Below are 121,823 nucleotides of genomic sequence, written 5' to 3' on the forward strand. Positions count from 1 at the left end.
GAGCAGTTCCGATGAGGAAGCCCAACGCCGTGATCGCAGCGTTCAGGATGTGATGATTGCGGATTTGCAGAGCAAGTCGCAGAATTAACCCTGCGCTGGCGGCGCAGGATTTCGAGGATCGTGAGGCCTCTGATCACGATACCAATTCCACTTCGAAAACCCATATCACAATCGTGCAGGATTCCGGGCGCAGGATTCCAGGAGCACCGTGGTCGGGAGGAGCGTCATGGAGACCTCGGTTTTCGGGTCGATCTCCCTGAGTTTTCTGGTACATTACAGGCCGAGGGATTCGTGGATTGGATTAATGAAGTGGAGCGTATTTTTTAATATAAGGAAGTCCCCGATCGTGTGAAAGTGAAACTGATCGCCATCAAACTCAAGGGCAGAGCATCTGCGTGGTGGGAACAGTTACGACGTTCACGAGAAAGACAGGGCAAAGCCAAGATCACTGATTGGGAGAAGATGAAAAAAAAGATGAAGGGCCACTTCCTTCCCTTCGGCTACACGCAACCTTATTTCAGCGACTTCATGCGTTGAGGCGGGCGCGCGATCAGTCGATGTACACGGAGGAGTTTTTACCAATTGGTCGCCCGGAACGATTTATCTGAGATGGAGGAGCAGATGGTGGCGCGATATTTGGGGGGTTTACGCCAGCCCTTGCAAGATGTCCTCAGCCTTATTCATTGTGGAGTGTTTTCGGAAGCATACCAGCGTGCACTTGCTGTTGAAAAACAGCAAAACAGAGACCAGTGATCAGGAGCGATCACAACAGTCGACCAGTTTGCCCTCAAGAGTCCCGTCCTGCTCAGCAGCCACCGCAGGGTAATTCTAACCCTACTATTAGATGTTTTCGTTGTGGTGAACAAGGGCATAGGGCGACTGATTGCAGGAAGCCTGCTAGTCAAAGGGCAAAAATTTGTTAATTGAGGAAAACGTGGAAGACGAGACTGAGGAGATTGGCGAACGTGTATGACGATGAGGAGACTGATGATGTGCTTATGGAGATGGTCATGAGACTCTGGTCGTTCGCAAGAGTCTACTTACCCCCAAGGGCGATTCAGGGGGCGATTGGTTGAGAACCAATATTTCCACACGACTTGCACAGTTGCAGATAAAGTCTGCAAAATGATCATTGACAGCGGCAGTTGTGAGAATGTAGTGTCCGAGGAGGTTGTCCAGAAATTGCAGTTGAAGACGGACCGTCATCCTAAGCCATACAAGTTGTCATGGCTAAATAAAGACAGTGAGATAACAGTTGATAGGCGATGCCTCGTGTCTTTTTCAATTGGTAGAAAATATTTTGATAATGCCTGGTGTGATGTTGTGTCTATGGATGCATGTCATATATTGTTGGGTCGACATTGGCAGTATGTCGCAGTGTCATTCATGATGGACGAAGAATACATATTCCCTTAGCTCAAGGGAAAAAAGATTGTGTTGGCACCCCGGCGGGAAGGACTTACTCTACCCCAGTAACCCATAATACTAATTTGCTTTCTATGTCCAAGTTTTTAGATGAGATTGAGCATGGCGGCGTGGTCTATGCCTTGCTACCTTGCGAGAACAATGCAGTAGACGTGGATACAGATTTATCAGTAGAGTGCAATGGCTGCTAGCAGAATTCTCTAACTTGATGCCAGAGGATCTTCCTCCTGGACTACCACCTATGAGGGATATTCAGCATCAAATTGACCTTGTTCCTGGGTCAAGTTTGCCAAATCGACCAGCATATCGCCTCAGTCCCAAGGAGGCCGAAGAGTTGCAGCGACAGGTGGAAGAGTTGTTGGAGGGGCTATATCCGAGAGAGTATGAGCCCATGTGCAGTCCCTGCTCTGTTAGTGCCAAAGAAAGATGGTTCTTGGCGTATGTGTGTTGACCCGAGCGATCACAGAATTACAGTGAAGTACCGGTTTCCAATTCCTCGTCTAGATGATATGTTGGATCAGCTATCTGGTTCTAAGATCTTCTCAAAAATTGACTTAAGAGCGGTTACCACCAAATCAGAATAAGGCCTGGAGATGAGTGGAAGATGGCATTTAAAACGCCACAAGGTTGTATGAGTAGATGGTCATGCCTTTTGGGTTATCCAATGCGCCCAGTACATTCATGAGATTTATGCATCAGGTCTTGCGGCCTTTTATGGGGAATTTGTTGTAGTTTACTTCGATGATATCCTCGTTTATAGTTCGACATGGACTTCACACTCGATCACCTCCGTGCTGTTTTTGAGATGCTGAAAACAGAGTGCTTGTTTGTCAATCAAAAGAAGTGTCTTTCTTCACTACTTCTGTGACTTTTCTTGGTTTGTTGTGTCTACTGATGGTGTTCATGCAGATCAGTCAAAGATAGATGCAGTCTTGGAGTGGCCCAGACCAAGAACCTTACATGACATCCAAGTTCCATGGCTTGGCGTCTTTTTACCGTCGATTCATTAGAAATTTCAGTACTCTGATCGCCCCTATCACATAGTGCCTCAAGGGGCGTGATTTCCAGTGGTCTGAGGAGGCAGAGGCCCGTTCAATTGGTCAAGCAGAAGATGATCGAGGCTCCAGTTTTGGCACTTCCATTTTTTTTTTTGACAAGTGTTCGAGGTAAATTGTGATGCATCTGGCGTTGGCATTGGTGGTGTTCTGAGTCAGGCAGGTCGTCCGTTGCTTTTTTCAGTGAGAAGCTATCGGGATCAAAGAAAAATTATTCCACTTATGATCTGGTTCTGCATTGTCAGTCCTGAAGCATTGGCGTCACTACCTAGTACAGAAGGAGTTTATTCTGTTACCGATCATGAGGCCTTGAAGTACATCAATGGCCAACACAAGCTGAGTAGATGTCATGCCAAGTGGGTAGCATACTTGCAAGAATTCACTTTTACGCTGAGGCACCAAGCAGGGAGTTGAACGCGTCGCAGATGCCCTGAGCGTCGTACCTTACTTCTCACCACCATGAGTACTAAAGTTGCAGGATTTGAGACGTTCACATATGTATGCAGCTGATCCTTCCTTTGGAAGGATATTTCAGAGGTAATGAGGGTCACCGTCATGATTTTTTTTGCATAATGGGTATCTGTTTCGTGGATTACAATTGTGCATTCCAGATTGTTCATTGAGGTAGCAAATTATAAGTGAACTCCATAATGAGGGACACTTTGGCCGAGATAAGACATTGGCCCTTATCTCTTCTGAATTTTATTGGCCCAAGTTGACTAGTGATGTGGCCCATTATGTGGACCGTTGTTTGTGTGCCAGCGGTATAAGGGAGTTCTCACCAATGCGGGATTGTACACTCCCTTACATGTTCCTGAAGCTCATTGGTTCGATGTCAGCATGGATTTGTACTAGGCTTACCCCGCACCCAAAGGGCCTCTGATTCTATCTTTGTTGTGGTTGACAGATTTTCCAAGATGGCTCATTTTGTAGCTTGCAGAAAGACTATGGATGCTGACCGGATTGCCCATCTATTTCAAGGAGATTGTGCGTTTACATGGTGTTCCTCGATCCATCACTTCAGATCGTGATACTAAGTTCATCAGTCATTTCTGGAAGAGCCTGTGGGGGAAACTGGGAACGCAGTTGAATTTCAGTAGCGCTTACCACCCCCAGACGGATGGCCAGACTGAGGTGGTGAACCGAAGTTTGGGAAACCTTTTAAGGTTTTGGCAGGAACGAAGCTGAAGCAGTGGGATTGGCATTGCCTCAGGCAGAATTTGCCTACAACAGATCAAAAAACAGAACCACAGGTTTAAGCCCATTTGAGATTGTCTATGGTCAGAACCCATCCGGGGTGTTGGACTTAGCCCCTATTCCACGTATAGGACGTTTCAGTCCTAAAGCAGATGAGATGGCAAAGTATCTTCAGGGTATCCATGAGCAGGTGAAATAGACCATTCATGAGAGCAATACCAGTACAAGACTCGGGTCGACAATCATCGTCGTCAGGTACTTTTTGATGTTGGTGATTTTGTTTGGGCTGTATTAACTCGTGATCGTTTTCCTGTTGGTGAGTATATAAGCTTAAGGATCGGAAGATTGGACCTTGTGAGGTCGTGCAGAAGATCAATGATAATGCTTACAGGTTACGACTTCCCAGTCACTTGAAGACTTCTGATGTCTTTAATGTGAAGCACCTGAGTCATTGTTTTGTGGATCCTGATGACACTACTCTGAACTCGAGGATGAGTTCTTTCCAACCCGGGGTGACTGATGCAGTGGGATCCGAGACAGATGATGCTGAGCTGTCAGATTGCACGTTGATGGCGCTGAGATACCATGAGTTGGCAGATCAGCGTAAAGGCGGAATTGATTGTGACATGTTCCTCATTGGGGTCGTTTTGAGTATGTTTCAGTCTTTTGGCCATAACTTTGGCTACAGGTGTCATAATCGCGCAAAAGACCCCAATCCGGAAAGCTCTTTTCGACGCGCACGCTCTCCACATGAGCTACGCTCCATGTGGCCTTTTTTCAACATCAAATTCTGCCGTTTTCCCCTCCGAATCACTAGATTTAGTTATTTTTTACTATTTATGGTAATATTCGATTGTTAATTAGGAAGTCAATTTAAATCCGATTTAGGCCGGATTTTTGGGAGATTGCTTATTTATTTCGAATTTCAATTTAGAGTGCTTTCGGGATTTTGCTATTTTTGGCAAAATTCGAATAAAGACGATTTTTTTGCTATAACAGTCCGGCTTGTGGACTGCTTTTTTGCATTGTTTGATTTTATAATATTTTATTAACCCTAGAGACTTTTTTCTCTGGTTTTTGGGCGAATTTTCTCTTGTGAATCGTCTGTCGGAACTAGCCTACAGGATAATCACTATTCTGTCTGGCGTCATCTACTTAGCCTCAATCACACTTTTTCACTTTAGGGTGGATTGTTTTGGAATAGGAACTTATTTGGTAACTTGCTATGCGCAAGCAGCTTTGGGTTGTGTTTCAAACTTGTTAAGATCATAATCAGCCACGGATCAAGCTTTCAGAGGATGTGTCTAAGGTTTGACTGGGCTGTCCAGAAATTTTAACAACATGCTCTCTTTCATATGATAAAACACCTCTTTCTCTATTCTTTTCATTTATTTCTTAAATGGTAGGTCTCTGTACCATGCAAAAACGATGCTACAGATAATTGCATGGCAAGGATGGATACTCCCTGGTGGACATCATGACTGGAAAATGAACCATGTCCAAAGCTATTAACTCCAGTTGTATAGTCTCCAAAGCTTTTCAGTGATTAGTTAGTTACCAACAGTCCCATCTTTTCTTATTCTCATCCTTAATTTTCTCTTCAGTACTATAATATGTGTAGTGTAGGGCATGTGAACATAGTTGCAGCCAGTTATTTTAGGTGTAATTTTGACCTTTAACCTGAGAATTCAATGTAGAAAGATATTATATCTTTTCAACTTAAATACATGCTTAACATGTCTGCATTATGATCTATATATTAAAACTCTTAGTATGCCGGCCCAAAATTGAGAAAGTATTTAATTTATGATCTTATTAGTTACCCACATCCCAACATGAATGTTTCTACCTTGATATAAAACTAATTAAGTACGATGATATTCTCCTTTGTAGTGATAGAATCCACTTTTTGGAGACTTAAATCCTCATTAAAGCAGCTTGTTCAGCTTTATTCATAGTAATTTTTTTAGCTTGGATTATTATATCCCTCTGTTATGTCACCAACTACTAATAGCTGTATGCACCACACCCTACCAGTATATGTACTTTACTCCGTTGATGCTCATGCTACAATGATGAGGTTGAGTGACCTGATTTTTATGCTCTTCAATTTTACAGGTTGGGGAACGAATTCTATGTCGTCACCCTTTTAGTGAATCCAAAAGAGCATATGTGGTGCCAAAGCGTGTAGAGGAGCTTCTGAAGTGTTATTGACCTGGGAAATCAGGTAGGAGCTCAGAAGGGCAGAATGGATAATCTTATCAAACCTTATTTTACATTTCTTTTCTCTCGTGAGTGTCCTGCTTTAAATTGATTTAGTATTGTATATAGAACATGAAGAAACCATTAGAGAAACATTATTCCATGTTCCCCTGCCAACTCAACATCAAATACCAGATCAGTTTGAGTCCCCGTATTTAGTTGTGACCAACTATTGAGCAGAAAAGAAGCTCCGGAGCAATTTGTTTATTCCCATTTTCTGAAACAATTTCCCCCCCCCCTCTTTATTTTTGGCTCTTGAAGGTAAAGAGAGAAGAGTTACCGGCTCTCAAGGACATTAGAGATCACTGCATCAAACAGCTTGAGCAAATGAGGCCTGATCACATCAGGAGATTAAACCTAACACCATACAAGGTATGGCAAGACTAACTTCATGAAAATATCCTTTTCCTACTCAAACTTATCACTAGTTTAAAGCATCTTCTTATCACTAACCAGGTGAGTGTAAGTGCAAAACTGTATGATTTCATCCATTTCCTATGGCTCAACGAGGCGCCTGTGGGCGAGCTGCATTGAGATCCGAGATATATCAACATGGAATAGCTTACCAATAGCAGGTACAAAGTAATGATTCCAATGGAGTTGGAAGAGCTTCTTTAATTTAGTCTTCATACACCACATTATTGTCTTCTCATTGGGCTTTAAAATCCTTCATTTTTTGCAATGCTTAAATAAATAAAACATTGCCTTTTCTGATGTCCCAATGGATCATGTGTATATCTTGCATGCAACACAAACACGGCTTACAGCTATAGAAGGTTTCTTCCTCTCAGGACACGAAACTAATGGCACAAATCTGGGTTTTGCCATTTTGTAATGTAGATTTCGTTTTTTTTTCCTCCCTGGTATATTTGCCTTTTATTTGTTAGATATGGTTATTTTATCTTCTTTTCAAGTAGACTCGCCTAAAGATCTAATTATTCTCCCGGCCTGTATGAACCAAATCTTGGACAATATATTTACAAATTGGATCCTACCCCAACTTGAGTTTCTGCTTAATAATAAAAAACGTTTTTGTTTCAGTTTAATTATAAATTTTTGAAATGGTTTACTATTTAGTGAATAATGAATTGATAAGCCTCAACCAAATCCATGGACAAATACGTTATCAGATACAGGACATGGAAAAACAAATTATATTACACGGTTGGATTCGATTATTGGTTTCAACTTTCGAGGTGCATGTCGTTCTAATAGAAAGAAAAATTAAGTGCCAAAACAGAGCTATAAACATAATCTAAATGGGGCCAAAACTGACGAAGGAAATGGTTAAGGTCAATGCGAATTTTATTGATCATTTGGGTCCTTTAGATCTTCCGATTTTAGTACTCAAGTTAAACATAAGCATGTGGTCATAGATCCAACATTGGCCACCAGAATCATCCTCTAATCTTTGCTCTATTATGTACTTTTCACATTATTTCTAGCTGGAGAAATACTGAAGCTTATGTGTCAATACGAGTAGTTTCCTGACCTCAGGCATAAGATCCGCAGAGTCCATGCACCGTGGTCCAATACACAGAATACAAAGTTTAACACGCCAGGCGAAAAATCCGAAGCCTTTTTTTGACAAAAGTAAAGAGAGTTCGTTAACTAAAACTTAGGAAAGGTGCATCTATTAGCGCCCTTAAGTCAACCTAATTTACTGTAACAAGCACATGATAAGCGTCTCTCAAGGGACCATCTCACTATCACTAACAACTCAACATATTTTTCTTCAATTAATGAATGATTTTCCATATCATTTAATATGTTGACTAAGTATTGGTTAAATTGTACCGATATTGTTGCTGATTTATCTCGTTTAAGGCTTGATTTAGCACATTAGAATGCCATATCCTTGAAGGGTTGATCTTGTCCCTGGAATTCAGTGCAGTTTCTTATATCTTAATTCACTCATGTTTAAGAGTTCCTTTTACTGATATCATATAAAAATGAAGGCAGCAAATCCGACGCTGACACTATATAGTTTGTGTAAAAATAGTTAAAGTTGACAAATACATGCAAAAATTAAAAAAGAAAAAAGGAATATAACTGGAGACAACTGCCATTGCTGTCCCTCTGCCAAGCCCCTCCATCTTCTCTCATTAATTACTTCCACAAACAATGACTTGGATGCCAATAAACAAAACACAATTGCAACGTGCTCAGTCTTGACATAAATCTACGTTTTCAGAGATCTTACAAGTAAACTTCTTCTTCTTCTTCTTTACTTTCTATTCTTCAGCTAAAACAACAGGAAAAAGTAAGGTAGGAAAATGTCGGCTCATCTCTCCAAGACAGACTCCGAGGTGAGTAGCGTGAGTCAATCGTCACCAGCAAGGTCCCCTCGTCGACAAATGTACTATGTTCAGAGTCCATCAAGGGACTCACACGATGGTGAAAAGACTACCAACTCGTTCAACTCGACGCCGGTGCTCAGCCCCATGGGCTCACCACCTCACTCCCACTCCAACTCCTCCTTAGGCCCTCATTCCTCGCGCGAGTCATCTTCCACGCGCCTGTCTGGATCGCTCAAACCGCATCGAAAACACGACGGATCTCGCAAGGGCCGCAACAACAAGCAGCCGTGGAAAGAGTTCGACGCCATCGAAGAGGAAGGCTTGCTCGACGGTGAAGGTGACTATAACGGCCTCCATCGTCGACGTTGCTATTTCCTCGCATTCATCGTCGGCTTCTTCGTTCTCTTCACCACGTTTTCTTTGATCCTTTGGGGAGCTAGTAAACCCCAAAAACCTAAAATCACCATGAAGGTTAGACATAGAACTAGATTTAACATGCATTCTCTTTATCTTTTTCATTTTCACTCCGTTAAGCTCAGATTACGAAATCATGAAAAAAATGATTGGTTTATGCTTTGTAGAGCATTTGGTTCAACGAATTCAGGGTTCAAGCGGGTGCGGATTTCTCCGGAGTGAGCACAGAAATGATATCGATGAACTGCACATTGAAGCTCACATATCGAAACACAGCTACGTTTTTTGGGGTCCATGTAACATCAACACCCTTAGATCTCTCTTACTCTCAGCTCACCGTGGCCACCGGATCGGTAAATAAGCAGTGTCCCCATCAAACAAATATTAAATGTTTTATGCACTTTGTCTTCTTTCATAATGGGGGTTCATTTATTTATTCGTCCTAAGCAAAATCATTATTCTATTATTTTGCAGATACGCAAGTTTTATCAATCCAGAAAGAGCCAAAGATCATTGATTGTGACGATGAAAGGGAGTCATATTCCCTTGTATGGAGGAGGGGCTAACTTGGCTAGTCTCAATGGTGCACCGACTCAACCGGTGCCATTGACACTTAACTTCATGGTTCGTTCCAGGGCTTATGTTTTGGGCAGGCTGGTGAAACCCAAGTTCTATAAGAGGATCCAGTGTTGGGTCACCATGGACCCCAAGCAGATGAATAAGGCTATCTCACTAAAGAACAAATGCATTTACAGCTGATCAGCTGTACTTGTATGAATGGCCAAGGCAAGTTTACAGTTACAGTGAGTGGCTTGGATTCCGGGATGGGTTCATGATTCTCAGGGGCATTGGAAATGTAAGCTGTGTAACAGTGGTCGGTGGTTTAAATAATTTGTTAGTATTTTTATAAGTGTGTAATTTAAACGAGTTTTGTCCTTTGGGATAATATTAATGATGCTTTGCTCCAATTATTTTGACATTTTCATGAATGCCTATTTTGCTTAATCCTTTTATGTCCCTTCCAAATGGGCATTACTATGATTACTAGTCAAGGAGCACTTAAGGCTTCATGGTGTGCAGAGAGTGTTCTATTTGGTTAAAGGGTTCAGTAGTGATTAATTAATTATATTGTCAAGTACTTCCATCTGAATGTTTCTCATTTGCATGGACACATGTTCGAGACTCTTTAAAAATATAGTATAGGGCGAGAATAGCATTCTCTTCAACTATTAAGGCCACTCAATTAGTTCATACATATTCAAGAGTTAATTATTGTTTATCATGCATTTGTGAAATTTTGAAGTGATGCTGATGCGGTAAAATTTGGTGTGATTTCTGGAGTGGCCATTGCCTCTAACATACGTTTTCCACACACACAATGTTAGAACATTTTGAAGAAATATATAATGTTTTGATAGTTGTAAATGAAAAGATAAAAGTAGTTCAAAAAAAATATTATAGATGGATTAAAAAATTGATAAATTACATCCTTTAGTTATTACTAAATGAAGTGAGTATTTAAATAATTGCGACTATCGTTGAAAGATGTAATTATTCTGAAAAATAAGAATGTGAATGGTTGGGTAGATTGTTTGGGCTGTGTGTGAATCGCAATTCATTATCTGATTGAATCCAGATGTAAGTGGGCTTACAACCCAAGGACCCAAAACCCTTGAACGAAGTAAAGAATTGCAGCTTCCATTTCCTCACGTGGCAGGCAGGTGTCCGATGGCATACGTTTTTATGTATTTCCAAACTTTGTTGGATAAAGCATCTTTGTGTTGAAAAACAAAGAATATGCGTGTTTTATGGGTGTGGGGCCTAACCCTACACCCATTCTTAATTAAAGTATGATCTTGTAAGTGTTGACAACAAACTACATGATGAAGCAAAACCATTAATAAGGTGAAGAAATCTCCAGCCAAATCAGTTTGAGGTGTCGGCGACAAACACTTGGTTTCTCATTCATTTATTCGTTCTAAACCGCAATGATATTCATCTTGTTAGTGTACTTTTCATGTTATCGAACATAGACCACACAGAGTTTGACATTGAGATTGCCGATGGTGGCAGCCTTGCCTACTTCACCAATCTATCTGCTATTTCGAGTTTGTACAATCGATCTCTACAAGCACAAGTTTCAATGTTTTCACATCTGAATCCAGTTTACAATGCAAATATTCATCAAATTATAATTATATAAGTCAATCTATTTTTAATAATATACACTTTAATTTAAACCGTTTATATTTAGAAATAATAATCTTCATCAAAACCAAGCACTTTTGAAGTCGAGTGTTGGAATTTCAAAACACAAGGATTGGTGATAGACTGAAAACGTCTAAACCCTCAAAGTTAGATGAACAATTTTCCCACAGGGTTTGTAAATTTCATTAAAAAGGTTTGAATAAAGATTGGTCTACACAATCTATGGCCAATGAATAGCCAGCCAATCACAACTCTTGAATCACCAAAAAATCAAATGTCAGTCAAATCTGTGTTTTTCGTCTAACCATTAACAATAAAAATCATCACCGCTTGCCGTCAAAATTAATTATTTCACGGTGATCCAGCCTTCCGAATCTGACCAATTTGGTGCCTCGTCACAAGCCAATCGATGAATCCGATCCCAAGGTGATGCAACGTGGCTCGAAGACCCGATACTTGAATTTTCCAGTAAAATTGGTTGAGGAGAAGAAGGAGAAGCCGTTGATTGTGTTGAAACCCAGCCTGGGAAATCGAAATGACATCTCGGTGACTCTGAAAATTCTTCGAAATAACAATTTTGAGACGTTGATTCTTCTTCTTCTTGAATAAGATCCATTGCGATTCTCTCTTCATCGTCGGTCATGAAAGGATGATCGAGAAGCATCTCGGCCGTCCATCTCTTCTTCGGGTCCTTAACGAAGCACTTTCCGATAAAATCTTTTCCTTCGTCGGATAAATCTTCAGGAATCCCCGGTAATTCATTGCTAGTCCCAATTTGAATCAACAAAGCCGCCACGTTCGTCCCTGGTTTGAAATTCCATGCCGGTTTCCCGGTAAACATCTCGACAATGGCGCATCCAAGGGCCCATATATCAACAGGCGAATCATAACCGCACCCGTTAACAGACTCCGGCGCGATATTCAATGGGGTTCCCCTGATCTCCATCTTCTGTTTTTCTACCCCGTTTCTCTTCGCCAAACCAAAATCAGCTATCTTCACATCGCCATTACCAAACAAGAGAATATTTTGAAGCTTAATATCACAGTGAACAAACCCTCTGGCATGAACGAAACTCAGCCCTTTAAGTATCGACCTAACGTATCGTCTAACATCGGATTCCAGAATGTTCCCGCCAATTTTCTTCACCTGGTCGGCCAAGCTTCCTCTGTTAGAGTACTCCAAGAACATATTATATAACTTCTCTCCATTCTCGACGGTATAATCGTCGCCGAAACAACGGATGATTTGCGGGCAAAACCCGAGTTTTTCAAGCACTTCCTTCTCGTTCTTGAGAGAAACAGAGTGAATTATATCACATGACTTGACCGCCATTAATGGAGAACTTGGGAAACCTTCTCTTGGTACGACCAAATTGACAGTGCCGAAACTTCCATGTCCAATAGCATCCCCGCGAACCCATTCCATTTGAATCTCCAAACTTTAACCCAAAGAACTCTGATTTCTCAGTTTGCGGTTTTTGAAGAAATCGTAGGGTTTTTTTTTCTTTGGGAGAAAGAAAAGAATTGAGCAACAAAAGCAGGGTTCGCAGGGAATTATGGTGGCGGAGACTAGAGTACTTTTATATATGGACTGGGAGACGGACTTGTATTTATTAATTAAATCTAAAAATTCAATTTTCTTATAATTAATGCACGTGACGTTCGTTTTTTAATTCTATTTTTTCTCGAAATTTTTATATGGAAAAAACAGCTTAACCCCAGTCTTTAAAACGCGGTGGATATGGCAAATCCCCATATATTTCTCACGTATGATAATATTTAAAAGAGAAAATAATTTTAGTGATCAAAAATCTCAGATAATATACGATTTTGACCAATTTTTTTTGGATTTGCGAAAATGACCAATAAAATCGCAATGCGATCTCTAATTCGCATTGCGATCTCCACTATCGCAAATTCGCTTTGCATTTCGCGTTGCGATTTTCCATTTCGCGTTGCGATAGTCTATAATGTCGTTGCGATTTTCCAAATTCGTTGCGATAGTTAAAAAAAATTTGTTTCTTAAGAATTTTCTCTAAAAAGATAGTATCCGCGCGGACGTGTCGAAGACACATATTACCACGACCACGACCCGACCCGAGACGAGACGAGACGGACGGCGGCGGCGGCGCGCGAGAGTTTCCCTTGTTCTCTATCACTCAACAAGGAAGTGGGAAAGCCAAGTCTTAAATACCATTCTCAATAATGTTTCTAATACTATGTGGGATTTGAGCATTACCAACACTTATTCCCAATACTATAAGGGATTGAGCCTTAAATAGTGATATTATTTTTGAATGTTTTGCTTAAAATTGCAATAATCGTGATTGATTGTAGATTGACTTTTAATTATGACATATTTAATCGTATAATACTAATGCAATTGATTGCTGATTCAGTTGTTTTAAGGTGCATGATTGTTAATTGTTTCCTGAATAATCACATTGTATTGGAAACAAGTGTTGGTAATGCTCAATCCCACATAGTATTGGAAACACTATTGAGAATGGTATTTAAGGCTTGGCTTTCCCACTTCCTTGTTGAGTGATTGAGAACAATGGGGACTCTCGCGCGCCGCCGCCGCCGTCAGTCTCGGGTCAGGTCGTGGTCGTGGTCGTGGTCGTGGTAATACGTGTCTTCAACACGTCCGCGCAGATACTATCTTTATAGAGAAAATGCTTAAGAAACAAAATCTTTTTTTTTTAACTATCACAACGAATTTTTGTAACGAATTTGGAAAATCGCAACGATAACTGTAGACTATCGCAACGAATTTGGAAAATCGCAACGCGATTTTCAACTATCGCAACGCGAAATGCAACGCGAATTTGCGATAGTGGAGATCGCAATGTGAATTAGAGATCGCATTGCGATTTTATTGGTCATTTTCGCAAATCCAAAAAAAGTTTGTCAAAATCGTATATTATCTGGGATTTTTGGTCACTGAGGTTATTTTCTCAATTTAAAATTACATTTTTTTTACTAACTAAACGAATTTATTGGTTAAGAGGTTTATTATTATCTTTTGAGGTCTCAGATTCGAACATCATATATATATATATATATATATATATATATAAGAATATAAATGTTTTTTATTAAATAATTATTTGTCTTTAGACATATATTATCTTATATACATTTAAATTTATTAAAAACAATTATATCTTTTTTAATGTAGAAATAAATAAATATTTCCAACTTTTTATACATTTAATTTTTTAATTATACAATTGATTTTAATTTGTGTTCCTTCTTCAATTAAATTACAAAATTTATATTTTAAAACGATTTAGTTTTGACATTAAAAGTGAGGTTTGGTGACTTGTGTCCATGGTTTTCAGAATCGGACCGGTTAGCGAACCGGTCATGCTATCGGTTCACTGGTTTAATCGGTCGAATCGGTTCGACCGATATAAAGAACCGGACGATGTCATAATTATTTAAAAAAATTAAATAAAAATACCAAAAATATTTAATAAAAAATATATTTTTTATATCACAAGTCATATTCAAAGCAAGTCATAACATATATAAGTTAAAAACCATAAAATCAAGTGAAACAAAATGATTCAAAATAACTACAACATAATATTTAAGGTAAAACATATTAAATAATAAATATAATTATATAATTATAATTAAAAACTAAATTTGAGGTTAAAAAATCATAACAAAATGATATTGTTTGATTTAATTTTTTTTTAAAAACAATCCCACATGACTAAGAAACATAGAAGAGCATCCCAAAAGTCTAAAGAGAAAATATAAGAACAAAACAATCTCACATTGCTAAGAAACATAGAAGCGCATCACAACTAACTTCTATAAATAATAGAGGTAATTTGGCATTCAAAATCATGGAGCCTTTTGGTGAGCATTGAGTGAACTATTCTTTCACTTCAATCAAGCTCGAATTTTAGGCTTCAATCGAGCTTCTAATTTTTTTTTTGAGTTTAAGCCTTTTTGAGTTCAAGTTTCAATATTATATTTTGAGTTTGAGTTGAACTTGATAATTTTTAGCTTGTGAGTTTGAGTTGAGTTGAGCTTACTTTTAAAGTTTTCAAGTTCGAGTCGAGCTCAGCAATACTCGAGTTAGACTTGACTCGTTTAACAAACGACCTTGTTTGGTTTAATTTATTTTTTAAAAAAAACACAAAAAATCCCGATTTTTCCCCATTTTTTCGGTTTTCAACCGGTCCGGTTTGAACGGTTCAGCGGTTCTGGCCGGTTCACTAATAGCGGTTCTGGCCGGTTCACTAATAGCGGTTCAACCGATTTAGAGTGAACCGAACTAAGCAACGATTCTCGATTGAACCTGTCGATCCGGTCCGATTTTCAAAACAGAGCTTGTGTCTCTCTCAATCTCTTTCTAAATTCAAAGAGTAAGGTACACAATTTCCCTCAGTTACTTGAAGAAAAAGAAATGTAATAATTTTATTTTTTAATGTCGTCTATTTAATTAAATGATCAGTTATATATATATATATTGGAGTGTCATATAAAGATGATATATAAATATTATATATTGTATCTATGATTTAATGAAAGAACGAATTATAAATATTTAAAACTTATCCAATAATAAAAATATCATTTATCAAATATAATATATTATATTATTTAAAGAAAATAAATAAATAAATAAATAGTAGGCTTAATATAAAAATAAGAGCCCAAATTATTTTTTTCTCATTTACGTGTATAAACTATTTTTCGGTCAATCTAAGTATATAACGTTTCCAAAATTATCATTATAAGTGTTTCGACCGTAAGGGCAGTTAAAAAACTTCCTTAAGTAATATGTGTCGTGTTTAGATATTTTTAATACTTTATTTAAAATAAAAATTAGAATTAGAATTTTTTTAAAAACCCCAATTTTTTTAAAAAATAAAAAAAAAATCCTAAAACTTTGAAAAAAAAAAACTTAATTTCAATATGTATACCCAAGTTGTCCGTCCGTCGTTGCCCTTTGCCATCATTACCGACAATTGGACTTCTCTCGGCCGAACTTCCACTGAACACTACCACCTGATGGACCCCTAATTAACAAATTAAACTCGACGAACAACAATCCAATTCGCGACATTGAGGCGACCCGATGACTCCGATGACAACCATGATGGCACGAGGAACGACAATTAACAATGGAGATGGCAAGGACTTCAGCGGCGGCGGCGGCTGTGGTCGACAAGGGAGCTCGAATGGTTAAGGTTAAAGATTTGGGGATGATTTTAATCCTTTTTAGGGATTTGAGTTTTTTGTAATTTTAGAGAAATTAGGATTTTTAATATGATAATATTCTTTAAAAATTTTTAGAAAAATAAAATTTTCAAAATTATATAAATGTAACTCGTATAATTTATCATTAATAAGGGTTTTGAAATTTAAGAGTGTGATGCTAGAAACGTTAGGTACATGAATTGACTGAAAATTATATTAAACCCCTAAATTAAAAAAATGTATAATTTAAGTATTTACTTTATATATTAATCATAAACAGTATTACATATAATTTAATACTTAAGAGTCACAACTTTGTTAAAAAAACAAAATTACAACCATCCATGGTCCACGTGAGGGAAAAAAGAAGATCGGTTGGCCAATACTTTTTGAGTTCTTGATATTAATTGTAACTTTTAAAATATATATCTTTTCTTTTTTTTAAAGATTTTTTTTAAATATAACTCTGAATTGTAACAAACGATAGTTACAATGAAAATCAAACAATACAATGATTGAAATGTATGACCATCTTAATAATTAAATCAATTTAAATATAATTTACTAAAAATAGAAAATCCACCCAAAATATGTATCTTAAAATATTCTAAAAATATTTTAAAAAATGAAAGATATCCCAATAGCAACATATTTCCAAGTAAAATAGTGAAAGTCTGGAAAAGGAAAGCTGTGGGGTTTAGCTTTACTTAAATGTCATGTTTTTCAAGTCATTTAACTCAAAGGGAAAAATCACGTCAACCATACTCCAAAAATATGCGATAAATCAAACGTCACACGAAAAAAGATACCCCTATGGCTATGGTGGATGGCAATTTTACCCAAAAATCACTCAAAATTTAATATTTATCAAAATATTTTTTCTTTTTCTATATTTAACGAAATGCCATCTTTTCGTATAAGTTGATAGTAAGGCATGTTTTATAAAACATGCTTTGCTCACGTGACATCCCATTCAACAAAGGCTTATTCTACATGAAGATGAGCTTCATACTGATTTGACAATCCAATTGGAAGGCGAATACTTAGAACGGGCCTTTGCTTTTAAAATTTTAAAAGAAATAAATAATTTACAAAATATAACATTAAATTTAACATAAAAATCAATATAAAAATTAAAAATATAACATATAAGAGTAATTTGAATCTAATATTAAATAATTTATATTTGATTTAAATATAACTTTAAGTTTCATAAATTAAAATAAAAATTAAAAATATAAAATTATATAAACTAACGATGTCTTCTTCGTAAATGTATTCCATGGGATGGTGGTTGTCTATTTCGAGCAAGATTTCTTCGTTTAGGTTGTTCTCCATCTTCGATCTCATCATCTTCATTGACATCAGTTTTATCTTGTTGGGTCAGAGCCGGTGTCGAAGAAATACCCCCATAGAATAACAAATGTCAGGTCTATAGTCATATAATATCCTCTAGGAGGCTTGGCATATAATCCGGTGAGGTCGACATGTGAATCGACGTGCTTGACATATAACCTTACGGGCTCGAAATGTAAACCGGCGGGCTCAACATCAATCTGGATGGTGGATGTTGTGGTGTTTTCGATGGTGTTGTTAAAGACGGGTCGAAAGTTTTTGTTCTTTATCCATAATTAGTAGGGAGACGATGATATTGTGTCGGTGGACGTTTTTCTCAACAACAATGAATAACCTCGTCTCGTGCCTCATTAGAAAGTATGAACGATTTCCTATTTTTGTTAACCATGATATATATTCAGGTGAAACCGTTAAACCAATTTCTGAAATATAATGGCGAACGATAATAGGTTCATAACTGTTCTCCCACATTGGTATCCATCCTATGTGCTTCTCCCTCTAAACAACACTAGGCTCGCCTCATCTATCAAAGTTATGCATAAGTCGAGATTCACGGGTGCTACTAGAATAAATTATGTGAAACCAAACTAGCGAAGCACACAATTATTCGGAAGTCACTCAACAGTAGCATAATAGATAAGAGGACAACCACATGTCATACGTTCAATGGACTACTCAAATTAGGTGGGATGCAAGCCCTAATTATAACGATAGTTTAATAAAAAAAAATTAAAATATTTTTAATTAATTACAAATATTTTTAAATATTTACATAAAATTATAAAGTATATAATGTTAACATTGACAAATAAATAAAATAACGAGGTAAGAGAATCCAATTACACAATAAAAATAATAAATGAAAAGATATTCAATAAGAAATAAAGAAGATAATTTCAATTGTATATTTCCACTCGTCTAATTATCTTAAATCAGTGTAAAACTAATTTTCTTTTACATTATGTGAGTAAAACTTAATCCTAAAATAACTAACATTCAAATTAATAAGCTAATTTTTAAAATTATTTTAATTTAATAAAAACATGATTAAAATTAAAAAATGGAAAAATTAAAATATTTTTTATAATTCCAAGAGCCAAACATATCATTAGGCGCAAATAAATTGAAAAAAAAAGGATTTGTAAGGGTAGATGATAGGTGTAATTTACTCATTAGGTGTAGGTAAGGTAGGAAAACCCACAATTTAATTAAAGGCTAATGCATTGCCTCTCTTTCCGCTGTAGCACACGTGTTTTTTTTTTTTTTTTTGTGGGGGGGGGGGGGGTTTACTGCTCCTTATTTTTTAGGAAACAGCCACCTTACATTAGTGTCACACGGTTGAATATTTTGAATTCGGCTCAAACTATATTAGGGTAAACTATACATTTAGTATATAAATTATTATTTGATTCCGTTTTGATACTCTAAATTTTTTAAAATTACATCTAATGTTTAGTTTATATTTTATTTTGATAATTTAACGTTAAAAACTTAATGGTGTAGGGATGGGCATGAGACCCATATCATACAAGTCGTATTGATTTTTTTTAGAAAAATTCTGAATTCGGGTCAGGTCAGGTTGGATTTTTTAGAGGTTATGTTAGGGTTGGGTCGGGTACGGGTTTAGAGTGAAAAATACCCGACCCGAGAAAAACATATAATTTTACCTTTATATTTAAAGATAATTACAAAAATAACCCTCCATATATATTTTTCAATTAAATTCATATTTTTATTAAATAAAAATAATATTTTAAATAAATTTATTATTTTGGGTCGGGTTCAGGTTTTATCAAAAAAAGTCGGGTCGAATTTGGGTCGGATGGAGGATGTATAATTTTCGGGTCGGGTTGACCAAAAATTCGACCCAACCCAACTCATGCACATCCCTATAACTCATGTATCGAAATAAAACATAATTAAACGTTAGGCATAGTTAAAAAAACAAAGTTTGAGCACCAAAATAGAACAAAATTAATATACTAAATGTGTAGTTTACCCTTTATATTATTATATGAAAAAAATCCCCTAACAGGTTAACCTTTTAACACATGGCAAGTTAAATAAAATTTGGTTAGCTTTTTTTCAATTTATTTTGTTTTATTTAAAATATTTCATTTATATAAATTACCCACATAAAATATAATAATTTAAATTTCATATTTAATACAATCAAAAAATATTTGAATCTATACATACAGGGTTATCAGATTATGTTATTAAAATTATGTATTGCACTAAAATAATAACTTTAATTCTTAAAATACGTCTTGTGGTCTCAATAGTAAATGAAAATATTATTTTTTTAGAGATATTGAATTCGAGCAGTTACATCTGTAAGATGTGTGTATTATCAATCATTTTAAAAAGTTCTAAACATATATTACCTTATAATAACTAGGAAGAAAACTACTTGAGTGAAGACAATTGAATAATTATTTTAATTGATTATATATATGTATATATTGATTTAAAGTTGGACAAGGCATTTACTATTTAAGTAAGCTCAAGCTAGCTTGAGTAAACATTAAAACTTTAAATTTTAAATTTAATAAAAAAAATATGCATATAACTATATAAAGTAATTTTTCATTTTCTTTAATAATCACAAAGGCAATGAGCTAGCCTAGCTAGCTTTAACCCGATAAGCTCGAGTATAAGAATTTCAAAACTCAAAATACGACCTAACTCATTAATACGTGTTTTGTTGGATATGGGAGAGGTCCAACGACCCATATTAATCATCGACTAGGGTTGAAACCCTAAGGTTCCCAGTCAGTAACTGCCGCACAATCACAGTCGTTGGATCTGAGAGAGATCCAATGGTCCAGATCATGCAGATCAAGTCTGCACCCTAGCCCTGCCACTGTCGGTTCCACCAACCACGCGCCAGTAGCTCCGACACGCCACTCCATTGTTGGTCTTGCAAGGCAACTCTGCAACAAGCAACCCCAAATACGCAAACAATAACTATGATTTTATTGAAAAGAAAGAAAAATAAATATGTAAAGAAAAAACCATCAAGGGTTATAAAACCCGAACAAAAATTTAAGAAAGGGGTTCCCTTTTCGTTAAAAAATAATAAAGCATAAACTTCAAGGTTTTCTTTTTTTCTTGTATTTTTTGGTTTCGAAACAACATAAGAAAATAAAAAAAAGCACAAGCATTTACAAAACAAAACAGAAACAAAGAGCTGAGAGTAGATCCATACTGAGGGGGAAGTTGAATTGTACATCCAATTCATCTTTCGCGGTGGTCGAAGAAGGCAAAAAGTCGAAGCTTTGAAGGGGTTTTTGGGGTCTTTAGGAGGCTTTCTAGGTGGTTTAGGCCTTAGGTTCGTGCTAGGGGTGTAGATCTCAGCCTTAGGGAATTTTTTGGTCGATTTAGGTGTTTCGACCGCCGTGTGTGGCGGCCGACAGTGGGTCGACTGAAGAAAGAAGAGAAAAAAACATATATATTTTTTGGGTTTTAAATCACTTTTACAATGAAATTAAAAAAAGAAAAGAAAAGTGGTATATAGAGAAAAAATTTAGGGGAAAATTACGCTTAGGTCCCTCTAACTTAAGCACCTTTTTTGCATGTTAGTCATCTATAGGGATTGATTATGCTATTTACCCGTTTATTATTCATGTTGTATATTTTTGGGATAATTGTTGTTTAGTCTCCCATAGTTTAGCGTGTTTTTGCATGTTGGTCACTTGTAAGGACTGAATATGCTATTTATCTATTTTTATGCATGCTTTATATTTTTTATGGTTATTTGTTTTTTAGTCCCTCTATGTTTAGTGTATTTTTATATTTTGGTCATGTGTAGTGATGATTTATTTAATTTTAATATTTCTGGACTGATTAGGTAATTTACACATTTTTATTAAAAAACATGTTTTAGGCTAAAAATGAATAATTATGAAATGGTCCCTGTAACTTCATCATATTTATATTTTGAACTATAATATGTTTTTTATTTAATCTAATTTAGCCTGCAATTTTATTTTATTTTAATTTGGTCCCCATGTTTTATTTATTTTTATCATTTGTAATTTATCTCTTAATATTAAAATTGTTCATTTTAGTCACTTTTGCACTTTATTTTGTTTTAATTTTTGACATGATGATTTGTTTGTTTATATTTTAGTCCTATTTGCATGTTGTTTTATTTTAATTTTTGCATGTTATTTCATTTTAATCATTAATTATTTTTGCACGATACCCTCATAAAGACTTTTTGACTCGAATCAAAATAATTTGACTAAGGGTAATATTCGTTCATTTTAATATTGCCATAAGTGATTGTCTTAACGTATAAGAAAGTTACTTTCGATAGTTTTAAAATGAAAGTCTATCCCATTAAGTGACACGAATTAAATTGAATATGTTTTTAAAATTTGGGGATTGAGAAAAAGACCACGTTCTTCTAATTAAGTTCACCGAGAAAAGACTGTTAGATCGAATCTAAAGTCTATTATCGATGTATTTAAATAATTTAACATCCTTATTCTCCTTAAATGCTGGTAAAATAAATAATTAATTATACTTGCTTGATGTATGCTTTTAATTTGTTTTATTTTTGCATGTGTTTTTCAATGGGATTTCAAAATAAATAACACTCGAATTAATATTGAAAATAGTAATATCTTTTCATTTAGGTTGGAGTAATAAATGACTGCTTAAAGGCATGAGAGGTCATTTATTATCGATTGGAAATAATTAGATATTATAGTTTTCTTTCGAATCAATATTGAATTTTAATACGAAATAGTGATATCTCTTCATTTCGATTGGAGTAATAAATGATTACTTTAAGGCATGAGAGATCATTAATTCTCAATTGGAAATAATTAGATATTATCGTTTTCTCTCGAATCAATATTTATTTTTAAGACGGAATAGTGATATCTCTTCATTCCAATTGGAGTAATAAATGACCGCTTTAAGGCATGAGAAGTCATTTATTCTCAATTGGAAATCATTAGTTATTATCGTTTTCACTCGAATAAATATTGGATTTTAAACGAAATAGTGATATCTCTTCATTTCAATTGGAGTAATAAATGACTGCTTTAAGGCATAAGATGTCGTTTATTCTCGATTGAAAATCATTAGATATCATCATTTTCTCTCTTAATTTTTTTTTGTGTTGTTATTTTGAATTAATAATGAACTTTAGGATGTAATTATAATATTTTCTTATTTCAATTGGAGTAAGAATCAACTACTTTAAGGCATGAAAGGTCGATTCTTCTCGGTAGAAAATAGTTAAATATTATTGTGTTTCGTCCTAAAATTCACGGAATATTACTTGTATGAGATACTAAATTAAATTAGAATCGAATTCTTAAATTTTATTGTAAAAACAACTAATTAATCGACTAGGTATCAATTTAGGGCGCTGTGGGGTGCTAATCATTACCCAAACGTAACTGATTCCCGAACTCAAATTTTAGTAACACATACCACAAATTTGTTATTTTAATTAAGATTAATATTTTTATTAAAATGACAACTACTTTTTGGGTGCCCAATTATACCCTAATCAAATATTGATAACGTCTCGAATCACGTTTTATTATAAACCGATACTCAAATTATTCGGAAACGACATGCTTTCAAAAATCGTTTGGACATATGGGAAGCTTAAAACGAGCCCTGCTACCTAATAGTTAGACTTTACCATATCTATGTTTATATTTTATTATTTTTATAATCATATTTTAAAAATATTTAATATTTGATATAAATTTAATATATCAAAGAATTATGTTATATTAATACTATATTTTATATCACCACCCTAACCTACTTTACACAATAAAAAATCCATCGAACTGGAAAACATAAATTAATTTTTTAAAATTTTAAAAAAGAAAAAAAATTGAAGAAGTGTAATTTTGTCGGTTTCTTAAATTAGACATGACCGACGTAATCCAATGATACATTGATCTGTAGCTGACATAGACGGTGCGACGACCGTGGACTCATAAATTTTAATGCGTAACAAAATATGAAGTTGGAGGTGAAGCAAACCAACAAAATCAAATTGCACACCTAGCAGAAATTATGCAATGCACCAGCCGCGGCTTTGAGTGTTCCATTAGTCAATGTCCATTACAAAAATATGAAGCCATCCCACTTTTAGTAGGGACCTCTTCCTTGACTCCTATATGACCTCATGCCCATGTAAGCCCCGATGGTTCATGGAATCTCGGCTCGGCCGTATTAGCCCGCCTAAGAGGAGAGCCAGTGGTCAGGCGCAGCCACTCTACCTTGCTTGATTTTATGCCAACGAACTGTGGCACAATAATATTATTTTTTGATGTGGTCATTTAGAAAAACTATGCATATTAAAAAAAATTAATAACGTTTATGATATATTTTTTTTGAGAAAATAAATAACTAGTGTGACAAATTTGATATGAAATTGTATTCAAGTATGCTCGTTAAATTTCATCTTATTTATTACATGAATATTCTTGTATTGGTTTATTTTTTTTATATTTTGTATTGGTTTAGGTAACCTGAGATGAGGTTTTATAAATTAAATATTAATGTTTTCAACCTCAATAATTGAAAATATAGAAGGAGATTAACTATAACTATGATGTTCAAGCCTTAAAGTTTTTCGATGAAATATTAATTTCTATATTATTAATTTTTTTTTTATGAAAAAAGAATCTAATCTTTTTCGTTTCTCTATGATTTTACACAATCTATAAAATATAACTATATAAATACATTCATCAAATTTCACAACAAATTCACACAATATATAAATTTAATCGATAAAATTTAAAAATTATGTTTAAAATTATATAATTAAGATATTTAGAAATATTTAAAAATATTTTCATATATATGTGTATGTGTGTGCCAAAAAAAATTTAGAGACAAAAATTCACGAACTCACATAATAAATATATATTAAAAAATAAAATCATAAATATCTAGTGAATTAAAAATATTTTAAAAAATCTTTCAATTGAAATGAAATACTTAATAATTTGATTAAAGACATCAACTCAAAGAAGATGAACCAAAGAGAGAAAAACATATAATTTTTTTTTATTTTGAAATAAAAAATGAAAACGAAAAATAAATATTAATTGATTTTAATAAATAATATTTAAGTATTTTCCAAATTTCAAAACAATATACATAATTTCTTGGGGCAATAATTTTTTTTAATTAAGTATGGAATTATTACATTTCTAATGTAAATATTGAGATTCGAACCTACATAAGACAAGATAATATAAATATTTTTAATCTCTCGACCAACTAATAAATCCATAGGATACTTAAATTTAATAATTTATTATGCACGTCTCTTGAGGATATCAAATTTAATATTTTAATATATATTATATGTATATAAATATATATTTAAAAAGTAATTTTTAGGGGCAAGACCTCGTTATTCTTAAGTACGCTCCGCCCCTGCTCATAAGCTTATTATCTTCCTGTTGGTTTTGCCCCGTTTCAATTCTTCAGTGATTTTTTGCTAGAGACTGTTCACGAGAACGAAAGAAGAAGGCAAGTTCACAAATCCCCACGTTTAACAAGTTTTTTTTTTCTTTCTTCTTTTTTAAAAAATGCTTTTTAAGAAAATAAAGACTACATTAAGATTATGTTATGGCCAAGCTGTAATTGTCAGCTGATCTACATGGCAGTAAAGATTTGAGCCAACGAAAATTTGCCTTTAGTTCATTGAAAGTGTACTGTTTACTTCACACCCTTCTTTGAAAATATTAGAATCCAAAAATTCTTATAACAGGTAAAATGTAAAGGTTTAGCTCAACAATTGTTTAAAGGGACAATAAGAAAGTACGCCAAATTTAGTTACAGCCGATTAGGTGAAGTTGATTGTAATCCAACCACCGCCGGGGGCTGCCGCTGCTCTTTTGTTTGGTCAGTATATTATATTAATTGTTATCATTGGTGGTTGGATCAGGCTGTCCAAAGTCATGAAGGCCCACTCTTTAACAACAATTTTGATTGAAAGACGGTACACCACTACTCCAACTTTGGACTCACTTCCACCAATTGGTTTTGGTTTAGCTCTCTAATCTTTCCGCCTAAGAATAGAGGAATAATTACCTGTATCATAAGATACGAACTTCGCTTTTAAACTCCAAAGCATTTTCTTCTTCTTCTTTTATGTGAGATTAAATTGAACTGTACCTAACACTTTATGACTTCTTTGGATAAGGGGGATCAAAACAGAAAATCACATGAAAGAAAACTCCGTGTTAGGTCTCCCAACCCTTTTAAAAGGCCAAATTAAGTTGAATGATAGTCAAGTAAGTTGCTAGATGAGGGAAGTTTATGTTATATGAGACTTCAAGGATTGCAAGTGTTGGATTTTTATTTTGTTTTCCTTATTGGGCATGAAATGTGTTATCGCTAATTAATAGTTTATGTCCAGCCTACCAGAAACTAATAACTAACATAAAACATAGCCATTAGGTTTAGTCTCCAAGTCCAATCCACACAACCATAGAAAAAAGTTGGGAAACGAACTACAGCATACGTTCGGATTGTGCCCCCAAGTTTTTTTTTTAATTTAAACCTTTACCAATTAAAACTTAATTACCAACGAGATTAATTATATACACATGAATATGAGTGGAGGCATAAGCCAATGACATCAAGTTCATATTAAACGTCTACAGAAAGAACCATGGATGTCTCTATAAAGAACACTACAAGAATAAGCAGGCAGAGACAACATCGAAAACTTTTAAGTAAGCGGTTTAATGATATGAAGTTGTATTTAACGATTTTGTTAGCTGCTTTATTTGGTTCGCGCCAAACAAAATCAATATTAACAAACCATGTTTTGTTCATGAAAATAGTGGATTGCTTCATTATTTTTTTATTATCCAAAATTTTAATTTGTTCGTGAAAACCATAGTGGATTGCTTCATTTATATTCTCCAAAATTTTAAAATATTCATGAAAAAATAGTGGATTTTAAAATATACATGAAAAATAGCGGCGAATGTCGATACATAATATTAGGTTAAATTACTTGTTTAATACATCAACTATTATTTTTTCTATTTTGGTCACATAACTATTTTCTTTTAAAATCATATCTAATATTATGTTTTGATTTCATTTTAGTCAACCACCATTAAAAAATCAGCAAAACTGCCAAAGTGATTTTTTTTTCAATGATGACACATTGATATTAATATTAATATTAATATTTAACAATGGATGACCAATATGAAATAAGAACTAAACATTAGGTATGATTTTGAAAAAATAATAATTAAATGACTAAAATAGAACAAAAATAGTAGTTAATGTACTAAACACCTATAATATTAATTAGATTCATCCTATAGTGTGTATGTGTGAATCACATTGCGAGAATTGGGTTATAACAAATCAAAACAGTTAATCAACAGATAATCTACAATCACCAATGCCAAAAATTAAATTCAATAAATACTAAAAGCTCAGATTCTAGTAATATCTAATAGCATTATCAATTTTTTTTTACAATGATCTTACCCGAATTAAAGCCCCTTGACAAAATGCAAAGCCAATGAAGCTTGCATGATCTAACACCCATGAATATGTGCTCCCAAAGATACTACAAGCAATGAAATACACAATGACACAATTAACTACCATAAAGTAGTTTAATCAAATTACATATCATCATTTCAGAATTATAGTGCTAATTCAAGCATTAAAAAAACACAGAAAGGGCAAAATCGAAACTTCAATCATTTTCCAATCTTCCACATTCTCACAAAATAAACATTACTAACTCAAAGTTCAATCCTTTTCAAGGGGCATTAAAAACCCAAAATTTGTAGTAATAATTAACTTCATCTCCTGCAACGGGTGATCCTAGAGCATCCTCTTGAGTAAGGATGGACCGGTCCATGAGCCTTGAAACAGTTGTGGGTATAATAAGACCTGCCCGATCTTGGTGGACATGGGATCCTATTAGCTGAGAGCGCACCGTACGATATGTAATACGTCATCCTCTTCCAAAACAAAGATCTACGGCTATTCCCATTTCCCTCTTCACCGTCTATATCTTCATCACCTTCATCGTCGTTTAAGTCGCTGTAAAGTGACATTGAAAGCGGCCATTCCAAAGCATCGGTCACCAGCTTCAAGCTTGTTTCTTCAACTTGGGCGTCGACTTTGGAGCTCGACAAGACAATGTAAGTGATGAGAAGGGACAAAAGAAGCTTGTCGAGAAGTGAAGCCATTGTCAGTGACGAGTTGCAGAGGTTTGTTGAAGAAGATGAAGGGTGTTTAAGTAGTGTAATGAAAGTAGGGTTTTGAGGGTTTGGTTTACAGCTGTGCTTTTTAACAATGCCTCCTCCATTAACGCGTGCTTCGGTTCCAGGGCCAATCAGAAGGGCTTTGTCATCTTCTGTGTGTTAGGGTTCATTGTTTTAGATTGGTTATTAACCGTTGATATTTGTGATGTTTGTGGGTCCATCATACCTGGCTTAATCAAGTTCGTTGAAGTATAATGTTTAGTACTTCGGAATGTGGCATATGATAAGAGACACGGTGCACATGGGACAGATGGATGATGGAGGAGGACGCGGCTGGCCGCAAGCCAGACGTGGTGGGATTAGATTGGACCGCTCAAAGGTGTTAACGTTGCAATTCACATGAACAAACGATAATAATGTTGCAATTTAGAAATATTATTTTTTATATGCCTAAATGCTTAAATAAGTTATAAGTCTTTTAAGTCTGATTAGGTAGAGGTAGAATTCAATATTATTCATAGAGAATATTATTTAAAAATATTTAAATTTATAAGAACATACATATTTTTTAAAATGAAAATTAAATTTATTATTGTCTCACCTTAACACTTCCAAAATTTTGTTAAACTTTTGGGAGAGAACATGATCCAATAGTCCCTTCCGAATTACGTCCCCACGTAAATATTTAATGTTTAAATTAAGATTTAATATATTTTTTAAATATGCTTAAACACAAATCTAATATTTTTTTGCAATATTTTTTAATCTATCTATTTAATCCATAACTTAAATAACAAACAAATTTTCATAAAAAATTCACATAATAATAAATTTGATCTATAATATTTATATTTTTGTTGCTTTAGTTTTTTTTTTTGTAATCTTATAGGGTTATGGCAGTAAATATTATATTTTCTACTTAGATAAATTAATAAATATGTTAAAGACGATATTACTCAAATTCAAATTATTTATATGAATATTTTATCTTTTATTATAGGATCGTTCTTTATATTCCTATCAATTTAAATGTATTTAATTAAATTTAAAAATATAATATTAATATAATCTAAATCTATAATGGATGGATCAGAAAAAATTAAAATATAAACCTAAGTTCAAAATATCCAAAATCTAAAAATAATTTAAACAAAAAAGAACCTGGATTTAAATTGATCAAATAGGAATTGATTCAAAAAATTTAAAACCTAAAATCATCTATTCATATTTACCCAACCCAAAGCACACATTACCCGTCCAATTGTTAGCGCAAAGCAGGTGAATAACTGGCCATCCGATTTCCTTAGGCTGGGCAATTTTCGAGTTGGCTTAGCGGACTTAAAGGTGAGCATTTGATTGAGTCGAGTAAAAAATTTCAAGTTATTCGATATGATGAGTCGTATTTTACAATTCAAATTGACTTAAAAAATTTTCGAGTCGAGTCGAGTTATTCGAGTTTCTATACAAATTTAATTGTAATTATTTGTAGTATTATAGTACGAATTTATTCCAATTTTTCGATTTTCTCTAACCATATAAAATATATTTTTTCTCCATATTTTTTTCACATTACAATATTATTTAATATATCACATACAATCTAAAAGTATAAAATATATTTATAATATTATATTTCCAATAAGGTGTTTTGAGGATAAAAGATTAAATGATAGTATTATAAAGGAGTTAAAGAATTGATGTGAATAAAGAATTTGTAAACAATTATAGTCAAAGGATTAAATTGAGTAAAATACAAAGTTACATAAGTAATCTATAGTGGTAGGGGAGCATATGGTTTAAATTTGATCAAAACGTCCTTAAAATGAATGATGAATCGAAGAAATATAAAAATCATGTAAAATTAAGGAACTAAATTGAAAAATAAAAAAATATTATCAAGAGTGGAATTGAAAGTACATGTATATTCTATGATGGTTTAGGAGCATGTAGTTCAAATTTGTTAAAAATTAGACTTAAAATAAAGGAGAAATTGAAGGAATAAGAAATTAGAGATCAAATTGTAAATCTATAAAAAAATTCATACAAATTTTCTGCTTTTCGAGTTATTCAAAATTTAAACTCGACTCAAACTGAAAAACTGAATTGATAATTTGATTTGACTCGAATAACTTAAAATTAAAATAAAATTCAATTCAATTTTTCGAGTTGAATCGAATTTTGTTGACCCTAGCTTAACCCAAGGTGCAGGCAAGATATTGGATGGATTCAAAGCCCGCTCATGGTCGCCATAACCAACCAAATTTAGCCCAAGTTGACTAATAAAGGAACCCAACAGGGCGTCTCCACGACTAACGACTCAAAGCGGCAGGAGCGGGCGAGGGAGGGAACGAGCGAGACGAGAGGGAGGGAGAGGGATCTTCTTCTGCAAATTTTAGGGTTTTTGGTTGGACTTGTCAGGTCAGTGAGCGCCAACAAGGGAAGATGAAAACCAGAACCGTTCTATAATTCTAGTCGATTACTACTCCAATTGATCAGCTGTTTTCTGAATTAAAAATTTCTTTTTTTTTAAATATATATTTATATATAAAGATTGTCAAATTGATTTCGTATTTGCTGATGATTGTGTGTGAGAAAGAGCGCGTGCTTATTTGCAGGAAGAGAAAGAGGAAGAGACAGTGTGTGAGAGAGATTTATTAAGAGAGGATCTTTGTGAGGGAGCTTTGGTTTTGAGTGTGTTGAAGATTTCAACGATTTTCATTTCTCAGCTCAAGTTCTTCCATTTCTCCATGGACCGGAAGCTTGTGGTTGGTTTCCCCTTCTTAATTTTGTGAAAGGTTACGTTTTTGTTACTGGATTTTTTTTTATTTTGTTGAATTTGATTAATTTTTTATAGGTTTTGGGAATCCCGTGGGAAGTGGATACTGAAGGTTTGAGGGAGTATATGCGTAAATATGGTGATTTGGAAGATTGTATTGTCATGAAGGTTTTCCCCTTTTTTATTCTCATTTCTTTTATCTATATATTCAATGATTTTATTTTACTGGAGGATTGTGAAAGCTTCAAATTGCTTTATATGCAGAAAAAAAATGTAATTTCAATCACTTAATTAGCATGGGTTGGTATTTCTCTCAAATTTTAATTATTCTACCTTAGTTATTTTGAGGATATGTAGAAATAAACGTGTAATTACTTTTTTTTCCTTATGTTGTTCATTGGTATCAATGTTCTTTTTTCATTGTATAGGAGCGATCCACAGGCCGATCTCGTGGTTTTGGTTATGTAACATTTGCATCTGCTGCTGATGCTAAGGTAATCATTGCCCCTATCACTCACGTTTTTATTTCCCTTAACCTTAAACCATGTGATAAAAAAACAGTGCTTGTGTTTATTTTCCACAGTGTGTGCTATCGAGAGAGCATTTTCTTGGGGAGAGAATGTTGGAAGTTAAAATAGCTACGCCAAAGGTTTAACATAAACTTCAGTAGATGCCTTTTTCTTTGAAAATTCTTACCGGTTAACTAGTTTTTTACCAATTGCATCATTTTTTTTTTCACGTTGACAGGAGGAGATGAGAGCACCTGTAAAGAAAGTAACCAGGATATTTGTGGCCAGAATCCCACCTTCTGTGGATGAATCAACCTTTCGGAGGTAATTAAGTGCAGCATATGTTCATGGTAGTTTAAGAATTGCCCGTCTAGCTCAGTTGGTAGAACGCAAGGCTCTTAACCTTGTGGTCGTGGGATCGAGTCCCACTGAGGGCAATTCATAACAGAGGTCTTCTACGGAAGCTGCTCTCAACCTGGCGTTGGAGGCAGCCTACTACCCTACCTCCCCCTTACCCCATTACATATGGGAATAGGGTCAGCTAATTAATTATATGTTCATGGTAGTGTTGTCTTTTTAACTTTTTGCTCTTTTTTCTCTGAACATGATTTATCAACTCTACTCAACAAAACAATGGCTTTCTTTTTTTGAGCTGTCTAATCATGTTCAATGGGTAAAGAAAAAAGTAAGGACTAGGACTTGTTTTGTGAGCTACGTGAGGAATTAACATAACAATCAGTATATTCTTGTTCACAGTCATTTTGAGGAGTATGGTGAGATAACAGATTTATACATGCCCAAGGTACTCTCTATCTGTATTTGTTCATGTGTCTATGTTATGCTTATGGCTGCATGTAGATGTAGTAGCTTTCTTGTTGGAACTTTTTTAGATTATTATTAAGCATGTGCTTCACAGGATCAAGTCTCAAAAGCACACCGTGGAATTGGCTTTATCACCTTTGCTAGTGCAGGTCAGTTTATCTTGTACCTGGCATATCTCCTTTAAGTTAATTGTCCGCATCAAATGGTTTTCATGTTTGCGTTTGACCTTCGGGATATTTTATTTAGTGTCTTCAAGATTAAAGTTCTACAAGCTATATTCTTGCCTGTTTTTCCAATTGAAAATCCCAGTTGTGCAGTTAATAATCACCTGTTACTTGTTCGAAGTTAGGTATATATATACTGGTTCTTTTCCTCCTCTCTTGTTATGTCCGACAGTTGGATACTTGTTTTACATGTACAGGTTCTGTGGAGAATCTGATGGCCAATACTCATGAACTAGGAGGTGCTAATGTAGTAGTTGATCGAGCAACACCCAAGGCAAGTCACAAGCCAGTGTTTTTTTTTTGTTTTTAACAATTTACCTGTTTTACCACCCAAAAGTTCCAAGTGGACCTTTTAGAACAGGACAAAGTGCAATTTGGTTTCGATATTCTATTCCCCTAGAAATTTCACATTTATACTCGATATATGTGGGGGATAATATCACTATTTTGATATTATGTTGACAGGAAGATGATTTCAAGCCTACGGTCCGAATGTCACAGGGGGGATATGGTGCATATGATGCTTACATTTCTGCTGCGACTAGATATGCTGCAGTAGGTGCTCCTACCTTATATGACCACCCTGGCCCAATGTATGGAAGTAAGTTCCTTTCCTACCAGCGACTTTGATTTGCAGAATTACATTTACTTATGTTGTTATTTTTCCCCTTTATGTTGAACTAGGAGGGGAGTCCAGTCGAGGGATGGGAAGAAAGATATTTGTTGGCAGGCTCCCCAGGAGGCTACTATTGATGATCTGCGCCAGTATTTTGGTAGATTTGGTCGAATAGTAGATGTTTATATTCCCAAGGTAAAGGTGCTAAATGTCATTGTAGAAATTTAAGATGAATTGAAGCCATCTGATGAAGGTTTGGATGCTCTTATAATGTAGGACCCCAAAAGATCTGGCCACAGAGGTTTTGGTTTTGTAACTTTTGCTGACGAAGGAGTTGCAGACAGAGTATCTCGTAGGTCTCACGAGATTTTTGGACAACAGGTAGATGCAAACAAGCTTTTATTTGCTTTCCTCGTACTTTATTGCCACCTTACATCTGAGGTTTGGTTGGTGATACCCATTTATATTCGTACTTGTAAGAATTTATGCATGATAGGAGGCTAAACAGGCCAACTGGCCAAGTACTTTGGTGATCTGTTAAATTTATCCCACCATAATATCCGTTTTCCAGTTATGGAAATCAACACTTCTGAGATTATGCTCTGAATTTTTTTGGGGAGAGAATTATTTTTTACTACCATGAATTAATTAGAGAACTGCACTTTATAATTTTTACAGCTCGGAATTGATTTGTTAATTCCATTATGCACTAAGGTTATTATGGACGATATATGTTTTCTTAATAGAAAAAATGTGGTCATGACCGGTTATAGGATGATCTGCAATGCATTTTAAAAAAGAAGGGAAGAAAAACTCTGCAACTAGAGAAAGAGCAGTTTCGCTTGAAGAAAAAAATTTGAAATCCTCTGGCAACGACTGCAATATAGTTAAATCAGGTTAACTAGTCCTATCTGGTTCACAATTTTTAAGGATTGAAGGCAAATTATATGTTTATAGGCAAGCGGGCCTGACCATCTATAGTTATGCTCACTTTGTTTTAGTTGTTCTTTCTACCTTCTATTCTCTGTGAAATGCAATCAAAACGTACAACCTATGTTGACTTAAGCTCTTATCATTTTACGTCTAAACTTGCTTTTCAGGTGGCAATAGATTCAGCAACACCTATTGATGACGTTGGCCCTAGTTTCATGATGAATCCTGTTGGACCATTTAGAGGTTTTGGTGGTCCAATGCGCCCCTTTGATAGGATGTATGGAGGCATGCATTTTGACGATGTGAGTATAAATACATACACACACGCACATACGGGAAACAACATAAACAATTAACTTGTGACTTAGGTTCACTTTCAAACAAAGTTGAGCAATTTTTGAAATTTAACCCATTTCTTAGGAGTGTCATTTTTAGACAGAAACAGAGTTCCTTTTACCTTTTTTGGTATGGAGAACAAAGTTCCTTTAGTCACTTGTTTAATGTATTATGTATTTCTATTTAGCAGTGGGGTTATGCCTTTGGGAGTACAAGGCCATCAAGAGCAGATTGGCGGTACCGACCATACTAAGCGGCCATGGAATAGCTTTGAAGTTCTTTCTCGGATGTCAACTGTTGAACGATCTCGATTATTACCCTGATATGATCGGCAGTAATTCTGACTATAAACCATGTCATGTGGGATGCTTTTCATGGTGTAGCAAATATTCAAATTTAATTATCTAATTAATGTTAAAAATCGTGTGGTGCCCTGTCTTTACCAAACTTTGGATTTTAAGTTTCGATTGCTGAGCATATATGCAAATACTTGATTGTTTATTTATGAAGTTTGTCTCCTTGTAAAACAGTAAAGCAATATATAGGACCAACCTATTCTGGTTAGTGAACATTGAAGACCATAAGAGATGTTATTTCCTTAAAAATAAAAAAAAATATATATCACGTCTGCTAAGAACAAGAGCCTGAAATCTGCAGTATCCTGGACCATTGAATATAAAATTCTAAGATATTTTACATGAAAGAGTAGAGAAGCAGATAAACCAGCAGGCGTTTGACAAAAATAAATAAATAAATCCGGAAACACGTACTCTATTGCTAAGATAATTCCTGGTGGAAAATATTTGAGTCCATGGATATCATATCAGATTTACAGAACATTAGAAACTAGAAACCATGACAGGTGAAACAAGTGCTGAAATAACTCATGGGAATATGGAAGAATGTAAACTTTGCGGAAGTCCTTGGAATTTGTTCATCCTCTTTGTCTGATATTGAATTTCTCATCTCTTGAGCTTTAATCTGAGATGTTCTTAGCTTTCTCAAGATCTTATCCAGTGATGCTGATCTCTTCTTTTCTAATTTCATCTGGTGGTAAAATGCAGGGAAAATAATTAAGGTTTAAACAATTGAATATAGAAAAAAAAAAGTAGACAAAAACAAAGTTGTTGTGTGTATCTGAACCTCTAATTTTCGTATGGCTGCCTCGGCTTTTGCCCTCTGCAGGTTCTCCCATGCAATGATCTTTGCTTCCTCTCTCTGCAAACTGCAAAATCAAGTTTTTTTTTAAAGCTCCTTTATGTATGCAGCACTTCTACAAACAACTATTTCCCAAGTTTCTTTTGGATATTAATAGTAATGCTCTCCTGAAACCATACAGTTCCATTAGGAACTCAATGTTGGAAACTTCCTTGGAACATAGAAGACTAGCATTGAATGACAGAACTTAAACTATATTTCATTCAAGTTTGGATTCCATAGATGATGTTGGGAAGTTTTGAGTTCCCAACTGTCGAAAGTTATTGGAAATATAATCTTATATGAAAAAAGCGGTGATCTTGGTCCCCGTGGAGCTAGTGAAAATCACATTCTACGATTCATTAAGCAAAGCAGAACATGTATTTGTTGGATTTCAAGATTCATATCATCCATTAGTTGTGTTTATTTTGGAATTTTTCCTTCTCTTATCAGATGATGCAGGACAGAAATCAAGGAAGAATGCAATAAAAAAACATACTTTGAAATGCTTGTTGAAGCCTCTGAGATGTCCAGGGATAAAACAGAAGCCGGGGCGCTGTTTCGGTAGAAGTCATCAAAATCTGGCTCGCCTTTCTTGATTCTTCTCGATCCGTGTCTTTTTGACCAGTTAATAACGGTGGCTCGCTTGTCTATCTGCACTTCTCTGATGTCCAGCTTAGAAGGGTGGTCATTGCTGTCCGCAGCGGGAAGAGGAAGGATAGGAGGAGGTGAGTGGCCAAAGGAAGACCTCTCTCTCGAAGATGAGTGGTTGCTACTCTCATCTGGGCTCATTTGTGTCGCCATATCCCTCCGCAAAACTACATGATTGATCATCATTTTGGCATCCTTGATTTCTTCAAGTTTCTCATCTGCAACAATTTGATACAACACCAGAAGTTCGAAGCCAATATGAACAGATATGACATGGAAACTAACCCTAATATACCTGTTTCTTACATCTAAATCATTCGATTAACACACTCCAACGAACTTAGCAACATATCTAAAGCTAGCATATGATACTTTTGCACTCTGGGTTCAAAGTTTCACATCCAGATGCATCTTTAAGGACTTCATCATTTACAATTAGTCATTACAGATTACATGTTTAACAGCACTGTAATTGATTGTTAGAATTATCTAATTTGCAACTCGTTCAATCTTAAAATTTGGGTTTTCGGGTTAGATTTGTCCTTCTTCATGTTCTTCAGCTTCCATTATCAGATCAGCAGATAAAATTCTCTGAAACATTAGCAGCCTAAGATGAAATTGCAAACCAATGATACTTAAAACAAAGAAAGAACAGTAAATACCTTGAGAGCTTGGCAATGAAGACTCACAAACCAAATCTGACCATCCAGGTATAATAGCGGATCGTGCCTCATTACTATCACTCTGCACTGTACAAGGTTGCTCACCGTCACTATCGCCGCCAGCTGCAGCGGATACTGTAGCTCTATAACCAACATAATGAACGGAAACCCCATCAGCCATCAAAACCCCAGTAGAAAATGGAGACCCCGCCATCAAATTCTTCACACTGCCACTTCCACCACCATCTTGTAAGTTCATGGATGGTGAGCAATTAGAGTAGAAAGCAATCCCCGGAGGCACGATCGGCCCACTTTTAGACTTTGGCCGCCTCTGATACTGATAGTTTAGGTTCTTGCTAACACCATAACCTAAAACAGGGCTACAAATCCACCTCTCGGCATCTTCCCACTTGGAAGGCAAAGTTCTCCCACTGTAAAAAGGCGTCAAAGATGAAGCACTGATGTGTCTTCTGCTACCGCCATTGCTGTTAGCTGAAGAACGCGGCACTCGCTCGGAACTCCATCCTTTTTGACTCACCATCGCACCATTATCACGGTAATCCGAAGCTCCTGGGCTTGGAAAAGTACCCAGATGGCTCAAAGAAACAGACCCTTTCTTCATCAACTCTCTCAATCACCACTTTGAACAAAAAACAGCAAACCCAAAGAGTCTTACCCTTTTAGCTTAGCTTTACACAGTGCCACAAAGAGCTTAGCTTTACACGGTGCCACAAAGAGCTAAACTTTGAGCAAAAAATATTGATTTTTTTTGGTTTGCTGGCAAGGATGTCTAAAAGGGTCATGGAGAAAATGAAAGCATTTGTCTGAAAGCTGATTTTTTTTTTTTTACCGTTCTTTATAACTAAATTATTCAAGTATTTTCTTAATTTTATCTCCATGTAGGGTTAATTTATTCTTTTGGGAAATCTATCCATTTTCTTGGGTACAAAGATTTGTTTGCATACAAGACAAGCCTCATGAAGGGTGTTGGTTCATTGAGATTGAAAAATGCCAAAAACACTGCATCAAATCATTGATGGAAAAGCTATGGACGAACTTCGCAGTAAACGGTTTCTTAACAGGCTTAAGAGCAGTCTCTTTCAAAGAAGATGATATTTCACCGTTATCTGCATATTCCTTCTTTCTTATTAGATGAAATCTCAGATATCCAGTAAAGCCACCCGAAAAGAAAAAGAGCTTTAGTGAACATATCCATATATAGTTGAAAAATGACCAATAAGAACTAGGAGGCTAGTTTGAAGATAGAGATTTAAGGGTGCATAGATAGAACACATTGTTCATACTTTTGGCATTTTCTTATTTTTTATCTTTTACAACGGAAGAAATTAAAATGTTTTGCATTTAATCTCTGTGTGTTGCTCGTTTTCATAAAATTAGTTCTTGTTATTTAGAGAGATTTATATTTATGGGATTGAATACTTGTGAATCCTTACCTTAATAAGCAATAATTGAAGTATGTATTTGCCAAAATAAATAATAATTGAAGTGTGTTGTAAAATAAAGGATTTCCATTTTTTTAATTCAAAAACAAAGCCTTGGATTCTTCGAATCATATCCAAATCAAGGCGGATCCAAGGTCTGGTCCCTCTCGGTTTATTCAAATATTTTAATTTGTTAAGTTTTTTAATTTATCTCAAAATATTTATAATTTAAATATAAATTAAATTTTGGTAAACTACATAAATGTCAATAATATTTTTTATTAACTTGATTGTCTTGGCTCTATTTTACCGTGCAAGATTGGTCGGTTGACTTTGTATACTATTGACCGGCATTTTTGTGTTGTAAAAAACCCAGACTTGTAGTTAAGCACGGCTATTTTGCAAGGTGTGAACCAGGATCTTGTCACCGATCATATTCTCACGTCAATGCAACAAGAAGGAAAGCTTCAAGATTTTGTTCTTTGTATAGGGAAAGACCGATTAGACGAGTACATGTTTCAAATGATCATGCATGCAAAGACCGGTCCCCATCTTTCTCACTTACCAAGGTGTTTACTTGCACTGTCGGGCAGGAATCTAGCAGGTGAAATACTAGGAACGGACATCGTTTGCTTTTAATTTTATCTTTCTGACACCGTTTGACTAATATTTTCAGAAGTAGCACCATTTCTGCTGAGTTGGCAAAGGCGCGTCCCCGGGGACGCGCTTTACCCGTGTTTTCGCTGAGTTGGATGCCACGTGTGAAAGGCGCGTCCCCGGGGACGCGCCTTTGCCAACTCAGCAGACACGTATTTTGTTTTATAATAAATAGTTTATTTTTATTATTATTATAAATTAATAATATATTATGTAAAATATTTCGATTATAATGCGATTATTTTTTATTTTGATTATCGATCTATTAATTTTATCAGTTAATTATTTAAATGTTATCAATCTAGTCATCTCATATCAATATTTAACGAAAATATTGATGCATAAGTTAATAAATTAGTATAATTACATATTTAATCTTCAAGACTTACATATTTTATAAAATTAGTCTTATTGAAAATTTAATTTATAAATTTAATCCTCCAATCAGAACATGAAATGTGTCATCGTATACATAAATTTTTTAATAACTTTTAATTTGTTTAATTTAATATTTTTCTCTACTTAGAAGGTGGAATTATTATTATATTTAAAAAATATAACTAATAATATTAATTATTATATTAAATAAATATATTAAATATATTTATGTATTTAAAAGTTAAAAAAATTATTTAGGTGTACATACATTGACAAATTATATAAATGCAATAACATTAAATTATTAGAAACAAAAACATTCATTTAAATACAATATTAATTACATAAGAGTTAACGGTGGACGGAGAGAAGGCGCTACCGGTTCTGCATCAGTCCCACCACAACATCCTTATTCGTCGATGCCGCAGGGGTACATGCCCAGCCCTCCACTTCATATGCCAAGCCCACCAGTTTATATGCCATCTCCGCAGGGTTACATTCCGAGCCCGCAGGGTTACATTCCTAGCCCGCCAGGTTACATGCCTAGCCCGCCAGGTTACATGCCTAGCCCGCAGGGTTTTATACCATATGGAGGTGCATATACGACTATGTTTAATGATCCAGCATATGGTTCATATGCATCTTATTTGGCTGGTGGTGCTTCTCCGCAGACACCTCAATCTCCATCTGGATCACATACATCGATGCCAATGTTTCCACAGTTTCCACAGTTCCCGGGGAGCGGTGGGATTGTTACTAGCACTCCTCCAGGGTCATTATTTTATACAGGCCCTTCAGCCCCTTCAGCGTCATCTACACCAAATGAAGAAATACTACTGCTGATGATGATAGTGAAGATGAGGAGACTGAAGAACAAGTTCCACGAAGAAATCCTCCACGAAATAGGCAACCACCGCCATGTGGAACTCATTCGAGAAGACGACATCGGTGATCCAGTTATATTTAATGTTATTTAAATAATTATATTTCAGAATTTTATGTAATTTGGTTATGTTATTTAAATGTTTCATGGTTGTTACATACATATTTTTTAATGTTATTTTTATTCACATTTAACATTAAATGTTTGATAAATGTTTTTAAAATACAAATTATATTATTCGAAATTTAAAATAAAAATAAAAATAATATTATTCAAATTTAAATTTAAAATATAAATTATAGTATTCGAAATTTAACATTAAATTTCAACTTAATATTCCAATTGTATTCGAAATTAAAAGTTATATTCCAATTATAGTTCACAATACTTAAATTGAAATTAAATTTATCCATACATATGATTTTATCATTAACATATATATTAAAACGTATACATTAAAATCAACTTATGTTGAGTTCATCGATCGACGGAATCAGCCAAGAGGGGGGTGAATTGGCAATTTTTCAATGTCACATTTCAATGCTCATTCCATACAATTTCAATGTCACAATCAACTTATCACTTCACATTTATTCAATTTATCCATAACATTTTATCTAATTTATTCAAACTTCACATAACGTTTTAATTTAAGTTATTCTTAACTTGCTGAACTTTCAAAAGAAGTTAAATTTTGGTTATAATTTACCTGATTTACTGATATATCTAGTGTCCCCGAGGGACATGAGTGACATAATAGGGCAATGATAACATATTCTCTGACGAAATAATGGAAGGTGCGCCCCCGGGAACGCGCCTTCATGTGAATAGTGAAATAATAGGTAATGATATATCTAGTGTCCCCGAGGGACATGAGTGACATAATAGGGCAATGATAACATATTCTCTGACGAAATAATGGAAGGCGCGCCCCCGGGAACGCGCCTTCATGTGAATAGTGAAATAATAGGTACCGATATATCTAGTGTCCCCGAGGGACATGAGTGACATAATAGGGCAATGATAACATATTCTCTGAAGAAATAATGGAAGGCGCGCCCCCGGGAACGCGCCTTCATGTGAATAGTGAAATAATAGGTAATGATATATCTAGTGTCCCCGAAGGGACATGAGTGACATAATAGGGCAATGATAACATATTCTCTGACGAAATAATGAAAGGCGCGCCCCCGGGAAAGTGCCTTCATGTGAATAGTGAAATAATAGGTACCGATATATCTAGTGTCCCCGAGGGACATGAGTGACATAATAGGGCAATGATAACATATTCTCTGACGAAATAATGGAAGGCGCGCCCCCGGGAACGCGCCTTCATGTGAATAGTACTCCGATTATAGATACTATTATATGCAACGTATTATAAACTTTCAAAACAAACTTCAGTTCACAATCTTTCAAATTCTCAAATTCCCAAACTCTAAATTCTCAAATTCCCTGAAAATGAGTCGTCTTTCTGCTGTTGTTTTGTATGATGGAGAAATTAAGGAAGCTGAAGAGGGGGTTGTTTTTGAGTCAGATCATTATATCCTCTTAACCTTGAAGAGAAACATCACAATTGAGGAGTTAATCACAAAAATTTCGTTAAAGATTCGTGTAGCAGGCCAGAGAAGACTATCTTCACTTCAGTACAGATTTCCTACTGAACTTTTTCCGCTCACGTATACATCATTTCAGCTTTCAAACGATGATGATGTTTCTATGATGGTTGATGCTCATATGGGGAGTTCACATTCTCTTATTGAAATGTATACCACTTTTATTGAGGTTCGTGCAACTCGTGGTCTCTCATATTCCTCTCACTTTGGCATTGCATATCAAACTGATCAAGTTGATAGCCCGACACAACTGATCTGTAATGATTTCACATCATTAATGGCGGATCCAACGCCATATACCATGCCATCAAGTTCAATAGGAAGGCATTCATCTGCAACTGCTTATGATCTCAACCCACGTGGCTTCACCAATAATCCATATGGCAACATCTCTTCTACTTCAAGGGGCAGACATTCATCTGCCAATGTTTTCGACTTACATATGGAAATGCCAACGAGACGACAGTCTATTCACATCCCACATGATACAATGGCCTCAAGTTCAAGGGGAGGACACGCAAGCGGGAACTTATTTGACCTCAACATTGGATTATCGGAGGAACCCTCATCTCCACCAGAAGAACCTCTTCGGGAGCCAGGTGCAGATGGTGCTGAAACGGGATTATTCGTTGAACCTGACTCACCACAGTTTAACGTACATTCTGATGATGACGAGGATGACGTTCCGATAAATACAACGCCAGCCGAACTTCCTGCACATATGTATGAGGCTGATTATGATGCAATGTATGAGCCTGAATTTCCAGATCTTCCTGATGTTGGCAACTATGGACTTCAATCATCAGTCAATGACGGTAATTTACATATTGGAATGGAGTTCGCATCGAAGGAGGAAGCAATGATGGCAATAAAGAGTTACAATATTCGTAACTCAGTTCAGTCCCGAGTTGATCGATCTAACACGGAGAAATATGTCTGCTACTGCGTCCAACGTCACAACAGATGTCAATGGATGGTCCGTGTATCAAAGAGGAAGAGGAAGAACAACTTATGGGAACTAACCAGATACAACGGTCCTCATACATGTTGTGCAACAGGTATAAACCAGGATCATCCCAACTTGGACTCCAACATTATTTGTCAAGCAATCATGCCCATTGTGAAGCAAAGCTCTCATATAGCTGTTGCAGTGTTGATTTCTGCTATACAGTCACAATATGGGTACACTGTCTCATATAAAAAAGCGTGGTTGGCAAAACAGAATGTCATTTGCAAACTTCATGGCGAATGGGATTCCTCTTACAACGAGCTGCCCAGTTGGTTTCATGTTGTGCAAAGACTTAATCCTGGGACAATTGTTGAGTTCGAAACTCAACATCATTACGTGAATGATCGAATGGTTCGCGATCGCTGCCAATTTTACCGAGTCTTTTGGACTTACCCTCAGTGTATTAATGCAGTCAAGTACTGTAAACCAATTGTCCAAATTGATGGTACTTTCTTGTATGGGAAATACAAGCAAGTTTTATTATTGGCTGTGGTCCAAGATGGAAACCGCAATATTCTTCCTGTTGCGTTTGCCCTCGTTCAAGGAGAAGACACTGAGTCTGGGGCTTTTTTCCTTAAAAATTTACGTTTACATGTTGTCACCAGGGAACAACTATGCATTATTTCAGACCGAGGAGCCGGGATAAAAGCAGCAATGGACTCTTTGGGTACAATGTATAGACCTCCACATGTTCAACACCGTTATTGTGTCCGTCATATTGCTGCAAACTATTACGGAAAATACAAGAAGAACGATGAACGTCAGTTAGTCATGCGGATGGGTATGTTACTTTTTCCCAATTTTTCTATCAATTTCTTATTACTTATTTATACTTCATATTAACTATTACATATTCCTAATGGCTTAGGTTACGAAATCTTACCTCAAAGGTTTGAGTCGATGCTACAAGAGCTGTTTGGCAAAAATAAGAAGGGGTGCGAGTACATTATGGACATCAACAAAGAAATGTGGACAAATGCATATGACGGGGGGTATCGTTATGGTCATATGACAACAAACTTGGCTGAAGCAATAAATTCAACCTTAAAGGGGGTGCGTCATTTACCAATCACGGCGTTGGTTAAAACGACTTATTTTCGTTTGGGTCAACTCTTTGCAAAGCTCGGTGGACAAGCTCTTACTTGGATGCAAAACGGACATATTTACCACCCAAGACTAGTAGTTGATTTACAGAAAAAAGTGGTTGCATCAAATGGGATGTTAGTTACAAATTTTTTCTCGCACCCGTGAATTGTTTCGTGTAACCGAAATGCCACGTCCGCTGCAAGGGATTGAAGCTAACTCTTTCAGAGTTAATCTGCAAGAGAGGTGGTGCGATTGTGGTTTCTTTCAAGCACTCAAATATCCATTCTCTCATGTCATTGCTGCTTGCTCACATTCGCATTTAGACTACAAAAAATTATGTTGATCCCGTATACCAACTTTCACAAGTATTCAAGGTATATGAATTTGAGTTTCCGCCCATAGGAAACGAAAGAGACCCAAATGAGATTCAAACTTGGCTTACAATTGTACCAGATCCATTGCTATTGAGGGACTCAGGTCGTCCAAAATCTACTAGAATACATTGTGATATGGATATTCGGGAGAAGTCAACAGAACAAAAACGATGTGGGCATTGTAGAAACATCGGGCACAATAGAAAAAAATGTCCAGCTCTGTTATCATCATATAACCGTTAACTCTTATGTAATTAATATTGTATTTAAATGAATGTTTTTGTTTCTAATAATTTAATGTTATTGCATTTATATAATTTGTCAATGTATGTACACCTAAATAATTTTTTTTAACTTTTAAATACATAAATATATTTAATATATTTATTTAATATAATAATTAATATTATTAGTTATATTTTTTTTAAATATAATAATAATTTCACCTTCTAAGTAGAGAAAAATATTAAATTAAACAAATTAAAAGTTATTAAAAAATTTATGTATACGATGACACATCTCATGTTCTGATTGGAGGATTAAATTTATTAAATTAAATTTTCAATAAGACTAATTTTATAAAATATGTAAGTCTTGAAGATTAAATATGTAATTATACTAATTTATTAACTTATGCATCAATATTTTCGTTAAATATTGATATGAGATGACTAGATTGATAACATTTAAATAATTAACTGATAAAATTAATAGATCGATAATCAAAATAAAAAATAATTGCATTATAATCGAAACATTTTACATAATATATTATTAATTTATAATAATAATAAAAATAAACTATTTATTATAAAACAAAATATGTGTCTGCTGAGTTGGCAAAAGCGCGTCCCCGGGGACGCGCCTTTCACACGTGGCATCCAACTCAGCGAAAACACGGGTAAAGCGCGTCCCCGGGGACGCGCCTTTGCCAACTCAACAGAAAGAGTGCTACTTCTGGAAATATTAGTCAAACAGTGTCAGAAAAATAAAATTAAAAGTAAACGGTGTCAGTTATGTAATTTAGCCGAAATACTAGGTGGAAGACCGGAGTGAGAATGTTGCAGGTTCTAGCCAATGCTTCCGAACAGGATGCAAAAACAACTCTCGCCTTAGCTTCGCGCCATGTGATTATCGACATGAAGTGACTTACTTCAGTCTTAACAAAAATGTAAAAAATAACAAAATACGATTGGAAAATATTACATCTCTTTAAGACCATTTTTTTTACCACAACAAAACAAATTAAACTTAACAGCGTCTTCGTATTCAACAGATCCAAACTTCACATGGAAAAAACCCTACATTGCATTTTCAAACTGTAGACATTAATTTTCGTCCATACTTTTATATATATATATATATATATATATATATTAGTTTGCAAATGGTTTTTGGAAATTATATAATATATATTTTTTAAAAACATTTTTTGAAAAATATATAATATATAGTTTTTAAAACATTTTAAAAAATTATATAATATATAGTTTTTGAAAACATTTTTAAAAATTATATAATATATAGTTTTAAAAATATTTTGAAAACAATTATATATTATATAGTTTTAAAAAAAACATGTTTGAAAACATATATAGTTTTAAAATATTTTTTGAAAATATATTATATTATATGGTTTTGAAAGTCATTTTTAAAATCATATATAAAATATAATTTTTTTAAAAAAAATTTATTATTATTTGTTATTTATTTAATTATTTTTTATCTCGTTTTAGGTCCATAGATTAGGTCCAGTAACAGTCCAGATTGGGCATGAACCAGCCTGGTTAGGTTTGGGGTTTGGAAACCCTAATTCATCTCAGTCAAGCACCGTAAGTCAGTAAACCAGAACCACACAGAATCTCGAACGGTCAAGGGGCGAAACGGTCAGCCTGAAATCCCGGGATGACCGGCCACAATATCAAAGACAAGCCTCATATTTCGGAACAAACGAACGACCAGTGGTGGGTATAAATACCCCCACCAAGCCACTGCCGAGGGAAACCACATAGGAGAACAGTAAACCGAGCCATCGTAACCGAAAACCATCACCACCAAAGAGCCACAAAACATAAACCAAAAACGGTACCATCACAGAACAGATAGAACCACAAAACCAAACACAAGCCTAAATCAACACAGTCCATAGTAAGCCATAGCCACAACCACATCACAACACAGAAAAAATCAAAACCCAACAACCATACACCAAAAATAAAGCCCACCAAAACATACGAAAAAAAAATACAAAAAAACAACCCGAAGCCAAGCGAGAAGCAAGCACGCCGGAAAACGGACGGGTTTTTACGAGGAAAGGTAAAACCCGAAGACTTAAACCTAGATATACGTCGAGGGGGTTTGGTTTCGATATTTTAGGGTTCGAATTTGGGATCTCGAGGATAAGGTGAGTGTTTCGGGGTATTTTGGGTTTGCCCGGCCGGAGAGGCGGCGTTGCGGTGGAGAGTGCCATCGAGCGGTGGTCGGGCTTCGACCGGCTTAGGAGAGGGGGAGAGTGTTTTTTGAAGGAGATGAGTTTTTTTTGTTGTTGGGTGAAAAATGAAGATTTTTTTGGGTTTTAATCTATTTATAGGGGAGGGACTAAGTTGTAATTAATTGATAGTTTAATTTTCTCCGTCGTCCCTGGTATTTTGAGTCGCAATTCATTTCAGTTACCATATGTAATTTGGCCACTGTATTTTCAATTGATTCAATTAGGTCCCCAATTATATTTTACATTGTTTGCAATTTGACCCCTCAATTCTTATTTTATTTTATTATTATTATTATGTTTTCAATTGTTATTAGTATTAATTATTTTTACTTCATATTGTTTCCATTTTAGTACTTTTAAAATAATATTTTTTTTAATTTTCTTATTTATTTATTTAATTTTATTTTTAATTTTAATTTACTTCTTTGATTTAATTTTTTTTATTTTTTCTTTATTTATTTTTTCCTTTGATTTATTTTTTATATTACTATTTTTTTGTCTTTTCGTTTTTTTTTTATTTTTCTATCTAACAGTCTTTTTGTCTTTTTCAGTAATAATCTCAATCGATCAAAGTTAAGCAATTAGAATCGGGTTTTTAAATTTTAATTTAAGTTTTCAATTTTCACAATTAAAGACAATCGATGAATTAATTGGTACCGAAAGGGCGATTCAAGGGTGCTAATCATTCCTTGATTGTAACTGACTCCCGAACCCGACACGTTTCTGGTAAAACGCAGATCAGGTAAGGTGGTGTCCGACCCACCTAAATTCATTTTAAAATGATCGACGGCGACTCCTAATCATTTAACCCAAGTCGAAATCCAATTTTCGGACCCAATAACCGAAAGACGATTCCGACACAAACGATGTTATCCACCCTTCAATTTCCAAGCCCCACTTCAGTTCCGATCATCGTAGCTTGCCCTATTGAATAATATGTAGTTTCTCTTGTTTTGTTATCCAAAAGATGGTGTCAATAGTATTTTATCCGTTGATCGTCACTAATATTTTTTCATAATTAATATAATGTTATCTTTTATATTATCATCTTCTTTTTTTATACATTTGCATTTTATATTATTTTGTTCAATTCTAGTGAAAATAATAGATATTTTTCTTATTTTGTAATATATTTTTATGCTTTTGTAGTGTACTTATTTTTTTTATGGTTGAATTTAACATCTTTTTCTCTTATTACTGTTTATTGCACCGCTTCCTATTTTATCTCTTTCTGTATTCACCATTTGCTTTAACTCATATATCTACCCATTGAGTCACCCCTAATATGTGACATAAATTACATTATTATATATATATATATTATGTAATAAAAAGGAAGTGAAATTTTCTTTAAGTGATATTAATTTTTTTTGAATAAATAATTTTTTTGTAATCAGTTCAGAGATTATATATTTATATATATGAGAACTTATTTACAATAAAATCAAATTAGAACAGTTTATATCTCTCACAATTTTTCTAGAGATTCTTATTTTTAATATTATATATATATTGATTAAACTAAGGTGATTTTAAAGTAATATATGTTCGAAATATTTTCAATCATTTGATAATGAACATGCAATCATCCTTGCAATTGAACTCATAACCTCTAGAAATAACAATGTATTCCTTTAACTGCTAAGGTAAGTTGTTCGTGCTTTGATATTTTATTTTAAATATTTAGATATTTTTTTAAATTCTTAAAGTTTCTAACATATATTTAAGCACATTTAAATCACGTATTTACATATGTTACAATAACTAATCAAACTAATAGTTGATCAACATATATTTCATTATTTATTAATCATAAATGTTACTTAATTTGTTGGAGGTGAATTTTTTTAAGCAAATAGTTTTAATCTACTGTTATATATATATTTTTTACAAGACAGAAGCGTAGATTTTATTAAAAAAATATACAAATTACAATTAAATTCTACAGTCACAATCATAAATTAAAACACATTATAAGAACATTTATTCCTTAACATAAGAAACTAGTCACTTAAGATCACACAATGATCATATAAAGAAAAAAGTTAAAACCTAACACAATAAACTCGAATAAAAGATAGATAAGAATAGATCTGACCTCATCGATAAACAAACCACAAAAGGAGATCGAACTATTAAAAAATCACCGACAAACTGTAAATTAAAATCGAATGACATGAGAAACAAGGATGAAACAATGTATAGTTCTATGGGGTCACTGCCCCAAGTTTTTTTATTGTAAATAAATATGTGAGGATAAATACTTATTTAGACATTCAAGTTTTGATTTTTTTTTTTTATTTTTTCCCTCCCATTTTTTATTGTTAATTATACTTTGTTCCTCTTTAACTATAATCTTGGCTCTGTCCCTGGTGAGAAAACTATGCATGAACGTTAATTGCATATCTAAATTTAATATGAGGGTCCAAAGCAGGGAAGATCAACATGATAATAAATTAGAGTTATTAAAAATTAAAACAAAAAAAGCAAAGATACAACATAATAAAATAAAAACAACAATGAATACTGCCAATCGACGATTAACATTAAGACTAATGTCGCCACCGATTATAAAGATGAAGAAGAAAAAATAACCACATAATAAAAAAAAGAAAACTAAGGTTTACAAAGTGAAAAATACATTAATGATATATATTTTTAATTAATGTTTCTGAATAAGTAAATAATATAAAAATTAATTGAAATTATTTATAAAATAAATAAATTCCACTTGTGGACCAATAATATATAGTATGTGAGGAGGTGATTAAAGTGGGGTGATAAACTAACATTATCCCACCGTAGTAATGGTTAAAGTAGGCACAATTTGGCAGCCCAATGTCTATACTGGAAAGGTGGTCCATTTAACAATGAACCGATTTTTTACTGCTAATTTTCTAGGGGAAAAAACTTCTGGCTATTAAAAATTACAAGTCTCATAAGGTTAATCAAAGTTGATTATATGAATTGATACAATTTGGCAGCCCAATGTCTATACTGGAAAGGTGGTCCATCTAACAATGAAAAGACTTTTGAATGTTAATTTACTCGAAAAAAAAAAGACTTTTTGACTATTAAAAATTACAAGCCTCGGTTAATTAAAGATGACTATATGAAATGATACAATTTGGCAGTCCAATGTCTATACTGGAAAGGTGGTCCATTTAACAATGAATCGATTTTTGACTGTTAATTTTCTCGAAAAAAAAAAACTTTTGACTATTAAAAATTACAATCTCGTTAATCAAAGTTGATTATATGAATTGATACAATTTGGCAGCCCAATGTCTATACTGGAAAGGTGGTCCATCTAACAATGAACAGATTTTTGACTGTTAATTTACTCGGAAAAAAAAAAAGACTTTTGACTATTAAAAATTACAAGTCTCGTAAGATTAATCAAATAAATTGATACAATTTGGCAACCCAATGTCTATACTGAAAAGGTGATCCATTGAACAATGTTGTTTTTTTCTAAAAAAGAATTGAGTTTAAATGATGATATATGTATGGTTTGTGTAAAATAATTCTAAATAAATATTATTTTATTGTTAAAGACATAACTATATGTAGTTTTAAGGGAGCTATTGCCCCTTAATTTTTTATTATTAAAATATATATAAATAAATACCTATTTAAATTTTCAAGTTTTGATTTTGAATGAAAATTCTAACCTGATCCTTGATCATCATTCTAGAGTATAAAAGAAAAATTGACTATGTAAAAATTACTTAAATCAATTATTATTTTTAAAGAATTCGTGTATATGAGAAAAGGGAATAAAAATTTTACTTTTAATAGACATTAAACACACAATTTAAAGAAGATAAGAGTTGTCAATTGAAAATTTTTAATGGCATGTTCCAAAAATTATTTACACTTAAACCCATTGTTAATTTCAATGGTATTTAATAGTTGAACCAAACCTAACCTATATTAAAAACGAATATAATAAAATGGGTATGAATATGACAGAGATTTATGCTTAATAGCGTTTGGCATTTAAACACCTAGGAACTTCATTTTCTCGCCCAACAAACAACCTCCGCTACCAAAAAAAAAATGAAGTGGAAGGTAAACTTTAATAAGATAAGATTGACCACATAAACGTGAACACGTGTCAATGTATTTCATCCATGATAATGCTGTGGGAGTTTCAGGTTCTGCCACGTGGTTTTTGGAATCCCCATAACCGGTGCATGTCACATCAGACTAGTTGTTCAGGTTATGAGCGTGTGGCTTCAAATTCTTGAATCTTTTTCTCCTTTGTTAAGTATTCAGCTCAATTTATAATTTAAAAGTCTTTAACGAAAGATGCTCTCAACATTCTAATATCTTATCTTCCCTTACCCAATTAAATATGGGAATAAGGGTAAGTTAATTTTTGTTTTCTCCTTTGTCCTTCCATCAGAGCACTTGTTCAGTTTTCCTATCTGGAAATCTGTTCATTTTGCTGTCTTTCTTACCTTCGTAAACCATAAGTTGTTCTCCTTTAATAGAAAGGAAAAACAAATTTTGTTGCTTCCTTGTTTTATTTAAAATAATCAACAAGGCCTTGTAAGTTGAAGCAATGGCTACAACTTTGCTTCAAAATCCTTCGGCAACTGTTTTCGCAGGAACCCAGTTTCCAGTTTCCATTTCAAAGTATGTTTCAATAGAATCCTCGCCTTGTTTGCACTCTAATCACCATTTTAGAAGCAAAGCAAGTAAGCAAAACAAGGGGCTTTTGCAAGTCAAAGCTACAGTAGCAGATGGTATCCAAAGTGTTTCAAAGACTAGCGAGAAGAACGAATTCGATGGGAATCAAGTGGATAAGAAGAAGAAGCTGAGGGTATTGGTTGCTGGGGGTGGTATTGGGGGGTTGGTTTTTGCATTGGCTGCAAAAAGGAAAGGTTTTGATGTGGTGGTGTTTGAGAAGGATTTGAGTGCTATAAGAGGCGAGGGGCAATATAGGGGTCCAATTCAGATTCAAAGCAATGCATTGGCTGCTTTAGAGGCTATTGATATGGAAGTTGCTGAAAAAGTTATGGAGGCTGGTTGCATCACCGGAGATAGAATTAATGGACTGGTTGATGGGGTTTCCGGAACTTGGTGAGTTGTTAATGATTCTTGGTGTAAGTTTTCTCTTTTCCTCTAACTGTTTAAACTATCCAAAGATTAGAACCCAGAAAGTAGAGAATATGTAGATGCTATAGAGTTGAGGCTCATGTGGTAAACTACTAGGAGAGGCACTGTTGAAAATTTGTAGATGTTATCACACTTAATGATACATGGTTTAAACAGGTACATCAAGTTTGATACATTCACCCCTGCCGCAGAAAGGGGGCTGCCGGTTACAAGAGTTATTAGTAGGATGACTTTGCAAGAGATCCTGGCTCGAGCTGTCGGCGAAGACGTAATTTTTAATGAGAGTAATGTTGTTGATTTTGAAGATGATGGAAATAAGGTAATATGGATTGGTCATTGGTTAAGATGGTCTCTCTCCTTAACAATCACTGTAGCTGAAGGAAGGCAAACTGATTTTACTGCTAATTCTTTGTTGTTGACATTTATTTTCTGTAATTATGTAATTTAAAAGTTCAGGTCACTGTTGTTCTGGAAAATGGAAAGCGTTATGAAGGTGATCTTCTGGTTGGAGCTGATGGAATATGGTCGAAGGTACAATTTTATTTAAACTATTTATACACGATGAACATAATCTTTCTCTGTTTAGATGCTAGACTGTTTGCAACCTGGTCTTAACCTTGATTTAACATGTCCCTGATAATTTGATTATTAATTTTTCCGCTATGCTGTTTCGAAGCTGAATCAGTTGCGGAAACAACAGCTAAAATTGACCCGTACTAAGAAAACTCAGGTACAGGGAAATATGAGTTGACTGTAAAGAGAGTGGACTGTTTGGCCCCTTGGTAGTTGGTACCAACAGAAAACAAAGCTAGAAACTAATCCTTAACTCTAGAGTATAAACTTAGGTCAACTACATGCATTCTTTTCATTTAGTTTCCCGTAATTGAGCAAAATAAAGATCTAAATATAACATGAGCACATGATTCTTCACTAGTAGCGACACTGATTGTTTGTGACTAGTTGTTTAGACCTTTAAGTGTTGGAGTGATATCTTAGTTTGTGAATTCTCTTTTTCAGGTGAGGACCAACTTATTTGGGCCTACGGACGCTGTATACTCAGGCTACACTTGCTATACTGGTATTGCAGACTTTGTGCCTGCTGATATTGAATCTGTTGGGTATGTTCCTTTTTGTTTTGCGCAATATGATTGACTTTACAGTTTTACATTTTGTTTTCATAATACCATTAGAATGCATTGGGGTCTTGATACTTGTAGTTGCTTATCGAAACTTCACCTGTGAAGGTACCGTGTATTTTTGGGACACAAGCAGTACTTTGTTTCCTCGGATGTTGGAGCTGGAAAGATGCAGTGGTATGCATTTCACAAGGAACCACCTGGTGGTGTAGATACCAATGGTAGATTGATTACCTTACATGTTTTATTTATTAGAATTCAATATGTAAGCCAGCAAAAACTTTGAAGAGGCTTCAGTTGCCATGGATTTTTCTTTGGGTTTTCATTTCAATTGTGTACATCTGTTAAATTTTCAACTAATAAGAGTGCTCATACTGAATGTTCCCAACTTATTACAGGATTTGGTTATCGATTCTAAAACTGGTTTCCAACTTTTTTGCTTTCTTTTTTTCATCTTTTTGCAGGTAAAAGGGTAAGGTTGCTTGAAATATTCGATGGTTGGTGCGATAATGTTATAGATTTGTTAGTTGCTACTGATGAAGATGCGATTCTTCGACGTGACATATATGACAGAACACCCTCGTTAACATGGGGAAGGGGGCGTGTAACCTTGCTTGGGGATTCTATCCATGCAATGCAGCCAAATATGGGTCAAGGGGGATGTATGGCCATTGAGGTACGACTTAAGCATTGCCAAAGATAAAATGATGTTCCAAGTATTGTTGGTAGTGTAGTTTAATAGTATCTATTATGTTTTCCAATCAATAAGAAGGATGTCAGGTTATCCTAGAGAATCCAGTGCCAAATGAACACTTCTATTTTTCCCTTCATCTTTGCAGGATAGTTACCAATTAGCGTTAGAACTTGATAAGGCATGGAACAGAAGTGTTGAGTCAGGGACGGCGGTTGATGTTGTATCTTCTTTAAGGAGGTATGATAGCATTTTTCTTATTTTGGAAAGGGTCAAATATTAGTAAAGGGAGGTCAGAACTGCATGTATAATTGGCATTTCTTTTGTCTTGCTTCAACCCAAAACTTACTCATTGAATTCGCAGCTATGAGAGAGCTAGAAAGCTCAGAGTTGCAATCATCCATGGAATGGCAAGAATGGCTGCAATCATGGCTTCAACTTACAAGGCTTATTTAGGTGTAGGGCTAGGTCCATTATCGGTAAGAATCCATTTTAAGCAAGTAATGATCTAAAATGAACAACTATGCAAAATCTCAATGCATGATCACTATGGCATCTGAATTCTTTTCAGTTTTTGACAAAATTTCGGATCCCGCATCCAGGAAGAGTTGGTGGCAGATTTTTCATCGACATGGCGATGCCCGTAATGCTCAGCTGGGTTTTAGGTGGTAACAGGTTAGATCCTGATACGAATGTTTTCGTCTGTTAATTTCTTTACCTCGGCTTTCAAGGTTGTTTGGTAATGATATATCATTTTAGAATAATTAGCTTTCTCTACCACACTGATCTTGAGTTTTATGGTTCTATTGCTTTTCTTTTGACAAGACTCGTGTAACGGCACTGTGAACCTATGGCTAATAGAGAGTTTAGGGTGACAACTTTTGAAATCTCAAAAGAAAGCTTTCAATCGGGGAATGAATGTAGTAATCTGTCTAGAAGAACTGTCTAAGATTTTTGGACAAGGTTTCTAATTTCTTCTTCCTTCTAACAACGGATTGACATGTCTGCAGCTCAAAACTAGAAGGAAGGTCCTTAAATTGCAGACTCTCAGACAAGGTATGTTGCTTTCATCCTACCGCTTCTTCATAAATGGATCTGGGACGTGTTTGAAACATCCGTGAAATCATTTTTCAGGCAAGTCACCAGTTGAGGACATGGTTTGAAGATAACGATGCATTGGAGCAGACTATTATTGGAGAGTGCGTATCATAGTTTTATATTTGTGAACACCAGCATATTGTTTGACATTTTATTAAACAGTATAGGCTCTTATATTTATTATCTAATCTGTTTTGCAGCTGGTACTTGTTGCCCGTTGGAAACGAAGCAGTTACCTCACAACCAACTTGTTTAAGTAGGGATGAGAACAAAACTTTCATGATTGGGTATGTATTTACTCAAAATAAGCTTGTTTTATACAACTGTGTTCCTTTTAAATGGACTTTGTGTTTTCATTTTTTCGGTTTTCGGGAAATGGGTGTTGGAAACCAGGGTAAACAGCTAACTGATTGGGTTGGGGGGGGGCTTTTCTAATAGAAATTTATGTCTGCTGCTGTGTAATGGTCATCGCAGGAGTGAAAAGAGCGATAAATTTCCAGAAACGTCGATAGTGATACTTTCGGAGCAGGTGATCTTCTATTGTTTAAGAACCCTGATCTGGAGCTAACATAGTTTCCTCACTTGTGTAACAATTTCATGCTGAACATTTTTTCGCTAAATCTCTCTCAGGTATCCAAAATGCATGCTCAAATCAACTATAAAAATGGTGCATTTTTCATAGTTGATTTGCAGAGCGAGCATGGGACCTTTATAGAGTAAGTTAATGAGAAGCAAGGAAACATCTTTATATATATACATGTTAAATTTCATGGAGTTTCTCTAAAACAAACTCTGGATTTGCAGCCATGGAGGAAGAAGATCGAGGGTGCCCCCAAATGTTCCTACTCGTCTTCGTCCCTATGATGTTATCGAATTCGGTTCCGATCACAAGGTAATAACTAATATTAATCTATGAATTTACGTTCTACCACTCTTTCCCCCTACTTGAACCTCATCTTACATCCCGACCAATGTTCAGGCAGCGGTCCGAGTGAAGGTGATGAGATCACATCCGAAGATGGCTGAAAAGGAAGCTGGTGGAATTCTTCAGGCAGTCTGAAAATTCATAAACATGTCATTTTCCGAAATCATGACCTTGTACAGCATTTATTTACAGTGATGGAGTGATTGAAAAATCAACTACATTTTTAATAAAGTTACACAAAGAAGCCATATACATCTATCTCAGAACAGAAACTGGAAATTTCAACCGGAATCATCTCATTTATATTAAGAATGAATATGTGAACATTTGATGGTAGATTTTAGATACGATGTAAATTGCCTGGGAAAAGTATGGAAATAATTTACCCGACATTGGTCCCGACTTCATTACAAATTCAGTGAACACTGAACAGTGCTAATGTGAAGGTAAGTGAGGTCACTGTTGGGAAGAATTTTGAGAAATCTCAAAGTTGGAAGGTCCATCCATTTCCATGCAACGTTATCTTCATATCCATCCATCTAATTATATGTGGCACTAAAATCCAGACTAAACTATTTACTGTCTCCTTTTGCTTGACAAAAACTGACGCACATGTTGCCAATCAGAGTCATTCCTTTTCAGAAAGCCCAAAGATAAGACACCATCCCTCATTTCATACCTCTGGAAACACGAGCAACAAGCCAATAGTAGCTTAAATGAGAGCCTAAGCTTAATCAAAATTTAATGATCTTCGACACTAAAATTGAATATATTATAAAATATATAAAATCATGACACAAAAATACGGAAATATCCTGTGCAAACAGATATAATCGAAGGGGGTAAAAGCCCATTTCTCATTCATAAAACCCCATCGTTGTCCCAGTTCTGGAAAAATGGCATTCTCTTTGCATATTATGTGATCAGATCTAGGATAAATATGCATGCACTGTGCACATAATGTCGTTTCTCTTGGGGAAAAAAATATTAAAAAATAGGGTCTAACACGTGAAAGGCTGAAAGCGGTGGGGAACGATGACATGTGAACTTTCTAGCGGTCGGTTCGGGTGGCGGTGGCAGTGACCGTTGGAACATTAAATGTGTGTTCTGATTCACTAACTCACTTGGGATAATTTTTATCATTTTATCACTTGGGATAATATTTATTTTCATTTTTCGTAATAATCAATGTGGTTTTGTCAGATACAAGTATAATAATGTCCAAGAAAATGTAGTGGACAAGTGGGAGAGGTGGCATGATCAAATATTTAATTTACCACTGTCAATTATGAGGTATTCATTTTCGGTCAACACTGATCTGCTTATGTTATTAGGTAAACTACGAATTCAATCACCCATCCATTCTTCTAGTTTCGTTTTGATTTTTAAATATTCTTTTTAGAATTATTTATAATATTAACGTGTAAGTGATATGTATATTAACAAGCAACAACTCGCGATGTGATTGACGTTTGGGTTCAATAATAAAACATTTAAACAAACAAAATTCAAACTATCCCATTCACATCTTATGTACGGACCATTTTGGACCCCGCATCACGTGCCCCCTTTTTCAAATTTCTCTTCCCCCGGCTGAGTCATATGCTTTTCTTCCGTATTTCGTCAAATTTCAACTGAGAAGACAAATTTAGATTATTATTATTATTATTAAATTCCGATACATTATTAATTATATTAATAATATAAATACTGTTGAACTGAAATGAATTAAAATTATTTTGTTAACGAAATGACGATATTCATGTGTTTCTGTTCAAGAAATTGGAACTCAACAACAATTTGTTTTTTGAAAAATAAAAAAATGTTTAATTCTTCAATTTCAAGAATTTGTATTGTATTTGAAAATGATTAAAATCTTTTAAAAATTATATGAGAAGGAAAAAACATTATTTTATTTTACACTCGTTATTCTCTGTTAAAAAATTAACTACCGTCTAAGCTAGATGTAAACTTATTGACTGAGATATAATAAAAATATGATCTTAAAATCGTTTGAGTTATATTTTGTGGGTCGATTTCTTCGTTTACATTATGTCATCAAGTCAGTGCTTGAAACATTATGTCGTCGAGTCAGTTCTTAAAAGCAATGACGGTGCTAGTAAACACCATTAAAATATAATTTTATCATATCTCAGTCAGTAAGTTAACTTCTAGCTTAAACGGACATTAATTTTTTAACGAAAAATGATGAATTTAAAATATATGAATAGTCGAGTGACTATTTTGTAACTTTTAATAATAGGAAAACATAACATTGTATTATAATAGAGAGACCATTTTATAACTTTTAATGATTGAGAAATTCGACAAAATAATATTTTATAATCGATTGACCATTTGTATACTTTACCATTATTTATTGTTTTAATTAAATAAAAATATCATCATAAATATATATTTAAATAATAATTAAAAGTATCTTGAAAGAGGAGATCTTTATCCGAAGTCCAAATATCTACAGTGCTTGTCTTCTAAACTTTTATCAGTTCCAAAAAAAAAAATGAAAAAGATAAATGAAAGCAACAGTTAAAACGAGGGTGTTGGTTGGTGTGAGATCAATTTAGTTCGGTTAAAATTTTTAAATTATTTATTTTTATATTGAATTTAAATTTTGATTCTTTATATATTGTGATAAAATATTTATGAATTTTAACATTATTTATTAAAATTTTTAAAATTTTTAAAATGATTTTTTTTAAAACGTGTGAATTAAATAAATAATTTGAAAAATGTTTATTTTAAATTCAATAATAATATTTTTTAAATTTTAAATCATTAACTTTAAAATATTTTAGTTTAATTTAGTTTAGTTTATTTAATTTATTTCCTCGTGCCTAAGTATTTGAGAGCTTATTAATATTTCAAATCTTATAAGTTTGAATATTCATTTTAATTAATTTTAAAATTTGTCTGAATAGTGGGGCTAATAATAAGGAAACAAGTACACGTGCACTGATGCCGATTTAAGACGCTGACTTAGACCCAGCTCACAAACAAAATATTTCATTGTTAATTCAATAGCATATTTTAACATATGTGTTTTATTTGTATTAATATTTTAATATATTAGACGAGCAAAATGAATCACACAGACACACGCACTATATATATTTGGTTATTATTTTGATTTCAGAGTTCGTCTTAATTAAACCAAACACACTTGATTATTTTGATATGTGATTTTTTTAATTAAGATGGTTTTAACAGGTAAGCTTTTTAATTGAGATTTTATACATATATAAGACCTTAAATTTAAAATATACTTAAATGATATCAAATTACTTACCACTTGAATCAGCTTAGTTGATAATGAATCATATATCTTTAAGTTTAATTTATAATTATCATTTGATTTAACAAGATAAAACATCTATTTAAATTATAAAATTTTAAATAAAACAAATTAAATTTAAAAATTATTTTATAATATTTTTATAACATTATATTTAAATAAATTAATTAATTAAATATTGATAATTATATCAAAATTTTAAATTAAGATGAATAAATATAATAAATTTCTTAGTAATTATATATATTTATATATATATATATAAAGATTACTAAGTAATTATTCGAATTTAAATTAGTACATCAAACTAAATAATTTGAAATATATATATATATATATATATATATACAATAGAAATACAAAACGAAAATAACTATTTTTCTTATGAATTTATTTATATTATGAACAACAATGGCATTTTGACAGTTTTTCTTTTCTTTTTGTTACTACATAGTACAGCACGTTACCCCAAATATTTTTCTAAATTCATTTTTAACCCTAAAGAGAGGAAAACAAACCACGAAGTTTTAGGGTAAATATCTTCTATCAAAACAGGAAAATAAGTTTTCTTAGAAGCTCCATCATGAACTGGTAACTGATTCAGCAAGTTTCTCGATTTTTTCTACGAGCTCCGGGGATAATTTCTTCGCAGGTTTCCTTTCCTTCCCCGGTCGAAAATCAAACCCTAACGCATCCGAAACTTCTTCGGAGCTCCACCCGGCTTTTCTAAGTCTATCCGATAACCGATCCGCTTTTAGAAGAAGTGCATCGAGAACAGCTTGATTATCCAATAAAACCATATCTCCCTCGAAAAACCCGGATGCTGACACGTGCACGATCTCCGTTATGTCGGACTCGCCCCACCCGCCTTTTCGGAGGACTGATCCGATTTGCCCAATGTATTCATCGACCCATTTCGGAGTTTGGGTTATCCGCATATCGATGTATCTATCAGGCGATGAATTTGACGATGATGATGATGACGACGACTTCCTCCGGCGCCGATAAACTGCCGCGTCGCTCCAGAACTCAACCCATCTAGGTGTCCTTGTACACGTTACCAAACCCGCATCCAAACTCCGCCTCGAAAAAATAGTGGACGACCCGGCTGATTTTTCGCCAACGGATCTCTGTTTCTTCAACACTTCCGGGTCGGATCCAGAGCTCTTAAACAAAGATTCCCTTTCGAAAAAATCAGATATATCAAATCCGCAACAGAAGACACGGTTCTCGTCGATGAAGAAAATTGGGTTACCCGCTAGAGAAGGGTTACAGGGAATATAGCAGTGGTTAAAAATGGGAATCAAAAGGGGAGCCCTTTTAAGCGCATTCCTTGCGACTCGTAAAGCCTTTTCTGGGTCGGACGGTCTCGGACCCCACGATTTGGACCAAAAAGTGTTAAGCGCGATCTGGAAGGAAATTGCAGCGATGGGAAGATCAAGCGAAGCCCGGAGATGGACTCTTGCCCCTGCAGATCGCCAATCGGGAAAACCAGGACCCACGGGTAATCCGGCTGATAATATTGCTCGGAGGTCAGGTGGGAAAACGAAACCAAACTCGGCTTCCACTCGGGCGGACTCAACGTCCGACAAACCCGGCTGGACTTGAAAGTCCGAACCCCGTAAATGAGTTATAACTTTATCAGCTAAAGAAGCGAAAGACTGTAGACCGTTGCGAACAGGGTGGGAAGCCGGAGTTGAAGGAGCGGAAGCGCGAGCAGATAGACGGCGTAAGCCAGCTATATGACCCGGATTCAGACCGGACATCCTCCGGTCAACGTCGACCATTGTTGCTCTAATAACTAACGTCTCCTTTTAATTTCCTACAGAAAAAAAATACTCCGTCGGAGAAAAAGGTTTCCGACGACTTACTTTTGTCTGTGTAAACAGAGAAAAGAAGAGTGGAGAGAACTTGATTCTTGGGGTAAAGAACTTTATCAAGTTGAGAAACGGTGCGTATTTATAGCTGTTTTTGAGTTGTTGCTTATATTTTATTTAAATATTATTTTTAGTATAGCTTTTACTTTCTTGTTTAAACGTTTATTTTTTAGGATAAACTATTTATATGACCACTTAACTATTTTTATTGTTCATTTTGATCATTAATCTTGTAATTTTATCAATCACACTATTTAATTATTTAAATTGTTTAATTAAGCCATTTTCCGTTCAAAATTTAATAAAATAGGTGACTTGAATGTTAATCAAATTGGTATAATTATACATTTAATCCTCAATATTTATATATTCTATCAGTTTATTAGATTAAATTAAAATTATGACTAAATTAATATAATATATAAATAATGAGAATTATATGTATAATTATAAAATTTTATTAATAATATATCAACTTTTTTTATTAAAATTTAACGAAAAATGATTTAATTGAACCATTTAAATATTTAAATTATTACTAACAACTAGTTAGTCTAGTGAGATGAGACATTAGATCCCTTAAATAAGGTTAGAGGTTCAAATCTTTGTGTTTGTGAATAGAGTAAATTGGGTTGAGAATGTCGACATCGCCTCTGCAATAGATAATCTGAATTAGTCAATTAATAGATCGAATATTAGTTATCATAAATAAAATTAGATGATTTAATTTACTTACAAATTATCCCAAGTAATCAAATAGGATTTCCTAGTCTAATTAAGTAGGGTGAAACGAAAAAGAGATAAGGCTTTTGTTGTTTTAGGAGTGTTTAAGTTACCTTTAGCCGCTGGTACGGCGAATATGGGGGGACCCATTCTCAATGATAAATTAGCTTGACAGGTTAAATAAAGCCAGGGACAATCATAATTCCACGTTGTGTATACTTCGTACCGTCTAGTTTTGTGTTTATAAAGTGAATTTAGAGTTAAACTTATTTTTTCGACTTAGAAATAATATTAAATATATATATATATATATTTGAAAAACAAGTCTGTTTTAAAATTATATTTTCAGAATAAATGTAAAAATTATAAACTTTATGTTTGAAAAATATTTTTAGTTAAACTTATAATTTTAATATTTATCTTGTTAGCTTATTTTAAAATTTATATTTTATCAATACATAATTATATGATAAATAAATCATCTGTAGATTCACAAATTATATATCTCATAATGCTAATTTTTTAAATAAATATTATTTTAAAATTTATAAATTTCCACGGAATACATATTGCTATTATAAATTTATTTAACAAATTTATATTTTATCAATACATATTGCAATTATAAATTTATTTAACAAATTATATATATATATATATATATATATATATATTATAATTTAACTGGTATATTTCATATAATATAATATTAAAGAATTTAAATATAATTTAAACGTATATTTTTAATTTATAACATCGTATTCAAAATAACAATTATCTTCTCAAGATCACTTTTTTACATTAATACTAAACACTTAAATCTTACACCAAATAATCCAAAAATAATTCTCAAAATAACTTTTTCACCTAATTTTCCAAACAAATGCTAAACTAGCCCTTACTAAGAATCTAAGATTAGTAAACATATTTTTATTCTTCTATATTTATAATAAAACATTGGGGTAAACTATAGTGCTAGTCACTAAACTTAGGCACTTTTACTTTTGTCACTAAACTTTTTAAATTTGTATTCCAATCATTGAATTTTTAATTCATTATAATTATGATCATTGTCATTTGTTGTTGTTAAAAATACTGATATTGCACATTAAAGTATTCTTCCCAGGAAAAAAAATAAGACTCCAAATTTGCAGCCACTACCAAGGCCAAATTTATGATGAATGAAGTAATTGTCGATAAATTCTAACAGTGGAAAGATTTTATTTGACTTGAAGACATTAAATTTCGATCATGGATATTATTCATATAATATATATTATATTATATTACATAATGTACATATTTATTTATTTATTTATTTATGATACAGACCCGATATTACAAGTCCAACAATAGCCCAAGTCAGCCCCAGGCCCAGACCCATGTGCAGATCAGCTCCCTAGGGTTTCCAGGAACCCTAGCGCCGCATGCTCATCCTTCGTGTCAGCGCCGTTTCCAGAACCGAGCCCCCACGCCTCACGAGTCTTCACCATTCACGCCTCTCCTCCGTGCTTCTCGACAACACACCAACAACGTGCACATTTGGAAAACAAGAACCCAGTTTTAGAATTCCATTAGGACTCAAATATATAATCTAAGAATAGGTTTTTTTTTTCCAGTATAAATAAGGGTAATCAAACTCGTTGTGGGGGGACGATTTACACTGGATTCACACACGAGATCACTGTGTAACAACCACTCACACACAATAGCCAAGAAAGTCCAAGCCCTTGTAAAGATCTTCGAGAGAGATAATAAAAAAAAGGTAGCTTTTTACCTTGTTTGTTGTTTTTCGCCTTTGCATGTTGTTATTATTTGATGTTTGGCTTAGAAAAATCCAAAAAAAACATCTTTTGGCCAATGAAAAGATGTTTTCGTTCGAGATCGTTTGTATAGATCTACGAAAACCCGAGGCCTTTTTTTTTTTGAAAAACCAACTTGATTTTCAAAACGAGGAGAAGAAAAGCATTCGGAAAAGTAAAAAAATCTTTTGATTTTGCCGCCGATGAACGGCGGCCGACGCCGTTCAACGGCGGCGGCGAGGCGGCGTAGGGCGGTCGGTTTCTGGATTTTTGAAGAATCTGGCCGTGTTCTTATTTTTTGAAGAACACTTGAGAGTGTTTTCAGAGATGGAAGGAGAGCTTTTGGCGTGGGAAGAGAGAAATGAAGGTTTTGTAAAAATTTTGGCTTAAATACTGAGCCCATGGATCCGAGCGGTGACCCGCGTGTCGACCCAGACCCGGGTAGGATCCGCGTGTTTTCTAATAAAGGTGGTTAAATCCCACTTTTGGTCCCTCACTGTTATAAAAGGCTCAGTTCGACTGTAAATCTGTTTTAATTCAGCCTATGACTTTTGTTTTCTTTTAATTCGAGCATCTAACTCGCGTTTAAATTCAATTTAATCCCTCCGTATTAATATATATATATATTTGCTTGTATTATTACCTATTATTTTATTATACATTTATTACATACGTATATATTTTTTATTCTACTTTCCACTCATTTATATTTATATATACATATATGTTTTTCCTCCCTATTTCCTTTTTCCCTCTAATATTTAATTATTTATCATTATTGTTACTATCAAATATACATATACTTTTATTTATTTTATTTGTCTTACCTAGTATGTGTCACTATTTTATATTTTCTTTGTCTTAACATTTATATAGATATATGCATACTTTACCTTTAGTGTGTTTTCATGCTTCTACCCTTAGCACCTCATTATGTATGTTTACTATTATCCTTTTTTCTTTTCTCCATTTTTCTTTATTTGTTTTTCCTCTTGTATTCGGTTAATTAATCTAACATTTTTTAAGTGTACATCTTCAAATAATCAAAGGTAAGTAATTCAAGATCAAATTTTACCTTTTAATTTAAACTTATATTTTTCTGAATTAAAGACAATTGGAAATTACGTAGTACCGAAAGGGCAGTTCAAGGGTGCTAACTCTTCCTTGACTGTAACCGACTCCCGAATCCGACACATCTTTGGTAAGGCGCAGATCAGGTAAGAAATAAGGTATCCGGTTAACCTATTTATTTTAAAATAAATAATCGGTGGCGACTCCAACCCACATTTTTCTAAGTCGAAGCCCAATTCCGGGATCCAACCGAAAGACGGTTGCGACAGCTTGGCGACTCCGCTGGGGACAGGTAAGTGAGTCAGGCTAAGGTAATTTCCAGTTGTCTTTTTAACGAAAAGGGTAAGTTTAAATTTTAAGGTAATATTTCGATCCTTTTTACTTACTTTTGATTATATTTTCGAGTAAATAGTTGGACTAATCGTTTTCTCATGATTTCAGACTTCAAAGTTTTTTTTCATCTAAGGCTCTATACCCGAGCTCCAATTCCTATTTTAAGTGGGGGTGAAAGCGACGCCTTCGTGTGAATTTATTCACCGTGCGGGCCTAGCAAGTAGCCTTCGGGATTCATATACCTTATGTCTTCGTGTGAATTTATTCACCGTGCGGGCATAAGGGAATGTGTCCCCTCGAGTTTAACTTAGTCCACACAAGCCTGTGATGGGTTTAGGACTAAGGGTCTGGCAAGCCCAAGGGGGCACCGACAAGGAGAACTCGGGTACCGTTTTTTTAAAACCTAAACCGGGAGACCATGAAGAATTAGAGCCTACCCCGAAACCACGTTCCAAAACTTAGGATTTTTTTACCCTAACCATGTTTTTTTTGCGCTTTTTCCTTCCGTCATTTTTTTATTTGTATTTTTATTTTACTAACGTTTTTACCTTTGTGTTTGTTTTCTAGCATTTGCATTATTACAAGAGGCTATTGATCCCTAAAAAGCGTTTGTTATACACAAAATAATTCGAATTAATGGACAAAGGTGTTGTAATACAAGATATTGAAAACACTAAGGCACGACTATGGTCCGAGAAGGCTCAGAAAGAGAAGGGAGACAGTCTTCAGGGAAACTATGTGTCAGAACTGGTTAGTTATGCCGCTGTCAGCCTGAAACAGAATAATGTCCAAGAGCTGCGAAACATTTGGGACAGTTGGAAGAATGACAGAAAGCAGAAGTTCAGCCAACGATATGGTGATGTCGCCCTCTTGCTCCATGTCAAGACTGATGAGCCCTTACTCCGAGCATTAATTCAATTCTGGAACCCGGGATATAGTTGCTTCACCTTTAACCAAGAAGACATGGTGCCTACTATCGAAGAGTATACTACTCTACTGCACTGCGAAAGCATCAAACTAGAGAGGGCATATATTAAACATATCAAGAGTCAGCCCTTCAAGAACGGACTGGCCAAGATTGCAGGGGTTGATGAAAAGTGGGTGACTGATCGACTCCGGCACAAAGGTAGCGGGGAAGGAATCGAGTGGATTCATATAAAGCAACTAATGAAGAACCACCCTGATGAATGGAAGACTATAGATCTTTTTGCACTGGGTCTGTACGGTTTGATCATCTTTCCGAAGGTTTTGGGATGCATTGACGCAGCCGTAGTAGAATTATTTGAACAACTTCCAAGGCGAGTCAACCCAGCACCGAGCATCTTAGCCGAGACCTTTCGATCCCTTAATCATTGCAGAAGAACTGGTGGAGGAAGGTTCATTGGGTGTGTTCAACTCCTTCAAGTCTGGATTCACAGCCACTTCTGGAAGACTAGCGGGGTTGCCTACCATCGATTCAGCACTACCTATTCACCATTAGGAGAGTTCATCACTATGAAATGGCATGAAGGCGCTTCAAAGGAAAAATGGATGAAGGTCTTCACACATCTTCAGGATCGGGATATTACCTGGAGAGCCCCCTGGTTGTTCCTCAGTGACGTTCTTTTCTGATGTGGGGATTCTGACACTATGACCTTACTTGGACTTTGGGGTGCAGTTGGGTATGCTCCTTTGTTGGCACTCAGACAGTATGGGGCACGTCAGTTTGTCCCAACAACTTACGGAGTATCTACATCAGAGTTTATGTATCATGGTGACAGCTATAAGAAAATGATCAAGGAAGTAGCCGAGTCATGGAAGAAAGTATTCCGAATGGATGTCGTGGCTGCTAGAGATATGCTTACTCCGGATTATGTGGAATGGTGAAGATTGAGAAAGAATGATAACATCCCGGTGCCAGACCATGAAGACACCCGGGCCATGGAGGAACATCTCAGGTCTGTCCCTTCTGAACTTGAGATAGCCAAGACAGAGTTTGAAGATGTGAATAACGAGCTGAAGCAGAAGGTAAAGCAACTTGAAGCTGAGCGCTACCAATGGAAGCTAGATGCCGACTCTCAGAAAGATCGAGCAGATAAGTTGGAAAGGGAGCAGAAAAGAGTCCGTTTTGAGCTTGAAGACTTGAGGAAGGGGTACCAAGATAAAGTCAAGGATAACTCCAAGTTGAAAATGTCCTTTGAGTACTGGAAAGATGAAACTCATAGCCTGAAAAGGAAATTCGAGGGGTCGGATGAGAAAACTTGGAAGGAACAGATGAAGACTGCCCAGAGGCGTCTAGCAGACTGTCATCATCAAAACCAATGCCTGAGAATCCAAGTGACTGATCTGGAGAAACAACATGAGAGAGATGGTAAAATAATAGCTGAGTTAGAAGCTATTGTAGATGGATTCAAAAAGCAAGCAAGCGAGCTTCAGATAGTGCCCTTCGATGGGGGTTTGCAGTGGCGTTTCCGGTGGGAGCAAGCATAACAAAGGGTGAAGGCCAGAGACGTTGTCATCCGAGATTTCCTGGATCAAGTACAGAAGGCACCTCGCCACCTACACGGCCTGGCAAGGGAAGCGGGAGTAGTCCGACAAGGTATACAACCAGTGTCAGATGAAGGCAGAAGACTTGTCAACCTGCTAGAAGCTGTTCGGGGTCTAGAGGATTTAGTCCGAGTGTACCTTTGATTGTTTTTATGTCTCTTACAAGATAAAATATTTTTTTCTAAATAAAGATTATTTATAATAATGGACATTTTTTTGGATCAGTGCCTCTAAATTGCATACATCATGCATCACATATTTTGCATTTTATATTTCAATTTTTTCTATATTTTTACATTTATATTAACCAACAGAACATGTCTCAGACACCAAGCATACCTCCACAAGCTCAAGATACACATCATCCGCACAATACCCGAACAAAAACGAGACAAATGGAGGTCAGAATGGAAAAACTTGAAGAGAACATGGCCAAACTACAAAAAGAACTGGAAGATAGAATGACTCAGAACAGTAAAAGCACCCTAGAGTCCATCATGAAAAACCAGGAGTCTTTGGTCGACCAAATTGTGGCCAAGTTATCAGGTTTACAACAAGCTAGTGCAACAGGGACAGGTTCCTCTGAGGGGATAACCATATCACCAACCCCGCAAGTGGTTATCTCACCCGGAGTATTACCCGGGGACTTATCCGCTATTAAAGGGAAATCTGTATTACCCGGGAACTCATCCGCTACCAAAGCAAAAATTGCACCTACTGTTAAGATACAAACTTCTACGATCATCCCTGACAATCATCCGGATGATTATCATGTCCCAGATTTTGATGAGGAGGACAAAGCCAGAAAGATGGAGGAGAAGATAAAGATGTTAGAAGACCAACTGAAGATAGTCAAAGGGGATCATGACTATTATGGGGTAGATGCGATGGAGCTAAGCCTGGTTCCAGATTTGGTGCTCCCGCCAAAGTTTAAAATCCCTGAGTTCGAGAAGTTCGATGGAAACAGCTGCCCCTCAGCCCACATCACTATGTTCTGTCGGAAAATGACAGGATATGGGGGAAATGACCAACTCCTGATCCACTGTTTTCATGAGAGCCTATCCGGTTCAGCTATCCGGTGGTACAACCAGCTCAGCCGAACTCATGTCAAAACATGGAAAGACTTGGCCAAGTCTTTCTTAGAACAATATAAGCACATTAATGATATGAGACTAGACCGAGTTATGCTGCAGAATCTGGAGAAGAAGCACAATGAGAATTTCTGACAGTACGCACAGAGATGAAGGGATTTGTCTGTGCAAGTTCATCCACCCTTGGATGAAAAGGAAACGAGAAACTATTTGTACAGACCCTGAAGGCACCCTACTTCGGGCACCTAGTGGCAATTACATCGGGAAGCTTCTCAGATTTAGTCATGGCTGGTGAGATGATCGAATTAGCCATCAGGCAAGGAAAGATTGAGGGAGGAGATTCTAGTAAGAAGCCTCCCATGAGGAACAAGGAGCGAGAGATCAATAACGTCAGCACTTATAATGCTAACAAGGGAGTTACGATCTCGGGTCCAAATGCCACAACAGTTGTGCCAACCGGTACTTCCAGACAGAATAAAAGAGAACCGAGAAGGGAAAGAGAACCAATCGATACCATTCCCATGACATACAAAGAGCTATACCAACAGCTCTTTGACACTCACGCAGTGTCACCTTATCCTATGGATCCAATGAAGCCCCCTTATCCGAAATGGTATGACGAAAACGCTAACTGCGAATCTCATGGCGGTGTGCAGGGGCATTCTATTGAAAGTTGTCTCGCATTTAAGAGGCTAGTACAACGGATGCGGAACAAGAATTGGATTACTTTCGACTCTGGAGCACCAAACGTCGCCCAGAACCCCTTGCCCAATCATCAGGAGACAGGAATCAATGCAGTTACTACTGAAAGGGGCAGGAAAATCAAAACCAGTGTTTCGGAAATTAAAACTCCTTTAGCTTGGGTATGAAGCCAAATGGTAAAGGTGGGGCTTCTTGCACCCTATCCCGATGCAGCGAGAAATAAAGATGGTAATCGTTGTTGTTACCACAACAAAGAAGGGCATAAAGTGCAGGATTGCCCCGAATTCAAAATATTAGTCCAGCTCATGATGGACAAGAAAGAGCTGGAGTTCTATGAAGAAATTCAGGATTCCCCGGAAGCAGACATCTGTGCTACTGGAGAATCATCAGACAAAAGATTCGGCAGGGGCAGTCCTTTGATAATTACCCCTAAAGGAAAGACGACAACAACAATGCCAACCAAGGTGGTTATTACAGCACCTCGACCTTTTCAGTACAAGGACAATCGGCAGGTGCCGTGGAAGTACGGATGCCAGGTAAGCACTTCCAAAGAATGTGACAGCAAAGTGGGGCAAAGACCATTAGAGCCCTTCAAGGAAGACGTACTGGCTATCAATGAACCTATAAAAGAGGAGGAAGCTAAAGAATTCCTCAAATTTCTGAAGCATAGTGAGTACAGTATTGTAGAACAGCTCCACAACTTGCCAACACGTACTTCAATGTTGGCACTTTTGTTAAACTCAGAAGCACATCGGGAGGCACTGTTGAAAGTCCTGAATCAAACGTTCGTGCCACAAAACATACCAGTCAGCAAGATGGATCGACTGGTTAACAATATTCAAGCTGATAATCTCATCTCATTCTCAGATGATGAGATTCCATCCGGTGGGAGAGGTCAAACAAAGGCATTACACATTACTACCTACTGTAAGGGGTATGTTTTACCAAGTGTTTTACTCGACAACGAATCAGCCCTGAACGTAATACCTTTGGTTACATTGAAGAGACTGCCAATAGATACCTCACATATGAGAGCATGCCAGAATATGGTCCGAGCATTTGATGGCACCAAGAGAGAGGTTATCGGCAAGATCAAGGTACCACTAACCATCGGACCAGCCACCTACAATGACGAGTTTCTGGTGATGGATATCATGCCTTCTTACAACTGTATTTTGGGAAGGCCTTGGATCCACCTAGCCGGTGCAGTACCATCCACGCTGCACCAAAAAGTAAAATTTGTGATTGATGGAACCTTGGTGATCATAAATGCAGAAGAAGATATCGTGGCAAGTGCGTCCACGGATGCTTCATACATCGAGGTAGATGAGGAAGCGGTAGAATGTTCATTCCGTTCTTTAGAATTTGTGAACGCCACGTTCGTGGCAGAAGGAAGAAAGATTCCTATGCCCCGACTCTCCCAATACACCAAGATGGAGATCAAACAAACATTGGGACGTGGTGCCAAAACCGGAAGAGGATTTGGGAAGTTTCTACAAGGAAGGATCAATCCAGTCCCTCCTATTACAAAGATGGATCGGTTTGGGCTTGGTTTTCAGCCCAATCATCATGAGAAGAGGAAGGAGATCCAAAAGAACCGAGATAGAAGAATAGCCAGGCTGACTGGAAATGAACTTCAATGGGAGCCCATGACATTCCCGCCTCTTTACCATATATTCAAGTCAGGTGGTTATGTGTTTGAAACTACCTCAACTGATTTAGAAGCGGCTTTGGAAGATCTGAGCATCAATGCCGATAATGGAGATAGATTTGGGATGTGCCCTCTGCCACCTGGGTTCATGCCTAGTCGTTGGTCGGTCGAAGAACTACCTGTGGTCTACAAGAGTATTTCAGAGTAATATTCGAATTATCCCTATTTGCCTATACCCGGGCAATTTCTTTCTCTTTTTTTTTCATGGCAAACAAATCATTCTTTTAGTTCTTTTTGAATTCATTATCTATTTCTTTCATTCCAATACTTCATTACCTTTTGCTCTCGAATTTAATTCTTGACCATTTCGTGTGGGATATTTTTCTCTCACGCATACAAATTTTTCTCTTCCCTCAGGTCTCCAGATAACGATAATGTAGGCACTGATGATCCTGATCCGAAGGTGGATTTTGAATCAGCCATTTGTCTCGGGGATTTTGATGAGTGCGAAAATGAAGAAGAGTGTAACTTGCCTACCGAATTGTTGAGAATGGTAGAAAGAGAGGATAAACAAATACTGCCACATGAAAAGACGATCAAGACCTTGAATCTAGGGACTGAAGAAGATCAAAGGGAGGTTAAAATTGGCACCACACTTTCGAATGAAGCAAGACAAAATCTGATAGTCTTACTTCAGGAGTACAGAGACGTGTTCGCTTGGTCGTATCAAGACATGCCGGGGCTAGACACAGATATGGTAGTTCACAAACTGCTAATCAAACCGGAATTCAAACCTGTGCAACAAAAACTAAGAAGAATGCGACCAGAAATGCTCCTTAAGATCAAGGAAGAAGTCAAGAAGCAATTCGATGCCGGTTTCCTTCAAGTGGCCAAGTATCCGGAGTGGGTGGCCAACGTAGTGCCAGTACCGAAGAAAGATGGGAAAGTACGTATGTGTGTCGATTACCGGGACCTTAACAAGGCAAGTCCCAAGGACAACTTTCCTCTACCATACATAGACACTCTGGTGGACAATACAACCGGGAACGCTTACTTTTCATTCATGGATGGATTTTCGGGGTACAATCAGATCAAGATGCATCTTGAAGACATGGAGAAGACCACTTTCGTCACAATGTGGGGAACTTTCTGTTACAAAGTGATGCCCTTCGGGTTAAAGAATGCTGGGGCAACTTATCAGAGAGCTATGGTGACCCTGTTCCACGACATGATGCACAAAGAGATCGAAGTTTATGTTGACGACATGATTGTTAAGGCACAAACCGAGAATGAACATGTCAAGAATCTGAGGAAGCTCTTCTAGAGATTGAGAAAGTTCCAACTGAGACTAAACCCTAGCAAGTGTACCTTCGGGGTAACATCTGGAAAACTATTAGGCTTTATAGTCAGCAGGAGAGGCATTGAGGTCGATCCTGATAAGGTTAAGGCTATCCAGAATCTACCTCCACCACGAACCCAAAAAGATGTCCGAGGTTTTCTGGGCAGACTAAATTACATAGCTCGGTTCATCTCTCAGTTAACCGACAAGTGTGACCCCATCTTTCATCTCCTCCGAAAGAATAGCCCTGGAGCATGGGATGAAAACTGTCAGTTTGCATTCGAGAAAGTAAAGGAGTATTTATCACACACTCTTATTTTGATGTCCCCCATCCCGGGCAAGCCTCTTTTCTTATACCTGTCTATATCCGAGAATTCGATGGGTTGTGTCCTAGGCCAACATGATGAGTCTGGAAGAAAGGAGAAAGCCATCTACTACTTGAGCAAGAAGTTCACAGATTGCGAGGTCAGATATCCTCCCATTGAGAAGGTTTGTTGCGCTTTAGTCTGGGCTACAAAGAGACTTAGACAATACATGTTGTATCACACTACGTGGCTGATTTCCAAGTTAGACCCTTTGAAGTACATGATAGGTGTACCTGCTCTGTCTGGAAGGTTAGCCCGGTGGCAGATGCTCTTGTCAGAATTTGATATCGAGTATGTGAGCCAGAAAGCCATAAAAGGAAGCGCCATATCAGACTTCTTGGCAAGCAGAACCGATGAGAACTATGAGCCGCTGGACTTTGATTTCCCAGACGAAGACTTAATGGCTATATCCTTAGAGGAAGCAGACACTTCAACAGACAATTCCTGGAGAATGTATTTCGATGGTGCATCAAATGCATTAGGACACGGCATCGGGGCAATATTGATCTCCCCGGAAGGGAGTCACTACCCATTTACCAGCAGACTAAACTTCGATTACACCAATAACATGGCAGAGTATGAAGCATGCGTTCTGGGAATTCGAGCTGCACTGGGACAAAGTATAAAAACCTTGCGGATATACGGAGATTCAGCCTTAGTAATCTATCAGCTCCGTGGAGAATGGGAAACCAAGGATGTAAAGCTGATAGAGTACCGGAAGCTAATACTAGATATGCTCAAAGAATTTAATGAAGTCACATTCCACTATGTACCAAGAGAATAAAATCAAATGGCTGATGCCTTAGCCACCTTGGCAGCCGCATTCAAGGCTGGTGGGGAATCTGAAATGACACCAGTTGATATGCAGTCGTATGAGTACCCAGCTCATTGTTACCAAATCGAGGAGGTGAAAGACACTAAGCCTTGGTACCATGATATTCTGCAATACATCAAGCATCATAATTATCCAGAAGAAGCCACCGAAACTAACAAAAGAACCATTAGAAGGATGGCAGCTGGATATGTCCTTGACGGGGAGGTCTTGTACAAGAAAAGCCATGATCAAGTCTTGTTAAGGTGTGTCGATGCAGAAGAAGCAAAGTTGATTGTGGAAGAAATACATGACGGAGTTTGTGGAACACATGCGAACGGACACATGATGTCAAGACAAATAATGAGATGCGGTTATTTCTGGTCCACACTGGAAAGTGATTGCATCAACTACGCTAGAAGGTGTCATAAGTGTCAGATTTACGGAGACAAAATAAATGTTCCACCCCATCCACTACATGTGATGATGTCACCTTGGCCTTTCTCTATGTGGGGGATGGACGTTATCGGGCAAATACATCCAAAGGCTTCAAATGGTCATCAGTTTATCCTTGTGGCAATCGATTACTTCACAAAATGGGTAGAAGCTGCATCATATGCCAGTGTCACTCAGTCCACTATTTGTAAGTTCCTAAAGAAAGAGATCATATGTCGGTATGGTTTACCTGAGAGGATCATCACTGATAATGCTACAAACTTGAACAACAAAACGATGAAGGCTGCCTGTGAGCAATTTAACATAAAGCATCACAATTCTACTACCTACAGACCAAAGATGAACGGAGCAGTAGAAGCAGCAAACAAGAACATTAAAAAGATAGTGGAGAAGACGACTGAAACCTACAAAGACTGGCATGAGAAGTTGCCTTTTGCTTTGTTCGCCTACCGAACCTCGGTACGAACCTCGACTGGGGCAACTTCATTTTCACTCGCTTATGGAATGGAAGCAGTTCTACCCATCGAAGTAGAAATCCCATCACTCCGGGTCTTGACAGAAGTCAAACTAGATGATGCAGAGTGGGTGCAATCCCGATACGATCAGTTAAATCTGATAGATGAAAAGAGGCTGAAGGCCATTCACCATGGTCAAATCTATCAGAAACGAATGATTCGAGCACATGACAAGAAGGTGCGCCCAAGGACATTCCGTGAAGGAGATCTGGTGGTAAAGAGAATCTGGTCAGTCCAGAAAGATTTCCGAGGAAAATGGATGCCAAATTGGGAAGGACCTTATATCGTGAAGAAAGCCTTTTCCGGAGGAGCGCTTGTCCTGGCTGAAATGGACGGACCAGAATTGTCATACCCCATCAATTCGGATGCAGTCAAGAAATACTTCGCTTAGGATGAAAACCCGAGAGGGCGTCCTAAGTCGAAGAGACAAAGAGGAAAAAAACAAAAAAGCAAAAAACAAAAAATGAAGAAAAAGCAAAAGATGTTTAGGGTGAAAACCCGAAAGGGCGCCCTAAATAGAAAAAAAAGAGAAAAAAAACAAAAAGAAAAGAAAAAACAAGGTGGGTTCAAGATGAAAACCCGCAAAGGGCGTCTTGCAACCAATGACGGGTCCGAATGGAAAACCCGAAAGGGCGATTTGGATATTGACTCAAGAAATCCATACAGTGGAAACATCCCGACATCTGAATCTTCTACCAGTCTCAGCAAGTCGGAGAAAGGTTGTACTCTCCTAGACATTGTCGCATTTTCAAAGACCTTTTGGCAAAGGTTGCATTCAAGGTCACCTGACTGCTTTTTCAGCTCAGAAGTGCCCACATTATCGAGATCTAAGACATTCATTTACGCTTCATCATGTATTCATTTCCCAGAATGTTTGTCATGAATTGTTTGTTCTTTTTTCCATGAATAAAAGACAACCTTTTTCTCTAAACCAATTCCTTTTGAGCATCTTGGATTGAGCTTAAACTTAATGATTATTTACTTTTGCAAAAGATAGTCGCATATTACTGTACAAAGATTCATTGAAAAGTACAGGTACTTGGAAGCCAATCAAGGCTCAGGCACATACTCGGGATGGTCGAGCAGCATTTCTCAAGTCAAAAATAGAATGTGCACGTCTGATTTGAACATTTGAAGAACTTAGAACTCGAAGATTCCATAATCAAGGTTCCAGAAAAACAACCAGAGATTGAGATTTCCCTTCGGAACCCAAAAATAACACATGTTGCATATGCATTTTAGGCATACCTAAAGGCATGGCATACATCTCATCACACATACATAACTTCTTCAGGTTTTAGCTAGAGTCAATTTCAACTTCGCAACGAAGGATATTGAGCTCAAAGCTACACAATCAACTCGAGAGTAGATTTCAACTTCATGACGAAGGGTATCTAGCTCAAAACCAAATTTCACGATAGAGGGGTCTCCACGGTTTCGACTTCACGGCGAAGGGAATCGTGTCCACCCGCAATATACAATACTTGGATTTCAACTTCACGACGAAGGATATTCAAGTCAAGGCTCAACTTCACGACGAAGGGGCCATCCGCGATTTCAACTCCACGACGGAGGATATCGTGCCACTCAAGACAACACAAGTTCAACTTCACGATGAATGGGCCGCTGGTTGTCAACAAAATTTCCCAGTTTCAGACAACACAAGTTCAACTTCACAACGAAGGGGCCGCTGGTTGTCAACAAAATTTCCCAGTGTCAGACAACGCAAGTTCAACTTCACAACGAAGGGGCCACTGGTTGTCGACAAAAATTTTTTTCCCAGTATCAGACAACACAAGTTCAACTTCACAACGAAGGGGCCGCTGGTTGTCAACAAAAATTTCCCAGTGTCAGACAACACAAGTTCAACTTCACGACGAAGGGGCCGCTGGTTGTCGACAAAAATTTCCCAGTATCAGACAACACAAGTTCAACTTCACAACGAAGGGGCCGCTGGTTGTCAACAAAAATTTCCCAGTTTAAGACAGCACAAGTTCAACTTCACAACGAAGGGGCCGCTGGCTGTCAACAAAAGACTTCCCCAGTTCCAAAACCAATTTCAACTTCACAGCGGAGGATATTGGACTAGGAACAATACTTGGATTTCAACTTCACAACGAAGGATATCCAATTCTCAAACTCAACTTCACGACGAAGGAGCCATATACAATTCCAACTTCACAAACAGATTGACCCAACTTCACGACGAAGGAGTCATCTGTAACACCATAGTCTTCAGGCCAAGGGTCACCTTCACGACGAAGTACCTTGAACCAGAAGATGATTCAGAGGCTACTTGCCAAAAGCTCGGAGTCCAATTTCAACTTCACAATGAAGGATTTCGTGCTCAGTTTGAACTCAACCTCACGACGAGTGAGTCATTTCATGATTCATATTGACAAACCAATTTCAACATTAGATCTCAACCGCAGAGGATATTCAATATGGTCAAAATTCATGTCTTTTAATCTTTGCTCTATTTTTGTTACACGACAATGAGCAAAGAGGGGCAGCTGAAGACATTAAATTTTGATCATGGATATTATTCATATAATATATATTATATTATATTACATAATGTACATATTTATTTATTTATTTATTTATGATACAGACCCGATATTACAAGTCCAACAATAGCCCAAGTCAGCCCCAGGCCCAGACCCATGTGCAGATCAGCTCCCTAGGGTTTCCAGGAACCCTAGCGCCGCATGCTCATCCTTCGTGTCAGCGCTGTTTCCAGAACCGAGCCCCCACACCTCACGAGTCTTCACCATTCACGCCTCTCCTCCGTGCTTCTCGGCAACACACCAACAACGTGCACATTTTGAAAACAAGAACCCAGTTTTAGAATTCCATTAGGACTCAAATATATAATCTAAGAATAGGTTTTTTTTCCAGTATAAATAAGGGTAATCAAACTCGTTGTGGGGGGACGATTTACACTGGATTCACACACGAGATCACTGTGTAACAACCACTCACACACAATAGCCAAGAAAGTCCAAGCCCTTGTAAAGATCTTCGAGAGAGATAATAAAAAAAGGTAGTTTTTTACCTTGTTTGTTGTTTTTCGCCTTTGCATGTTGTTATTCTTTGATGTTTGGCTTAGAAAAATCCAAAAAAAAAAAAATCTTTTGGCCAATGAAAAGATGTTTTCGTTCGAGATCGTTTGTATAGATCTACGAAAACCCGAGGCCTTTTTTTTTGAAAAACCAACTTGATTTTCAAAACGAGGAGAATAAAAGCATTCGGAAAAGTAAAAAAATCTTTTGATTTTGCCGCCGATGAACGGCGGCCGACGCCGTTCAACGGCGGCGGCGAGGCGGCGTAGGGCGGTCGGTTTCTGGATTCTTGAAGAATCCGACCGTGTTTTTTATTTTTTGAAGAACACTTGAGAGTGTTTTCAGAGATGGGAGGAGAGCTTTTGGCGTGGGAAGAGAGAAATGAAGGTTTTGTAAAAATTTTGGCTTAAATACTGAGCCCATGGATCCGAGCGGTGACCCGCGTGTCGACCCAGACCCGGGTAGGATCCGCGTGTTTTCTAATAAAGGTGGTTAAATCCCACTTTTGGTCCCTCACTGTTATAAAAGGCTCAGTTCGACTGTAAATCTGTTTTAATTCAGCCTATGACTTTTGTTTTCTTTTAATTCGAGCATCTAACTCGCGTTTAAATTCAATTTAATCCCTCCGTATTAATATATATATATATATATTTGCTTGTATTATTACCTATTATTTTATTATACATTTATTACATACGTATATATTTTTTATTCTACTTTCCACTCATTTATATTTATATATACATATATGTTTTTCCTCCCTATTTCCTTTTTCCCTCTAATATTTAATTATTTATCATTATTGTTACTATCAAATATACATATACTTTTATTTATTTTATTTGTCTTACCTAGTACGTGTCACTATTTTATATTTTCTTTGTCTTAACATTTATATAGATATATGCATACTTTACCTTTAGTGTGTTTTAATGCTTCTACCCTTAGCACCTCATTATGTATGTTTACTATTATCCTTTTTTCTTTTCTCCATTTTTCTTTATTTGTTTTTCCTCTTGTATTCGGTTAATTAATCTAACATTTTTTAAGTGTATATCTTCAAATAATCAAAGGTAAGTAATTCAGGATCAAATTTTACCTTTTAATTTAAACTTATATTTTTCTTAATTAAAGACAATTGGAAATTACGTAGTACCGAAAGGGCAGTTCAAGGGTGCTAACCCTTCATTGACTGTAACCGACTCCCGAATCCGACACATCTTTGGTAAGGCGCAGATCAGGTAAGAAATAAGGTATCTGGTTAACCTATTTATTTTTAAATAAATAATCGGTGGCGACTCCAACCCACATTTTTCTAAGTCGAAGTCCAATTCCGGGGCCCAACCGAAAGACGGTTGCGACATGACTAAAATATTTAACATAGTTTAATTTTAAGTTGATACATCTGTTGATATTAGTAGGTCCCCAAAAAAAATTAACTGTTAGTTTTTATTAGATCATTGCCTCATTTTTGTTGTCATTGGACAATTTTTCCAGTCAACAAGATCATAAAATTGCTCTTATTCCTTCCTTTGTTTTCTTTTGGTTCAAATTCGTGAGAAAACCTTCCAATGTCCTTAAATCTCAATGGAACTAAAAGTTTAAACTTTTCAAATTTTAACTATCAACAGTCAATCAACTTGAAACTAAAATGTATAAATCTTCTGATCAAATGAAGCTTTTCCACGACTGGGATTGACTGATGACTGCTTAGTTCATAAATTTTTTTGACATTGACGATAGCTGTAAAATCATAATCTTATAAGTTATTTTCCGAACAAGACTTTAATATATCACAACAAATATAGTTTTTCCTATTCTTTTTATCTTAAATTTTATTTTTTCTTTTATTCATCCTTGATTACTTGTAGAGAGATTGAACATTAAATCTGTTTATAATACTTTTTTTTTTCAAGTTTCATATCGTTTTGAAAAAATGATTTTTTTCTCTATTTTCATTTTTATGATTTAAAATATGTTTAAAATATTGTTTTTTAATGCTAGATTTCTTATCAGTTTACCAATATTATATATATATATGTATTTTAACGTATGTAGAAAGATTGAACATTAAATATATTTTTTTCTCTATTTCCATCCTTATTATTTTTCCATGGGGGAAGATTTATATATGCATTTAATAGGGAATAATTAATGATAATTCCTTTTAAAGGAACACACTAATCATTGGTTATAAGTAGGGATGGGCAGGGGTCGGGTTTTGGTCAACCTATCCCGACCCGAAAAATTTTATACCATCCACCAGACCCGAACCCGACTCAAAATAATAAAAATATTATTTTTATTCAATAAAAACACTGATTTAACTGAAAAAAATAATATATAGAGGGGTATTATTGTAATTATTTATAAATATATAAGGTAAAATTATATTTTTTAGGTCAGATCAAATCAAACATTTTTCACCCTAAATCCGAATCTCATCTGACTCTAATATAACATTTAAAAAATCCGTCTCGATCGAGTTGAAACCCGTCAGGTTAAGGTGTCATGCCCATCCTTAGTTATAAGCATGGGATGAGTATATGAGCGAGAAATCCCGTAACAAATCCACGCGTAACCAAGTTATGTTTCACAAGTGGAATGCATATTTATAACATTCATTAACTTCTTTATGAGTGCTGCGAGGAGCCCCAGCAAACGTTAAAAAGAGGAAGCTTATTTTTTTTAGATGAAATTAATTCGTGATTTGATTTGTTAAATTATTTTTTACAATCATTTAATATATTTTTATTATGTATCATAATTATCATACATAAAATAATTTAAACGGTGCCTTTAAACTTATAGAAATCACGAGCAACCAGGGGTTGATGAATCGATAATGTAGTTGAGAGGCAACAAAATTTGCCAAGAGTTTTCGAGAAATATTGAAATGTCATAATTAGGTTTGGGTGGCAGCAATAAATTAACCCTCACTTTTAGGCAAATTACTACATTCATGCACTCTCATCTAAACCTTGTTCCTACCTTTTTCCATATAATAATCGCTGAAATGCTTTATTAATGAAAAAAATATTATTTTTAGTCATTTTAAAGAACATCTTAAATCATTCGGAATTGTTCTAATGGTAGCACATGTTAAATGATTTAACTGTCACTTTCCTTCAAGTTGAGCACATGCTTAAGATAATAAATATTTCATCCGGCCGAAACATCAACTTACAATATTTTAATCGATTTCCGTTAAACAAGTGTATAAACAACGTCTTTAAAGATTACTATATAATATAATCACTTAGACTTTTGGAGTTGTATTTCTAAATAAAATTAACAAGATATAAAGCTACCTGACATGTGATAGATGGCCTTGATTTCCGTTTTCCATCCCTGGATACCAATATAGTATTAATTTTTGGGCAAAAGTTTTAATCATAAGTTACCTAAAGATGTGAATGGCTCAACGTCCTGATACAATAGCTAGGGTTTCGAGTAAAATAATTTTACAAGCTTTGAAATTTTCATCCCATTCACACATAATCAATAGCAGGCGTCCCACTTGCAAAAAAAAAACAATCTTTGTTTGGAAAATACTTAATGGAAGCTTTGTTGGGGTAGTGTCAAGCGTCAGGTGTACATGGGTTATCCTTGAAATTTTATAAAGTAGGTTTGTTAAGGCATTGGCTTTAAATACGTGGAATACTAAAAGGATCAAGTAAAGAATGGTGGCAGTCTGGCAGACGCAGCGAAACAAGAAAGGAAGGTATAGGATTAGATTTGTAGGGCTTTAAAGGACCTAAGTGTAGGGAAAGTCAGCAATATGTGTTTGTTTGATTATGGAACCGTCGAGTAGGTAGGGGTCCATGGTGACCAAGAAAATCATCCCCGCCTTCATTTTTCTTCCTGTTTTTTCAAAGTATATTTTTTTTCGATACATATTAATATTTATTTAAAATTTTCTTAATTAATTAATAACTCACATATAATGTAGAGGCAACGGTTGAAATATAAAACTTATAGAAAATCAACATTCCTTTTACCATTGAATCTAGTTGATGGATTCTTCTTGAAGTATATTCCATTCAACACCGATTAGGAAATCAACACCCGTTTGATGAGTGATGGTACCTTCATTTAAAAAAATAATTGTTGGGCGATCAAGGGTGTGGATATTTGTGGCCTAAAATGGGCATCTATTTCTGACAAGGATGGAATAAAGGGTGGATGCAACAGCAAGTTTCTGAATCATAGCTTTGCTATAATGGATTCAAACGATAATATTATAAATAAAAAGAAGGAAGAATTTTACTCTAGATGATGAGAAGAAAGATCAAATCCGTGATTTGCACGGAAAAAGCAAGAAAGGGCAGCTCACAGGCAACATAGACGATACATATCTAAGGGACCAGCTTCGATTCTTCCCACTTCTGCTACCTTTAATTAATTTCATACAACTCTGCAATCTGTGTTTCTACGCATCTCTTTTTCGTCATAGTTTTCAGGAGGTTGAAATTTTATTTTATCAAATAATTTAGAAGATTATTTCTTGTAGGTCAAATGAGATTATTTGTGAGACTCGAACCTTAATTCTCATTAACAATAGAGTGTCGAACTCAGATGAAGATTGCTGATCACTCTCCTTTTTATTGAAGATTTTGGAACCCACGAGTGCATTTTCTTTTACTTTTGTATTTTGTTTTTTCCTCGTTTTGGTGTCTTTTATCTTAATACTCTTGTATTTATTTTATCTCTTTACTAAGGCTGGGTTCTCCTTTTTCAGTAAGAACATCATATTATATATATATATATATATATATGCTTCATATTATACTTAAGTTGTCACGTTTAATGTCCAAGTTGATGTCTAAACGAACAAAAGGATTTGATTGAAATAACGTTTGATAGTTGGAGGACTAAATTGAAATGTTTTGAAGTTTGAGACTAATATACAGTTTGAGTCCTATTTTGAGGACTAGACTACATAATGAGTCAGTACACTATTAGCACTTTTTTATTTTTGTCATTGAACTTTTTTTCAATTTCATCACTAAAGTTACAAAATTTATATTTTGGACATCACTAAAATATCTTACCTTTGATTTTTTTTTTCAAAGAACGGATAAGGAGTGACAATGGGTACGAGGATTAAACTGATATAATTTGTAAATTTATAGGATTAAATTTTTACTAAATTGAGAAATTATGAAAACATGAGAATTAAAAATGTTATTATACTGATTTAAAAACTAACACGAACCAAAGCTTGGTATCTTCGTTTTTTTGGGTATCTTCGTTTTGAGAGTGAAATTCCTCGCTGGCCTGATTCCTGACTGAGTTAATCGACGAAAAACCCAGTACTTTGAAACACAGAGAGTAAGATATCATGGCTATTGATGCAATCGAAGCTTCATCTCCTCCCTCTCAACCCCCTTCTAATTTCAGGTATTTCTTCCCCTTTTTTTTACTTATTCCAATAAAACTTAAATTTCTCCGAATTTTTCGATAAGTTTCATGAATTTGCAGATCTTCAAATCAAATTCAACACTTCTACGTGGCCGTCGACAGACTCCACTTCAAAATGGTCCTCTCTCTCTCTCTCTCTATCCCATTAATTTTTTCGATCAACTTCAAATTTTCGTCTTCCCTAAATTTTGAATTAAAACAAACGGAATCAAAATTCGCAGGAGACGTTAATTGATCTCCTAGGAGTGGCGGGTAGACGCACGTGCCTTCCGGTAGTGCTCTGCTGCAACTCACGTGACGAGCTAGACGCCGTCTGCTCCGCCGTCTCGGATCTCCCTTACATTTCCTTGTCTTGTTTGGTAAATTTGTTGCATTATGATAACAACGTTACTATCAATTATGTACTATTAATTTATATATATGTATATATATATATATGCCAGTACAGCGACCAAGCTGAAGCAGAACGAAGTTTAATTTTGGAGAAATTCAGGGAGACAACGATGAAATGGAGCCAACATGTTAAGGTTCAGACGGGAGATGGTCATGAAATTGAAAAAGAAGAGCAGAAATCTTGTATGATCGTATTAACCGATGCCTGCCTTCCCCTTCTTGCTGCTGGAGAATCTCCTATGTTGGCTCGTGTTTTGATTAATTATGAATTACCAACAAAGAAGGTAATTTTCTCGGCTGATAATTGAAACCCCTTAAAGTTTGTATTTTATACGTTGTATTGTTGTTATAGAATCTTAAGTTTAAGATTATGAAACTATATTAAGTTTCTAATGCTGTTTAATCTGGGAACCGAGCTCGTAATGTTGATTGACAACTTGTTGATTCAATTGTATTGATTGCTATAAGACTGATTTGATCACTCGCTGCTGATTTTGGTTCATTAGATTATCAAGAATGCAATTGCTTATTCCGTTCGCCCCAATTATTAGATTGGTGGTGTTTCAGCTGATTAAGTTGTTCAGTGACATTGGTATTATGAAAAATTATGTCGGATTTCAAGGCTTATATGCCAAGTTTTACTTTGTACCTTGGTTTACAATAATAAAGTAGTAAAGCTCAGGTTTGATATCAGTTGCTAATTTATGATCTTGTTCGCTAATCCTGCTTGGTTGTCAATCTACCATACGGTTGAGTTATTCATGGTTAGAATTTGTATATATATTAGCAAGCTCATTTAGTGGTTGTGGGTACGTTCGGACTTCCGAGAGCTTATTCCAGATAGTGAAGTACAATATTTTCATGCTTTTAAACATTGTTTTCAAGTGTTATTACGTGTTGTTTAATAAAATCATGCGTCAAAGATTCATTTTTCCTTATCCTTTTCAACTTGTGTTTGCTTGCAGGAAACATATATGAGGCGATTGACTTCGTGTTTGGCAGCAGGTTTCTTCCTTGCACTAATATGTTATTATTGATACATCATGTTAAATTCCCACAATGATTTACTGAAACATATGCAGATGGAATCGTGATCAATATGGTTGTCGGAGGTGAAGTGGTTACTCTAAAAAGCTTAGAAGAGAGCAGTGGCCTTATCATAGCTGAGATGCCCATTAATGTAAGTGTAATACTTGCTCGCTCACCTTCTTTGACAGATCCATGGTATTTTAGTTAACAAAGAGGCCCAACCAATTGCAGTTGACAACATTCAAATTGAAAAGATAGTCTACTGCCGGTTGCATTTCTTAAAGCTGATGCATCATATCACTTAAGCTGTTATCAATATACACGTTAGGAATACAATATTAACTCTAAACCCGATTCTTTTTGCAGATTTCTGAGATATTGTGATGAACTGATTATTTTCGACCATCTGCTAATTCCTAAACGAGACAGGAGGATCGTTTGAACTATTTAGAGGACTTACAAATGCCCAGCATATCACGTGGTAAATGAGTTGTTGAGACATTAATGTTGAACGTTATTCTTGTGATGATTTATGCACCTCTTCATAGTTTTAGATACAGGCTTCTTAAAATGAACTTTAAGACCTCTAATAACCACAAGGCATACTCTACACAATACTTCATCTAGAACCTAAATGAGCTTACTTTCTCAGCCAAATCGACGACAATGGTTGTTGCCGGCAGTAGAAAACTGCTGCAAAATTGTCATCCTTTTTTATTTTTTTTGGCTGCAACAAGGTATAGTTAGACAGTTTTCGGCCCATGAATGTCTCTAAAAGCGATCTTGCTCTCCTATTGTGGCACTCTGGATAATGTTTTGGCAAAGGTATTTGAAAGTACTCACCTTAAAGCCAAATTCTTAGGAAAGGGCTGCTGCAATTTTTTTAAAACGATTCGATTAGTGCAGCAAACCTTAGAAGAACACTCTTCCTAAATCAGATTTTATAAATTAAATTTAATAACTAATCACCCATTCGCAGGTAAAATATCAAATACAACATTTTATTGCCTTCAAAATCTCTCCAGATTTCGGCTAAGGGAGAATAAAAAATGATTCACACGAATTCCTTCTTTAATACTAGTCTTCCAAATTGGTATTACAACTTTCTATCATTTAGAGGTGGTTTTCATAAAATATAATTCCTTAATTACTCCCCGAGTTTTCTGAAGAACCCGACTCATCGCTCCTTTTCCTAAGCAGTAATCATTTTGAATCGATAAAATTTGAAGGCACGGAAGGTTAAATCTATTAAATTGTTCTAACTTTTGTAGTTACATAGTTGAATTAATAAAGTCGGTATGCCTTTGATTTCATATATATATTAACAATCATTACAAGTGTCATATACTCTTATAGCATACATGTCTAAACAATAAGCATGATTTATTGTCAGACTGTCATGTCAACAACACACAATGTTTTTATTGAAATAATCAAGACTTAAAATTTTACATCTAAATATAATTAAAAAAATAGTATAATTTATTTACATTAACATACATCCAATCATATTTTAAACAAAATATTCCTCTAAAAATTCATTAATTAAATTAAAACATGAATAATCAAAACATTAACCTCCTAAAAAATGAATGAATATATTTTTTTAACAACTTTTATCTAAGGAGTGGGAAGAAGAATTTTTACTCTAAATATATATTGAACTCACAACCTAGAAGGGATGTGAGGTATCAACTAAATTTTTTTAACCAAATACTGTATAGGTTATTGATGGAAACTGAATAATTATTCAAATAGTTTATAAAAAAAATAAGCATGATAGATATTTTGATGATCCAACCCCAATAATATTTGAAGCGTCAAAGTATTATTGAAGCTTAGAATGAAGGCAATTCCCTCCATTAATGAACTAATGTAGTTGGCATATCCCAATATGTAAAACAATATAATATCTTATAAATTAACCAACCAAGAATATTACAAAAAGGAAAGAGATAAGATATGTTACTCCATTTGTATTCGTCATTTTTATCCAAGCATATATGTAACCACAAGTATTATAAATTATTCAAATTAAATTCCATAAAACATAAATAGAAAGGGGGATGAGTTGGGTTTGCATGGGATGAGCATATGGCAGGGTCCCAAGCTTCGGAAATTGCGAATTGAATGAAATTGTGGGCCATCCTCTACAACTTTCAATTGGATCATATCAAATATCAGGCTCCATTTGTTGGACCAATAACTTTTACAAAGAAAAACCCCCCTTTTTTCAGTGAGTTTAATCTTTAGAATTGGTATATTTAATTTTAATTCGAATCGAGATGAAACTGTTGGGTGGTATCAGTGGTAAAATAAAATATTGTCTTCCCTAGAAGATATGATTTTGAGCAGTTGTCAATGATTAATAAAGATTATGAGTATATATGATATTGTAATAATTTTTGCCTATTTTAAAAAAATCGAATCAAGATAACAATTTTTTTTATAATATCTTGAGATATTTAAATGAGATGAAGATGAAATTGCGATAGTAGAAGACATGGGAATAATGTAATATTTAGCGAAGGAGTAAGGGACATGTCTAATAGAGGGGAAGAAAGGATGCAGAGAAGAGGCATAGAATTGTATAATATATGATAGGAGTCCTTTTCCTTTGTCCCTACGCCACGATCTCCTCCTTCCCACCGAAGGAAAGATCGAAAGGAATCAACCATCCCGAAAGAAGGGTCATGGCCTGCCTCTTGTCCTGGTCCCCTTTCCTTTTTTTATGTACACAATTCCTCTAATTCTCATTGCCACCCATCACCCATTTCATTCATTAATTAATTCCCAACAATCATTGCATATATCACTAATTTTTTTTATTCATAATAAACTTTTAACCCTTCCAATTCCATCTTTGGAGTTTTGGAAACATAAGTTAATAAGCATATGTAAACTGCAAGTAAAATGGTATAATTTTAAAGACATTTAAAGTAAATAATGTCTAACAGGTTAAAAAGTATATATAAATTGCAAATAAAATGTATATTGTATCATCGACAATGACAAATTAAATTAAATTAAATATATTATACTCTTTTTATACTAATTCATCTTATTTTCAATAAAATAAATTCACTCTAAACATCTTCATATTCTCATTTATTCAAAACAAACAGATTGGTCTTTATCTAATAATAAAAGTATATACACATTTTTTGCACAAAAAATATCAGTCATGATCCGATTTTGACCCAACGAATGGACTGATGTTGTAAAGAGAAATGAAGGGAGAACTAAAAGTATCTTTCCCTATTATTTTCACCTACAAATTATACTACTATAATTAGGATCATAGTGTTTCTCAAACGTAATTATCTTTCTAGTTTCATCACCATGGAATGACATTTGACACAGAAGAGTATGTAAATGTAAAACGGGTGATTTGGTCATATCTTAAATCATTCGGGGACAGGTAGGAATTATGATGGGGAGAGACAACGAAGATGTTCAACCGATGCAATGTGCCTTAAACTGATAAAAATGTGTGGATGTCATCATTTTAATTATTAATATGATAAATGAAGGCTCATAATTTTCGTGAACTTGGCAAGTACAATCAGCAAATATCTTGTCATAAATGAAAACATGTATTTATTGATATGAATTCTCTCTTTTATCTGATTAATTGTTATAAACTGTCAAATCTTTATATTTAATATACATATTATATCATATATATATACAATTAATAAATTATGTGATGTTTTACGAGAAGGAGAACAAACATACTTATCAAATTTACATGCACACTGCAATCTGTTTATATGAATTTACCCAATAACTAAACATGGTATCTATGATGATACAAGATAAATGTGTTAATATAGCTTAAGACTACGTATTAGTATTTGCTCTTGTTATACAAAAAATATTATAAATTATATGTTTAGTATCTAAATTATTACTTTTATTATATTTTTGTACTCAATTTTTTTTTTCATACTATACTAAACGTTCAGTTTATGTTTCAATTTGGTACTCCGCCTTTCAAATATTAACAAAACCGCTGATGCATTTTTTTCTCAATGATGATGTGGTATTACCTTATGATGTGTCATCATCATTGTTAAGTTTTTAACGACGAATATCAAAATGAAATCTAAACTAAATGTTATGAGTGAATTTGAAGAAAAAAATTGAATACTAAAACGGAACAAAAACAACAATTCAAATACTAAACATGTAGTTTATCCAAAAAATTATGTGACATATATAGTTTTAAAAAATTAATTATATAATTGATGAATGTACACCAACTATAAATTTTTACATAATTTTGATAAAATCAAATTGGTTATTTTGTATGAACCATAAATTTTAATATTGTAGACACCCATTTTCTTAAAAGATAGGACTAGCAAGAGTTTCTCTCCTAGAAGGACTTTTTCACCACCATATCTTTTAAAGCAATAACCACACCAACAAACGTGCAACAATCGAGCAAGGAGTCTAGTTGCATTAGGATTCTATTGTTAATAAGATTCTAAAAATAGTTAGTTTTTTTCACTATAAATACATGTAATCCTCCCAATTTGTAACACACGATTTACATACAAAATACAGAGGAAAGCACGGAAAATATAAAATCAAAACTATTGTAAACGATTCGAAAAAGAAATAAAATGTAGCATCTTTTTTACTTTTGATTCAATCTCTTACATTTACGTTTTAATTATTATTATTTTATTTATTTAATTTTATTTATACGCACATTTCTCTTGTTATTCATTTTATTTATTTATTTATTTATTTATTTTTCTTTTTTTGCATGTAATATTTTTTACATTTTATGCATTTTCTTTTTTACTTTAGTATATATTTTTATTTTTTTAGATTATATATATATATATATTTTTTTTTATTATCAGTTTTATTAATTTATATATATATATATTTACTATTTATTTATTTATTATATATATATATATATATATTATTTTTACTTTTTTTTTTATTTTTTTTACTTTTTTATTATTTTATTTATTTTATTTATTTATATAAATATATTTTTTCTTTTTCTTTATTTTTTTATATTTATTTTACTTACTATTTTATCTTTTCTTTTCTTTTTTTATCTTATCTTTTATTTAATTTTTTTTCATTTTAATTTAATTTTTTTATTTATTTCTTACCTTTTTATCTAACATGGATTTTTGACTTTCTTAAAGTCACACCTTTAAAACTATCTAAGGTAAGTAATTGTGATCGTATTTTTACCTTTTAATTTTAAATTACAATTTTCTTAATTTAAGACAACCGACAAATTAATTGGTACCGAAAAGGCGGTTCAAGGGTGCTAATCATTCCTTGACCGTAACCGACTCCCGAACCGGACACATTTCTGGTAAAAACGCAGATCATGTAAGATGGTGTCCAACCCACCTAAATTCGTTTTAAAGTGGTCGATGACGACTCCCAACCCAATTATTTCAAGTCGAAGCCCAATTCGGACCCCAACCGAGGGCCCAACCGAAAGACGGTTACGAAAAAAATATATATATATATATATATAATTTATAGAGTTGATGGTTAAAAGTTTTACTCCATTAGATTATGTATTCATTACCTATTAGGAATAAAAATTTCACTTTCCTTGATTATAAATTGTTAAAAAAAATTAAATTAGAGTAGAATTTAATCATATTTAAACTCACTCTTGTCATTTACTCTTCTACGGATACCCATGTGAGAGACAAAACAGTGAGTGTTTTTATGAAGGGAATGATTATTTACAGAGCATTTTTCTTTCCGAATGATATATGTTCTGTTTGTTCGACAGCTTTCCATGTTTGGCATTCGGAGAAAAGACTGATTCACTGCCACTGCCACCATTTTGTTCTCCAAACGAAAGCTTAGGCTTCAGCTCACCTCAGCACTTATTTTTTTTAACTTATCTTTTTAGAATGGAGCCATTATAGTGTACCTACCGACGCCACGCCCCAAACAAAACGACGAACCACCTGCATGATGGCCTCGCCTCCGCCCCACACTCGTCCATTTCTCAGCCACCTTAACCCTAACCCACCCTTTCTGTTTTTCTCATAAAACACCAAAACAAAAAGAGAATTCAGCCGTACTACTCTCTAAGCTCTCTAGCTTTACACTACTAGAAAATAGAGAAGCTTCCTCTCTTGTTTTTGCATGTTTTTGTTTAGATTTTAAGAACAATGAGTGATCAGGGAGTTCCGGATTTTTACAGTTTTACTACTGCTCCTTTGTTGGTCAATGAGGATATTAATGATGTTAAGGATGATGATGTTTCACCTGAGGAACAAGATTCCTTGCAATGCCACTGTCAAGCTTTTCGACCATCGCTTTCAAAGGTAAGTAATTAGTTCGACAGTGATGCCATTGTTGCTTGTTTTTCTTCTTCTTCGTACTTGGTTTTGAAGAAAGGAGATAAACCCAATGCCCCAGAATGAAATAATATATTTTTTGTCTTTGTTTTTTTCTCTCAGGTGATTGAAGAGATCAAGCAGCTTTATGCCGTAGCTCTGCCAATGATCATTACCGGTCTTCTTCTCTATGGAAAATCAGCCATATCCATGTTTTTCATGGGAAAATTGGGCAAAGAAGCATTGGCAGGAGGTTCTATGTCGATTGGTATCGCTAACATCACTGGCTACTCTGTTATTTCTGGCCTTGCACTGGGGATGGAAGCCATTTCCTCTCAAGCCTGTGGAGCCAAACAATGGCCTCTTATGGGCCAAACCTTACAACGTACCATCGTTATTCTCATATTAGCCTGTTTGCCCATTTCAGTACTGTGGCTAAACATCGAGCCCATCCTTCTCTTTTGTGGTCAAAACCCAGATATCTCTTCTGTTGCATCTACTTATCTTGCACTTTCTCTCCCAGATCTGCTCTTCCAATGTATTATAAACCCTCTTAGGATTTATCTAAGGACCCAAAACGTAACTCTCCCTCTTATGCTCACTGCTGCCTTTGCACTCGCTTTACATGCTCCCATCAACTACATCCTTGTCTACCATCTTAGCTTTGGGATTCGAGGCATAGCTGTTGCTGTAGCCTTGACAGATTTGAACTTGCTCATAACACTTTTGTTTTATCTATGCTTCTCTCGCATCTGTGACAAAACATGGCAAGGCTGGTCACTCGAGTGTTTCGATGAATGGAAGCCGATACTTTCCTTAGCCATCCCCAGTTGCATGTCCGTGTGCTTGGAATGGTGGTGGTACGAGCTCATGATAGTCCTTTCGGGTCTTCTCACCAACGCCTCCGAGGCCGTCGCCACGATGGGAATCTTGATACAAGCCACCTCGCTCATCTACATCTTCCCTTCGTCTTTGAGCCTCGCGGTGTCGGCTAGGGTAGGTTACGAGTTGGGAGCCAATCAGCCTAGCAAAGCCAAAACCACGTCGATGGTTGCCTTGTCGTGTGCCGTGTTCAGTAGCTTCACGGCTATGTTATTCATGATAACGATGAGGAACGCATGGGGACGAATCTTCACCAACGACAAAGCCATTTTGTCGTTGACGGCAATGGTGATGCCAGTCGCGGGGCTCTGTGAGCTAGGGAACTACCCGCAAACAACCGGGTGTGGGGTGTTGCGAGGGAGCGCGAGACCAACTTTGGGTGCCAACATAAACTTGGGATCTTTCTATGGTGTTGGATTGCCAGTTGCACTTTTAATGGGCTTTGTTATAGATGTTGGTTTATTGGGACTTTGGTTCGGTTTACTAGCGGCCCAAGTTGTGTGTCCCATATACATGCTCGTAGTCGTGGCTCGAACGGATTGGCGGGTCCAAGCAACAAGAGCTGGACAGCTCGCTGGTATTAATGGAGATGAAGCTGAGGAAGAGAATAAAATCCAGGTATTAATATCAGTAATGGTTGGGAATTAGCTTGAGTTTTATGTAGTGTTCAACTACTTTAAATGGTTAGTGCTTTTAGTTAATGTTTTCCTTTTTGGAATTCAATTTGTTAAAAACTTTGTATATTTTGTGTTTGTGAGATATTGTTTTGTAAATAGGCTTTACATTTTGGTTCTGCCTTTTCTTCTTCTTTGAATATGAACAGTGAAAGCAAAAAATGTGTAATGCAGGTGACTAGGACTGTAACAGTTGAGTTTGGTTTTGAAAGAAAAAAATGTGTGGTTAATGTATAATATGGTATTTTAAAAATTAGATTGAATAATTATTGAATTTTAATTTAGTTGATATTATTACTATTGTAGTAATATTTTAATGCCCGTGACTAGGACAGTAACAGTTCAGTTTGGTTTGGTTGTGAAAAAAAAGTGTTGTTAATGTATAATAATATGATGTTTTAAAAATTAGATTGAATAGTTATTTTAGTTGATATTATTACTGTAGTATCGTAAAGATGAACTCAAACACAAGAGTACAATATAGTTATCCAAAAAGATACGTCATTCTAGATCAAATAGTAACGTTGAACATAAATTGTGTTGTTGGTTGCATTAGTTATTCTTAAACTATTTGATGACGGCATAAAATAATTGTAAAGCTCTTAACGTGTTAGGATGTCAGGTTTTAAGTTCCTATTATAATATCATAGACCATGATTCGAATTTCGTTTGTTCTAACTTTAAAAACTCATAATGCTAGTAGTTCGTATTATGTAACGAGGCTTAATTTTAGGCTTCCTTTTCTGGAATTTCCTCTAGTTTCAATCCAGATTGTGTGTAATAATATGTGTTTAGCTTTTATTTTTGCAATATGAATGGATAATTCTACATAATTTCCTTCCATTCTATTTATATTTTAGGGTAAACTACATGGTGACCACTCAATTATAGTCAAAGATCATTTTGAGCATCGATATTTTAATTTGATCAATCATACCATTAAACTATTTAAATGCTTCAATCAAGCCACATGCTGTTAACATTTAACGGAGTAGGTGACGTGGCCGTTAAAATATTTTGGTATAATTACACAATTAGTCCCAATAACTTAATAAATTAAAATAAATTTAATCATCGAATCAGGAGATGTCACGTGTCATTAGTGACACCTATCATGACATGTGTCGTTATTCGATTAGATGACTATTTTTTTTAATTTAATAAAATTATTTTCCACCAATTAGAGGGTGACACGTGTCACGGGTGAGAGGAATCAAACCCAAGATGCTTGGTTGGAATAATAGAAACAAAACCATTGAGCTAAGACAACCATTTGATATGCTTTGGACAACAAATAATATATCTATTATATCTTAGGGGCTGTTTGTTTACTTCAGAATGATTAAGCGCTGAATGATTCAAATGCTGAATGATTCAGAGGCTCTGAATGGTTTGGCTCTGAATGTGACATGTTGTTTGATAACTGGCTCTGAATGATTCAGAATGTACTTATGTGATGAATCATTTAGCACTGTTTTGCTGAATCAGTCAGCACTGAATCGTTCAGAGGTGCGAAACAAACGCGCTGAATGCTGAACTGGACTTCTTTCCCCTGGCGGAGGTTGAAGGCTCTTTCGTTGTAAACCTCCCGCGTCACGTGTTTGAAGAAGGGATTCATGATTGGAAGTATGCTTTGGTCGGGCAGTTTGTTGGAGCTACTCTAAATTTCAGTTACTTGCAGAAGATTGTCGAGCTGATGTGGGGTAAAGCTTCTCATGTTAAGGTTAGCTTGGTTGAACTAAACTTGTTTGTGTTTTCATTCATTAATTCTTCTGCCAGGGACTGGGTTTTAGAAAATGGTCCCTGGCACGTTCAACATAAGCCATTATTCCTTAGGAAATGGAAGCCAAATTTGAAAGAACTACATTTCGATTTAGTTAGAATGCCTATCTGGATCCAGTTGTTCAATATCCCTTTGGAGTTGTTTTAAAAAATGGGGTTAAGCTACATTACAAGTGCAATTGGCAAACCTTTGCTTATGGATTCGATCACGGCATCAAGAGAGAGACTAGTATTTGCCTGAGTCTGTGTTGAAATCCCAACTGGATCCAAAATTCCTGATCACATTGATGTTCTGCTTTGCGATAACACAGTGGCTAGAATTAATGTCAAAGTTCATTGGATGCCTCTCTCTTGTGGTGATTGTGGTCGTTTTGGTCATTCGGGTAAATTCTGTCCTCAGGGGGTTAAAGTTGTTCAAGCTTGGAGAGTAAAGGAGTATGCTAAGTCTGATGGCCCCATTAATAGTATTGAGGTGGAAATAGTGGATGGTTTAGATACTGGAAATAGTATTATGACTGGTAATTCTGTTAATCAGCCTCATGATGTTACACCTACTGTAATGGATGGGTTGGATATTGGTAATGGTAAGGAGGTTTGCATTTCTGACAATCAATCTGGTGCTACTCTCTCTACTATAGTGGGAGGGTCTTGTAGTGTGGCTGAAAATGATAGCATTGGTAAGGAGAAAGCCTTGGATATCTTACAGCCTACTCAAGCAACCGTTACAGTAGCTACTAGCCAGGGTAGCAACCCTCAGCTGAAAAGGGGCAAAGGTCGACCTGATAAGGAGAGGGGTAAAGTTTCATTGGGTGGGTCAAGGAATAAATTTGAGGTTTTCAATTCCATTGACCCTGAAAACTTGCTGGTGGATTCTGGAAGGAAGCAGAGAATTACCTCCCTGGGTGTTGAGAAAATTGTTCAAGACTTGAAACTTAAGAAAAAGAAATATGTTGGTAAAGTTAAAAAATTGGAAGAAAGTTTTGCGTTTTGCTTCTGGAACATAAGGGGCTTTAATAACCCCCTTAAGCAAAGCAAAGTTTTGCGTTGGGCTGCTAGTTGTCAGATTGGTGTCTTGTGCCTTTTAGAGACAAGAGTAAAAGAGGATAAAGCTGGAATTATTCTGAAGTAGAGTTTTGGTGATTGGGACTCATGTTGCAATTATAATCATGCCGTTAATAGCCGTATTTGGGTCCTTTGGTTGAAAAGTTTGAGTTGTACTGTCTGCTCAGTTTTTGATCAATGTGTATCAATTAGAGCTGATTTTGGGGGTAAGGTTCTTTATATTTCTGCTATATATGGTTCGAATAATGGTGCTCTTTGAAGACAACTATGGAATCAGCTTAGGCTAATGGAGAATACTGTGGGCAGTGATCCCTGGTTGTTTGGAGGCAATTTTAATGTCATTCTCAACCCTAAGGAAAGTTCAACCCCTGTCAATGCTAGCTTGATGACTGGCATTTTTGAGTTCCAGCATTGTGTTGAGGAGATGGGACTTTCTGACCATTCTTTCATAGGCCCCTTGTTCACGTGGTCTAACAAACATCAGGACAACTTCCTGGCTCGCAAGCTTGATCGATTTCTCACTAACTCTGGCTGGTTTGGATCCTTTGTAGACTCAGAGGTTGAATTCCTGGCTCCAGGTGACTCTGATCACTGCCCTGCCTTTGTCTGGCTACATAAACTTGTCCCTGCTGTTAGGCCAAAACAGTTCAAGTTTTTCAATTTTTGGGCCTTGCACCCTAGGTTTTTGCAAATCGTGGAGGAGTCTTGGCAGGACCCAACAGAAGGTAATCTAGCTCAAGCTTTGTTCTTAAAGCTTAAGGGATTGAAATGTTGTCTTAAAGACTTTAATAAAATATATTTCAATGATATTTCGAGCCGGGTAAAGCAAAAACATGAGGAGCTGTCAAAAATCCAGTTAGCAAACTTGGATTTTGGTACTGTTGGTAACTGTGCTAATATGGAATGTGAAGTTGAAAGAGAGCTAAAAATTCTTGAGGAAACAAAACTGCTTTTCTATAAGCAGAAGGCAAAATCTAACTGGATTAAGGAAGGGGATCAGGGCAGTCATTTCTTTCATTCCATGGTTGCCAGCAAGAGGAAGAGCTATACCATCAGAGTGCTCTTTGATCAGAATGACAGAAGACTGGACTCTTTTGAAGACATGTCTAGCGAGGTCATCGTCTTCTTTAAAAACCAGCTTGGGATGATTGACCCTAATATCAAGGGCTGCAATGTTAGCACCATGAGAGACCTACTTGGGTATTTTTACCTATGGGTACTGCTAACTCCTTGTGTAGAGCAGTTTCTGATGAGGAGATTAAGAAGGCTATATGGGGTCAAGGGAATAACAAATCCCCAGGACCAGATGGATATAATCCTTATTTTTCAAGAAAACTTGGTCAATTGTTCGTTAGGATTTCAAGGCTGCCATCATAATACTGTTTTGAAGCTTCTCTTATTCTGCCATCTTTTAATGCAACTGCTATTGTCCTTGTACCTAAGATTCCTAATCCAAGCACTATCAAGGACTTCAGGCCCATCTCATGTTGTTCTGTGATCTATAAAACAGTTACCAGAATTCTAGTTAATAGAATGTATGTTGTTTTTCCTGGAATGATAACTAAATATCCTATTGCATTTGTCAAAGTGTCAAGCATAGTTGATAATACACTTCTTGCTCAGGAGATAATTAGGGGGTATGCTAGGAAGAATAATTCCCCGAGGTGTGCACTAAAAATCGACCTTCAAAAGGCCTTCGATTCACTTAACTGGAGTTTGTTAGTGTCATTCTCCATTCACTGGGGTTACCTGATAAATTCATAGTCTAGATCTGTGCTTGTTTCACCAATCCTTACTTTCTATTGTGCTTAATGGGAGCCTTGTTGGTTACTTTAAGGGTGCTAGAAGGGTTAGGCAAGGGGACTACCTCTCACCCTATCTTTTTATCCTAGCTATGAGTTTATTATCCAAACTACTGAATACAGCTGCTTTGAAGGGGATTTTTCACTTTCATCCTAAGTGCGGAAGATAAATCTAACTCATCTTTGTTTTACTGACGATCTCCTCATATTTTGTTAGGGTACTATTGACTCTGTAATGGGTGTGCAGTCTGTCTTAGATACCTTTTACTTGCTATCGAGGTTGAAGCTTAATGCTAGCAAGTGTGAAATGTTTACTGCTAGTGTGCCTGCTGATCTGTGGGCTCTCATTCGAGAGGTTATAGGCTTTAAATTAGGTGTTCTCCCGGTGAGACACCTTGGAGTCCCTTTGGTGACAATGAAGATTTCGATCAAGGACTTTCAATGCTTGATCGATAAGATTAGAGCCAAATTAAACTCGTGGGCAAATAGACACCTAAGCTTTGCTGGCAGGTTGCAGCTGATACATTCTATCCTGATTAGTATGGCCAACTTCTGGTGCAGGCAGATGATCCTCCCCCAATCTATAATTAAGAGAGTTGAGTAGCTTTGCTCCTGTTTCTTCTGGAGAGGGGCTGACTTGTCTGCAAATGATGCTCGGGTTAGTTGGAGACAAATTTGTCTGATGAAGTCTGAAGGGGGACTGGGCATTCTTGATCTAGGGGGCTAGAATAAAGCTTGTATGGTGCTCATTATCAAAAAGCTACTAGCTAATGAAGGCTCCCTGTGGATGGCTTGGATCCATGCGTATGTGATTAAAAATCTGGACTTTTGGCAGATGAGTATCCCCCAAAATACCAACTGGTACTTCAGAATAATTCTCAAACTGAGGCCCGATATCTCTAATTTATTTGCTGATCCTGGTTGCAACCTTATATGGGATGACTTATGCATACAGGGGCTACAGTTACTTGGCACAAGTTGGTCTGGTTCCCATGTCGTATCCCTAAGTATAACACCATTTTGTGGATGGCTGCTCTTTATAGGCTTCCCACTCGATCGAGGTTTATGCGAATGGGCCTGAGTATAGATAATATCAACTGCTTATTATGTGGCACTGAGCCTAAGACTCGCAACCATCTGTTTTTTGGATGCAGTTTTGCTAGGGATATGTGGGGGAATGTTCTGTCTTTGTGTGGGATTAATCGATGTGTGAGTGCTTGGGACAAAGAGCTGGCCTCAGCTTCTCAACTTTTCAAGGGTAAAACTCTCATTGTGCAACTGCTGAAGCTGGCACTTGCTGGCCATGTGTACAACATCTGGAGGGAGAGAAATAGCAGACTATTTGGGGGTAGAGCCAGACCGGTGGGTGATGTGCTGAAGGATATGATTCCATTCGTTTTCGACTTAGTGAATGGTCTATTAGCAGAGTCGACCAAAGGAACGTTTCCCTGTGTGCTAACTGGGGTATTTGAGCTAGCTGCTGTTTTAACCTTGCTTCCCTGTTGATTTTAGTTGTGTTATTTGTTGTTTATGTGACACTCAGTTTCTTGTAGCAGGTTTTCCTGCTTTCTTGGGTAATGAAATGAAATTATCTAAAAAAAAGATAAAATAAATATTTTAAATAAAAATAAAAATAAAATATATTTAATAAGTTAAAACAAAAACAAAAGATAATTTTAAAATTTAAGATATATAAAATATTCTTAACTTTGAGTAAAACATTTATATACTAAGATACACTATATATATAATTTGTTGTTCAAAATAAATTAATTGGTTGTCTTGGTTAAATGGTATGTCTCTTATTCCTTTAACCAAGTGTCTTGGATTTGATTCACCTAGCCCACTTAATTGAGTTGATTTATTTTCTTTCAACCAGAGGGTGTGTCACCCTCTGATTGGTGGAAAATAAATATATTAAATTAAAATAAATTTAGTCATCTAATAATAGGACCAAATTGAAAGGACATATAAGTTTCAGGGACCAATTTTGTAATTATAGCAAAATATTTTAACGGCATGTGGTTTGATTGACGCATTTAAATAGTTCAATGATCTGATTGATCAAATTAAAACATCGGTGTTCAAAATGATTTTTGACCATAATTGAATGGTCCCTGTGTAGTTTACCCTATATTTTATACAATGTGATATTTGAAAGAATTATATCTACTCTACAAAATACAAATTTCTGATTTATAAAAAGTGAAATCAAAGCCAACCCAATTTAAGCAAATAAAATTATACCATGTATCGGTTCGATTTAACCCACCATCCATCCTCCTACGGCCAAAAAGTAAAGTTTGCTTACACAAGTGGATCAAATTAATCCCACCAACAAAGGGATCACTAATTGATTCAAAGTGCATGGTTGATATATGCAGAAAAGGCTATAAACATCAAACCACAAGACTGGAAAGGAAAGGAAAGCAAAGCAAATTCTTGAGATACAATTTGTTACTATAATTGATTGATGAAGTAACAATAATAGTAAACAACTTGTTCAACGAGTTGCAAACAAGACATTAATAAACTTACAGAAATCATTACGTATGAATAGAAACAATGAAATCTATTTTAAAAGTCAATAAAATTGGGAGGACTGGCGTTGGTGGTACACCTACAATAAATAAAGTTTTTTAAAAAAATATATATATTTATATCATATGTCACTTTTTAATGGTTCCGTCACACAATATTTCCTATAGTAAATTAAGATTAAAATAATAATTTATATGAATATTTCATAAATTGGCTCTAGCGTCGCTTGCTCTAAAAAATTCATAGCCTCGTTGGTTCCTTCTCTTCCATCTTTGGTTGAAAATAGTAACACTGATTTTATTGTTGGAAGTCGACCGTTGATATTTTTTATTTTTAATTTACTTCTTTATCTCGAATCTTTATTTATTATTTATTTTTATTAACTCTGCATTTATGACATGTTTTCATTTACATTTTAACATGTTTTCGACATTTTTATTGGGCATTTGATCATTTATTTTTGTTTATTTTTTCATGGATGGATTTGACGTCCTCGTGATTGATCAAGATATCACTTATTTATTATTTTATTGATCTTTCATGCTTTGGATCATCGAATTAGATTTAGATACACAATTTGCGCTAGTAGATAGTTTTATCACAATGTTTCACTTTGATTTACGTTTTTTGCGGTCTTTTACTAGTTTTGATCATATGTTTAGTTCGTTTGTCAATGCAGTCAGATTTGTTTGCATCTAATTTTGTTCAAGCTTTTTTTTATAGGTTTTTCACCTTTTCTTATATGATCATTATATGATCTCAAATGTCTAATTTATTTTTCCAATGATTATAAAAAAATATTTTTATTATGTATTTAATTTACAATTATGATTATAAATGTTAATTATAATTACAAATATTTTTATTTTAATAAATTAATTGCTTCTATAATTAAAAAGAATTATATAATGCATATATTAAAAAGAATTATAATTGTCCGTCCAGCTCAATTGGTAGAGCGCAAGGCTCTTAACCTTGTGGTCATGAGATCGAGTCTCATGGTGGGCAATTCATAATTGGAGGTCTTTCACATAATCTGTTCTCAACCTGACGTTGGGGGCCAGGCTATTACCCTACCTCCCCTTACCCCATTACATATGGGAATAGGGTAAGCTAATTATATATCAAACAAATAATCAAAACTATGTTAAATGATTAAGTAATGGGTGGTGTGTGTTGTGTGTGGGAATTAGAGAGTGGGCCGGCGTTGGTAAATGAACTCTTTTATATTTTTCATATCTAAGATTTAGATAGTTTGATAATCATATAAACGCCGTTTATATTTATAATTAAGTCAAATTAGATTCTTAAATAATATATAACTCTCTTAAGTCTCAACATTATTTATCTAATCCCAAGATGCTAACTCTTAGCTATCAATGCATGAATTAATTATAATAAGCTTAGAACATTTATTCTAGAAAGTTGCAATTTATTTTTGTATACTCCCATCTCAATTGCTTTCCCATGTTCACAGCTGAGAAAAGGTGACTGCAAATGAATATAGTCCTCAATCACTCATATGATTGAATATATATATATATACGATTCGAGATTAATTCATTAAGAACCAATATGTTTAAAAAGTTTCAGGGGGTAATGTGGACCAAAAACAATTTTAAGGACCAAGTTGAAAAGGATAAAAGAAATCCAGGAACTAAATGTAGCTTCTTCTTTTTTCAAATAATATAAAAAGAAAATGGCAAACTCCAGATCACGTGGTCCTTTTGATGTGTCGGTATCGCCAGCTCATCCACTGGTAATCTCACTTGCAAGTCAAAACAGGGTCAAAGGAACACAACGCAAATGCAACACCATCCAGTATTCCCTTTCCCTGCACTCAAAAGGCCAAAACTCTTTTTTTTTAAATTATTATTGTTTTGCATTGTCAAAAGAAAAATATAAATAAATATTTACTTTTTATTAAGAAGTCCAGAACCCTATCCCTTAAATAACACTGCTGTTGCATTGAATACCAGCAATGGAAACAGTTTCAACATCCCATTTCTTCACCAAAACCAATCCATTTTTTTGATTCATCCCTTACACCCCAGCGGCTAAACTCTCGAGATAACGTTCTCGAATAAATTAATTCACGAGATAATGCACTCCTCAGATTAATTGCTCAAATAGGGTGAAATCTACAGTGTTGGTCGTAGGTCGCCATGCCATCCGGGCGACCTACTAGGTCGCCATGTCTTCCCGGCGAGCTATGAGAGAGATTGCATGTGTCATGCACGTTCCAACACGTTGGGCATCCGAAGCCATCCGACCGAGGGCATCCGACCGAGGCCATTCGAGCGAGCTATGCGAGGGCATCCGAGGGCAAGAGGAATCACGCGAGGAGCAGGAGGAGTGCATGGCGACCTACAAGGTCGCCAGGAGTGCATGGCGACCTACAAGGTCGCCAGGAGTGCATGGCGACCTACAAGGTCGCCCGGAGTGCATGGCGACCTATGCTGGGAAGCTGCCACGCCGTAGGTCGCCCGGAAGGCATGGCGACCTACGGCCAATACTGTGCAATTCGCCCTATTTGAGCAATTAATCTTGGGAGTACGTTATATCGTTAAATAAAAAATTCGAGAACATTATCTCGAAAATTTTGCCCACCCTGCATTTGACCTAGATTTAATATTTGTTATATTCATGTTAAATTCAATTGGTTGAATATTTATTAATATTTAGATAAATATTACATTACCAATATCATATTTCATACATAATGTATAAATATCATTTTTAGTTTTTTTTAATAATTGGATATGATTATAAGATAATAATTGTTTAGAATATTTTTAGGCCACTGATAATGTACACACTCTGAAAACATAATTGTTCTAACCCAAAATCTATATAGAGAACTGCATTCTCTTCTACAAATGTGGTCGCCCAATGGATTCATCCTTTTCGGATCTTTATGAGTTGAATAATATTATTTGAATATACTATATGTTATATTTATAGAAAGTAAAGAGAGACGAAGGAGTGGTTCTTGGAATCTTCATAGAGAGTTTTCCAAGTGTATTTAAGAAACAAGAATCATGGGGATTGGTTTCAATAAAAGAGAGTCCCTTGTTTATATATTTATTATGGTAGAGCTTTGGAGGAAAAGAAACCTTCTTAGTAACTTCCCCTATGTCCAGACGAAAATATAAAATAAACAAATAATACTTGGATGATTCTGTTCCTGTGAGTCTTCAAAATTGGTCATCATCATTGAATGCTAATTAACATGTCATGACAAAAAACCATCACATCATGGACATGTCATGCATGAATTCAAAAAAAAAACATCAAACTCCCCTCCCTACATGGGTATAAATACAAACATCTACTTATTAAGTTGTTGTAGCAGTGCAACCAGTGTCCCTGTAGAATTTATTAGGGTTTCTTCTTTCTCTTCCTTCTTTTTTTCCGTGTTGTTTTAAAAAGCTCATGGCATACTTAGAAATGTATAATGATTCCGAGAACAAAAGTCATCATCATCATCACCACTGTGCCCCAATGAGCCCAAGAATCTCTTTTTCTAACGACTTTGTCGACACTCAGCAGAGTATGCAACAGGAGAGGATCTCCAGTGAGGCTCCGGCGTCGTCGGACTTCGAATTCTCGGTGTCGAACTACTCCATGATGACTGCCGATGAGCTTTTCTTTAAGGGCAAGCTTTTGCCATTTAAGGATAACGGTGGGAACCAAATGCAAAGGACTTTGAGAGAAGAGCTTCTTGTTGGGGACGATGATGATAATGTGACGCTAAGGCCTCCAAAGGGTTCCATTTCCACTAGGTGGAAGGGGTTTCTGAGTCTCAAGAGAAACCACATTGGTTCCAGAAAAGCTGACAAGAGTGAAGGGATTTCTAGCAGTAAAAGGTATGGTTTTGTTCAGCAGGAAACCCATGTTACCAAGACTTCACAGGTGATAACAAAGGACCCATTTTTCTCCTTTACGAAGCTAACTATTTGAGGGATGGTTTGATCTAATTTCATTAATGTTACATGTTGCAGGACATTTTGGGCGAAGCAGGGTCAAGTTCAAGTTGCAGGGATGCGGATAGTCACAGTTTTGGAAGGTATAACTTGTAGAAAGGTGGGGCATTTTTTAGAAAGAAAATTGGATGATTTAAACCTTTTTCTTTTCTTCTTGATTTGAGGTGTAGTTACAAGTGGGTTTTTGTAGTGCATTTTATCTCCAAGGAGATGGGTATCTGGCTGTTTGTTTGTACAAAATGTTTGCAGTTCAAGAACTTTTTTCTAATGTTGTTGAGCAATGGATGTTAGAAACTCTTTGGTCGTTTAATTTGTTTATATTTGATTCTAGTGTACTTTTCATTGATGCTTGAGAGAGAGAGAGAGAGAAGCAGTATCTGGGCACATGTTAGTAAGTTTTTACATAGGGAGGTGGGACTGGCAATGAATGTGACAGCTAATGCAACACTGTTTACCATTTGTTTAAGGATATGTTAGCTTTTAGGCCATACTAATCTTAATTTAGGGTTCAAAAGCACTGTAAAAGTTTAGTTTGTGCCAACTATTTGAGGATCTAAGCTACTTTCTAAGCTTTCATCAAACTAGCAAGGAAGTGATTAACGCTGTTACATATTTAAAAATATTTTTTAAGGTACGTATATATGTATAAATAATAGTAATATTTTGTATGAGATAAATATAAATAAAAAAAACTTATGATATATATGATTAGTAAAATAAATAATTAATATAAAAAATGAATTTCAAGGTATAGACAACAAAATACATGAACTGATAATAATAAGTAAACCATAGAAATTTCATATTATTACATACATTTAATGATCTGCATGGATCCTTAATGCGTATATTTAATAAACACCAAGATTGCTTTTCCTGCACGCAGAGCCTTTTACTCGTACACCAAGATTTCTTATATTAAGTTTGAACGGATAAGATTTTGTTTATGTTTTTCTATTAATTTTTTATGTATTTATGTTTGGTCTATATTTGTGTTTGTTTAAATTTTTAATATTATTTCACATTTGCTTATTTATTTTATAAGATGTTCGCGTTCAATTCATTTAACATTCGAGATATGTTTGTTTAACGTTGATATAATGTTTGACAAGTAACACTCTTTTTATTTTTACTTGCAAGTAAGAAAATGGTAAAATTGTTCCATTAGTCCTTAAGCTCCTTAAACGTTTTAGTTTGAACTTCAAACTTCACCATATGTTTAATTTAGTTCCAATTTTCACCAATATTTAATAAAAAAATAAAAATGAGAATCAGATAAAGGAACTTGTTCGTGAACAAAAACAAATCAAACACACATATGTTCATGTTTATTCATTTATTAAATGAACATAAAAATTTGGTTCATACTCGTTTATTTAATTTAATAAATGAACATAAAAAAAGTGTTGTGCGAACGATTCATCGAATGCTCTGTTCATTTACACCCCTAGTAAAAATATAAGTAGTCTTTGATTAATTTCATGGTACTTTTTATTTATTTAGTCTTTCTTTCTTCCTATATGTAGGGTGAAGGTGAAAATCTATTTTAGGAGTCAATTAAATTTTACATTTTAAGATTTAGAATATAATTTTGTTATTGTATTAACTAATAATTTCATAAGTTTTAAAAGGATTAAGTGACAATTTACTTATTTTTGGGCCTCTAACTAAAAAAAGAACTTCAGATTTTGGAATTCACGAAATTGATCAAGATCACAAGAAATTAATAATTTACATATTTCATCTTATTCCCTCCAGGGATTGCTCAACATGGTTCTCATTTTAATAACAACTCTTAATTAAAAACATGCAAATTAAATTAATCAGAAAAAATAGATCTTGAGAGTAAAATAAAAAGATACATCTTTGGTATATATAAAATATATTTTTTATGGTTAATTACATTAGGTCTCTATAATTATATTTTAAATTAACTTTTTATTTTTTATTTTTGATAAATTTTGAATTTAATCTTAATTCTATGTAGAGGGGAGGAGAATGGGGGACTCTAGGGGAAGGAAGAGGAGTATTGCTAGTTGATCTAGAATTCATAATCAAAGAAAATACGAGAAAACGAAAATGAACAACTTGACCAATATGACAAATGTGCTTGTTCAATTAACCCTTAAATTCTAAAACCTACTAATTGAATACTCAAATACTAATATTGTATCAATTTTAATTGATCATGTTATTAGGTCTATATAATAAGGTTTAAAATTTAATTGAAAATAAATGTTCTAATATTATTAGGTGGACATTATAAAGTTTAGAATTTAATTGAAAACAAATTTTCTCATATTATATTAGGTGTATATAATAAAGTTCGAATTGACTAAGTATATTGAGCCGGTTAGTTTAGCTGCTAATCTTTATTCTCTCGTATTTTCTTAGGTCATTGGTTTTAGATACACTAGGAACACTTCATTTCTTTCCTCTAAAGTTTTTCCTTCTCCTTCTTTTAGGTAAGATTAGAATTAGATTTAAAATTTGTAAAATAAATAATTTTAAAATTCAAATTTTAATTGAACATACTTTTCTCATATTATTTGGAGCATATAAAGTTAGGATTGAGAAACAAATCGAGGAAAAACAGAAATACTGATTCAAACCAAAGCATTCGGTTCAGGTTTAGAGTCATTAAATTTGGTTTGGGGTTGATATTATCACTTAAACCACACAATTCAGCTCGGTTTTTTTATTCCACATGGAACTCAAATCGAACATTCGAACTGAATGAAGAGAAAAAAAATCAGAACTAATGGTCCTAATGGGTCATGATCTTATATGGGCCCTTTCAATATAAGTTTTACTTTTTGGAGTTTAATATTATAGTACCGGTAAGATTAGGCATCACCCAAATTTATTTATAAAATCATCACATCTAACTAAATTTAGGGTATGTATTGTGCATGTTGTAAAATAAACAACCTTAATGTAACCTTATGCTTCTAAACGTTTGAATGAAAAATGATATTGTCCATGGATTTATTTTATGTCTAATATGTAAATAGTTAAAAAATTTCAATTGACATTTTTCCGCTCTTTTAAGTTATGAGTTCAATATTCATTGGGAGAAAAATTCTCCATCTTCTCCCTCAAGGTAGAAATTATTCAAAAAAAATTATGTTTGATATGATTTTTAAATTAAAAAAAAAAGTATATCACTCATCGACTAAAGGAAAGCAAGGTTAACCGACATGGTACTAACGTGATTAAGGAAGACAATTTTGTTTGGATTTAACGAGTTTCGAACCGACTCGACATAGACGGGATGACTATTTATTTTGAAAATTAGAGATTAGATTAGGTAAAATCAAGTTGAGGTTTTTTTAGGGTGCGGTCTGATCGTGTCAAGCTTAAGGTGAAAAAAATCGATCAATCAAACTTAATATTATAATTATTTTTTATATATTCGGGGATAATTATAATAATATATTTTTTCAATTAAATTTATTTTATCTTGTAAAAATTATTATATATAAAGGACGACTCGAGTGAAAGTTTTAACATGAAAAATTGGACAAAGTTTCATATTAGATGGGGCCCTCTTAAACCCAAGTCGAGTGTGATATGGGTGGAGGACTTCAATTTTTGAGTTTAGGTTCGGGTGAGGCAAAAAATATGACATGACCCAACTCGTTGCCATCCAATGTTGTATGATTAGAGAATGTTGTTTAATTTTGTATCATATTATTATACATAATTATAAAAATTAAGTTTGAACAAAAATTTGAATAACTCGACTCAAAAATATTTCAAATAAAGTTTGAATCATAAAATATGACTCATCAACTCATTTAACTCAAATTTTTTACTCAACACTATCGAATACTCACTCTAGTCACGAGTTTAATTCTCGAGACTTTAAAAAATTAGTAAACGGTACACTAACAGAAATATTAAAAAGAAATTGTACCAATAGTTTGATGATTGAGATGGAGTGTTTTATAGTTTAAGAATTGATTTAGAATGAGATCATAGTTTGGAGTTTGATATAACAGATTTAAGGATTAATTTATAATAGATTAGGGGATTCATTTGTAATTAACTCAATTCTATATCTAAAACTACTTTTATATTTTTAGAATTTTATTTTCTGTAGTATACTTATTGTTCCTAGAAAGGTAAAAGTTTCACCCACCGATGAACTCCAATAGGAAACGGGAATGAATTGTGGTCGTACATTGGGGATTTGGGATAAGATTTGCATCTACTATCAAGATTCCAATACAAAACAAGTGTCCCTCACTTATTTAGCATGGCGCGTGTACAGTTCCCCTCTCCTCTGCTCTACATCTGGCACCATCGACTCTTTTCCTTATCTTCATTCATCTTTTCTCCACGATCATCTTGATTAACAATTTTATGATAATTTCATAAATATCCAAAGAAAAATTACATGCAAATAAAAATAAAAGATTTTTATGTTAGTGTTAGTAAATTTTATTAAACTAACGCAAAAGGAAGAAAACTAAAAACTAAAGAATTACAGCTACAACTGACGAAAGCAGTGGCGCCTTACCAGAGAAAGAAGGAAGAGAGGAACAAGCAGAAATTAGCAGAAGAAACAGACACGGATTTTTGGAGATTTCCCCCCATTTTTTACTTTTCGAAAGAAGCTTCGTTTTCTTCTTTTCTTTTTTCTTCTTCGTCATTCTATACATAGAAGAAAACCCTAGAAATGCGAACATGAAGCTAAAATTTTTAAATTAGTAATAGTACCTAATACAAATCGCCTGGCCCAAATAAATTTTCGTTTGCTTGACGTTTTATTCATGGCTTTAGTCGAACCCACTCGTAGCGCCCTTCCAACGGTTCATCTTTGACAATATCGTAGTTATACCTAAAAACAGTAAACAAAAAATTTCCATTCAGTTTCAAAAATTGCCGCTTGGTTGCTAAGAAAATTTAACAGCAGAAAAGAAAATCTAGATCTTTTTAAAAGTGAATTGCGTGAACGTACTTTTCTGCAAATTGTTTTTGAAGTTTTTTCTCGGCAGGAGCAAAGAATTCTTCGAGTTCAGCTTCTGTTGGCATTTTCTCTACCGTTGATCTACGGCGAAAGTTCGTCTCTGATGACCTCGACGTTGAATCCAGGTCTTCTGGTTCCGCTCGAAGATCACTAAACGCCGTTGTTTCTCTCATACTAGAATTCACAAAAGAGCAACAGATTTTGAGCTGAGGAGTATACAAATAAAAGTAGAATTTAAAAAGGAAAAAGAACAAATTTTAAATGGTAGGCTGTTTTTGAAATTCGAATTCAAGATACATGAAACAGTAAGTTACAATAACTTAAATATTAAAAAAATAAAATTAATGTTTATACATATAATTATTGTTGTAACTGCTACCTCTCGCTGCTGCTGAAATGCGTGGATGTTTCAACTTCAATACTCTCGTCCTGCAAAAATTCAGAATTTTTTTTAGAATTTAGTAGAAGCAATTAAAGCTGGGACAAAACGAAATTCCTAGAATCCATAACTACATAGCTTAATTATTAAAATTTCAAAATAAATAACGAAGTTTCTAAATTCACCTCCAGATCTGGCAACTCCACATTAATGCTTTTATCGCTCGATCCGATATTGCATGAAAAGCATGACACTTCATCATCATGATCCGAGTTAGCTCTCAAACACCGATTTCCTTCACGACGATGGTGATCTACAAAAATTCTCCGACTTCTCAACTGGATATACGACGTAATTGAGTTCGTTGAAGAAGTTACTTTATTATATTCAGCCTCTTCGTCTTTGTTTAATCTTCTGCGTTTCTTATGAACCGTTCCGGTTGCCGACATGGCTCTCGTTTGTTCTCCGATGTCAACTAGCTCCATAACTGCAATTCCTCCAAGTGCTCTACACTTTCTCCTCATAATTAAAAAAAGGAATGTGAGAGCGAGAGAGATAATTCGTTTTTGTTGGCTTGCAGCGTTCGTTTCCTGGTTTTTATTAGTTTTTGATGATGATGAGAGAGAGAAGGGTGAACGGTGAGGATTTTCTTTTGCGGTTTTATAGGGGGTGGGCTATGGGTGATGGTCCATTTGACAGCGACGGGGAATCTGTAACGGGGAATTGAACGGCGTCGTAACGGGGATCTGGAAAGTGTAACGGAAAAAACCAGACATTAAATTAATTAGATAATAACACGTAGATTAACGCTAGTACGGACTCTGAATAACAGGAGGGTAAATGTTTGAAAAAGTTGGATTAAGTTCCGCTCTATTATTTATAGTTCTCATTTTTCTTAAATATATAAATTTAATTCCTTTTAATTAAATTACTTTATAATTTTTTAAATAATTTCTAGTTAGTTGTTCATAAACGGTTAACCGTATAATTTTGTATAATACACAACATAAACATTTTAAAATTTCATAATTCAAATTAAAAAAATATTATCACTTATTATTATAAATTTAATTTATTAACAATTAATCGGTTATTAAAATTTACAACTGTAGCTTTAACCGTTAATCATTATTTTTAACAGTTTGATTAATTGAACCACTTATCATTAATGATTTAATTAATTACATGTTAAATGTAATGATTATACCGATTAACAATTATAATTAACGGTTTTCGATTTTTTAACACCCCTAATTATTACATAAGAAAAGAGAAAGAAGATTTTATTTCAAATAGATAATGAACCTATACTTTAAGAAAGAGAAAATACACCAATTGAAAACTTTTAACCACTTTCTTTATAAATCAATAATTTCAAGAATTCAAATATATATTATTTTGTAATTATCTCATATTATAAAAAAAATACCAAGGATAATAGAAAATGAGAGTATGAAGTTTACTTTGGGGAAGGATTGGAACTGATATTATTCTCAACCCATTGAATTATACGCCTTCAACCAATCATATTCTGCCACCTCACCTTTGTTTTCCACTGCTTATGAATTCCTCTGCATCATCAATCAAAAACACTTACGGGTCTTACTGAGTTAATATGGTTATCGTTATAATATGTAAAACAATATTAATTTTTTAGCTATATAATATATATATATATATTAACATTTTGTACGAATCAATTTATTTCACTGGCTAAATGAATTGTTGTTATTTATAGATGTTATGTGTTCGAGCATCAACGGCTGCAAGGGTGATTGAGCATTCATTGTCAAATAATTTAGGATATATAAAATAAATACTATTTTATAATCACTTTTAGTTTAATGAAAAAATATATATATCAACACTTTAAGAATTATATAAAGAAAATCTTACATTCAGAAATTCTAAATAAATTGCATACAATTAAGTTAATTTATATTTACATAGAATCAATGTTTTAGAACATTGACATTTGGATAAAGAAATACTCATCATTAATTAATTTATACAATTGTTTTTTTTAAATTAACATCTGGAATGAGAGGCCTCATCCTCGATCCTTGTTGAAATAGTGAATTCTTAAAATATGTTTGACAATTAAAGTTTTGCGCCAATTAAACTATTAATATAGTGATAAAAAATTATATTTACTCAAATTTTCAGTTGATTCTTAATTCAAAATTTAAACTTAGAAATTCATTTAAATATTATATTAAAAAATAAACCAGTTGTTATTTTATTCTCTCACCATTGATTAAAATATGACTAATATTTTATATGTATGATATATGTTAATAATGTATTAGATTTTATAAATTAAAGGAATAAAATATAAATTGTATAAAAACAAATGAAACATGTTAAATATATTTTAATATAATTTACTTCATTTGGATAGGGTTAATCTAAATTTTAAAATTTTAGTATTATTTTCCTATTCGAAAAATTACAAGTTTTAATCATTTTTAATTTAGGTCTTTAAGATTTTCAAGTGAGTCGTTCATGTTGGAAACTCAAATTTCTCAAATCACATCATTATATATGTTCTCAAATAATTTCAAATCTAAAATAATTTAAATAAAAATATTATTAAAAACAATTATTGGAACAAAAATAATCAATCTTGTATAACTAAACCTAGATAAGATTTGATTTTCAATTTATGGAATTGAATTTTTGTTGAACAATTTCTATTTAGGGGAGTGAGGAGTGGAATTTTGTTTTTAATGGATATTGAACCCAAATAACTAAAGGGGAGATGAGATATCATCTGAGAGTTTTTAACCACTTTCTTTATAGATTGTTGACTGGAATTGAATTTTTTTAACATTAAAATGATACTGAATTTTATTTAAACAAAAGAATATATAAGATTAATAATGCAATCAATCACAAAGATAACTTTATGGACTATGTCCATTAAAAGCCTAAAACGTAAAATAAAAATGAAATTCCAAAGGCACAATAACAATCGAAGTTTTTTTAAATCTAATTATTATTAGAGAAAATAACCTCAGTGACCAAAAATCCCAGATAATATACGATTTTGATCAACTTTTTTTGGATTTGCGAAAATGACCAACAAAATCGCAATGCGATCTCTAATTCGCATTGCGATCTCCACTATCGCAAATTCGCGTTGCGATAATTGAAAATCGCGTTGCGATTTTCCATTTCGCGTTGCGATTTTTCAGTTCGTGTTGCGATAGTCTACAGTTGTCGTTGCAATTTTCCAAATTCGTTGCGATAGTCTACAGTTGTCGTTGCGATTTTCCAAATTCGTTGCGAAAATCGCGTTGCGATTTTCCAGCTCGCGTTGCGATAGTTGAAAATCGTGTTGCGATAGTCTACAGTTGTCGTTGCGATTTTCCAAATTCGTTGCGGTAGTCTACAGTTATCGTTGCGATTTTCTAAATTCGTTGCGAAAATTCGTTTGTGATAGTTAAAAAAAAAGATTTTGTTTCTTAAGAATTTTCTCTAAAAATATAGTATCCGCGCGGACGTATCGAAGACACGTATGACCACGACCACGACCACGACCACGACCACGACCCGACCCGAGACGGACGGCGGCGGCGGCGCGCGAGAGTCCCCCTTGTTCTCTATCACTCAACAAGGAAGTGGGAAAGCCAAGCCTTAAATACCATTCTCAATAGTGTTTCCAATACTATGTGGGATTGAGCATTACCAACACTTGTTTCCAATACAATGTGATTATTCAGGAAACAATTAACAATCATGCAACTTAAAACAACTGAATCAGCAACCAATTGCATTAGTATTATACGATTAAATATGTCATAATTAAAAGTCAATCTACAATCAATCGCGATTATTGCAATTTTAAGCAAAACATTCAAAAATAATATCACTATTTAAGGCTCAATCCCACATAGTATTGGGAACAAGTGTTGGTAATGCTCAAATCCCACATAGTATTGGAAACACTATTGAGAATGGTATTTAAGGCTTGGCTTTCCCACTTCCTTGTTGAGTGATAGAGAACAAGGGGGACTCTCGCGCGCCGCCGCCGCCGTCCGTCTCATCTCGTGTCATGGTCGTGGTAATACGTGTCTTCGACACGTACGCGCGGATACTATCTTTTTAGAGAAAATTCTTAAGAAACAAAATCTTTTTTTTTAACTATCACAACGAATTTGGAAAATCGCAACGACATTGTAGACTATCGCAATGCGAAATGGAAAATCGCAACGCGAAATGGAAAATCGCAACGCGATTTTCAACTATAGCAACGCGAAATGGAAAATCGCAACGCGATTTTCAACTATCGCAACGCGATTTTCAATTATCGCAACGCGAAATGGAAAATCGCAACGCGATTTCCAACTATCGCAACGCGAAATGCAACACGAATTTGCGATAGTGGATATCGCAATGCGAATTAGAGATCGCATTGCGATTTTGTTGGTCATCTTCGCAAATCCAAAAAAAATTGGTCAAAATCGTATATTATCTGGGATTTTTTGTCACTGAAGTTATTTTCTCTTATTATTATTCATAATAACCCAATAATCGATAGTGTTTTTTTTAATCCAATTAGACGCCTTAAAAGATGACGAGTGAATTTAAACAAATATTTAAGAAGGAATTTGCAGTGAATGTTGTACTACTTCAATTGGAAAGAAGAAACTCTCGTTCATCTCTCTTATGAACGTTCCAGCGGTGGGCGTAAACCTACAAGGACATGGCCATTTAATAAAGGGCCATAACGGCGCCACAGTTAGGTTTATCAATCTTTATGATTGATACCGATGGGCATTTTGCATGTTACACATGCGTGCATCTTTACTACTTTAATAACAAATTTATTGCACTTAGGGGAATAATTTTAATTTAATGGTTGAGAATTAAAGATAATAAAAAATATCTAAATTAGATGAATTTTGGTTAAGTTTAATAGAATTGAAGGCAACTAAAATAAATTTTAAATAGATTGGATCTATTTTAAATAGAATTGAAGTAAATTTTAAAATGATATGTTATTATTTATGTTTACACTATATGTATTATTTTTAAAAGGTAAATAGACTTTGATAATATCATATGCAAAGTTGATACATATATAAATTTGAGAAAAAAATAATTAAAGCAGAGTTTAAAAAACAATAACATATGGTATGAATACTAAGTTTATCAAAATCTTTAATTGAAATTAAGCAACTTTATACTTTGAGCATTATTTTTTTAATATATCTTTGAACACGTAATTTTTCCAGAAAATTAAAATACAAGACAACTTTTTCAAGGAAATGATTTTCTCATGTGTTTGTCAATATCATTTCTAGATAAGTTCTCATTACATGAAGTCCTTTGATTGACCATAAACCTTTGACAGTATCATATGATAGTTTCATAAAAGTTTTCAAGTCTAAATCTATCCGCTGATGGTTGTATTTATACATTATGTTGACCTACGAATAGTAACGGTGACCCTGTGTCTATATAAACATGCACAAGAAATTAATATATAAATCTCAGTGATAGACAAAAAGAGTGGTGTTCTTGAACAAGTCTCTCTAAACCCTTTTTAGTTCATAATTCTTCACCGCTTTTTGGGATACTAACATTGTTAATCTATTATCATCTTAATATTAAAAATAACTCTCAACTCAAATTAAAAGGGATAAATCGTCTATAGACATCACAATTTATTTATTCTTTCAGCACCTTTATATATGTTATATATTAACTTAGCAATTAATACAACTCAATCTACAATAAATTAGGGTTAGAATTTAACTTATATCTTCAAGGATCTAAGATTTCAATCTTAGTCGACTTAGTCAATACATTATTGATATATTCATTAAATAATAATGATGATGATGATGGCGGCGACGATAACGAAAAATATAATTGTTTAGTTTAAGCCATTTGATTAGATGATAATTATTTTGAATGGTTTTATTGATATATCGTTACACTGTTTAATTATTGAGAGTGAGTCTTTTGACAATCTTCTTAATATTTTTTATTTAGGATAAATTATCTATTTAGTATCACATTTATTATTGGGATTATATTTTGGTCACTTAATTTTTTTAAAATCGTATATAAAATTATGTTTTTTTATTATTTTGGTACCCTGATTGTTAAGTTTGATATTTGATTTAACGGAAATGAATATGTGATATGGTCTAATAATAATTTTAGTCCTCAAACCTCACACATTCTATCAAATTGGTCTTGTTTTGAAATAATTTAATAAATCTTCAATATTTAATAGTAATTTATTATTAATTTAAAAATATTTTTAAATATTAAAGATTTATTAAATTGTTTTTGAAGTCATACTAATTTAATAGAATGTACAAATTTAAAGACTAAAATTATTATTATATCGCGCTATGTTATCATTTTTAATAAATTAATAAATAATCTTAACGATAAAAATATGAAGATAGAAACAAAAACATAATATTTAATATAATTAAATAAAATAGTTGAGTTATCAAAATAAAACATAAAAACATATTAAATATGAAGTAATTAGTTTAAAATTTTATTTATTAAACAAAAGCTATATATAAATTTTAAAAAATAACAACAAAAACAATTGAATTAAATAATCTCCAAAATAAAAAAAAATAGAGAATTTTCGAATTCTAATAGTGACGTACCTTCGATGAGATGATTGAATGACCCTCCCATTGGCCATTGATACTATGAAACCTAATAGTTTACCCTGCACTAATGTGACATGATGGACCAACTAAATGTAACGAGAGAAAAAAAAATCATATTTATCTTACACTTTTATATAGTTAATATATGCTTGAGTTTTAAGAAAAAAAATATAATTTTTAACTTTGTATAAAAATAATTAAAACATCTTGAAACGAAGTAACTCAGAAATTGCATTTGTTTTGTTTACAAGTATTTTGAAACCAGATGGTACGTTTCCAGAGTATCAATCTCATTAACGATAAATAGATGAATTAATCAATAATTAAGATGAAGTTGATTCGTTTGGAATTGTGTAATTGAAAGGAAGGCGGTGGATAAATATATAAAGTGACAGATGGTAAGGGTGGGCACGGAAAACTAGGACAGATTTTGCCCACTCGTTAACACAAACTTTGGGGCCGCTGTCACTAAAAAAACTGTCTCCACTCTCCACCCACTTTATCCTTTTTAAAGTATAAAATTTGGACAAAAGAAAATTAAATTTCAACATTTGCTTTGATTTTTGGATTATGATTCTTAGATGTCGTATTTTTTTTAATTTAAATTATTTATTTTTTATTTTACAAATTTTAATTATTTTATTTCAACTATAGAAAAATAAATTCGCTTTTATAACTTGTATAGTTGAAAGTTGTGAAGATATGTGAAGGAAGAGTGTCTGTGGGCATATCAAAACTAGCAGTTGATGCCAGTGATAATGATTGAAAATGCTCGGAAAACCATGGCAAATTTAATATCACTAGTAAATACCCGCATATGTCGATCCTATTAAATGACGATGGATGCAGTGTAGATTTATAAATATTTAGTAGGTGGATATATGTATTAATAATGAAAATATTTCATATGGAGTAGATATAAATAAAATTTTAAGGTAAACAATTTTATTAAAATAAATGACTAATATAAAGAAATTTGAATTTTAGGATGAACACCTCTAATAAAATGAACAATTAATCTAAAAAAATTTGAATTTTAAGACAAAACACGTACCTACATGGGTTCAACCTACATCCGCTAGTGGGTGAATGGATCCCTAATTAAAATATAAGGAAAAACTAGTGGTGTCAAAAGGTTTGCAATTTTCATGGCATATTAGTAATTTTAAAAGTTTAATATTTAATACCTTTTTATTGATTTATCTTTTAAAAAAACAATGTTTTAATATTAATATTAGAGAGAGTTAATGCAAGTTTTTCTAAAAGGAAACTTTAAAGAAAGGGTGATTGAGGAATAAAAAAGAAGGGGAAAGTGACAAGAAGTAAAATAAATAATCTCAAGACGTATAGTCATATGCTAGGATGGATTAGACACGACCGTCGTATCCTTAAAAATTTTAAATTTTAAATTTTTATATATTTTAGATAATTTTTTTATATTTTTTTAATTAAAAATCTATTTTCATCATTTTAAAATTTTATAAATTTATTTCCCTTTCAAATTTTACAAATTTATTTTATAACATAAAATCATATGTGTTCTTACATATAATAATGACTATCACAGGAGTAAAATAGAAGCAAACAATCCAAGTGAAATAAAAAATCCTTTTTATTTTAGCTTTTCACAATAAACGTGACAATGCGCCTATGATACCTTCCTTTCATGTCATGTCATCCGTTTTTAATTTTGAATATTGTGTGCGTATGCCCTTTAAATTTCCAAAAGCAATCCAATTTTCTAAGCTCGGGCCTTTCAGCCTGGTTATGAGACAATTTTCAGGAGCCTTGGTCCGTCTATCTTCCCTTTTAAAAGTGATACTTTTTTTCTTTCTAAAGTCACATGGAAAATAGTATATTCATGGGTAATGAGTGGGACTACTAGTGCGTACGGTGTAAAGGTTATTTAATTATTAATCTGTATATTTAATGTCATATTTTAATAAATTTAAGATAAATAAGAGTCAATTGAATTTTAGTTTAGTTGATAATGTTAGTTCTATCATATTTAAAAGATCGTGAACTTGGATATGTTTAAGCATGAAATAACCATCAATTAAAAAAGATTATGAATAATTTTACATATAGAATAAAAATGAGTAAGTAATTTTTGTTTTATGAACTGAATTTGAACTTGATTGTAGATATGATTTTTGTTGCTAAAGATAGCTACAGTAATGTGATGAAATGGGGTGGGGATAATGGGGTGGTGAGTGGGGGCACAACTCACAAGCAATGCCTAATGGTCAAGGAAAAGGTTGGATTCATCGATTTAGACAGAAACAAAGGGAAATGACAATTGGAAGTGATAAGAAATCACTCGTTTGTCATGAGAGGGAAAGGAGTGAAGATGAAAAATAAATAAACAAAAGGGGGTATAAAATTCCAAACATTTACGATAAGAGGTGAAATGAAATTTACTGGCTTATTGTGGACGTGCTAGGTACCATCTGGGAATTGTTTCTCCATCAAACTTACACAACTTTTTGTCTTGTTAATATGGTGGAGACTTGAAGGAGGAAAACACAAAAGACAATATTTCAAGATCCTTTGTGACGTCGTGCATAGATTGAATAATATTTATGAAAAAAAAATTGTATCACAACTGGATTTTTTTATTATCTAAAATTTTATTGATTTTTTTTTCTATCAAATTCTACCTGATAATTTATAATCTCATTACACTCACGTGATTTTTGTTATTATTATATTGTCATTGCTGTATATAGAAAAATACTTTTTGCTTTTTTTTACAAAAGGAGGAATAATAGATTTTATGTTGCGTAAGTATATTTCGTCGGTTGGTCAAAGCTCCTCATCTTTACTCCATCGTATTTTTTTAGGTCATAAGTTATAGATCTATTAACAACACTCTTATTTCTTTTCTTAAAGTTTGCTCCTCATATTTTCTTAAGTTATAAATCTTTTAAAGAACGATTGTAATATGTTAGTTTGGTGTATTTGTGAATTGTTACTTTGGAGTTTAGATTTTGAAATTAATTGTTATATTATTTTGATAATTTATTTACTTTAGTTAAGTCCGTTAATTCATGTTTATATTAAGTTCTATATGATGTTATTATATATATAATAATAATAATAATAATAAAGTAATAATTTAGACGAGCTTAACAAACAAGACAACTAAAATTTTATGAAATTTAACGAGTATTAAGTCGAATAATTTTTAAAACGAATCGAACACTACTTAACTCATAATCAACTCATTTAACAAACACCCAACCATTGTGATAAAAAAGTTATTTTTTTACTGCAACTCTCATATTCGGGGTGGTCCAAATTGGGGCTAATGGCATTTGTCGTGTTTCTCTGTTTAAACCTCGATAACCCTACAGGCGGTTGGCAATTCTGTTCTGCCCTCTATCGTTATAGAAGCATCGGTTTCTGCCATCGTACCGTGCTTCCCCACTCGCGCTTTACATGTACTCTTTCATTGCTTATTTTTTTTATACTCACCTAAACTCTTGGACCACGTTATATATAGAACAAGTTTGCCCCTTCCTTGATTCTCTTCGATAACCAAACGAAAATACAAATACAATTATTAGTACAACCCATCAAGCAGTGTCATTGATAAAAGATAATGTTGATCTTTCTAAAGGTTCTAGGTTTGAGCAACGGCCTTTATAAGATATTGTTAATAGATTAGGAAATTCTAAACAGATACTAATTTATAATAACTTCAGAAAATATAATTATTAGTAGAATTCACCCAAATAGAAAACGTTTCACATTTAAAAAATATATCAAAATTTTATCTTGTATTCACCCATATTATTTTAAAAAAATCTATATACATTTATGGGATGAAACACATTGCGTGAAGGGGTTGAATGTCAAATGATTATATGATTGAATAGTAGAGTATAAAGGTACAATGTTCTAAAAATCTAGTTTTGTTTTGAAATTTTTAGTTTAACCACCATTGCTTGATCGATTGATCTATTAAAATGGACCGGCCTTTACAAAGGTCTATTATAGAGGCAAATCCTAACTCAGTTTACACCATTCATAAACATCAATATTTGAATCTATAATATTACTTAGGAGATCTGTTATCTCATTTTGTTAAACCAATCGATTGTTGATGCCTTTTTTCTTTCTAATTTTCAATAAAAATAATAAATTAAGTGATTACTACTCGTGCTCATTAAAATCTTAATTTATCAAATGTTATAATAAAAGTTGTGAAAGCATGTTTTCTTCACCGGTGGCTAAGGTGATGTCTATTAGGTTAAACAATAGACAGTTTCGATCATAATATTTTGAAGTTGTTTTGTTAAAATATTTTATTTAAATGTTATTCTGAATTTTAGATGATTATTTAATATTTGATGACATTTTGTGAAGAAACACACGATGTTTATTCCATAAAACTATTATTAGTTTGAAAATTAAAAATTTTAGAGCTTGTTTATCACACAGTTTCATTATTTGAGCAGATTATTATTTAATAAAGATATATTTAATGCACTTTAATGAGATCCTTTTAAAAGACAGTCATTGATTATGGAATACTATATTTCTCAATGAATCTTGTTCGAAAGTCAATATTTTCAAGTGAAATTTACTCATTCGACAAGTAAAGCGTTTTTATTTCCTTCAACAATGAATATTTGATCAATTATTTTATAGAAAAAATATACAATATTTAAAGTGAAAAAACGAGACTTGAAACTCAAATTGTCTATATAGTAAACTTGGGATTTAAAATGTGCATGATTTTGTACGTGCTTTTATTGCATTATTTGAGTTATTCATACTAAATTTTAACTGTAAGTTATATTTATAACGAGTGTTAAATAATTTGTAATCTTACTTGAGAGAGAAAATATTTAGAATGATGTTATACTGAAAACGTGTGCAGCTAATGGGAAATTAGATTAAGATAACATGTCTCGTATAATAAACATATTATAATGAATTTCTCTATTGAGTATAACAAATTGATTTAAACAACGTGAATTATATTTTTATTGTTTTAATATTTTAATGTTCCACCTAATATCAATTTACTTAAACACTTGACCCAATTAAACAAAAACCAAAAACGACAGGCAATAATGCTTTGTTATCTTTAAATGTGAATGAAATTAATATTGCACGACATAAAAATTATAAATTTAAAACAAAAGTAAAAACCATAAAATTAAGTAGGGTACAAGTTGTGGACCTTACAATTTTGTTTTTCCTATAGTTTTCTGCTTGTTTGAGGAAAAGAACGATTCGATTTCGATATAAAAACCCATCAATAACCTATACTGACAAAGGATACCCCAATGATTATGGGTCCTTGTGATTTAATTGCTCTCCCTCTGACAAACTTACACCAAGTAACAGCTCTCTCGGGTCATCGAAATAAATCCTAAAAAAACACTTGTTTTGTTTGCTCCTCATATTGTCTAAACTACACCTGTTATTTTTTAAAATTTTAAATACAACATATAAATAAAAATATAATATAAAACGTGATTTCGTAAGAAGAAAAAAAACATACCGACCGGATAATTATATAAATGGGGTCCTAACCATGGCTTTAAAATATCCAGGTCCTTGTAATTATGAGTGCTGTTATTTCAATTGGGCCCAAAATAGGAGTGGAAAAAAATGAAGCGGCAGCATTGAGTTAGGTCCCTGGACTGCCTTCTCTTTGCCGGGTGAAATGGATTTTGCTGAGAAAATAAATATTCGTTGGAGGTGGACCTCATTTTGCTTCTTTCTTTAGCTGGGTATTGCTGATTACATTCTAAAATCTTATTGTTACTTTATCTAAAATTAGATAGTGCAACGACACAAGAATTTACATTTAAACCTAGATGGACAAACATATAATCTGACTAAAAAATTGTTATTGATGTATCTATCATAAGCATACAAAAAAAAAATTCTTTAATACTTTCGTAATTTTATTAAGATGAGGTGAATAAAATAGTTGTTTAAAGATTCACCATTACATTAGCGATTATATTCAAGATGTTTGAATCTAAAATCTAAAAAATATCAATTTTTAAAAATTTTAAATGTATAAAAACAAACTAATGTTATTAATAATAAAAAATAAAAAGTTTAGAAAAAAAAATTATCTTTACTTTTAATCCGATCTTAACCAATGCATTTATATTAATATTTAAATATTTTTTGTAATTAAATTTCAATAAAAATATATATTGAAAGCTATTTAACTAGTATTTAAATCAGATTAAATTGATTTGTGAATTCAAAATCTAATCGGATAGACCACAAGGCATGGGATAGGTCTAATCGTGATGATTGATTGAACATTATTTAATGCGAGTCAACTTGTTTGTACCATTGCTAACCCACGTCATGTCATATTATACACACAATTATTTTGTTTGAAGATATGATTTTTAGGGGTTTTGTTTATTTCAGGATGATTAAGCGTTGAATGATTCAAATATTGAATGATTCAAAGGTTCTGTATGAATTAGCTCTGAATGTGACATGTTATTTGATAATGGCTCTGAATCATTCAGAATGTACTTCTGTGCTGAATCATTCAACACTGTTTTGTTGAATTAATTAGCACTGAATCATTCAGAGGTGCGAAACAAACACGCTAAATACTGACGGTTTAACATTCAACACTGAATGATTTCATTATGTGACAAACAAACAACCCCTTAGTGTATGGAACCTAAATTAAGGTTAAATATGGTGTGACCTATCATATGGGTAGCTGCCCCGTTATGAAAAACTGTGTGAGTTATCGATTGACCTTAATAATAGAAAAAAATTATTTTCATTAAAAATTGAGTTTTAGTAATTATGTTTATAGTATATGTGTAAATTATCAACAGTTAAAAAATTAAATAAATATTATTGTGTAATCCATCTAAAATTATTCAAAAATATATTTAAAAAATAAATAAAAAATTTAAATATTTAA

General features: G+C 34.2%; 11 protein-coding genes and 1 pseudogene across 14 annotated transcripts; 7 read left to right on the forward strand and 5 right to left on the reverse strand.

The window, feature by feature from the left end:
* Positions 1-5,772: 5,772 nt before the first annotated feature.
* On the forward strand, positions 5,773-9,510 carry LOC120125688. Of its 3 annotated transcripts, XM_039144052.1 has the most exons (6): positions 5,773-5,904; positions 6,201-6,311; positions 6,396-6,514; positions 8,185-8,710; positions 8,821-9,006; positions 9,128-9,509. In XM_039144052.1, the coding sequence occupies exons 4-6, from the start codon at positions 8,216-8,218 to the stop codon at positions 9,410-9,412; spliced, it is 966 nt and encodes a 321-aa protein (XP_038999983.1). In that variant the 5' UTR covers positions 5,773-5,904; positions 6,201-6,311; positions 6,396-6,514; positions 8,185-8,215; the 3' UTR covers positions 9,413-9,509. The 3 variants fall into 3 exon arrangements, with proteins under 3 accessions (XP_038999983.1, XP_038999984.1, XP_038999985.1); XM_039144053.1 differs by having other exon boundaries at positions 6,201-6,514; XM_039144054.1 differs by lacking the exons at positions 5,773-5,904; positions 6,201-6,311; positions 6,396-6,514 and adding an exon at positions 7,116-7,135 and having other exon boundaries at positions 9,128-9,510.
* A 1,609-nt stretch (positions 9,511-11,119) lies between these two features.
* LOC120125703 (mitogen-activated protein kinase kinase kinase 18-like) lies at positions 11,120-12,382 on the reverse strand. Its single transcript, XM_039144064.1, has one exon. The coding sequence runs from the start codon at positions 12,285-12,287 to the stop codon at positions 11,208-11,210; it is 1,080 nt and encodes a 359-aa protein (XP_038999995.1). The 5' UTR covers positions 12,288-12,382; the 3' UTR covers positions 11,120-11,207.
* Positions 12,383-27,229: 14,847 nt separating this feature from the next.
* On the reverse strand, positions 27,230-27,697 carry LOC120125711 (protein RALF-like 34). Its single transcript, XM_039144070.1, has one exon. The coding sequence runs from the start codon at positions 27,673-27,675 to the stop codon at positions 27,283-27,285; it is 393 nt and encodes a 130-aa protein (XP_039000001.1). The 5' UTR covers positions 27,676-27,697; the 3' UTR covers positions 27,230-27,282.
* A 2,313-nt stretch (positions 27,698-30,010) lies between these two features.
* Positions 30,011-34,395, forward strand: LOC120125710 (annotated as a pseudogene).
* A 156-nt stretch (positions 34,396-34,551) lies between these two features.
* Positions 34,552-37,133, reverse strand: LOC120125707. Of its 2 annotated transcripts, XM_039144068.1 has the most exons (5): positions 36,417-37,133; positions 35,852-35,972; positions 35,603-35,767; positions 35,050-35,131; positions 34,552-34,953 (listed from the first exon to the last, which is right to left on the reverse strand). In XM_039144068.1, exons 1-5 carry the CDS (start codon positions 37,036-37,038, stop codon positions 34,753-34,755), a joined length of 1,191 nt encoding a protein of 396 aa, XP_038999999.1. In that variant the 5' UTR covers positions 37,039-37,133; the 3' UTR covers positions 34,552-34,752. The 2 variants fall into 2 exon arrangements, with proteins under 2 accessions (XP_038999999.1, XP_038999998.1); XM_039144067.1 differs by having other exon boundaries at positions 35,603-35,972.
* A 13,789-nt stretch (positions 37,134-50,922) lies between these two features.
* On the forward strand, positions 50,923-55,591 carry LOC120125706 (zeaxanthin epoxidase, chloroplastic-like). Its single transcript, XM_039144066.1, has 16 exons — positions 50,923-51,443; positions 51,636-51,798; positions 51,936-52,010; positions 52,497-52,597; positions 52,724-52,836; positions 53,080-53,291; positions 53,455-53,546; positions 53,671-53,785; positions 53,878-53,981; positions 54,317-54,362; positions 54,441-54,505; positions 54,605-54,691; positions 54,879-54,933; positions 55,035-55,120; positions 55,209-55,296; positions 55,384-55,591. The coding sequence occupies exons 1-16, from the start codon at positions 50,923-50,925 to the stop codon at positions 55,462-55,464; spliced, it is 2,004 nt and encodes a 667-aa protein (XP_038999997.1). The 3' UTR covers positions 55,465-55,591.
* Positions 55,592-59,080: 3,489 nt separating this feature from the next.
* LOC120125708 lies at positions 59,081-64,080 on the reverse strand. The gene is made up of 2 exons (XM_039144069.1): positions 64,076-64,080; positions 59,081-60,453 (listed from the first exon to the last, which is right to left on the reverse strand). Exon 2 carries the CDS (start codon positions 60,427-60,429, stop codon positions 59,224-59,226), a length of 1,206 nt encoding a protein of 401 aa, XP_039000000.1. The 5' UTR covers positions 60,430-60,453; positions 64,076-64,080; the 3' UTR covers positions 59,081-59,223.
* An 18,131-nt stretch (positions 64,081-82,211) lies between these two features.
* Positions 82,212-84,364, forward strand: LOC120125684 (eukaryotic initiation factor 4A-like). The gene is made up of 7 exons (XM_039144049.1): positions 82,212-82,372; positions 82,454-82,511; positions 82,615-82,752; positions 82,837-83,070; positions 83,752-83,791; positions 83,869-83,966; positions 84,182-84,364. The coding sequence occupies exons 1-7, from the start codon at positions 82,314-82,316 to the stop codon at positions 84,197-84,199; spliced, it is 645 nt and encodes a 214-aa protein (XP_038999980.1). The 5' UTR covers positions 82,212-82,313; the 3' UTR covers positions 84,200-84,364.
* A 5,604-nt stretch (positions 84,365-89,968) lies between these two features.
* On the forward strand, positions 89,969-91,742 carry LOC120125685 (protein DETOXIFICATION 49-like). The gene is made up of 2 exons (XM_039144050.1): positions 89,969-90,147; positions 90,283-91,742. Exons 1-2 carry the CDS (start codon positions 89,992-89,994, stop codon positions 91,687-91,689), a joined length of 1,563 nt encoding a protein of 520 aa, XP_038999981.1. The 5' UTR covers positions 89,969-89,991; the 3' UTR covers positions 91,690-91,742.
* Positions 91,743-94,845: 3,103 nt separating this feature from the next.
* Positions 94,846-97,867, forward strand: LOC120125690. Its single transcript, XM_039144055.1, has 3 exons — positions 94,846-95,898; positions 96,579-96,871; positions 97,516-97,867. Exons 1-3 carry the CDS (start codon positions 94,846-94,848, stop codon positions 97,865-97,867), a joined length of 1,698 nt encoding a protein of 565 aa, XP_038999986.1.
* Positions 97,868-102,270: 4,403 nt separating this feature from the next.
* Positions 102,271-103,241, forward strand: LOC120125691. Its single transcript, XM_039144056.1, has 3 exons — positions 102,271-102,817; positions 102,907-102,971; positions 103,079-103,241. The coding sequence occupies exons 1-3, from the start codon at positions 102,338-102,340 to the stop codon at positions 103,239-103,241; spliced, it is 708 nt and encodes a 235-aa protein (XP_038999987.1). The 5' UTR covers positions 102,271-102,337.
* A 4,125-nt stretch (positions 103,242-107,366) lies between these two features.
* LOC120125686 (cyclin-dependent kinase inhibitor 7-like) lies at positions 107,367-108,808 on the reverse strand. The gene is made up of 4 exons (XM_039144051.1): positions 108,428-108,808; positions 108,243-108,292; positions 107,855-108,037; positions 107,367-107,734 (listed from the first exon to the last, which is right to left on the reverse strand). Exons 1-4 carry the CDS (start codon positions 108,764-108,766, stop codon positions 107,665-107,667), a joined length of 642 nt encoding a protein of 213 aa, XP_038999982.1. The 5' UTR covers positions 108,767-108,808; the 3' UTR covers positions 107,367-107,664.
* Positions 108,809-121,823: the final 13,015 nt, after the last annotated feature.

This window comes from Hibiscus syriacus, unplaced genomic scaffold (assembly GCF_006381635.1).
Source record: "Hibiscus syriacus cultivar Baekdansim isolate YM2019G1 unplaced genomic scaffold, ASM638163v2 tig00110437_pilon, whole genome shotgun sequence".
Classification (NCBI taxonomy): Eukaryota; Viridiplantae; Streptophyta; class Magnoliopsida; order Malvales; family Malvaceae; genus Hibiscus; species Hibiscus syriacus.

What these genes read in the sequence shown, in the direction of transcription:
- LOC120125688 (XM_039144053.1), top strand. Translation starts at nt 8,216, where the DNA reads ATGTCGGCTCATCTCTCCAAGACAGACTCCGAGGTGAGTAGCGTGAGT. An exon ending in AACCTAAAATCACCATGAAG is followed by an intron (nt 8,711 to 8,820) that starts GTTAGACATAGA and finishes TATGCTTTGTAG; the next exon opens with AGCATTTGGTTCAACGAATT. An exon ending in TCACCGTGGCCACCGGATCG is followed by an intron (nt 9,007 to 9,127) that starts GTAAATAAGCAG and finishes ATTATTTTGCAG; the next exon opens with ATACGCAAGTTTTATCAATC.
- LOC120125703 (XM_039144064.1), bottom strand. Translation starts at nt 12,287, where the DNA reads ATGGAATGGGTTCGCGGGGATGCTATTGGACATGGAAGTTTCGGCACT.
- LOC120125711 (XM_039144070.1), bottom strand. Translation starts at nt 27,675, where the DNA reads ATGGCTTCACTTCTCGACAAGCTTCTTTTGTCCCTTCTCATCACTTAC.
- LOC120125707 (XM_039144067.1), bottom strand. Translation starts at nt 37,038, where the DNA reads ATGAAGAAAGGGTCTGTTTCTTTGAGCCATCTGGGTACTTTTCCAAGC. An exon ending in GCTTCAACAAGCATTTCAAA is followed by an intron (nt 35,132 to 35,602) that starts GTATGTTTTTTT and finishes TTGATTTTGCAG; the next exon opens with TTTGCAGAGAGAGGAAGCAA. An exon ending in CAGCCATACGAAAATTAGAG is followed by an intron (nt 34,954 to 35,049) that starts GTTCAGATACAC and finishes TTTTACCACCAG; the next exon opens with ATGAAATTAGAAAAGAAGAG.
- LOC120125706 (XM_039144066.1), top strand. Translation starts at nt 50,923, where the DNA reads ATGGCTACAACTTTGCTTCAAAATCCTTCGGCAACTGTTTTCGCAGGA. An exon ending in GCTGATATTGAATCTGTTGG is followed by an intron (nt 52,598 to 52,723) that starts GTATGTTCCTTT and finishes TCACCTGTGAAG; the next exon opens with GTACCGTGTATTTTTGGGAC. An exon ending in GAGCAGACTATTATTGGAGA is followed by an intron (nt 54,506 to 54,604) that starts GTGCGTATCATA and finishes TCTGTTTTGCAG; the next exon opens with CTGGTACTTGTTGCCCGTTG.
- LOC120125708 (XM_039144069.1), bottom strand. Translation starts at nt 60,429, where the DNA reads ATGGTCGACGTTGACCGGAGGATGTCCGGTCTGAATCCGGGTCATATA.
- LOC120125684 (XM_039144049.1), top strand. Translation starts at nt 82,314, where the DNA reads ATGGCTATTGATGCAATCGAAGCTTCATCTCCTCCCTCTCAACCCCCT. An exon ending in CAACCCCCTTCTAATTTCAG is followed by an intron (nt 82,373 to 82,453) that starts GTATTTCTTCCC and finishes ATGAATTTGCAG; the next exon opens with ATCTTCAAATCAAATTCAAC. An exon ending in ACATTTCCTTGTCTTGTTTG is followed by an intron (nt 82,753 to 82,836) that starts GTAAATTTGTTG and finishes TATATATGCCAG; the next exon opens with TACAGCGACCAAGCTGAAGC.
- LOC120125685 (XM_039144050.1), top strand. Translation starts at nt 89,992, where the DNA reads ATGAGTGATCAGGGAGTTCCGGATTTTTACAGTTTTACTACTGCTCCT. An exon ending in TTCGACCATCGCTTTCAAAG is followed by an intron (nt 90,148 to 90,282) that starts GTAAGTAATTAG and finishes TTTTTCTCTCAG; the next exon opens with GTGATTGAAGAGATCAAGCA.
- LOC120125690 (XM_039144055.1), top strand. Translation starts at nt 94,846, where the DNA reads ATGGAGAATACTGTGGGCAGTGATCCCTGGTTGTTTGGAGGCAATTTT. An exon ending in TTATTTTTCAAGAAAACTTG is followed by an intron (nt 95,899 to 96,578) that starts GTCAATTGTTCG and finishes ATATTTTGTTAG; the next exon opens with GGTACTATTGACTCTGTAAT. An exon ending in CACCTAAGCTTTGCTGGCAG is followed by an intron (nt 96,872 to 97,515) that starts GTTGCAGCTGAT and finishes TTTTGGATGCAG; the next exon opens with TTTTGCTAGGGATATGTGGG.
- LOC120125691 (XM_039144056.1), top strand. Translation starts at nt 102,338, where the DNA reads ATGGCATACTTAGAAATGTATAATGATTCCGAGAACAAAAGTCATCAT. An exon ending in ATGTTACCAAGACTTCACAG is followed by an intron (nt 102,818 to 102,906) that starts GTGATAACAAAG and finishes TACATGTTGCAG; the next exon opens with GACATTTTGGGCGAAGCAGG. An exon ending in GATAGTCACAGTTTTGGAAG is followed by an intron (nt 102,972 to 103,078) that starts GTATAACTTGTA and finishes GGGTTTTTGTAG; the next exon opens with TGCATTTTATCTCCAAGGAG.
- LOC120125686 (XM_039144051.1), bottom strand. Translation starts at nt 108,766, where the DNA reads ATGAGGAGAAAGTGTAGAGCACTTGGAGGAATTGCAGTTATGGAGCTA. An exon ending in TGGAGTTGCCAGATCTGGAG is followed by an intron (nt 108,293 to 108,427) that starts GTGAATTTAGAA and finishes GAATTTTTGCAG; the next exon opens with GACGAGAGTATTGAAGTTGA. An exon ending in CAAAAACAATTTGCAGAAAA is followed by an intron (nt 107,735 to 107,854) that starts GTACGTTCACGC and finishes TACTGTTTTTAG; the next exon opens with GTATAACTACGATATTGTCA.